Source organism: Artemia sp. Qi Xiang Cuo, chromosome 17 (genome assembly GCF_049724085.1).
Source record: "Artemia sp. Qi Xiang Cuo chromosome 17, ASM4972408v1, whole genome shotgun sequence".
NCBI lineage: Eukaryota > Metazoa > Arthropoda > Branchiopoda > Anostraca > Artemiidae > Artemia > Artemia sp. Qi Xiang Cuo.
Genome location: NC_142810.1, coordinates 13,257,188 through 13,383,556, shown reverse-complemented (window position 1 = coordinate 13,383,556; position 126,369 = coordinate 13,257,188). Strand labels below are relative to the sequence as shown.

The following is a 126,369-nucleotide window of genomic DNA, read 5'->3' as shown; positions in this document are numbered from 1 at the left end:
TATAAATTACAAGTACTCAGCTAAGAAACCAGAAATTCTAGGGAAAGATTTAAAACGTAAAGCATCTCCGAAAGTGACAACCACTTTCTAGCGATCAAACTTAGAATACACTTGGGAGGGACTAATTTTAATAAGAGACAAAATTTAGTTATATGCAGAACTTTAATTAAGCAGGTGCGGTGGTAACGAACAACACGGAAAAACTTGAGCAGGATTATTGCGGAACCAAATAAACAAAATTCCAAAATTAATTAAATTTAGAACATGACAACGCAATACTTTTATGAAGTTTAAAGTACCAAGGACAGTGACAGTGAAATCCGATCGTTTGAATTGATTGAGTGAAAACTGAACCATTATATATTGGGATTCATTAATCTTGAAACCAGAGATTCATTGATAAGTGGAAAAACATCCGTATCAAGTTTGGCGTCAAGGGTACCAAATTTAAAAAGGAAAAGAAAACAAGCGAAACCATCTTCAAAGAAAAGCTAAATAAAAATGTCGTACCGCACAGCTTATGAAGGTGTAGTTTTCCTTTGCTTATGTAGTATCTTTGGGAATCGACAGACTGTCAATGTTTGGATTTTTACGATCAAAAAGCGTTGGTAAATTTAGTCAATTAATTTAGCGTATTCATTTTCAAGTTCAACATGTCAACGCTGACGAAAATATGATGCTCCCATAAAAGCTTAAAACTTGAAAATAACCAAAAGAAAATTATTAATATCGCTAGTTTCATGATCACGGTATTATTTCATAAGTGGTGTTCCTTTTTCCTTTGGGGGGGGGGGGCTATGTCAACAACTTTAACAAGCAGTGCTTTCTCTCTCTAGCTTTTCAAAACTTATTGTCTTACTCAAATAATAAATCACAAAAATATTAAATTTTAAAAAATTAGAAAAATATATGATTAAATATAAATAAAAAAACGATTTTTTTTTGTTCTGCATTAATTTAAAAGCCGAGTCATACAAAAAAAAACAGGAATTCGTAGCAATAATAAAAAAAGATTAAAGAACAAAACATCAAAGACAAAAATTTAATACTTCAAAATATATCACTACTTCAAAAAATTACTGTGTCAGTACTGATGTCCAAAGATGGTTCAGTTTTGATAAAAGGAAATTGTACATTCTTTTTCTGTAACAGCAGTAATGGGGTTAACAATATAAAATTGTCTTACAAGATAAGTATTGCAGGTCCATTTCGAAAGCGAAAAAGATAATTTATAAAATGAAAGAAAATTAAACGAAGCTTTGACATCTGAATTTGCAAGTAATTTCCAAAAAGGTGCAACGTACACATAATTTTGTAAGGCAACGGAATTGAAAAGTTTCGAAAGAAGACGACGGTTGAAGCGGACCTTATTCAAGACAACATATGCATACTCGATCTTTAATTTAAGCTATTAGGAGTTGTGGTGTAATATTTATCGACGAGCCAATGAGGAGACCAAGATAAGTAACATGAATCAGCTGGCTTGATCCTGCTGTTCCTGAGACGGATGTCCGCTGGTGACTCTTGTTTCGAGTTGAAGAAAATTGAGCTCAAGTCCGAGCTTCGAACACTCAGATTGCAGGGATGTAAAAACTTTGTTAATGCGCTGTTAAGTGATCAAATTCAGAATATCGTCTGCATAACAAATTAAAACGAGCAAGGATTAAAGACAATTGAGCAGCTGACTGCACATCAAGAAATCCAAGAAAATAACTAAATCAAATAACTTTGTTAGCGCGCTGTTAAGTGCTCAATTTCAGAATATCGTCTGCATAATAAATTAAAACGAGCAAGGATTAAAGAGAATTGAGCAGCTGACTGCGCATCAAGAAATCCAAGAAAACAACTAAACAAAATAATTATTGGACTTCTTGGTATTCCTCTGCCAAGTACCAAAGAGCACATCCAGGTTTTTGTCCGGGGGGGGGGGCGAACAAAATAAAACTTTAAAAGAAGCGCAAAAAATAATTATTTGAATTTTGTTACATTTTTAAGAGTTGGGCAAAAATATCGGAGGGAGGGATCAAACTCAGTGATCCCCCTTGGATATGGTTTGCAACTGCCTCTTTACTTTTATAAATAATGGTCCTTAACTTGAAAATAATAAATTGATTATCAATATTTTCTTATTTTGCTGAACTTGGACCAATGTTTGCCAGACAAAGTTTAAAACATTTTTTTAATGAATTCCTTCAACAATCATCCTGTTTATAAAAAAAAAGCGGGAAAAGGGTAAAGGTTATTAGCACTCTGAATTACTTCTAAAATCACCTCACTGTCCATAAATCCTTTCTCACATTCACAAGAATCCCGAACCCCAGCTAGAAAATATCTAGTACAAGCAAATTTATTTTTGTACTAAAAAACGATTGAACAAAATAAATTAATATGTAAAACTAAATAAAACATTTAGGATGATAAATGAATTAAACTAAATGAAAATATAAAATTAGATACTAGAAAATGAACTCGTTTAACTTTATTTAGCCGTTATACGAATTTATCTCAGAACTTCAATTGCAGTACTAGATAAGAGCTTCTCAAGCTTCAAAGGCATCCAATTTCCCAAAAATTTCATTTTCCGAAATTCATTTTATTTCTCAGATGGGAATATCTCAAAGGGAAAAGATAAGCAGAAATTCTTTTTTTTTTTCCATCCTGAACTCTAAAGGCTATTGTGTCTTTGACGGTTTTATTTTTGGAGAAATATGAACAGGGAAAACTTTTATTCAAATATATTTCCCAGAATAGGTTATTGGAAAAAGGATATTAAAACATAATCCTGTGTTGAAATTTTCTAACGTTGTTATCGAATAGCCTACTTGGAAAATTTTTTTTAGTTTTTTAGTATGTAAAAATTACGAATCAGATGAATTAAAATACCAAATGAATATAATTTTAGCAAAATGACATTAATAAAAATGAAAGTAGGAAATAAATCGCTTTTGCGGTTGATTATAATAATCAAGAAGTTGAAATTTTGGCTATTTAGCTATTTGATGCTAAAGCAGAAGTTCCAATTGATAACAAATAAAAATTCTAAGGAATCAATGGGAGATCAAAATACCACCTCTTCCGTCACCTCATGATCCCAGGGGCGCCTACTACCCCATATGGCACCAGATCAAAATTTTGGGATATTCGTTTTAGCTGAAACACTTGAAGGTCCAAAAACTGTGCGTCCGGAGGTGACAAAATCAATGCAGCCCCAAAAGCAAGGGTTCTAAAGCAGCTCGAAATTATGAAGAGAGTCATTAAAACAGTGTACTACATTTTCATAGAAGGGAGGACATGTTACAACTTGTTGGAGTTAAAATCATATAAGGACTTTTTAATCTGTGCGCTTAAAGGGCCCGAACTTAGTCGCTTTCTTCCGAGCTGTGTCCCTACCCCACCCATTTCTCCTAAAAGTTTTCAATCTATATGGCGGAGAATCCAAATCAAGGACCTTGAGCCGTTAGCCCCCTACCCAGCTTCATGCACGATAAAGTGAAAAAAATTCCCTCTCTTCTGTGCACCCAACAGCCAATTAAATTTTGGAGTAAAATTACTCCGAAGGAACCGCTACCCGTTATATAACATTCCATGACATAATTGTTTCACATTAGGATTGGCTAGGTCTTACGGACTCTTAACAAATATATGAAGTAGCATAACAAATATAAACAAAATAATAATATGGATAATAGATAAATGAATAGTACTTGGAGTGGCATACAATTTGGAGTAATTATTTCTAGCAGGATTTAAAGTTGTAATAGGCAGTTACATTTATTGCACAAATCTTATTCCAATTGGATTTTAATTCGTTCAAGAAAGGAGGAGAGAGTCGAAGAGTTGAACAACTTCCCTACAAAGCTCGTAAGCTTTAATTGAGGCTATTCTAAACATTTATTTTTATTTAATATTACTACTAAGACCAACAACCCAAGCACAGCACCAAGCTACCTGAAGCCGACACAGCTGCACTAGATGTGAACGGTGAGACAACACAGAACCGTGACTGCACACGGTGCTATAGGGTGATCTGGAGGAATGACAGCACTCAAGAAAATTATAGCCTAATAAACGACACAGCACTGGAGTGTATTCTGATTAATGGATATGAATTTTATCTTACAGGCTTCCATATAGAAAGCAAAGGATAGAACTAAAAGCTTGAATTGTTCGAGGGCGAAACGGTTCAGCAGGATATGAAATCCATGATATTCATGCTCGTCGAACCAGCAAGCTTCAGATCGTTTTCAATGACGCATGACACCAAAGAATTGAAAGCGTAAATCATATGCATTGAAGAACGCTTTAACCGAGCCCAGCTGAGGGCATCCGACAAATAAGTTCAATTTACTACTTACTCAAAGTACTAATGACATCGAAATTAAAACACTGTTTGCCTACTGCAACCAGCTTTGCCTAATCATACATGAAAATCCCGATTTTCTACGACTTTCCTTTTAGTTGCTTCAAAATTATGGTTCTTAGGGAAGCAAACAATGCGGTCAATGTTGCCATGTTGAACGGTGAGTAAAAATAAGCAAAAATAACTAGGTAGATTTGACAACGCTTTTCGGCTATAAAAGTCAAACATAAAACAATCAGTTGATTCCCAAAAGACAGCTAGACCTTAAAAGGAAAGCTGCATCTACTTTATCTGTTTCATGCCAATTGTTCTTAGCTTCTTTTAGCTGATTTTTCATCCATTTTTTTTTTTTTTTTTTTTTTTTTTTTTTTTTTTGACCTGCTACTACCAAGAATTGCATAGTTGTGCTTCATTTTGCATTTGTTTTTAGCTTCTCTTGGTGATTTTTCTATTTCGTTTTTAATTTGGCACTAGCTACTACCCAAAATTTTATAGCTGTGCTTTTTTTGTATTTGCTTATAGCTTCAATTGGTGATTTTTCACCCAAGTTCCTTTTTTTTTAATTTGACACCCAGTGCTACCCAAAATTGCATACTTGTGCATGCAGGTATGTTTCGGTCAAAACTGAATTAATAAATTCTCCTAATTCTTAAGGTATGTTTCCACTTAACCAATTAAAACAATCAGATTTCATTTTCAACTGTCCGTTGTCCTTGAAGCTAGTTATTCCCTGTGAAACATGCGACAACCCTACAGTAGTAACTTGCACCATAAGGACAAGGTACTTATATCGAATGATTTATTAGCCATAGATCAATTCACTCACTATCTTGAATCATAATATTGTTTGTTTTAGAGAATCATCTAAATTGGCTAAAAAAAAAATATAAATATATTCCTTTTTTCACATGATTCTGAAGTGTTTTCATCGTATTTTAAAGCAAAATTTTAGAACAAAAAACAAAGCCTAAAATGTAATTCAGTAGATGTGCTAAGATCTTGCTCAAGCAACATAAGCCTTAAGGTTTTCTGGTTCCAATCAAGCTCCGGAATGAACTAAAAGACGCGGGCTAGTAAAATATTAAACGTATAAACCACATGCAAAGAAGGGTGCTGCAATTGAGCCCAACAGTGAGTATCCAACAAGCATAGTTGATTTATAATTAAAATAAAACGGAAATATTCAAAACGGTGAAACTTTTAATATAACAGTGAACTTTCACAGTTTTATTAAAAGTTGTTTCACAGGGCGGTGAAGTCTAAGAAATGTATATTGGACTTACTGCTTACTTAAGATCTTCGGAATGCCCTCCCCCCTCAAGGGTGTCGTTTTACAAAAACACAGGGGATGGATCAAGTTTTATTATGTTTTTAATGAGGATACAAAAAAGGTATTTTTAAAATCTGAAAGGGCATTTTTTTCAATTTTTTCAATGAAATGCCAAAAAGATATTTTTCATAATCCCTTTAATCGGAACCACTGCTCAAGTTGGTTTTCAAAACCCCTGTATACATTGCGCTGAAGCACCCTCTTGTAACTAAGATCCCAACATTACATTACGTTAAGACAAAATTAATTACTCAAAACTAAAAAAAAATACCTTTAACTCTAAATCTAATTTTTTTCCCTAAACAATAAAATGAATTTTCAATTGATAAATATAGTAGAAAAACAAATTGGAGAAACGAAGATGGATATGGGGTTTTTAAAGCCAAGAAAAATACTGGACCAAACAAAACGAATATTTCGGGAGGACAACCGCTTCCCTTTTTCCACGCTAGAAGAAAAATTTACAAGGAAACAAGTTCGCGTTGTCTGAACAAAAATCAAGGTTTTGAACAAGTTCAAAACCTTGAAGAATTAAAAAACCAAAAAAACAAGACGTAAAAATTAACAACAGACAAAATCAAATTTAACATAACTGAAAATTTTAGAAGCAAAAGAACCTAACATAGGAGAAAGCCACTCACCAATATCTCCGATTAACATAATACTTCTTCTTTATTCGCTACGCTCTTTTTTTATATATATTTTTTGTCATGGCAGGCCATTGTGTAAATTATCTTTGGAAAATATAGTTATATATCACACAAACTTTTTCTTCTTAGATTTCCGAACAAAAAAAAACCATCCGCACAAAAATTTATGAAATTAAAAAATGTCCCGACAAAACTTGAACAATCGTTTGACCCGTTAAGCATGGTGATTTTGGAATAATCGTTTGACCCCTATTTTATCAACGTCATTAACAATTGCAAAATACACGGAATAAATCGTAAAGAGTGTTTGAGAAGGGGCCAATTTTCACGAGGATCAGAGCTGGATGGGCTCCACCCACGTGCGCCTGTGTTTGTCCAACGAAAGTTTGCTCTTGGTTCGATTCTTCTCTCATCCATTTCTTACTGAACCCGACGAAAAGATCTGGTTCAACTCGGCCTTGAGGCCAGTGTAGAACTGGTTTGATAAATTTAGTGTTATGTTGAATAAATGGTTGTTTTCACGAAGGTGAAATGGCGGCATGAGCATGAGTTCAACTGTCATCGTCGTGCAATTGGCCCCAAGGTGCCCTCTACTACCGGTACCCTACCTTTTTCCCGGCACTGCCTTTATCAGAGGGACATCTATTAAAAGATTGTTAAAATTAAAGGTGGCGGTTGGTGATTCAGGGATAAAATCTACTTGGGAAAACTAAAAATTGAATGGCAATATTGTTTGTACACAAGTTGTGAATTCACAAAAATCTCAAGTACGTGCGGTTTGCAATGATATACCTAGAATTGTAGAAGATTTTATGTCACACTATCTTTATTTGAAGTCAAAAACCACATATTTAGGCGAATTAGCTGACAATAAGGCAAAAAATTGGACAGAAATTCATTTTAATTGAAACGAAGGCTATTTCATGATGTGAAACTTGGCTAACAAGTAAAATAAAAAAGTTTTTAAAAAATCACAGTCACTGGGAGTCCAACCTACGAGCCGAAGCTTCTACTCGTAGACTAAGACGATTATGAAACTTTTGCCATACTGTTTTAGTTCAGACTTGACCGTTTAAGATAAAAAAAATCGATAAAATTAAATCATGTTTTAAATTCAGGTTATTTTTAACGGTAAAAATAAATACGCAACCAGCATCCAGCACTGCAACTTTGGCAAATATAGTTGAGCCGAGTGTACATGAATGCGAGAGTAATTATTAATACATAATTTACATAATTTATATATATATATATATTTATATATCAAATTCTCCACTCAATTATGCTTTCATAAAACACCGGTTTCGGGTAGTATGTTTCAAAACAGTTGTAGGTTAACAACACCCTGCCTGTCCAAAATTATTTAGGTTTTATTATAATCAACTAAATGAAAGAAATGTTGTTAATTTCAATAGAATTTTAATTTCAACTAAAATAATTTAAATATAATCAATTATCTGTAAAATTTGGTCTAGTACATTAATTATAGACGTTGTGACGTTCAGTGTCAAGTGAACTGCTAGTAACTAAAAGGAGTATTATTATTGTTCACGTTGTTTTTTGTTATTCTGATTCGAGCATTCTCTCATTCACTTAAAAGTGTTTCGCTTCTCTTTGACGGTATATGAAAAAAGGCTAACCTAAAAAATTAGTTTTCGTGGCACGGAAAAAGAAAAAAGACAAAAATGAAACCAACAACTTCATGAAAACAACTTCATGAAAACAACTTCAAACAAACATTTTGAAAGCAACACATTTGAAGATCAATGAAAGTTTCTCTCATCACGAGAAAATAATTAAACAGCACAAACAAAAGCCTAAGACGATAACCAGAAAATGTCTTCAAATCAAAGAACCCATGTCACTGTTCTCTTGTAAGCGAACACAAGAGCAAGAACATCACCAAGAAGTCAAAGAACACAACTTTGAAGCAGTCAAAGTTATCTTATAAGATTGGATCTTACAAAAGAAGTGAAACTGCAGTACATTGACTGAATTATAAAAGAAGAAAGGGCTTGAATAAAATAGGCGAAAGGAACTATTGTACGGGGACAGTGCACTAAATGGATCGCTGTTTCAGAGCTGGAGCAGTCGTTTTTTTTTGCAACAGAGCCATCTATTTTGCCCGGCTGATGCTCTAAACATCCATTAGAAAATATTCGGTAAATATTGAATAATTCACATAAATGACCTACGAATAAAGTGAAGATACCACTCAATGCCTTTTTTTGTGTTCGTTCTTTCCAAATAAAATATTTTTTTTGCACGAATTCAATTTTAACCTAACCTATCCTTACCCAAATATATAACTCATTAGGCCAATATATTTCCTATGCGTTTATTAATTCTCGAAGTTGTCACTGTCAATTCAATTTACGGGTAAACCGGTTTAAACAAGAGTGACACTAAACAGAAGTATATAAGCCGGATCTAAAACAAGAAAAAAAGGCATCATCTTTGAGGGTCTGTAAAGCGCTTAAACTTAAATTTGAGCCAATAACGATTATTATGTTCGGAAATAGCATAAAAAAAGCATCGAGTTTTATATTCACTTTATTCGTAAGTCATTTATATGACTATGTCATTTATACTACTAAATATTTACCAAATATTCAAGTTTTTTCAGGAGTAAGACTTTTCTTTCCGTTTATGTAAGGTAAGTACAGTAGAGGGCAATAGACTGTATAGTCCAGAGCCATGCTGATGATCTCTATTTCATGGCCCTTCAGCCAGGACGTGCAAAGGGGGTTGGGGGCAAGCCATCCTATGCTTTCACACAATTACATTCCTCATATTTCTTCTATACCCATTTCGAGCTGGAACAACTCTGACTGAGCTTGCAGTCACAACACTGTCCTAAACCAAATAATCGACAACACAATGAGTTGTACCTCAGCCATGAACACCATATCGAGTGCAAACCACTCGACTAAGACAGTTTTTTGACGCATTTAGGTCTGCAATATTTTATAAATTTTTTCTAAGTGAGGTGACGGATTAATTTTCAAACAAAAGAAAATTTATCTCCTCCATTTCACCAAATTTTGCACTCGTCAGAGGAAATGATCTATTAGGGAAGAGTTATTCCGTTAATTAGGAAGACACATTAGGTAATAGCATTTTTCAGAAACCCATTGACATAATCTCAACACTTTAAAACAAGAACAAAAACAGTGATTAACTACCATCCCTCTTTGTCTCACATCGGATCAGAAAAAAAGATCTGTACGTCTCGAAAGGAAATATTCTGAGGAATAGATTAAGTCAACAATGACGCCAGTACCGTCTAAAGGTGTGATGTGCTTAAGAGTAAGTTTATGTGCTTACACACGAACATGCGCGGTAAACACTTTTTTTCGGAGAGTTGGGTAAAATATTCATCAAAACACAAAAACTAGACAAGATATATATGAAAAATATAAAAACTAAAATTGGAAAAAGAAAGTTACACAAATTATGAGATTTCAGTAAGGGGGAGAAACGAAAACTAGGGGATGGTGAATCCTCCTTGTGTATGTGCCTGGTGAAATGTTCAGTCTGTTTTTCAATAAGGAGGCAAATTTGCTCTCCAAATATGATAAATACCTTTCATTGCGCATAGAGACCACCTAATTTGATAAGACATATGTAAAATAAACTTGAACCTATATTTAATGTATATTCATATAGTTCACACAAAACTTGGGAGTGCTGATAACATGCCTATATACAGGAGGATGAAGGGAATAGCTCTCCCTCAAATGGGTCCAAAAGTCCCCTTCCCCTACCTCAAGAGATTTCGAAATATGCTTACATAAAAAACACTTGTTTCCTATCTTGGGAAAACCTTTTGACCCCCCCCCATCCCCCTTCGAATGCCTAGGGTGTCTGCAACTGGATAATAGTTGCGATAAGATATATTTCAAAAACTTTTACCTCAGTCTAGTGATCGTTCATCTGGTTCCTCAAAACTAAGCACGATGATAACATAAAAATGTATACCGGAGGATGAAAGAGAGCCTTCTGGGTGGAACCAAAAGACCCCCTCGCCCATAGATGAATTAAAAAGTTTCATAAAAAAAGAGTACTTTAAAGCCCACTTTCGACAGAATAAATTTATACCCCCACCCTCAAACTCTAAGACAGTGAATAACTACTGCTGATAAGGAATTGCCAACATTTAGGTTTCTTTAAGCGAGGACAAGTCACGCCCATAAAATAATATCAAACCTGAATCAGAAAAAAAAAATCCAAGCAAGTCCATTCCGGTTTGCTATTTTTTTTTTCTAGTAGTCTGTTAAAGCTAAAATCCAGAGCAAATCTAGACTGAACGCTTCTGTTTCGGGGGAACAGGAATATGTTTCACAGGAAACAGGGAACATATTTCGAAAACAAGGAGCAAAAATAATAGGGATTTTTAAGCGAATGACAATTCAGACCCAATAAAATAATATCAGACCTGAATCGGGAAAAATATCAAAAGTCTGTTCATTCTGGTTAAGCTCAAATCCAGACTGAACACTTCAGTATTGGGGGAACAGGGAACATGTTTAAAAATTAGCAGGGAGCAAAGGGAAAAGAGGTCTTTAAGCGAATGACAATTCGAACCCAATAAAATAGTATCAGACATGAATCAGAAAAAATATCAAAAGTCTGTTCATTCTGCTTAAGCTCAAATCCAAACTGAACATTTCAGTATTAGGGGAACAGGGAACATGTTTAAAAAACAACAGGGAGCAAAGGGAAGAGAGGTCTTTAAGCGAAAGACAATTCAAACCCAATAAAATAGTATCAGACATGAATCAGAAAAAATATCAAAAGTCTGTTCATTCTGCTTAAGCTCAAATCCAAACTGAACATTTCAGTATTAGGGGAACAGGGAACATGTTTAAAAAACAACAGGGAGCAAAGGGAAGAAAGGTCTTTAAGCGAATGACAATTCACACCCAATAAAATAATATCAGACCTGAATCAGAAAAAATATCAAAAGTCTGTTCATTCTGCTTAAGCTCAAATCCAAACTGAACATTTCAGTATTAGGGGAACAGGGAAAATGTTTAAAAAACAACAGGGAGCAAAGGGAAGAGAAGTCTTTAAGCGAATGACAATTCACACCCAATAAAATAATATCAGACCTGAATCAGAAAAAATTTCAAAAGTCTGTTCATTCTGGTAAAGCGAACTCAAATCCAGAGCAAATCCTGATTGCACGCTTGATTTTCCATGCACCTGACCCATACGACGAGGTGAAGCTAAACATGCAAAAAAGAAACAAGCTTGTAAACAGGAAAGCCAACAAAATACTCATATAGAATGGCTAAAAGTTCCAAATAGTTCATGCCAACTTAAAAAACAAAAAGGTGGGGGGGGGAAGAGTTAAAGCAGATGTTTTTGTGTCTTTTTGCAGAAGAAAGTAAGCAAGAATATAAGCTTAAAAGTTGGCAAAGAGCTGGAGAAGGAAAAAGGAGGAGAGAAAAGAGGATGCAGTTAGAGAGAGAAAATGAGAAATAGACAAGGTGAGAGAAGGCTTGAAAGTTTCTAAGTTCAAATAAAGCTTCTACAAAGTAATAAATTTGCAGGAAAAAACCCACAGAAGCCTAAAAAAGCAACATTTTTACACATACATAGGAAACCGATATAAGGCAAATCTTGATAAGAAGGCATGACATGGCGGCTCAAATTCTTCTGAATTTTGAAATGCTCATAATTGAAGATAAACAAGCACAAAATAATGACTTATCAACATAATAAGCCAACTTATGCATATTTTTGGGCTATGCCTGGTAGAATAAGAGAGGGGGGGCTGGATGCAATTACGATGGCAGAGATTATTATATTTAAAAAAAACTGAATTAAATAGTAGTATTTTTTTCCAAACTCAATAGCACTTTCCAAAAGATTGCCAAAGAAACTCCCATTCTTCTTTTTTGAGGAGTAAGTTCGAGTGTTCCTGTTGTTAATCCGAGCCTCCAATTTGAGGCTTTATTTGCTTATCCAATTTTTTTCTAGTTCAAATTGTCAATTTGAGGTGTTGTCCTGTTCAAGCTGCAAGTTTAAAGCTTTGCTTTGAGTCTTCAAGCAGTGAATTTGATTCTTCAATTTGTCATCCAGTTTTTAGATTGATCGTACAAAGAATAAAAAATCGGAAACTAAGAAACTTTAAGGAGGTTAAGAAGGAAAGGTTCAAAAGTGATAAGAAGGATTGAGAGCACTATACCATCAACTAAACAACATCATTAATTCTAAATCATTGAATTTCCTAGGCTATTGTGATGACCATTTTGAAATAACCAAAATGACTATTTTTAAAATTTGTGTTTTTTGTCACTGATAAATTAAATACGGAGACGGCACATGTGCATTTAAACGTTGGCGAAGTAAAACCGCAAAGATATCCAGCTGTGACGGAACAAAATCTAGCAGGCTTTCTCACCCTCTAAGAATGAAAATCTAGAGCTGGTCCAAAGTAAAGACCATTAATCATTATTAGCACCAAAATATTTCAGAGGAGAGACAGAAGTTCCTGTTAAACTAATGGTTATTGTAAACCGAGGAAAATATAATAGTTATGATCTGGCCTAAACTTACTACACTTTCTGTGACCATTCTGTTATCTATATCTAAGGTCTTTTCCCTATTCTTAAGAATGGTAATTCTAATAGGATCCAGACAAAATATTTCAAATTTTGTAATTTCTTCTTTATCTTCAATAAAACCAAAAACAAATTCTTGTGAGTAATCTAGGCCTTTCTGACATACTTGTATCTTGTAAGTCAGAGATACGGCATAGAAAACTGTCACATATGGCAATATTCGAACCAAGATTAGGAAGCTACAGTGATGACAGTGGTCAAATATGGCTCTGAAGCCATATGGGAGGAAGAGTTGCTAGATATTTGCCAGATAGATTACCGAGTACCCGGACTGTTTTGAGTACCCGGCTGACTGACCGTATTTCAAAGAGTAGGCTGTACAAAAAGTGTGGTTCAATCCCGCTTTCTAGGGCTGTAATGAGAGAAAGGTTGTGATGGCTGGGGCACGTTCTGTGGATGAAGGATGACAGATTGTCCTTATTGGCCAACCGTCGAAGGCTAAACGGAAAGCAGGTCGTCTTCGGTTGGGGTGGGAGGATGTCGTAAGGAAAGATTTAAGGACATTAGAACCTCTTGGGAGGATGCAAAGGAAGAGCCTCTGAATAGATTAGACTGATGAGGAGCGTGTGTAGCTGTGTTCACCTCAGGCGGCTTGGTGCTGCTGTGATTTGTTTGTAGTAATAGTAGTACATGGTTTATGCGTGTTAATACCTCGTTCAAAGTGCCTAGGACATAAGAAATAAGATATTTTGGTACTTCTGTGTTATACCCAATCTTTTATATAGTGCTAGTTTGGTTAATGCTAATGAAATAAAATAAAATAGGATGACTATAGAATAGTTTAGAAATCAATTTGGGCTTTATATTTGCACATTGGGGGGGGGGGCAAAGCATAGCATATATTATATACGGAACCTAACCTAACCTAGGTACCTTTTACCCCCCAAAACCTAAAGAACAACACTTTAAATATCGTATATGCAATTAAAACCACACTATACATCTACAGCAGTGTGTTGAATCATACCGTAAAAACGGGTTTCTTCAAAGCGTCTTGAGTTTGAGATATAAAAAGAGTTGGCATAACGCAGAAGTACTGATATTTTTGATCCCTGAGCCCACCTTAGGTCTATTCACACCTGAAATCCAGGAAGTTGTAAGATATTTCTTTTGGTTATTTAACAATTATGAAATTTATAATTGTTGAAATATGAAACATATTAAATATATTTGAAATATAAAAAATATATGAAATATATTAAATGAAATATATATATATATATGAAATATATAAACAAATTTTTATAGGACACTACCACATTTTAGTGAGTGTTGAAATGTTGAAAAAAAAAAGGAAAATTAATTAATTAAATTCTTCAAAGCTTTTCGTCCGCAAAAACTGAAATACAATCTGCTGAATCCTAGACAACTACACCTTCAAAAGAAATGTAGACCTCCTTAAGTTGTTTAGTACCGTATGTTTTTAGATTTTTTTTATTTTTTTTTTTTATTTTTTTATACTGAGTTTTCGCACACGTCTTTCTTATTGAAATTGGTACCTGCTATTAACCCAAAAACTGTGCAACTGCATAAGGAGCAGAGGCGGTTTTAGGGGAGGGACAGAGGGAGCACTTGCCCAAGGCGCAGACATTTTAGGGGTGCAAAATTTTAAATAAATAATCTAACGCTTATAATCATTTTATAATTTTTGAAATTTTATTTTTATTAAAATAAAGTATAGGGCGCAGTTAATAAATGAAGAAAATATTAAATAATAATTAAGAGAATTAATAATCATTAAATAATTTAAATGATAAATTAAATAATTAATAAAAATTAAATCATTAAGTAATTAACAAATTGAAGAAAAATTGTTAATAAATGAAAATTTCTTTAAAATTTGGACTGATTTTTTTTTTGACAGACAGGGGGGGGGGGGGAAGGTGCTAATCAAGATTTTGCCCCGGGCTCCAGAGAGACCCGAACCGCCACTGATAAGGAGACCTTTTTCGTTAAAAACTAAAGCCTCAAAATTTTCCTAATTTATAAAATATACATGGTTGTAGAATTTTTCACGTAACCAATATAAAACAAAATCACTGCCCTTGGTACTAAAAGAAGGGTAATATTAAAAAATCTGGATAAATTACATAAATGTCTTCTTTATCTTCAACTTTGGGCTACATTTCCAAGTTAGACATGCAACATAAGAAATTCTCAGGTATGGCTTATTTACATTCATAAGTTGATAAAGTATTTTAAGCGTTTATCAAGTTGATTAAGTTATTAAGTATTTTTTCATAGTTACTTTACCATAATACGACTGTAATTGTCGGTTATAAATAAATTAATTAATTAACTAACTACTAATTCAAGCTGTACATTTGAATGTTCAGCTCTAGTTTTAAATAATGATTAAATGTCAGCTTTTTTCCAATTTCAGCATTACAAAAAAAATTGGATTCAATCTTTTTTTTATTTTTTTTTTGTCTAAGAGAAATTACTGAAAGTTTACAACTTACTTGCGCTATATTGGGTATACTGCTGATACTGAGGATGGAAGTTATGGAATGCATCAGTGACCATGTCCTTGGGATTGACAGTCTCCTACAAAAGCAACAATTAGTCGCAAATATATTTTGAATAATATTACTTTTTATAATCGGCAAGTCTCCGTAATACTCAGCACATCCCTATTCTGGAAAACTATGACGTAATGCTATAGAACAGGAAATGGTTTCTCTGGAGATGTTTTAAATCAGTTTCGGTTGATTTTCGGGTGCTCGCAAAAGAACATCTCTTTTCTTTTTTATGCCCGAAGCCTAAAGGCAAGAGAGTATATCTTATCATAGAGTTCGCATAGTCAGCAGGTTTCATTACAAGGAAGCGAATTCTATACGTGATTTGGTAGGTATACCCTGATTCGTCTCACTATCGGGGGGAAGGAACTGAAATTTCAGGAAATTTCTTGTGGGAGAGCTCAGGAGAATTGAAACTTTCTGTTTGGGGGATGGAGGCAAGCTGTAACTCCTCTGGCTCTTATAAAACAGCATGCGGCTCGTGAAAAAAATAGTAAATTACTAGATTATAAAGGTTTGTGGAGTATTGGTTTGAAAACTACCTATGTTGTTGGCGCTAGGTTTTACAAGGCCGTGGGAGTTACAAGCCACCGTTCATTGCTACTTTCCATTTCACTGGTTACGACTTGGAAATTCCTCTTTGTAAGCTACATTATGAGAGATTTTCACGTTAAAACGCCTGAATTTATGTAAAACTCTGAGCTACTTATTTTTTACCTCTAAATGTTTATTGTTCCCTGAGCAAGTTTTGGTATGTTTCTGCTCTCCCAAAAGTTTGCCATCATTTCATAGCTGAGATTCAGTTCTATCAGCCTAAATAATGAAATTTTTCAAAATTAAAATTGAATTTTCAATTGAAAATCAAGTACTTTGCAGTAGGCATCAAGACATGGCTAATTGTAGAAAACAAGCCAAGACAGATAGTCCGAGTAATTGAGAGACAAAATGTTTAAATGGCACGGGTAAATGATGGGAGTAAGTATGACTCTCTTATTGGACAAGTACTTGTTTGTCGTTTTTGGAAAGGCACGCCTGCCCAGAGTCTCAAGCAGGTTGACCAAGAATAAATCTAAAGTTTTTTAGATTAAAAATACAATGACAATTGGTTGAAAATCGCTAAATAAAGGATCGTTTTCCTAATGTTGACACTAGTTTAGATTTTTCTCTAAAAGAAAGTCTAAGTAATACCATAATTTTGGCTCGGTGAACAAACAGATCTAGAATCCAGGATATGGAATATCTTGGCATTTTGGTGCAAGTTACAGCTACAAGCTTGTCACAATATCGCTTGTTTTAGAGGAAACATATACCTTCAAATCGTTGTAATAGCGCTATTTAAACGCAATATTGGTTTTATTTTTATGTCAGAATTTGTAAAAATAAAACACAATTTCATATTTCTGTTTCAAGTAAGTAACATTAATGCAACTAGACCCCGGCGCCGCGCCGGCGGATCGACCAAACGCCACCGAAGTGGCGTAACGCCGCCGGTGCGCCGCAGGCACGCCGCCGCCGGCAGAGGCGGCGGCGTTCGGTCGACTTTAAATTATTTTTACGGCAATTCTTTATTGCGTCAACTGCAAAGTCGGATCTTTTCCTTCTCGTGTGGTTTAGTATTTCGATTTTTCTGATTAGAAATCAAGCAGAGCCTCCACTATCTGTGAGTTTTCGGGTGTTTCGTCGAAAATCTATGCGTCACCCCGAAAAAAAAATGGGTTACTACAATCTCCTAAAATCACGTAATCATGATGCCAACCCTAATGATTTATCATCAGTGACTTTCCCTGCCAAATATTACTTTGTATACCATAATTCTTCACTGCTCTCTTGTTCATTAATTTTCGTCTCTTTTGTTACTTTGCATAAAAACTAGACAGATGCAATATGCTATCATACGCTTCATATGTTGACAAAAAAAAGTATCGTCTTTATGAAATGAGTTTAAATCATTTCGAATGCAGTTTCCCAATCGCTATTTCTTACATCATTCGTAGTCAAGAATTTTATTTTCAAGTTGAATAGAATTATAGAACGCATTCACTACTACACAACTTCAGCCTTTTGTTGGATTTTGAATTTGACAGCCGACAGATTGTTTCTACAGCTGAATTGTAAGTTTGCAGATTTTTTTTTTTTGCTGTTTTTAGATAAGATTTTTTTTAATGTTTAATACTCAACTATTGAACACCAGATAGAAAATAAAATCTTCTTTGTGGAACATTTTTACCCTCCCCCCCCCCAAAAAAAAAACAGCCTTCGGTTGAGACAAAATTTAGCTACAGACTACGCTATGTACTAGGTCGTGGAATTTAAGATTGAACCAGAAGTTGCTCCAAAAATATGGGTCATCAATAAAATGTAAATTGTTGCCTAAAGGGGAGGGGGATAGGGGTCTATCATCTTTAAATGATAATACCTTATTGTTTTTATTGAAAGCAGGGATGCTAAAAAGATAATTATTTTTTTCATTTAAAGTGGAGACAGAAGAAAATGATATAAAATGCCCTGGGAAACCATTGAAATATTTGATAGACCCAGGGCCCCCCATTAGGACTTGTTCATTGTCTTGGGTATTTTGCGATTTCTCATAGGCTACTGGCCTAATTTGGCTTTTGTGTGTGCTCCCTTTTAATTCGATTCCTTAGATCTTATGGAATGCAATGGCGAATCTATCACTCAGTTTTCCAATAATTTGAGGTATATCTGAATAATTTCGACATTTTTGTTGTTGTCTCTGTACCCCTTTACTCATACCCTCAATTTTTTTTCAAGGAACACTAAGCTGTTTAACGTTATTTTGCGTGTTTGTTTGAACCATATAGTGACCTTTTTAATTATTCAGTAAATTATTTTTCTAATGAAAGCTGAGACGGTATCATATCAAGCTGGTATCCAGAGGGGGGGGGGGTAGGGAGGTATTATATTTAAATGATAATAGCTCGAAATTTTATTTATTGAAAGCAGGGATCCCAAAAAGTTCTTTTTTTTTAATTTAAAGCAGAGACGGCATCCTATCAAGGTGGTATCCAGAGGGGGAGGGGGGTATTGAGCTATCATATTTAAATGATAATACCTCGATTTTTTTTTAAAGCAGAGGTGCCAATAAGTTAAATTTTTTTTATTTAAAGCAGAGACGGTATCCTATCAAGATGGTATCCAGATGGGGGGCATAGGGAGTTATTAAATTTAAGTGATAGTACCTTGATTTTTTTTTCTATTGAAAGCAGGGATGCCAAAAAGTTGAAAAGTTGACAAAATTAACAAGATTTTCGTGAGTTATACTTGATACAGCACTTGCATGGTTTTATCGTCCAAAGGGAAAGGGACATATGCGTCCAATCTGTTTTTTTTTCCTATTGATGAAAAGGATTTACTTTGAAAACATTCATTCATATGTAACAGGCAGATTCACACTAAAACGAATTGGTGTGACGAAAGCGATATCGACATCCCCATCTAACGTTGCGCTCGAGTAACAATGGCGCCTTTGGTCCAGTGCCCAAGTTACATTAAAAGGCCAGGTCATAATGAAAGCTTTCAATTTTGGAGGTTCAAGGAGGAGTCTTTGACAGTCTTATGACCTCAGGGTACTAGATGTTGCAACGTTCTTACGTATCTAGGCTACAGTGGTTTAGAAAATTCGATCACCCCACAAATGATTACCAAAAATATGCACAAATATAACAAATGTAACATTTGGAATATTATAACACCTTTTTCAAAGCTTTGAAGAGAAGCAAAAAAGTCTAAATACCCCTAACTACGCTTGAAAGGTATTTTAAAAAGAAACTGTTTGGAGATTTCCATGGAAATGACCACAGCAGAAGCTTTGAGCCTGGGTGGGGATCAAAGAGGAGTCTAAGTATTTTGACCACAGGTGACTTATTGTTGCGACTTTCTTAAATTTGGTAATTCTTGTGAGCATTTGGAAATAAGAGCTTAAACTCAATAACTGATACTAAGTGTCCTAACATTTTGATTGGATTAAAAGTGACGAACTAGGATGAACATTTCAACATCTTCCTGGAGCTACTTCAGTCTGCATTCTATTTCATTTAATTACACTTAAAACGGATGAGCTTTTCATTTTTTACCTAAGAAAATAGCTGGCACTTCATTTTTCTTCATAGCGAATAAACCATTAAGTGTTTTTTGTGTCATTGTAATTGAAGTGTTCTCATGTGAAGTGTTCATCATGTATTTTTCAAGTTGATAAATTTACTCCTTTTAGATACAGTTTATAATTTGACTGATATTAGGTATTGATCAGTTTATAATTTGGAATGAATCCCCAAAAGAAAAAATTAATAATATCCAAAAGAGCAGCCAAAGGGGATAAAAAAGCAGCAGTTCAGCCCTAGCCTACATGACATATATTCTATAAAGAAGCCAAAAAAACTTTAAAATGCATTTTTTTTTAAACTGAAATTAAAAACCAGTTTTTAATACAAGGAGGCTTTTTAGGAAACCAAAAGAGCAAAAAAAAAAAACAATCGATATCAAAGTCGCCCATTTCAACTGTTTTAAATATGACAAAACAGATATAGGAAAAGGGCATTATGAAAAAATTAAGCTTCTAAGTTCAAAGTTGTATTCAAAGTTTTTACCCAGATAACTGATGAATTTTGTGATACAGTATTTGAAGTTTTGTATGCAGTACTGCTGGATGAAAAAAACTACTAATTTTGATAATTATTTATGTTAAGAATACATAGCTAATAGATACTTCAACTACTCGTATTATGCAAGGGTTCTGAAACGCCACAGGAATTTCGTTTCTACCAGATTTCTACTTCTCTTGATGAAAACATAAAAAGGGGAGATTGGGTGGCGCTTACCTCCCTCATATTTAGGATAACTTTGAAAAAACATTAAAAATGGAAACAAGCTAAATTAAAAATATGGTATTCCTCAGATAGAGGTAGAAAGACAGCGTAACTTGCAATGAACAAAAATTATTATACATTTGAGGAGGGGATTCCTCTTTCTACCCCCACCTAAAAAATATTACAAGAACAAAAGACGAAAATCAGGGACTTAGCCATTGTTTCGTTCTCTGGAGGGGGACGGGGATCCAACCAATTCTCTGGGTAAAATCATATGGACAGAGGTAAAGTGCTAAGAGTTGGGAGAGGGTTGCAGCCCATTTCTTTTTTAGGGCAATAACATTCGCTTTTAAGTTTTCACGTCGCGCGTTTGTCGGTAGGAGCCAAAGTAGCCGAGTGATTAGCGAACTGAACTTGCCAATCTGTGGCCGTAAGGGCAGGAGTCTGATGATATTTGGTTTGTAATGGGGTTCAATGATATGACCCTGTAATCCTAGCCAGAGTTAACCCAGCTCTGAATTGGTGCATGGAGAAATCTAGGGAACGTAATCACGAAGGGTATGTAGAACCATAAAAAGGCAGGCCCCAAAACACCCCACTATACTTCATGGCTTAAGGGCAATGAAAAGGAGATTTTCAATACTGGTTTGAACTACAGAGTCTACAATCTTTGCCTTTTTTGCTCTTGCTAATTTTAGATTTAATTTAACTTGTAAGAAAACTTGTTAAAAAAAAAAACTAAAATACAAAAAACACGGCAAACTATTTAAAAAATACAGAAAATATCGCAATCGTAAAATCATTGCGTCAACCGGAAAAGGAAGATAGGTTGGTAGTAGGGGCAGATCCAGGATTTTTTTTTAGGGGGGGGGGGAAGGTTAATCCGATAAACTTGCGTTAGGAGCAAGTTTAATTAACGCAATCTTGTGTTAATTAAGTAAATTACAATACTTTAGACTACGCTAGGGGGGCGCCCCCTTGCCCCCCCCCTCTGGACCGCCCCTGGGGGGTAGACGGATCTAACGACCGAAATAACATTAAGCCTATCTACTACAAAGTGAACAAGGTATTTTCCTTTGTTCCTAGATAAGTGAATATTACAATAAATACTTTATCATCATCAATTTCTCTTTTCTTTGAGTGCAAAGAGTCGTTTAGCAAAACTTAAAGGTATTTCATAGTTCAAACTTCGCTTATTTTTGCTTTAGATAGCCAGCGGTATAACCGAAATGGCAATCGTCTATAATTTCAGTATCGAAATTGCAGAGTTGATACAATGAGGAGGAAGGGATAGAATCTGACAAATTTTGGATTTCTTTAAGTAACTTTTTCTTTAAGTAATTTCTTTAAGCTTCAGTAAACTTTTAGAGGTAAATGGGTATATTTCCAGCACGGGTTATGATAACTGATAAATCTGACATACACCAACATAAAAATATCTCTCGAGAAAGGGGGGGACGGGAGGGTGGTGTTTTTTTACTACTAGAACCAGCTTTCGCAAATTCAGCTAGTTTTCGATTCTCAAGAATGACCTAGAATCTTAGAATATGATAAATTGCTTCCAATATCATGAGAAGCTAATTATTAACAATAAAGTGTGATCACAGATGTATGCTAAGGGGGGGGGGGACTTGGTGCCCCGCACCCCAAAATTCTAAATTTTTACAAATTCCTGGGTATTTCTCATCTAATTTCTCACACCTTTTTTTATGGCCTTCCTTACACAAAAATGTAGCTGGGGTATGATACACACTGAATTTAAACAAAGCGTAAAATTTCAACATAAAAATTTTGCGATTGTTGCTAATGGTGAAGAAACCCGAGCGAACCGGGAAATGGCAATGGCAGCGATGGCAGCGGGAATGGCAGCGGGAAATGGCAGCGATTTCAGCAATTGCTGAACAAAAATAGAAGGGCATATATTTTGAATAAATATTTTCGTACAAAGTCCATACTGTCATATCCTTTTAAGCGTTTATGATTTTTGTTAAGCCACTTCCGAAGTTCAACATTACCTTTAGACTATGAGAAATGCTTTGCATTGTAACAGAGCGACCAACTCCATCTGTATTACAATGGGATTTGTAAATATCCACCGGGAATGCGTATCGGAATGCAATGGCAGCAAACACCATCTCTATACAAACGAGGAAATTTCGCCATCCAGCGGAAACAGTACCAGCTGACGTTACTGGCTGCCCCGTGATTGGATCATAGATGGGATCAATCACTTCCGCTTTTTCCAGCATTGCCAAAAGAACGCCTAAAAGACAAACAGTTTTTGAAATGAAGCTAGAATAAAACGAATAAATACTACCAGCTTCAGAAACAAAAAGCCATATCCACCAATTTTTCTGAAAATGAGTTACAAATTAACCATGTATGGAGGAGGGATGCGGAAAATCTCCTCCTCTCCGCCAAAAACATAAAGCTTCTTTTTGATGGTTTTATCCCCCCCCCCCACCCCAAAAAATCAAATTGATTTAAATAACAATTCAACACAGATTTGTTACACAGTAGATAAATATAATACATATAGAACATACAAACTTGCCACAAGCGCTGTACATTTGGCCCAACAGAATCTTATCTAGGGCTCGGCATCATTTGGGCTGAGTTGTTACTGCTGTATGTGCAGCACTGGAAGCCAGTTTGGATATTTGATACTAGGCTAGAATATAGATATTCTAGGCTATATATATATATATATATATATATATATATATATATATATATATATATATATATATATATATATATATATATATATATATATATATATATATATATATTTATTTAGTCACTTGATTTGTATGGTAAAGTCTACAATTAAAATGTTATGAAGAGATCGCTGGGCGTGTCTGTCGGTCCAGCGGTTGAAGAAAACTGGAAATACAAACATATTTAAAAAGTTTTAAAAACAAAAGACAAAACCAAAACAAAAAACTGATAAAATGCCCCTTTAGAATAAAAAAAAAAAAAAGAAAAAGATCTTCCTTAGCTATTAATGGCTATAAGGGCGGAAAATTAATGCCGCAGTTACATGGCCTTTTTTACAGGGACATGTAGCAAGCCTGTCGCTCAAACTTGCAGCAGTGAGAATTAATTCCCGAGTCTCGTTCGGCAAGAAGAGCGTCAATCCACTGTACAAAAACACGATTCTTTAAGAAATAGATGATGAAACATCCCATAGAAAAATACTCTAGTGCAAAGACTAAATAAAAGAGTGTGCAAGTTCAAGTTCTTTTATTCAATGCAAACATTAGTGTCAAACAGAGGCATTTTTTTTACTACACTTTTGTAATAAAGTTCTCTAAAAAGTTGCTCTCGGGGCAAATTATGCATTTATTTTCGTTTTTATACTTATGTTGGAGTCATATACCTGTTATAAATTTAAAAACATCCACGAAAAAAAAAAATCAGTAAAAGACTTATAGCTTATGCTCTTTACCTATATTGAAACCCGGCTACTTTATTCAGCTAACCGCGCAATACTGAGAATCTTTTTCTAATTAAAATTCTCATAAACACCTGTTACTGAAAAGGGCTTATATACCAAATATTTTCTATCCTGCCAAAAGAAAGAAAAAAGAAGCGCTTTTGCATGGACAATGTATTGAAAACGAAATCAAATATTCGTCCTGCTAAAAGCAAATTTGAAATTCTTTTGACTAAGAAAGGCTTATATACCAGTGTTTTTTTGTTTTTTTTATTTGCTCCAGCCAAATCAAAAACGAATCATTACGCTTTTATATCGACTATGTACTAAAAACAAAATAAAATATTTATCTTGCTAAAAGTATATATACATATATATATATATATATATATATATATATATATATATATATATATATATATATATATATATATATATATATATATTTCGCTGTACGTCAATCTGCATGCGTTGAAATTTCCAAACACATGCGAGAAAACACGCTTAGGAAAATTGTATTTTTGAAGACGCTATTTTCGACGTTACTATTTTAGTAGCGTTTATTTTTCTGACGTTGTACGTTATTAATAGCATCTAATATTGTTTTTAAAGTTAAACATTATCTTAACGTGCACTATTTTGATGTCAGAAAACTCTCTAATGTATCTATTAAGGACAAGCTACATTTTTTCCTAACACAACATTACCGGCGTGCTATATATTAGAAAACGTTTTTTTTTTGCAAAACGTTAAGTCTTCAGCACTTTCTGCGGCTGCTGGCAAGTGAGTCACTGATGGCTTCTGCTTTGGGCTATTAAAATATAGATGGCGATATTGTATATATAGAAAATGCAAATCTTCAAAATCTTCAGTTTGTATACTTTGCAATGGTAAATTTTAAAAGAGCGCAGTTCCCACTTTCCAAAAAAAATTCTTTTGTTTTAAAAATAAGGGGCGGTAATAATTTATTTTATTTTGAAAATGTATTTTATCTTAAATTTTAAAAAATAAGATCGATCCACGTTCTTTTACTCAAAGTCAAAACTATATTCTTACCTGTCGGTAGATATATATTACCTAAGGATTATTAAGGGTCAAAAACAAATATATACCGTCTTTACGTCGCATTCATGAAAAAAGATACTCATTCCTGACACGACAGCTTACCTTGCCAGAATGAAAGAAAGATAAGAGCCTTGATTGTAGCAAACTTGAGCACCGGTTCAAAAGGACTAAGCATTTCCTTGGTAGCAAAATAGAAGAGGAACAATGCATAGAGAGCTAGTGTGATGGATATATTGTAGATAATCGTAACATACAGGTAACCAGAGTGAACACTGGAAGATAGAAAAAACATATTTTAGCAATAGCAGAAAAGACATGGACGAAACGGGGACCCGGTACCTTAAACGTGCGTTACAAAAACAGTAATGAAATGTACTTTGTGCAGGCATGAACAAAGGAGTATTTTTTTAGCAGGGGGGGGGCAAAAAATTATTTGATAATTAGGAAATAAGAAATCGGCAACAATTTAGGATTTCAGGGAGAAGGCAGGCCCCTATCCCCCCCTGCACATTTCCATTTCATGGTGTGCTTTGTATTAATTTATTAATCAAAATTGAATTTTGAAACATTTCCAATCAATGATTATAGGGATTTTGAGAACGTCTTAAGCCAATGCTTCCAAACGGAAGATTCTACGATTTCAGGATTATCAGGAGAATGAAATACCGCTGCTAACAGCTTAAAATCAGTCAGAGGCGATAAATCTATAGTAGGACTAGTAGACGCAAAAGTAATTTGATCAGTACCGTCAATTGGGGGAGGGGGTCAAGGGGGAAGGGGTTATATGCCTCCTGAAACTCCCCCCCTCTTAGATCCTGCAAAATACCTTTTCAGGAATATTTTCATTGAAAAAATTCTTTTTTTTTTGTATTTTCTTAAACGATAAACTAGCCCCTCCCTCCTAGACATTGACAATCCACTTCCTCCCCCCACCCCCAAAAAAAATTGTGAATTGACGTTACTGAATTTGATTAATCCAAAAGCACTGCCATGTTTAAATTGACGTTACTGAATTTGATTAATCCAAAAGCACTGCCATGTTTAAATATGGGTCCCCTCTTTTATTAGTTGGAAATGGCAACCATGTCTAAGAAATTCAAATTATATTATTAATTTTGGTCCATTAAGGTCTGTGTTCCCTTTTCAAGTTATGAAAGTTGTTTTTTCTGTATTCCTGTAGCATAATGTTTCAGCATAAAACGACAATTTCCATATTATTCGATAGCCGAGACCAGCTTTATCCGTCTAACGAATTGTTTTTTGAAAGGCGAAGCGAGAAAAAAAAGCCAAAATAGGCCCTATTGCAGCTTTACAAATTTGCAAGCAAAAATATAAAAACATAGAAATATAAAAGCACAGAATTTGGAAAAAAAACTAAAAATAACGGAAACTAATCTTATTCTAGCTTACATGGCTTATCATTTTTCTATATAATTGATATTAAAAAATGGTAATTCAAACAAGTTAATATCCTCGACTGAGTAATTAAAAGATCAAAAAGGAACGTCAATTATTGAAGCACCAAGGACATTGAAAATGAAATCAAATTGTTTAAATGCTTAATGAAAAACTTTCACAATAATATATATATCTTGAAAAATAGGAAAAAGCAGGAATTCAATTTTTTAAGAAAAATACCTTCATCTACAGCAATGCAATTTTCGGTATACTTTTAAAAAAATAAGCTAAAATCATATTGCACCAAACGGTTTAAGAAGGTATACTTTTCTTTGAAAAGTGATGTTGTTTTGGAAATCAACATGTTGCTTGAATTTTTACAGGCGGCAAGCGTTGTCAAATTTAACTGATTAGTTTGGATTATTTATTTTCACGATTCAACGGGGTGACACTGACGTAAACATGACACCACTCTAAAAATTTTCTAATTTGAAACGACCAGAAGAAAACTCCTTGGAAAAGTGATGCTTTCAGATATGAATAAACCTAATAGGGGTCCAGGACAGAATAATGATTTATTTTGATGTTCTAGTTACTTTAAAGATTTTAATAAATGAATTATTCAAATACATATTTCAGTTGGGTTTTTCTCCTTTTTTTTAACAGTTCAAATCTATTTTTAGACCTATCATAAGTAATGTACAAGGTGTTATAAATTTCACCACAACCTTTAAAAACTTACAATAATTCAACAGGAAGTTCTCAAACCATAAAAGTGTTGAACATGAAAAATGAACAAATAAAACTTAAGTAATGACAACTATTATGTGACGAGTAAAAAAAGATTGACTTAAACTATCATTACTATAATGATCATCATTACCGTACAGAGAATAAGGAATTTTGTCCAACCTCTCTAGTTAAAATGTTGCGTAAAGAATTGGTCCCACTAATTAGAACCACCAACTTATCAAACAGTTCGCGGTAACGAACTGTAAGGAAGGAGCGATACGGTTAAATAGTAACCGAAACTCTAGAAAATAGAATTTTGAAAAAAATATAGATTTGTTGCATGCTACGAGCCTGTAAAAATTTGCCTGATTTTCGAAAAAGGAGAAAAACACCCCCGAAAAATCAAAGAATCTTAATGAAAATCACACCAGCAGATTAAGCGCATCAGAGAGCCCTACTGTACAGGTTTCAAGTTCCTATCTGCAAAAATATGGAATTTTGTAATTTTTTTTGCCAGAAGAAAGATCACCGATGCGTTTTTTTCATCTGATTTTTTTTTTCATGGGTGATCGTTTCGTCTCAGTGGTCCAGGAATATCGAAAGGGCTCATTCGAACAGAAATTAAAAGTCCTAGTGCCCTTTTTAAACGACCAAAAACATTGGAGGGCAGCTAGGCCCTTTCCACCGCCCTTTTCCAAAATCGTCCGATCAGAATTTCAGAGAAAACCATTTTGTTCAGCACAGTTAAAAGACCCAATAACTATGCCTTTGGTGATAACATGACCCCCCAGAGCTGGGAAAAGGTCTTTTTTATAAAATTTGCCGATTGTTTGCGTACAGTATTTGTTATTGGGAAGTATGAATACATTTTTCGGGTGGGGAGAATTTTTCGAATTTGTTACTGAGGGATTTTCCATGGGGAGAGTTTTTCATGGGGAGGGAAGTTGACAGGGGGTGAACTTGTCATGATAAATTTTACACTGGGGGAACTTGCCAGAATTCCTATACCGAATTCTTTGTATATGTCTTGCTCACCGGGATTGAATTGTCTAGAAGATATTTCCGTGGGGAGGGGGATTTTTCTGTAGAGGTGGAGCTATATTTTCCAGCATTATTCAAAAAATGATCAGAAATTAAATTAAAAAACAAGTTTTTTCAACTGAAAGTAAGGAGCAACACTAAAACTTGATACGAACAGAAATTATTACATATATGGGGGGGGAGTGTGCCTCCTCAACACCTTGCTCTTTACGCTAAAGTTTGAATTTTGTCAGAATTCTTTAAGAACGACTCCTGAAACACAAGAGTCGTTTAATTAGAACGATAAGAAGCATTTTTAAAAGTACTAAAAAACTTTAGCGCGAAGAGCGAGGTGTTGAGGAGGAAGCAACCCCCCACATAATATACATAATAATTTATGTTCGTTTTAAGTTTAAATGCTGCTCCTCACTTCAGTTGAAATAAACTTGTTTTTTTTATTCAATTAATTTAACAGAACTGATGTGAATATAAAGTTGAAAAAAATATGTATGTTAAATTTTATTTTGATTTTGGTTTTTGGTTTGTTTGAATTTTTTTGCTTTGTTTGCATAAAAGAGGGAAACCATAAAAAAAAATGAATTATGAAGTACCAAGGACATCGCCACAAAAACATTTTTGCCCAATGGACCCATCTTAGGTATACTAATATCTGGAAATCGCGATTTTCTAAAGTTTTTCTTTTAGTTGCTTTAAATTATGAAAGTTTTTGATCTATTTCACATTTTTGTGAAAATGCGATGTTTTTTTTGTGAAATTTTTAGTTGAATTTGACAACGCTTTTTACCTACGTCTCATAGATTTTCGTCCTCACCTTGTTTGAAAATATCTTTTTGGGATATTTTCATTGGACAATTGAAAAAATAAAAACGACAAATTAGCCCCTTACCCCTGGATTTTAGTAAATTGACACCAAGACACTAACATATTTTTGGAAATTTGGAGGGAGCTAACCAGTCAGGAAAAATCGGCAGGCTTGTGGAGTAAAATGTTCCTTTTTCACTTGGACCCTCCCCCCCCCCCCCCCGAAGGCTTCCTATGACATCCCCCTTAAATTATTGACATTTGTGCCTGGATCTATTTTGGTATAATCATCTAGCAGTTTTTAGACATAATCCTCAGCCAAAAGTCGACAGAATAATTTTTTATTGTTCCTCAAGCATTTTCGGAAAAAAGAAACAACAATTTGGAAAAATGCAAACTGTATCAACAAAAAAAAATTTTTTTTTTCATTTGAAAGCCAACAAAAACAAGCTGTCAATATAAATTTTTTTAGTACAACTAGCTCAACAGAAAGTTCTGAAACCACAAATACACAAAAGAATGTACACAAATACAGAGCTTACACACAAAAGAATGAACAGGACCAAACAATGGCAGCAATCAAGAAAACTAAGAATTGGACTCAGTAACCAACACCGCCTTTAAAATTTGTGACATTCATTTTGTTTGACATGCCTGACTAATATTTTGGATAAGATAATAACCAATCTATTTTATATCCATTTTGTAACAAATATGCATTTATTTTTTTCTTGACCCAAATTCTTTAAACATTAGTTTTTCCGTAGGTTAAGTACAGCCGAGATCTGAAGACGGCTGAGATCTCGTTAATACCTAAATGGGAAGTTGTCACCGCTGCAGCAGTGCTTCGGGACGAGTGGAGAGGCTTTGTCGACGCCCCCTGCGCCACCAATGGGTAAGGAGGAACTACGTTCTAAGGTAAGGTTAAGTACAAGTTGACGCAGACTAAGAACAACATTTTTACCACAAGAAGTTCCATCTGACTAATATCTTAGATAAATATCTTAGGTAACTTAAAAATATGTACATTTTTTTTAAGAATTTAATTCAAGCGTAAAAATTTTTTCGACGTGTTTTTTCCGTCCAAAACAGTTTGGAGTTTATTTCCAAAATTAACCTCAGTTAAATAAAAATGTTTACCAACTTCTTTTTTATAAGTATTTACCACAATTTTAGCTGTCCTACGTATGTGACTAGTATATTTAAGAAAGTAATAGTCAGCCTTTTTTAAATTGACTTTGAACTTAAATATATGAAAACCATTATTTTGAAGAATTTAACCTAACTGTCAACATTTTTTCAAGATCAGTTTTCTCATCCAAAATAGTTTGGAATTTATTTTCAAAGTACGTCAGCTAAGTACAAATGTTTGCCAACTTTATTATTTACCAATTTTTGAAGGCTCTTGTCTCGAGCGGTCGAAGGACTACTTCTGCTGACTCCAAAACAATATTAACCCGTCCCTCCCTCCGAATGATAGTCTCAGCGAACCTAACAGTCAAAGACCTGAAGCAGATTTTCCTCCGGATGAACCTTTCAGCCCCTCACAAATCAAAAGTGCCACAAAAAGACTCAAGATAATAAAGCTGCAGGTATTTGTGGCTTAAGTTCTGAGTTGCTGAAATATGCAGGTCTTACAATGGTCCTGTATCTCCACACTCTTTTCTCCATAATCTGGAATAATTCCGACGATTGACGGAGAGGTATCGTTAGTCTCTTATGGAAGAGAAAAGGCTCAAGAAGCGACTGCTCGAACTACCGAGGAATAACTTTGCTGTCAGCCCTCAGAAAACTTTTCTCAATGGACCTGGTGGATCGACGTCGGAATACTACTCGCAGATTCTTATGTAAGCTTGTTTTATGTCAGACCATTCAACTATTGAGCAGATTTTCGCGATTTAACACATAAGAGAAAAAACGGAGTTCCGACAAAAAGCTTTTTCACCTTTTCCGACTTCCTTACTGCGTTCGACTCAGCGAACCGAGACGCTCTTTGGCGGATACAAGAATCGACTGGCCTCTTTGAGAAATTAAATTAAAGACGATTTTTTTCGACTAAACGTAAGGAGCAACACTAAAACTTAAAACGAACAGAAATTATTACGGATATGAGGGGGTTCGCCCCTTAGTCAATACCTCGCCCTTTACGCTAAAGTTCGAATATTGTTCAAATTCTTTAAGAATGACCTCTGAATCACAAAGGCCGTTTAATTCAAATAGATAGCTCTTTTGAAAGTACTAATAAAACTTTAGCGCAAAGAGCAAGGTATTGACTAGGGGTTGAACCCCCTCATATACGTAATAATTTCTGTTCGGTTTAAGTTTTAATGTTGGTTCTTACTTTCAGTTGAAAAAAACTTTTTTTTTTATTTAATTTCTGATCGTTTTTTTAAATAAAGCTGGGAAATCCAGCGCCCCTTCATAGAAATGTCCCTTCCCCCATGAAAACATTCTCCATGGAAAGGTCCTCACATGTAACCCCCCTCTCTGACCAATCCCCCCCCCACCCACCACCACCCCACCAGAAAAAAATCCCTCCTGAAAACGTCGACAGGCTATACTTCCCAATAGCCAATACTATTGTAAATAATGGGCAAAGTTCATAAATTGCAGCCCTTCCCTCGGGGACTGTGGGGGATTAAGTCATCCTCAAAAATATAATTATAAGATTTTCGACTATGTTGAACAAAATGGCCATCTCAAAATTTTGATCGGGTGACTTTGGGAAAAAAGAGTGTGGGAGGGGGCCTATTTGCCCTCCAATTTTTTGGGTCACTTAAAATAGGCACTAAAATTTTAATTTCCGTTCGAATGAGCCCTCTCGCGATATTCTAGAACAACTGGATCTACACGATCACCCATCGGAAAAAAACAAAAACAAAAAAAAACAAATAAACACGCATCCCTGATCTTTCTTCTGGCAAAAATACAAAATTACACATTTTTTTAGATAGGAGCTTGAAACGTTTACAGTAGGGTGTTCTGATACGCTGAATCTGATGGTGTGATTTTCATTAAGATTCTATGGATTTTAGGGAGTGTTTGCCTCTTTTTTTGAAAATAAGGCAACTTTTGATGGGTAAAACTAAACTTGATGAAACTTATATATTTGAAATCAGCATGAAAATCTGATTGTTTTGATGCATCTATTGGTATCAAAATTCCATTTTTTAGAGTTTCTGTTACTATTGAGTCGGGTCACTCCTTATTTGCAGTTCGTTACAACAAACTGTTTGACATCAATAACAGCACTCCTATATACCCTAGTATGTTGTATCAATCCAGCCAGTCTTCACTTTACAATAAGATAATCAATAAGATTAGCTGTCTTACCATCATGCGAATATCATTTTAACTTATGGGCCATTGTATGACCAACTACTGTATTGGTTATAACCAAATTATTATACCTGCAAAATTGCAGCAGTCTGTAACCATTACTATTGTCTTTTCCTACACTGGATTTACCTAGGCTTAGTTACGATCCATCCCTATTTTTGATGATCGTGGCATTAAAATTTCGAATTTAATTCCCAATAAAAAAACAAAAAGAACGATATTTCATCCTGGGATCTCGTCTATTTATTCCTGTAGCTGTAAGTAGAATTCATTTGAGCTACTACTATCTCCATCAGTTGGTTCTACAGGGGCATATTAGGGTGGTTCTTATGTATATATCAAAAAAATATTTTTTGTTTTTCCTGCCTCCTACCATCCTAAACTATTCTTCTATGATAGAAAAAAAAAAGTGTCATATATTTTTAGGATAACTTCATGTTTTGGGTATGCTCAAGGTACCTAAATTTTGATTATGCTCAAATGTTATATAAATTGGGTGTATATAAAGAAAATCATTGGTTCAGGGCATATATTTATTAGTTAATTGTGTATTTATTGTGAATTCTAAGACAAAACAGGTGTTATGTGTTGTATAAAGAGATAACTGAAGGGATTCAGTGTAATATATTAATAATCAATTAGGTGTCTGTGCATTTTCTTGCAAATATAGCAGATATATTTGTGTAAAACTACAGAAGTTTATGTCACTATTTAAAATTAACTTCAACATTTACTTACTGAATCAATCAATGGTTTATTATTATATTTGATTAAATATTCTTGCAGCAGACATCTTTAGTATTGTTTAGTTTTTATTTTATCAGATAAAGATTGATTATAAATACATAGGATACCAAGCGGATAAGACAATATCAGGTGAATTACTGAATATATCAATTTACATTTAATGTTTGTTGTTATAACTAAAATTTTGTCATTTGTCAGATATAATAAATTCATATTTGAAATTGACTTGTTATTAATTTGCTATTAGAACAATACTATTTTTGATTCAATGTTGTCTGCTATGTAATTTTCTGACAGATTGGACAATTGTTAAAGTACACATAAAATGTTTTGTTTTACAGTCGGTCATGGCGATTTCCACATCCACACGCAGTAAACAGGAAGCGTACCTGCTTGGTTCAGCTTTGGAAGATCTATATGGTTCAAAATTACCATCGATTGGTGATGTTCTCAGGCTCTAAGTCAAAAAGCTGAAAGTAGCCAAGACTAAACATGAGGCAACAATATCAGTAATTAAGGACATTCAAATGTTCTGGGAGAAAGCCAGAATACCCATACGCCGGAGTGATCATGCAGTTGCCCAACTTCAAGTTTTAGTGCAGAGATGGGAAGGGTTGAAGAAAAACAAAGCAAGAAGGACAGCAACTCAGATAGCCAATGAGGAAGAATTCAAGGAAGCTTTCAATGATCTCTTTGACATAGCTCACCAGGAAGCGTCACATCTCATCAAAATTGAGGAAGACAAGCAATTCTTGTTGGCCCAGCGGGAAAAAGGAAGGCGAGGGGTTATGGCAGGGGTTGACATGTCACTTACAAAGGAGAAAGTACAGGAAAATAAACAAAAAAGCCAGTTTCACTTGAAGAAGAAACAGAAACTTGAAATAGCAAATCTGAATCGAACTGTTTTGTTGGAGTCTTCTGATTCGTCTTCTAGAAATGATGATGCAGACATGGAAGTATTACAAAGAATCGGCAGTGAAGCCACCGAACAACCATGTACACCAAAACGAAAACGTGGAATAACTAACATTTTAACTCCTGCACTCCTGTCATCCCTAGACCGCACAAAGACAAGTTACTGGCAAGCAGTTCAGATCATTGCCCCAATAATTCAAGCGACAGGTCACAACGTTCCGGATTTCAGTATCAACAGATTATCTATAAGACGTTACCGTCAGAAGCATCGTGTCATACTTTCATCTCAGTTGAAGTCTGATTTCAATCCCCAGAAGCCAATGGTTCTTCACTGGGATGGAAAGCTTATGGAAGACCTCACTGGAGATGAAAAAGTTGACCGACTGCCGATAATTGTTTCTGGATCTGGAACAGAACAACTGCTTCGTTTCCCAAAGCTGGCTTCCGGTACTGGTAAAGCCATGGCAGATGCAATGATGGACACAGTGTCTGACTGGGGCATTGTAGACAGCATCAAGGCTCTCAGCTTTGATACAACATCAAGCAACACCAGCCGAATGAACGGTGCCTGTACTCTGTTTGAACAGCATCTTGGTAGAAGTGTTCTGCATCTTGCATGCAGACACCACATCCATGAATTAATGCTGGAAGAGGCATTCAGCATCACAATGGGACCTTCAAGTAGCCCAGACATCCAGCTATTCAAACGGTTCAAAGCCTTTTGGCCAAACATTGTATATGCTGATTACAAGCCGGGGTTGAGGTTCCAGTCATTGCTACAGCTCTGGTTGATGCCCTGGATGATATGAAGAACTTTCTGATTGATCAGCTGGGTATTTGTCACCAACGTGAAGACTACCGTGAGCTCCTCAAGCTTTCCCTGCTGTTCATTAGTGGCCTTCCGGCTCGTGGTGTGATGTTCAGGAAACCAGGAGCCCTTCATCGTGCTCGTTTCATGGCACGACTGATTTATGCATTGAAAATATACATGTTCGGGGATTCTGGCTTCAAGCTGACAGATCGTGAAATGACTGGTCTGGCCAACTTCTGTGCTTTTGGTGTAGGAAGTTATGTTAAATCTTGGTTCCTTTCTCCTTTGCCAACAGCAGCAACAGCCAATGATTTAATACTTCTGAAGAGTCTCCTCACTTGTGGATCGCCAGCAACAACTGGTGCACTGAAGAAACTGTTTTAGCAGCTGTGGTATCTTAGCGAAGAACTGATAGGATTAGCATTTTTGACAGGTTTGTTGATGCAACTCAAAAAAGAGACATGGTGGAAGCACTCTGCCATGAAGGAACGGAGGGCCCTCCGAAACGCATCACTGTGGAAAAAACTACAGTCACCAACAAGAATCTGCAGGACTTTGTTACACACAATACAAGGAACTTCTTCCATATCCTTTCCATTCCAGATAGTTTCTTGTCTACAGATCCTGAGACCTGGGTGGATAATGAATCCTATGTGAAGGCTGAAGCAATCGTCAGAGAACTACGAGTAGTGAATGACACAGCCGAATGTGGAGTTGCCCTTATGCAGGACTACAATTTGCTGCTAACAAAAAATAAAGACCAGATGCAATTTGCTCTGCAAGTAGTTAAAGGGCATCGCAAACGTTTTCCTGATTCTAACAAGTCAACAATCCTTCAAGGGCTAGCCACAACCTCTGACAGCCCAGGCCCAGCATGACTTTGTAGTGTTTTATTTTTTTATCAATTACCGAAAGATACGTTTGATATTTGCTATGCCAGTGTCATATTTTAACCAGTCATTATGATTGTTTTAACAAACTAATGATTCGATGAGTTTAGTATTGATTATATCTAATATGTCCTCATTAAATTTTGTTGGCTGAATGAATTTCCTAAGTGCATCCGAAATTATGTTAAACATTGTCCAAGCAGAAGTATAGCGATTGCATGCTAAACTTCACTTGAATTGAGCATACCCTAAATATTGACCAATTTGGAAAATTTTTTGCCCATGTTGTTAACTTTTGATGTAGCCAAAAATGGCAGGGTGGGAGGTTTATAATTCTGAAGTGAAAAAATAAGGACCACCCTAGGGGCATATACTACCCTAACTGATACCTTGCACAATCTAGTCAATCCTAGTGATAGTAACGAGCAACTAGCATTCTAATATCAATACCTTCTCTACCTAAACAAGACTTAGTAGCTTCCTTATTCATCATGAACCTTATTCCTGCATATGCACCCCACCCTTCTTGCCTGAATAAATAAATTCTATGTCATCTAATTTCGTGTTTCCCACCCCCGGGATATGAGTTTCTGAAACTCTTGATAAATCCAATTCGACTCGTCTGAATTCGTTAGTCAAGATGTCGATAGGATATACCTACATATAATCAAGACTTGTCCTTTTTTGGGCATGATGATACTTTTGTCATTTTCAACGAATTCCATGCCTTGATGATACTGACGTCATGAATATACCTTATTACTTTGTTCGAAAAAGGGTACAGCTCTGAAGATGTGAAATTGTCCATTTCCTTCATTGCACTGTGCCTATGTTCATAGTAACTTGTAGGACTGATTATTTCCTTATACTGTGTTTTCGTTAGGTACGTCAAAATGGAATTCATTATCTTGATTAATGATGGGTATTATTATGGTATATGATGATCTCTAGTTTCTTATTCGTCACTTAATAGTGTCTGGTCTCTCCTCATAGTTTCAACATTTATGGTTGAAACAGTTCCTGTTAAATTATTGAAACATTTTTTTTCTCAAAAACGCTTATTTTATTATTATTGTATTTTATTAAATTAAATTGAGCTACAAATGCTTGTGGAAAAAATTTTGCACTTCGCTTGCGTTAATTTTGAAAATGAATTCCGAACTATTTTGGGTGGGAAAACTAACATTGAAAAAATTGCAAGTTTCGGTTAACTTCTTAAAAAGAATGATTTTATATGCTTAAGTTAAAAGCCGAAGGAAAAAAGACTAGCTAATTCCTTATCCAAGATGTTGGTTAGATATGACCGTTAGAATTTCGGTAAAAGTTGGCAAAAAACTAGGTGAATTTTTTTACTTCGTTGACGATAATTTTGAAAATAATCTCCGAAATATTTTTGATGGAAACATTAATGTTGAAAGAATGATGAATCTTTGGTTAAATTTTTTTTAATGATTGTTATACATGCAAGTTAAAAGTCAATGTATGTAAGACTGATTATTTCATTATCTAAATATTAGTCAGATACGACAGTAAAATTTTGGTTAAAAAATTTGGAAACAAAATTGATTAAATATTTTCACTTAGTAAAAAATTAATTCTGAATATTCAAAACTATTTTGGATAGAAAAAACTAATGTTTTGGACATTTTGATACTTGTGTTAAACTCTTTAAAAAAAAAATTGTGCGTACCTTTAAGTTGAAATATAAGAATGACTGATATTAGTCAGACATTAGTCAGATGACTGATTTATTCAAGATATTAGTCAGATAAAATAGATAACATTCTGATGAAAATCGGTAAACAATTAGGTAAAAAAAAAACTATTAAATATTTGTACTTAGCTGACATTAATTTTGAAAATAAATTTGTGGATAGAAAAAAAACTAATATTTACGAACTATTGACATTTCGGTTAGACTTTTAGAAAATTGATTTTTATAAATTTAAGTAAAAATGTTAATGGAAGTTAAAGTTGATGTAAAAGACGCTGACTACTACCTTATTCAGGTACGACAGCTAAATTTTGGTAAAAATTGGTAATTTTGAAAAACATCGATTTTGAAAATCCAAACTACTTTGAAACTCAAAACTATTTTGGACGGAAAAAATTAATGTAGAATCAAACGTCAATTTTTGATTAAATTCTTTAAAAAAATGATCTCTAAACATCCAAGTTAAAGTTGATGTAAAAAAAACCTACTATTAACTTATTCACGATATTAATCAGATACCACTTTTTAAATTTTGGGCAAAAAATTGACTTATTTTGACTAAGATCTCCTGTCGGGTGCTGCTCGGCGTAGAGAGATACGTTTGCCTCATCCATCCGCTTCGTTACATACCAAACATTTGTGCTTTATTCGGTCTGATGTTTGCCTTCATCAGGAACTCGGACAGGCTGTCGGACTATCGTTTCTTCGGTTGGCCGCGAGGTCATTTCCAGCCAACTTTCGTAGGGTCAAAGTCAAAGATCTTCTATGCGGGTAAGTGCGGAGGCACTCGAAGTAGGTGTCCGACTCATCGTAAGGTACGCTCGGGTGCTTGGGTTGAAAACAAAGACTGCTTAGGGAGGTGCAGCAGCTCGTTGCTCACAAAGTCAATCCACCGTAGACCCCCGATCCTTCTAAGGCTCTTCGACTGGAATACATCGATGACATTTAGGGCTCTGGCTGATGCATGCCATGTCTCAGCTCCGTAAAGCATCACAGAACCAAGAGGGCGTTGGAAATTCGAGTTTAGTTGAACGAATAATATTTGCTTTTCCGCCAAAGGTGATGATTCAACCTGTCTATGGCAGAAGACGCTTTGCATATTCTCATTTGAAGCTTGGAGAGAAGCGATCCATCTGAAGAAATTGTGGATGCCAAGTAAGTGAACCTTTGGATAGATTCGATGCTAGTGCAGGCAGATTCCAGGCTAAGTGGAGAAATGGCAGCAGGAGAAGACGGGTATATAGCCATAGTTTTAGTCTCATTTCAGTTTATCTGTATATCTACTTTTACAGTCTATTCCCGTAGGATTCGTAGTGCATGGAGCAACTGATCCATAGAGTCTGCCCAAATGGCCAAGTCGTCAAAAAAAAATCAGCATCTCAAATAGCACGATCTCTAAACTTGAGCCTAAAGCTGAGACGTGAAGTGGCCTTTGTAATAACGTGGTGCACACCTTATTGTACCTCTGTAGTAATTTGGAAGAACAGGCTGCATCGGTGGTTGACAAAGTCCATACGTATATACCTCCCCCCAAAAAGGGTCTGAAAAGGGACCAAAAAGGTTTCTCCAGATGACTCGAAACTTGTATTCTTAGGTACGAGAGACAAGGGGACACCAATACAGAAGGAAAAACAGAAAAAAATATTGACTCCCCTAGAACGCCGCCCCGACAAAGGACCAGAAAAGCGACAAAAAATTTTCCCCTGGCTACTTCGAATGGAAGGGACTATTTTAGAAACTTAGGAGGGTGGTCATTCGATTAAAATTGAAAGTTTTGGAGCTCTTTTCAAGGATCAAAAGTGATTTTATGGCAACCAGACTTCATCCTGTGCCATTTTACTTTGGATGCACAGGATGGCATCCTGTGCCATTTTATTTTACGACGGAGCTATCCGCTCCATCGTAAACCCTATGATATTGGATCAAAATTCAGAACAATTCTGCACTCAGAGGAAGGAGGGGTAAGGTTGGTCGTCTTAATTTCAACGGCGTTAGGTTGCACAACATACATCTTAAAGGAGAGTGGATGAAACTGAAAAATATGTTTTCAGCTTGTGACAGTTTTTGATAAGCAGTTCTTTGTAAAAGAAAGGTTTGTCTAGGCTTCTAATATACGATCAAAAAAATTTGAAATAAAAAGCTAAAATTTCTAACTAGTTTTAAATGACTAGATTGTCGTTTCCTACGGCAAACGGTAGTACATTTGCAAAAGTATATTTGGTTAGGGTATTAAATGTAAACCCTCCTTAGACATAGCAAAATATCCTTTTTTGTTATTTTCACTGAAAAAAGGACTGCAACATTGCCCCCCCCCCTCTCTGGATTTTGAAAAATATAGTGTTGACACCCCCCCCCCCCTACCTGTAATAATTTGGGAACAATTTAAAATATTCAGTTGAAACTTTCACGGAGCGTTGAGGAGTGACAACTGGACGTTAAAGCTGGTATTTAACGAAAATCATCTACGTGGCCATCCCTTAAAGCTTTAAACTGACCGGTTCTACAGAAATGTAGGCAAATGAGCCTTTCGAAGCCCAGTCGTCGACACCTGGAACCCCCTACCCGAAGAAGCTGTTCTGGCACCCTCCATCAGCTCTTTCAGGAACTCGTTTGACAAGATATACGAGAGTCGTATGCACTACTTCAGTAACTTTAGAAGATTTATCTAAATTTTTGTTTTGTCTTTTTCCTGTTTTGTAAGAGGCTCTGGCCTGCGTTTTTGCATTATATTATTATTATTATGACTTGGGGGGGACAGGGTAAAGATAAATCAAAAGACATCATGTGCATCCAGGTTATCAAAATATTGTATCTGCAATATTTCAGGAACGGCTGGCGGATGGAGTTAAAACTTTTAGACAGTGTAGGAAAAATAAGGCAGTGGCTTCTGGGGGACTTCAAATTTTGTGTTGAACAGGGCTAAATATGTTTTGTCCCCAATCAATCAGAAGGTTTTTGCATTATACGCTGCAATAGGACTAGAAATCTAATCACGGTTAAGAAGCAGGGTCAATCAAAAGACACTATGTGTTGTCAGGTTATTAAAATCGTATATCTGCTATACCATGGAAAAGGTTTGATGGATCAAGTTAAAATATTCAGGGAGTCCTTTTAGGAGGGGGCGGGGGAAGGGCCATGTAGACCTCGACTTTTAACTTAAAGGAGAGTTTGAAAAGTTCTAAACATATTTTATGTCAAATCTGCCAAAAACTTTCAAAAGAAAATTATTATTTACCCAGGTAAACAATAATAGGGTATTCGTAGTATCTTAAGAAGACTCGGGAAATAGAGTTGAAACTTTCAGTTGTTGGGGCGGGGGGGCGCATCTGCAATACTCTGGGAACGGCTTTGGGAATCAAGTTGAAACTTTCAGGTGTGTTGGGAAGGGAAGTAAACCTATAATCTAGATTTGGGGGGAGGGTGTTTGGCTAGAGCCTACTCCCAGCAAAATAGACTGCAAAAAATCATGTTTGCCCGGGTTAGACATATAGCGTATCCGTAAGTTGCAGTTGAATTGTAGCTTGGGAAAGGGGCAGAGGTAAATCGAAAGAGAATATGTATCCAGGCTATCAAAATGACATATGTAAAACGTCTCGGGAGTACAGGGGGAGAGGGACCGACCAGAATTTTTCGGAGAGTTGGGGGTAACAAACCAAAGAACTTCATATTTTGTCTTTAGAGGGATGGGTTGGGGGAGACACGTCCCCGATACGCCTAAAAGTTTTGACACTATTAGCCCCATTGGAACTTTGAATGTATTCTTTTCGAAGTAACGGGGTAATTTAAAGACTTTAATATACCCAAGTTATTGACTTAGCGTATCTATAATATCTCAGGAACGACTAGCGAGATCAAGAGAACAAAATCCGACACTTTTCTTTAAACAGGTCAGCAATTATCAATTCCTGTCTTGAAACTATTGTGCCTTCGGGCTTTCTAAGATTACTTATCCGACAAGTCCGATTACTTATTCTTACCTTTGTCAAGACATACATGACGTCAGAATTTAGTAAGATTACTGCTTGAAACAGTCAGATTACAACTGCTAACCCTTGAAAATGCACAATAACTTAGGATAAGTGACGTCATATATAAATAAAAATTTAATTAAATTAAAAAACTATGACAGTAAATGTGAAACGTGGCACACCGTCAGGAGTTCCTAAATACGCTATGTTTACAGTGGATTAATTTTTTAATTCACCTAGTTGCCTATAAGATTTCAGTTGATAAGTTGTCGTTTAAGTATTTGTTGTTATTTTTCACGGATTACACCAAGGGAACTCATTATTAAGCGGATTACTCGGATATAGGATGGTCAAAAGTACCCTAAGTTTTTAAATGGATGCAGTCTGATTTAACGTCTGAACTTCGCTTCAACCAATAGGTATTCTGGTCACAACGTATGTACATTAAAACCAAACAGAAGTAGTTGACCACAAAATCATGTGAACTAGTGTTTATTTGATGACTACCATTTATTTATTATCTTGTCAATTAGTAACAGTAAATATACAAAAAATTACCTCCAATCCCCATCAGCGTAGAGACCTTGGGAGTTCAGAATTATGATTACAAAAGCCATGACGGGTTTTACAGCGCAAAATTGAAGAGTAGCTTGTTTACAAAATCGCAGGAACTCAATGGAGTATGTCCGCCCGACTAAGCAACATGTGCAGTAGAACCAAGAGCTCCTAAATCAGACAAATGTGTTATTTTGTACAATATAGGCTACTTTTTGCTAATACAAATTATATTATACTACATTTTTTTATTATATGTTATTATTATTATTCTTCACCTATACATAACTATACATTATATTATATACTATGTTGCACAATAATACTAATAAAAATACTAACAACTCGCTGCAGCACCAAGCCGCCTTAGTTCAACACAACAGAAAACACCCCCCCCCCTGTTCAGAGATTCAATCTTTACCCCTTGCCATTAAGTTTCAATTCCCTTTAAATTCTTCCTTATGACCTCTTCCCAACCGATTTTAAGTCATGCCTCATCTAGGCATTTCTAAAATCCTGATGCCCCCTTCGTTATATTTATATTACGTTATTTAAAATTTTACGTGTATTCACCGGAATGAAGCTTAAAAGGCTATTAACTTCGTATCTTTTTTGGGTCGTCCTCTAGGCATATTTTATACAAATGAAAAATATAGTCTGAAAAACAGTTTTTATACAATCTATAACGTTATTGCAATACAATCATGTCTCTTTTTTGCCGTTTAAATGCATTTGAACGTGACTTCATTCACATGAAAAATATGTTTTTCTTTTCTCAAAATTAAGGCTCTAAAGTATAGTAAGCCAAAGGGTGCACGTCCTGCCCATTACCCACCAAAATATTAACATGCCCCACCGGTCGGGTCTGTGCCCCACGTTGGGAACAACGGGTCTAAACAGTTAAATTATTCTAAGCTGATAAGAAAGTTTTTTGGAAGACGTTAATCTAAGAAGAAAGGCGCTTAACATTCCCGACCTATTCCCACTAGAGATTCCCACTAGAGATTTCACCAATTAGAGATCTTTTTGTTTGTCTCCATATCTTCTTAAGCGACCGAAATCTTTGAGCCAATATTCATGAGACCGTCACTCCCCCTATGAATAACCCTGACTCTACTACTATCCCAAACCTAAGGTAGTTCAAAAATAGTAGCGCAAATATAGATATTGGACATTTTTATTAGTTTTTTTTTTCTGGACATATATAAGTGCCCAATAAATGTTTTAATAGTTAGCGTTATAGTTTTGGTAGGCAACGCTAGGCAGAGCTAGTTCTTTTTTTTTTCTCAGATACCGACTTAACTTTCCTTTCTCATCAATGAGCCACACTTTGCTCCTCATACATTTATCCTCATTTGTTGTCGAATTTCAACCAAGTTCTTGCCGTTTGGGGACTCAAACAATAATTTGTATAACCTTTTTGTCGCAATTGCAGAACCTAATACTACGATTAACCTTCTGCGTCACTAATCTCGTCATCCAATCACACAGGCATGTTGATATTCTCTCAAGAAATCAATAAGTGAACTTAGTGGGAACATTCGCTTATGTTAGTTTTAAGACACTCCTCACCCAGATTCCACCCACTGTGGGCTGTTTCTTAGCCCATACCTAGCTTTAACCCCATTCGCTGCCTTACTTTAAGATATGACAAAGTGTTGTCCCCTACATTGCTGAAAAATACAAATAAGTATTGAAATTATAATAATATAAATAATGCCTCAAATAAATAATGAAAAATTTTACAATAAATACAGCCTAAATAAATAATTTACAAGTAAATATAAAAAATATAAATAAATATCTCAATTGATTCCCTCTTCTTATTGCGTTTACCAGTTCCTCCATTTTCCACCTATGCCTTTTTATTGAGCTTTTTAATTTCATTTTATAGTTTTTTTTAATTTATTTGGTTTTTAATACTTCTGAAATGGTATGATTTTTGTATTATATTTTTTTTCTCTCTCTCAATTTTTTTTATTAATCTTATCGCACGATGGTTTGGCCGATTATTCAACAAATGATTATTAAGTTGTCATTGTTATGTGTCAATGTAACAGTTTTATATGGATGTTTGTTTTACACTTGTATTTTCATGTCAAATTGTTATGACTTCTTTTGAGTTTATCATCCTGTTTTCATTTCCGTTTTTTTTTCTGGTCGTGTATTATTATTTAATTTATTTCATTCGGCCTATCTGGATATTAGCGCCCATAAGCTGAATTTTAGGGGGGGGGGGGCTTAGCTGGTCTAATCGGCACTTCCAGTGGTGTATAATACAAATCCCAAAAACAAAAATATAAAATATAAGCCATCATCATTCAGCCAGAGGGGGGTGCTGGAACCCCCCTCTGCCCCCCCCCCATATGGGCGCCCATGTCTGGGCTCATGAGAGACATTTTTTTAATGAATATTGTATCTTAGCACAGGAAAGATATCCCAGAAATCGACACATATTATATGTATTTTACTTAATTTGTAAAGCTAAAAAAAAATAGCAAAGGTCATTATTACGGCACTGTTGGCTGACAATTCACGAAAATAAAAATTAAATCAACAATAGGAAACACTTGTTTCATTTCCGTTTTTATTTCCGTTTTTTTTCTGGTCATGTATTATTATTTAATTTTATTTAATTCGGTCGGTCTGGGTTCATGAGACACTTTTTTCATGAATATTGTATCTTAACACAGGAAAGATATCACAGAAATCGACGCATATTTTGCGTATTTTACTGAATTCGTAAAGCTAAAAAAATAGTAAAGAGGCACTGCTGGTTGAAAATTTTGAAAATAAAAATTAAATCAACAATAGGAAACATTTAACGAAGAAGAAAAAATAGTAAATATCCAAAAAAAAATAGTAAATATCCAAAAAAAATAGTAAATATCCAAAAAAAATAGTAAAGATCATTATTGAGGCACTGCATGCTAAACATTCTTGAAAACAAAGATTCAAAAACAGGAAACCATTAACGACGAAGAAAAATAGTAAAACCTTAACGGCGAAACCATTAAAAGGCGAAAGAGGAAACCGTTAAAGACGAACAAAACTGGAAAAAAAAAATTGAATATTCAGGCTTATCTCGCAGGTCTTTTCTAAGAAGGAAAATAACGACAAAAAAGAAGAGGAAAGACAAAACTAATATAAATACAAGAAGAGACCACAGTAAGCACAAAACACTAAACACAAGAAGCACAGTCAAGGAGGCACACTTATGCCTCTTTAAAGAGGCGACCCACCACAATGTTAAGCAATTTCCGGTCCTAGCGGTCGCAGAGAGACAGCGGTCAACGCATTGTGTAGCCCAAGCTCCAACTAAGAAACGTGCAAAATTTCACCCCCCTCCGACTTTATCTTCATGGGTAAAAGTGGGCCGGAAGTTTCGACCCTCCGACCACTTTAACGTTGTCCGATTGGGCTGAAATTTAGAGGTTAAGCTTTCCTAGGGCCCGGGAGCTTATCCGCGAAATTTCAGCTCAACCCGATCACTCCTTCTCTGTTTTCCAAAAAACAAATATAGCCACTTAAAGTTCATTTCTCTTTTTTTTTATCAGCCACGGCTAAAGGCCACAGTCGGCAACGAATTCGTGTGAATGAGGACTCATTCGAAGAGGAATTTGACCTGTTAGGGTCTTTTGATATTTTCAGACCGAAAAAATTATACCCCGAATTTACATTTACGAAAAACCTCGTTGCCCATGTTAATTTTTCCCACCACAGCCCCCCTTTAACGTTGTCCGATCAGGCTGAAATTTCGAAGATATGCTTTACTGGGGCCTGGGAGCTTATCCTCAAAATTTCAGCTCAATCCGATCACTCCTTCCCTGTTTTCCAAAAACCAAATATCAGCTTTTGTGGGGATTTGCTTGCGTCAAAAATAGATTCCAGAGACTAAAACTAAAGTAAAGGGTGTCTCTGTGGTACAGTGGTGGCTCTTCCTGACTGTCAGGCGGAAGATCCGGGTTCGATTCCCCATCAGAGAAGATTTTTTATATATTGAATTTAAAGTTTAAAAAACAAACTCAATTTCTTTTTTAAATCCAGTCAATTAAATCCTTGGGCTCAACAGGCTTCTCCCTAAGTGTCTCACTGTCGGCCTTCAGGTTATGGGTAATTTTCCACCGCTTTGATAAAATGTACAACAGAAAGCTCGAAGAAAAGTCGAAAAAAAAAAATCTTACTGTGTATTTGATTTGATTATTCAAGAATTAAAAGCCTTAACACAAGTATTTTCAAGAGCGGGGGTTTGGGGGGCGGCGGCCCCTCAACTTTAGCTCCTGACATGATCAGCTAACAGTTAGTCAAGCAATAATAAGTAATAAACTGTACAAAAACGTGCAGAAATTATTTGAAAAAAACCACGTTTTCTAAAGAGTTAAAGAGGCTGAGTCACAAGTTCGAACCTTAAAACGTACAGGGATTAGGAGGTGCAGTTGGGGGGCTGCCTCCCCCCAAACCCCCGCTTCCGTATATAAAAGGGGCTGTGCCGTCCTCAACGCCTCGCTCTTTACGCTAAAGTTTTTATTGTTTAAAAAAAAGAGTTATGAGAAAGTCAAACTTTAGCGTAAAGAGCGAGGCGTTGAGGAGGGCACAGCCCCTTTTATATACGGAAGCGGGGGTTTGGGGGGCGGCAGCCCCCCAACTGTACCTCCTAATCCCTGTACGTTTTAAGGTTCGAACTTGTGACTCAGCCTCCTTAACTCTTTAGAAAACGTAGTTTTTTTCAAATAATAATCTAAAGAAAAGGTTCAATGCGTCTTTAATTGCACACCATAGTTAGTGGACAAATCTTCATTTTGCAATTCACATTCTTTAGCTTTTTTTCATAAGACAGTTGCAGATTTTTCAGATCATCATTAACCACTAATTAAATATTGTTAATTATTCATCTTTTTTGTTACAGGTCGTGAACTGACCAACAGTGAGCAACAAAACATGGCAAAATCTTCAAAATTTTCAAAGCGAGGAGCATTAGACTGCCTAATTTTCGGATCACAAACAGATAGGATGCTTCCAACAAAAGGATGTTATTAAACATTACATTAACGAAAGGTGGCGTTTTGGATATGAAACAACTGGCAACAAGCAACCCTCATTTTTTTACATCGCAGAGCAAGTCTGTGTGAAGCTGCAAAAGCTGTATTCTGATGCTTCTATTCCGACAGTTTCAAAGAAACGTGTCCTTGATATGATTCATGCATATCACAAGAAATATATCGATATCAAGGCTGTTTACACAAGAATAGAGAAAAGCATGACGACTAAAGCAAGGGTGGAGAAGTTTAAAGAAGAACAATGCTTTCTTTTTGATATAGCAGCTTGTAAGTGCTCCACGTTTACAGACTGCAATTATCGGAAGGAATCCTAAGTCCCCTTTAAGGAACAGACATTTCTTGCTGATCAGAGAACAAATCCCCTAATGTGCATTTGATCGCTCGATTTGCAAGAAACCAAAAAGCTCCAAGCACGTGCTGAAAGGAAGACAAAGAAAAATACTGCGTCCTGCTCATTGCAGCCGGATGGTGATGAAACCTAATAAACATCAACGTTATTAGAAGATGATAAGGCAAAGGATGAGGATAAGGAACCTGAACCTGATGACAACGACTACAATCCTGGGCCGTTGACTTCATCTTCTTCCCAAATGCGAAGGAAACTATCAAATACCGCATTAATAAGCCAAAGGTTTGGGGTATCGCTGCAGGCTATGGCTGCCATAGCTCCTAGAATTCTGCCCGACGTAGGTCTAGTCTCTGAATCAGATACATTTTAGTGACTGATAGGAACAAAATTGCCAGAGAAAGTTGAACATGAAAGAGCTTAAAAGTGAGAATTCAGAAACTGATAATGATCATTTAACAGGTGTTTACTCCGATGGCCGAAGTGACAAAACATTGTCAACAGAAAAAGAAGATGATGAATACTACCCAAATAACAATTGTAAAGAAACACTATTCTTGGTAAAAGAACCAGTATCTAGCTACGTTGGTCATGTCACACCAGCTTCAGGATCAAGTCTGGCCATTGCAGAAAGTATTTACTCTATATCACAACAAAAGCGCCCGGAGGTTTAAACCATATTCTTGTTCTAGGGTGTGATGGAACGGCCGTAAATACTGGAGTTCACAATGGGGTACTGCATCGTCTTGAGCTGAAGACCGAGAAACATGCGTAATGGGCTGTTTGTCAACTACATTTCAGCGAATTGCTTCTCCGCCATTTATTCGAGTCCCTCGATGGTCCAACTTTCGGACCCAATTCCTCCACTGGTTACATTAAAAAATCTTTGAAGGAGCGTGAGCTGCTTCTAGTCGTAGCATTTGAGCCAGTTAACTGCACTTTGTCAGCAGATGACATATCCACTTTGAGTAAGGACCAAAAGTATCTGAGGAATATTTCTCTCATCGTTAGCTCAGGCATGTGTCCTCCAGGTCTTTCTAAGCGCGATCCATGTCCCCTAAACATGTCCCGCTAGTTGACAACAGCAAACAGAATATTAAGAGTGTATGTTTCCACCATGGAACCATCAGCCAACTTACGTACCATAGTAGAGTTCATTATCAGGGTGTATGTGTCATCCTGGTTTCGTATCAAAATCCATAATTCAATTAAAGATAGGGCTCGCATCTTTACCATTTCATTCAGTCATCCAGTTACTTGGATCAAATCAATCACAATTTCATCGACCCAGTCCTTTCTTGGAATGCTTACTTCACTCCTCCAGAGAATATTCTGCTCGCGATGCTCACTGATAAGTGAGCACACATCGGAGCCCTTGGCATTAGATGAGTCATAAAAGCAACAGAATCAGGTGAGACGGTTGGACACGTTAGGATTAGAAAGTTCGATATTCCAAAAATAAACTTCGAAGCAAACGACTACATCGAACTAATTGAATAATCATCCTGCAAAATAATGCCACCATCAATACTGAAGGATGTGACTACACAAGATTTAAAAAGTATGCTGACTGTACTTTTACAAAGTTCCCATGCCAAATACAATCTGTGGAAAGAACAGTAAAATTGGTTACGGTGGCCTCAAAGAAAGTATGTGGTCATAAAAACGGGATGGATTTATTCGCCCTATTTTGAAATTTAGAAAGGCCATGTCTGGATTTAGGTACAAGAGACAGCACATAACCTAAAGACCTAACAAAATATCCATTTTCGTACTTTTAATTTTGAATACTTATTTCTTAATTCTTATATCTAATAGTATGCGAATGTATGATTCTGATTTATGTTTAATAAATGTTAGCTAAATAATGAAAAAACAGTATTTGTCGATTTTTGGCTAATTTGAGGCTCTTTGCCAGAAAATAAAATATTGTTCATGTGGCATAAAATCTTAAACAGCAATTAACCATACATAGGTACAACTTTTGCAAATGACTGCAAAGTGCTGTCACATTTGAAAAAAAAGGCCGATTTAACTAAATTTTGAAATTTCACGTCCCTTGCCGGAACAGAAGACATTATTCTAGGGTGGTGAAATTTTGCACAGACTCTTATGTACAGAGGCAATGTTTCCGCTCTATCATAAAAGATTCGCTTTTTTATACCCCCTAACATATATCCTTTTGTTTTGGTCACGATGATATCAAAATTGAACATAAATTCCAAGAAGCATGTAGATTTTTACTCTCTTTACAGTGGACGATAAAAATCCATCAACTATATCTTGCCCAATTCAAACAGTAACACAAGATTGATATTTTGTTTTTTCTTTGTCATAGATAACCATCTACAACTCTCTAGTCGTCGAATATTTACAATTCTTATCATAAAATTCTGAATGATTTATCAGTGGAGATTGGTTTATTATGTACTCATGCCTCATAGCTCTTGTTCATTTTTTAAGAAAAACACAATTAAATATATTTTACTGCAGAAATATATGTTGGAGTATATCTTGATGTATTTGAATACCCTTCCATGATATGTTTATATCCTAAATAAAACAATATTTAATACAGATGTCCAACTGGCCAATCCTTTAATGTTACAAAAAGAGGTTGGTCATTGGGCGTGCCTTGAAACTATTCATTCGTGATGATGATGATGTATGTTTTGGCGGGCAGTGTTGCCATATCTATTTGAATCAATTTACTAACACGATGAATTCATATTTATTAAACAATTTTATTGAATGATCATAAGAATTAAAACTGATAAGTAATCACAAGATGATCATTTCATAAGCTAAATTTAAATTCCTTAAATATCTTTGGTAAATATCAGATGCCCTGAATAAGCTCGTTTTTAACCAGCAATATTTATGAAAACATTTTTAGAAGAACATGACGATGATTTTTAGAAGATACAAGAGAACAAGTACCAAATTTATGGGTAACCAAAAAATGCTCATCTCCATATATGTACCTTTTGTTCATGACTGATGTACATTCTGACACCCCAAAATATGAGATATGTTTGAATACTCTTCTCCGAAAGGGTATTCAAGAGGATCTTGAACATGAAATATGTATGAATACTCTTCCATCGTAGCTTTTGCAGCCTTTTTGAACCAAATGAAAATTGCCCGGATAGTCTTTACTGCAGTTCTCATATTTATTTTATATGTAAATACACCTAAAGTGTAAAGCAATTAATAGCCCCGGTTGGCTCAGCAGGTAAAGCATCCGACTCCCATTGTCGGGGTCGGGAGTTCGATCTCAGAGCTGATCTTTTCAGGCACTGTACGTGTTTTCGTTTTGGTCCTAACGTTTTTCTATGGAAGAAAAAAAAAGAATAACTTTTTCGTATGCTGACCAATGGTCTGCGTTGGGCGGGTACCGATCTCCTGATTCATTGCCTTCGGCCAGGAGTGAAATGCGTGGTTGGGGGAAATCGTCCGCCACTTGGGGGTTGGGGGCAAATCGTCCGACACTTAGGGGTTGGGGGCAAATGGTCCGACACTTACTGTGTATTTCCCCCAAATTTCTCCTGCTACAATTTTGAGCTGGGCCGACTCTGGCTGAGCTTACAAAGTCACACCAATGACCCCCGTTTCAATCCGAATAACCAGCAACACCGGGACTCGAACCCCTGACCTTGACCTGACCTGAGGATTTCAAGTCTGGAGCGCTAATCACTCGGCTAGATAAAAACCATTGTTTTATTTTATTTTTTTTAGTCGCATCTAAAAAGGACTTGATGTTACTGATTTTTTGTTTCCTCAGATAATCATCTTTTGAAAATAATAAGCTACTAAATAAAGCATTGCCAACAAAAGTGCCAATGCAAGAAGAAGTAGTGGGGAAGGACAAGAATTTTTCCAATTTTTTTAATGGAGATGCACAAACAGGTATTTTTCAAAATGTGGTTGAGGTGGAGTTACTTTTTTCAATTTTTTCAATGAAAACACCAAAAAAAGGAATTTTTCATAGTCTAGGGGAGGCATATTCCTTCCCACCGCCCCAATAAAAAGCAAAATATTAAGAATATATTCCTTTTTGAGAAAATTTGCATTTGTGGAGTAAAAGGTAAACATTAGATTGCATATGCACATATAATTCCAATTAAGGGAGGAGAGATTTTTTTTCTTCATAAACTAAATTTCCAAAGTTTACAGTTTAATAAATCTAGCTTGTTTTTTATCATGGAATAGAGTTAAAATTTTCTGAGACAGTTTTGTTCGAGGGGGGAGGCAACTTCAAAGTTTTGCGTTTTTTTTTATGTCTGTCTCTGAGAGGTTTCGCTGCTACTTATAATATACTGGATAATTGTACAAAAAAAACATTAAATTTCAATATAGTCAATTGCTTTTTTTCTATTTTACTAGCAATCCATTGACCTTTAGTCATATTTAAGCTTCTTATCGGAAAATTCCACATTGCTTATCGGTAGAGATTACTTTTTTGTGGACATTCTACTATTATAATAGTTTCTCTTGCCAAGGAAGAAAAGAAAATACCTTATAGGTTTTCCTCTAATCTCGCTCATTATGTTTCCTTCTCCACCCAAATACTCATAGCACAACGCCAAAAAGTTATAAATGACGAATGCTGAAAAAAAATACGATGTTAAGAAAAATAATTCTTAAATAAACAATGCATATTATTATAAAACTCTAAAAGATATGTCAAAATAATGCAAAAATATATAACAAATACAAAATAAAATGTTAAACCATAGTTTTATATCATCGTTTCGTTTATTTTATTAGAAAGGTAAATAGCACCAGCCAATAAAAACTAATACGACGCTGAAGTTGTGACCGCCATTTTTAGAACGATTAATATTCGAAATCATCCTTCAAGTTCTAAGATGGCTAGGTACAATCCAAGGAATACATGCTCAAATCAATACAATTGCCACCAACAATTGACCACCAACAGGCAACAAGGCCACCAACAATTGCTTCACAAAGTTCGTGGCGACAAGCATTGCATTAATAGATGCTATTAAAACTCGTCGCTCTTTCAACACCAATGGATCACAGTTAGTGATAACTGCTTGGAAAATATTTACTCACAGCCCAATATAATCCATTAATAATGACAATAATTTATTTTCGCCCCACGTTACCAGTTAAGAAGTTAGGAGTTAACACAAACGAGAGGAAAATACAGCAAAAACTAGATCAGCCAAAACACAGGAAAACGAGAACACTGCGGTGAGTACCCAGACAGTGGGTGATAAACATCCAGTTTAGTATAAACATATTCTCAGAAGTTGAGGCTTTACCTGGAAAAACAACTTATATTATCAGACAGCAAAAACCGACAAACTTTTTTCGCTGTATCTGCAAGGCAAATACAACAAAACTTGCAATACTGGAACAAAATAATCTTAATATCTTGAATATCGATTGCATAAACTTGAATATCTGAACTTGAAGTTAATAATTAAACTTGAATTCCTTGAGTATCTACTGCATGGGAACTTGAATATCTAACTGCATAAACTTAATAGTTTTGATGCCGCAGTAGCTGTACAAAATAGCCGCTGCAAACCAAACTGTACGATAATAAAAAAAAACAAAAAACAACTAAAGTACAGTTCGGCCACATTTTTTCTACTGCATCTTCCACGGTTTAGGACTATTTAAACGTCTCTAGTTTCCCTTCATCTTTTCTGTAACATGGGTCAGTGCCCGTAAGTGAAAAATTATGGATCCTCTGCAGTAACCCCAGCTATGGACAATTACTTCTCGTTAAGAAGTAGAAGAAAGAAGCATCTTCTTTATACTGTACGAACGGTTCGTGGCACGTTCGTGTACAAACGTGTACAAGAAAAAGCATAATTGGCGTAGTTGCAGACCGCATTATTGCAAACCACTCTCGACCCAAGACTATAAAACTAGTATGAAGTTTGTTATATAGGCTTTATATGGAGGTTAGTGAGATATTTTTAAAAGTTTTATTTGGATTGATGAAGCAATATTTAAGATCTGTGGGTTTGTGAACCGTCACAACTACTGGTATTGATCAAATTATGAAGTCAGCCTGGGAAGATGAAAACCTCAGAAAAATTTCAGAATGGACCTGAGGTAGCAACATTGTGCAGACAAGTTCAGATGGATGGCAAATTCATTTTTTTTTCGCGACAACTTGAATACTGGAAGGTAAACCATCGAGCGGAATGAGATGAAAAAAACTCAAATGAATTTACTGAAAAAAAAATGCGTGTTGTCAGTTTAAAATACATATGCTAATATTTATTCCTTAAAATCTTAATTAATTTTTGATTTCTTAAAGTTCTAAAAATGACAACATTTAAAAGAATTTTTTTCAGTAAAGTACAAATTATATTCTGGCTTTTAGAAAGCATAGGGATTTAGAACCCTTCTCATATTAATTTCTGCTCGTTTTGAGTTTGACACTGTTATTTATTTTAACTTCTTATTTGTTGTTATTTATTTTAATTTCTGTTTGTTTTAGATTTCATTTATTTATTGATACTGATTTGTGGTAGTTGTATACTTGGTAGATTATTTGATTCTATTTTTGTTCATTTTTGGTTTAATGGAGTTCTTTACCTTCTTTTTGGAAAACTTTTTTTGTAGAAAGTTTTTTTTAATAAATTTCTGTCCGTTTTATATGGACATAGTGATAAAGACTGAGCCTCTTCCAAAGTAAAACAACCATCCCTTCCATAAAAACCTTAAATATCCTCCCTGGGCATAACTTACAACCCTTGTCCCTAATCTCTTGGGTTTGTTTCAACCCCAAAGGCCTTGTTATATGATATTTAGACTATTTTGAATAGAATGGTCATCTCAAAGTTTCTATTAGATGCATTTCCGGACAATACGACGTGTGTATGGAGGGGGGGATAGCTGCCCTCCGATCACTTTGACTCTTAAAAAGAGCACTGGAGCGTCTGATTACCAATCCAATGATCCCCCTGCGAAGTATATATGAACATGCTTTCAATAAAAACCTTATATGCCCCCAGAGCATAACTTACAGCCCTTGCTCTGAGGGCTGGGGGGATCTGTTATCCTCAAAGACATAATTTCCAGACTTTTCTAATAGGTTGGACAAACTGGCTATCTCAAATTTTGATTGGAAGTGTTTTGGGAATAATGGGCGTGGGGGGGCGCAATTTGCCCTCTGATCACTTTCGAATAATAAAAAAGGCACTTGTGCTCCCAATTTCCAGTCAAATGAGCCCTTTTTGTAGCTTCTACGACAAAACTTTGTGTAAGAGCTTTATATGCCCCAAGGACACAACTGGCGACCCTTGTCCTGAGGGCTATGAGGAGAGGGTTTTCATCCTCAAAGACGAAATTTCCATACCTTTCAACTACGTTGAACAAAATGGCCCTATAAAAATGTTGATCGTAAATGTTTGGAGAAATGATTGGCGTGGGGGGGGGATAATTCTCCCTCCGATTATTTTCAACAAAATTTTCAAAATTTAGATTGAATGTGTTCGGGGAAATGTTGGGCGTGAGAGGGGGGTTTGTTGCCCTCCAATCACTTTCGACTATTAAAAAGGGCACTAGCCTTTTCAATTTCCAATTGAATGAGCCCTTTTTGAAGCTTCTACGCTAAAACTTTCTATAAGGACCTTAAATACCCAAAGGGCGTAACTTATGACCCTTGTCCTGAGGACTATGAAGAGAGAGTCCTCAAAGACATAATTTCCAGACCTTTCAAATACGTTGAACAAAATGGTCATATCAAAATGTTGATCTTAAATGTTTGGCGAAATGATTGGCGTGGGGGGGGGATTCTCCGTCCGATTACTTTCGACTATTAAAAAGGGAAACAGACCTCTCAATTTCCAATCGAATGATCCCTTTTTGACGTTTTTACGACCACCCTTTCTAAAAAAAAAGCCTTCTATGCTCCCAGGGTATAACTTACAACCTTAGCCCTGAGGGTCGTGGGGGTGGTCATACTCAAAGACATAATTTCCTGACCCTTCAACTACGTTCAACAAAATGGCTATATTAAAATCAGAAGTGTTTCGGGAAATGATGGGCGTGGGGGGGGGGGCATTCGCCCTCCGATCGCTTTTGACAAAATTTTCAAAATTCAGATTGAATGTGTTCACTTACAAACCCTTGCCCTGAGGGTTGTGGGGGAGAGGGGGTTGTCACCCCAAAAGACATAATTCCCAAATCTTTAAACTACGTTGAACAAAATGGTTATCTCAAAATATTGAATGGATGTATTTGGGGCATGAGAGGGGTTTAGTTGTCCTTCAATCACTTTCGCCTATTAAAAAGGGCACTAGCCCTTTCCATTTCCAATCAAATGAGCCCTCTTTGAGGTTTCTAAAACAACGCTTTCTATAAGAACCTTATATGCCCCCAGGGCACAACTTACAGCCCTTGCCCCGAGCGCTGTGGGGGTTTTCACCCTCAAAGACCTACTTTCAAGAACTTTCAACTACGTTGAAAAAAATAGCTATCTCAAAACTTTGGATTGGATGTGTTTGGGGAAATGGTGGGTGTGAGAGGGGGATTAGTTGCCCTCCATTTACTTTTTACTATTAAAAACGGCACTAGCCCTTTCGATTTTCAATCGAACGAGCCCTTTTTTAATTTTCCGCGACAACCCTTTCGATAAAAACCTTATATACCCCCAGGGCATAACTTAAAGCCCTAGTCTTTAGGGCTGTGGGGGGGGGGTCGTCATCCTCAAAGACCTCATTTCCAGAACTTTGGGGAAATAACGGGCATGAGAGGGGATTGGTTGCCCTCCAATCACTTTCGACTATTAAAAATGGCACTACCCCTTTCAATTTCCAATCGAATGAGCCCTTTTCTACGACAACACTTTCTATAAAAAACTTTATATGCCCCCAGGGCATAACTTACAGCCCTTGCCCAGGGGGTTGGGGGGGGTTATTATCCTCAAAGACCTAATTTCATAAGCTTTACACTACGTTGAACAAAATAGTTATCTCAAAATTTTGATTGGATATGTTTGGGGAAATGGTGGACGTGATAGGGGGGTTGGTTGCCCTCCAATCACTTTTGACTATTAAATATGGCACTAGCCCTTTCAATTTCCAATCGAATGAGCCCTTTTTAAAGTTCCTACGACAACACTTTCTATAAAAACATTATATGCCCCGAGGGCATAACTTACAGCCCTTGCCCAGGGGGTGGTGGGGGGTTGTCATCCTCAAAGACCTAATTTCATAAGCTTTACAATACGTTGAACAAAATAGTAACCTCAAAATTTTGATTGGATATGTTTGGGGAAATGGTGGACGTGATAGGGGGGTTAGTTGCCCTCCAATCGCTTTTGGCTATTAAAAAGGGCGCTAGCCCTTTCAATTTCCAATCGAATGAGCCATTTTTGAAGTTTCTGCAACAACGCTTTCTACAAAAACCTTATTTGCCCCCAGGGCATAAATTACAACCCTTGCCCTGAGGGCTGTGGGGGGGGGTGTCATCCTCAAAGATATAATTTCCAAATTTTGATTGGATGCGTCTGGGGAAATGGTGGGCGTAAGAGGGAGGTTATTGCCCTCCAATCACTTTCTACTATTAAAAAGGGCACTAGCCCTTTCACTTTCCAATCAAATGAGCCGTTTTGGAAATTTATATGACAACCCTTTCTATAAAAACCTTGTATGCCCACAGGGCATAACTTACAACCCTTGCCCTGAGTAAGTAAATTACACTACTTTCGACTACGTTAGGGGGCGCCCCCTCGCCCCCAGGATCCGCCGCTGTTCATCCCTCAAGTTTACCACAATCCTCATAAGCCAACTGTTTACAAACTTGAAACATGAAACGGAGATGGAGATTCAAACTCTACTAAAGCGAGAAAGGCTTTCTATGACAGGTTACCTTTTGTTACTGCTATGTCAAAAAAGTAACCCAGAGAAAAATCTCAATGAAAAAAAACGAGACTGCGGCCAGTGGAAAGAAAAGACGAAAAATGTAAAACAACGCGGATATTTCACCTGTATAAAACAAGGCGTATTCAGCACAAGAGACACACAAAAAGAGCAAGATAAAAAAAAAACAAAAACGAACAACAAATAGAACCACCACCAAAAAAATATACAATTGGCGCAAACTAACCCACGTAGGGAAAAGCAGCGATTAGAGTTTCTTCATGAGGACACCAAAGCAACTTACTTATTTTTTTGTCATGGCTGGCCAGTTCGGCTTAAGATGTTTCTTACTGCTATGTTAAACTTTCCCACAACACAACATAAGCTTACGTAATGAAAACATGAAAGTACAACTAAGGTCCGCTTAGCAGAGCCTACGTTATGGATAAAATCTGCTCCGTAAGATTACATAGCGTAACATAAAGTCTTAAGTTACGTTAGTGTGAAAGAACCATTATGCTTGGTGAACACCTTATGTGTAACAAATTTAAATATATGAGATAAATAAAACTGAAATCCTCTATTAAAGGTCCTAAGCTAAAGATCCTGATAGAAGATGTTCTCAGGAAATTTGTCCCCTCCTTTCCTTAGTTGAAACAGAGTTCGCTTTTTACAAAGATCTCCGAATCTAATCAATAGAAATTACAATACGCTTCAGAAACATCTTCCCTATTCATAGAAAACAGAAAACGTTACTTAAAAAAAAACCTCTCAATCACTAATGCGAACTTACAAGAAAAACCAAACCAATAGCAAGACAAGACAAATATTTGCCCTAATTGTAGACAAGACCATCCAGGAAACTTCATAAATATTTTCCTTGAAAGATAGGCTAAAGAGGCTCTGAACTATGTAAATGACCGTTGCCATGAAACGCTGGAAGTAGAAAATTTATATGAAAGAGGGACAAATTCTATTAATTGGGATGGCCTGAATCTTTAGAGGGGTTAGAACATTCCGGGAGAGAGTGGGATTCGAAGATCTAGTGCTTGAAAAGAGCGTATTTTCTTTTTGCCAAGGTTCCCTATTATCAAACAAACAGTTCAGGTACTTAGAATGGGTACGATTATTCCGAAGGGTGGAATATCAAACTGCACATTTTAAGGCCACTATCTTTAAACTTTTTCGGGGGATATCCCCGCCCGCTATATTCCTTTGCTTATTATCTTTCTTGGACTTTTGTACTTTTGGTAAACACTTCCTTGTAAAGATGACAGGGCCAAATCAATATCCTTATAGTTCACTTTCCTCTTATCCATCTACTTAATTCACATTTCATCTCCCATCACCTCCCAATCCGATCGCAGTAGCAGGAATCAGGTTCATTAAATCTATTTCAGAGGCTGTAGGAGACAGACGTCCCTTAAGAAAAACTTAAGGACCGTTACCTTGGCTTGAATTCGATCCACAAAGAGCAAAGACATTAGTATGTGAGAATTAAACGTCCTGACTTCAATTATATACCTGCACATAGGAAGAGGAGAGAGCCGAGAGAAAGTTTTAGGGAAAAGGTGACAACTTTCAGAAATTAAACTTATCGTCCTAAAACGGCTCTTTAGAAGGATCATCCTACTTCTTTAGGAGAACTGTCTGATTCCCTCAAAATGTTTTGGACCCTAGGATATGCATTTTTCTCGACGCATCAGTACCTCCTAGAAACATTATCTTAAAAAAAAGAAAAAAAAATTATGAATTAGTTACAGCCGGTCAGAATTTCAATCGGTCGAACGACTTTTTCCATGTCTGGAAAGGTCAAGTTACAGACTATTCTTTATTTATTCTGTTCTGAAAAATAGCCTCTCACTACCTCCTCGATTTATTCTGCAAGGGACTTGATTCGATAACTCCCACCCTAACATGAGTTTTATTTATGTCTAGAATGGGCCCTAGAACCCTGTTCTTGAGTCACCAAGAAATCTTATCCGTTAATTTCACTGGCAACTATTGGATGATGAAGGACACAGATCATATGACATATGAGATGTAGATATATTTCATCAGTTATTTCCACAGGCAACTATTGCATGATGGCGGATATGGATCCCATCGGTATGAATATAAGTAGTATTGATATATCTCCAACAAGACAGGTACCCAATGTAGCTTTAACAGTTTCAAGAAGGGGTGTCTCCCTATATAGCTATAACAGTTTCAAGCGGACAGTAGTCCCTTCAATACAAGCAGACAGTGTAATGACCGGAATTCAACCACCGTGAAAATTCGTGTTGATCTGTGTTCAAAGTGCGTGATGTTTCCTTTATACTATAGTGATTTCCTATCTGTCTACTACCTTTTAATTGTTAGATGTGATTGACTTATGTTTGACCTTGAATACGGATATAAAAACTCTGACAATTTGTTATCTTCTCAGTTCAGAATTGGCATTTGAAATATAATGATGCATTCAAATAAAAGGAATATTGTCGAAAGCTACACGCAAGAAGTAAGTTATTCTTTTATATTCATAGTGAGTAAAGAAATTAATTCTACTAAAATTTATACAGACCTTATTATAGTTAACAGATTGTTAAATATTTTTTGAACCTGGATCTCCAGAGGTCGCTAAAGAGCAATATCAAAACAAGAAAAAAAAGTATGTAAACACTGTATTTAAATGGCTTGCGACTTAGCACATGAGTTAAATCATACCTATTTTTTATTCCGGACCAAAGTTTCCAACATTCGTTCCCCACCGGCCCAAAGTGCCACAATCGTCCACCGCCCCCTCCCTCCAACATTTTTTTTTTACATCGATTAGAATGTCATGAAACACACTTAAAACATAAAAATTTCATATTTTATGTTTTACAACTTCAAAATGGGAATGATATAGATATGTGTGTCGCAACTTTTACTATTAGAAAAATAAAGTTTGTAGTGACCATTTTTTTTCTGACAGTTTTTTTTTAACTTTTTTTTTCTGACAATTTTTTTTTTTTTTCTGACAGTTTTTTTTTTACTTTTTTTATATCTAAATCATATCAGAAAAATAAAATGACGCTTTCAATTTAAATTTTTAAAACTTATTCTTGTGCATACTATTGATGAGGACTGATGGTTCTCTTTCAAGATTTTTTTCATGAAAAACAAACTTTTTGTTTTTAGGATTTTCCAGAGCTCCCCCTACCCATTAAGAAGATAAGAAGGGGTGAAGCGACACCAGTGGTCAGCAGACCGATGGTTATACAACATGGTCGTTGGCCGAAACCATTGATACCATCAACATTAATCATAATCCGCCCAATAGCCAACTATCCAGCTATCACAGCCAACATCCACAGCAATATGACACAACCATCCGGACCCATCTTACACCAACCAGCTCTCAACTGGTCAATTCCTACATCCAACACTCACAACAAGATAACACAACCACCCGGACCCATCATACACAAACCAACTGTCAACTGGTCAACTACCACACTCAACATGCAAACCATACTCCCATTCCATGAAGCTGATGTACTCATCGAACCAGTCACCTCTCTCCGTGATAACATGCAAAAATGGGTGAACTACATGAGTTTATAAGATGGTTCGTGAAAATCCCAAGGTTTTTTCTGACTTTTTGGATAATTGCCTTAACTTGAGAGTAGTTTGTTAGAAATGCGTCGTTGATAATTAAAAAATCGGATGCTAAACTCAGACAAACAAAAGGATTGTAACACCTGATTGCCTCGTATATTTTGCATGATATTTCTAAAGTCAATTAAGATACAAAAATGTCGGAGTGTAGGTTCCACATCACCAGGCTCTTGCGTGGTAAATTTTATTGGAGGTGGACTTAAAAGTCAAACTTGTGTAATCGACATGAGTTTATAAGACGGTTCGTTAAAATACCAAGGTTTATTCTGATTTTTTGGACAATTGCCTTAACTGGAGAGTAGTTTGCTAGAATTGCGTCGTTGATAATTAATAAATCGGATGCTAAACTCAGAAAAACAAAAGGATTGTAACACCTGATAGGCTCGTATATTTTTCTTGATATTTCCAAAGTCAATTAAGATAAAGAAATGTCGGAGTGTGGGTTTGACATCACCAAGCTCTTGCGAGGGAAATTTTTTGTTGGTGGGGGGCTTAAAAGGCAAAAATGGGTGAACTACATGAGTTTATAAGACGGTTCGTGAAAATCCCAAGGTTTTTTCTGATTTTTGGATAACTGCCTTAACTTGAGAGTAGTTTGTTAGAAATGCGTCATTGATAATTAAAAAATCAGATGCTAATCTCAGACAAACAAAAGGACTGTAAAATCTTATTGGCTCGTATAGTTTGATTGATATTTTTACAGTCTATTAACATGAAGAAATTTTGGAGTGTAGATTTGACATCACCATGCTCGTGTAAGAGAAATTTTTTGTAAACGGGGTGCTTAAAAGGCAAAAATGGTAATATTAAAATGGTTTAAGTGCCAGTTTGTTACAAAAAATAGGTTTTTTTCTGATGTTTGTATCAGTAGCAAAAACTGTTGATGAGTTTTTTAGAAATGTTTCGTTGATAATTAAAAAATCGGCTTATAAAACCAGACAAACAAAAGGATTGTAACACCTGATTGGCTCGTATATTTTGCATAATATTTCTAAAGTCAATTAAGATGAAGAAATGTCGGAGTGTAGGGTTTACATCACCAGGCACGTGCGAGGGAATTTTTTTTGTTTGCGTGTTAAATAAAAAGACTCATATGGGTGAACTACATGTGTTTATAATACGGTTCTTTAAAATTTCAATGTTTTATCTGATTTTTTGTACAATTGCCTAAGCTTGATAGGAGTTTTTTAGAAATGCGTCGTTGATAATTAATAATTCGGATGCTAAATTCAGACAAACAAAATGATTGTAATACCTGATTGGCACGTATATTTTACATGATATTTCTAAAGACAATGATGATGAAGAAGTGTCGTTGAGGAGTTGAGCAATAACAATGAAATTGTGTTCGAATTTTTTTGTGTGCGTGGTGCTTGGAAAGGCAAAACCGGGTTAACTATAAGAGTTTATAAGACGGTTCGTGAAAATCCCAATGTTTTTTCTGATTTTTTGGACAATTGCCTTAACTTGAGAGTACTTTGTTGGAATGCGTCGTTGATAATTAAAAAATCGGATGCTAAACTCAGACAAACAAAAGGATTGTAAGACCTGATTGGCTCGTATATTATGCATGATATTTCTAAAGACAATTAAGATGAAGAACTGTCGGAGTTTAGGTTTTACACCACCAGGCACATGTGAGGGAATTTTTTTGTTGGTGGGGGGCTTAAAAAGGCAAAAATGGGTGAAAAACATGAGTTTATAAGACGGTTCGTGAAAATTCCAAGGTTTTTTCTGATTTTTTGGACAATTGCCTTAACTTGAGAGTAGTTTGTTAGAAATGCGTCGTTGATAATTAAAAAATCGGATGCTAAACTCAGACAAACAAATGGACTATAATACCTTATTGGATCGTATTTTTTGCACTATTTTTCCAATGTCCATTAAGATGTAGGCATGTCGGAATGCAGGTTTGCCCTACTCAGGATCGTGCAATGGAAATGTTTTGTTGGTGGGGGGCTTAAAAAGGTAAAACTGGTGAAACTAATTGAGTTATTCTGACGAATCGTGGCATACTCAAAGTTTTTTCTGATTCTTTCGGATAATTGCCTTAACTTGAGAATAGTTTGTTAGAAATGCGTGGTCGATAATTAAAAAATTGGATGCTAAACTCAGACAAACAAAAAGATTGTAACACTTGATTGGCTCGTATATTTTGCATGATTTTTCTAAAGTCACTTAAGATGAAGATATTTTGGAGTATCGGTTTTACATCACCAGGCACGTGCGAGGTAAATTTTTTGTTGGTGGGGGGGCTTAAAAAGGCAAAAATAGGTGAACTACATGAGTTTATAAGACGGTTCGTGAAAATCCCAAGGTTTTTTCTGATTTTTTGGACAATTGCCTTAACTTGAGAGTAGTTTGTTCGAAATGCGTCGTTGATAATTAAAAAATCGGATGCTAAACTCAGACAAACAAAAGGATTGTAACACCTGATGGCCTCGTATATTTTGTATGATATTTTCAACGTCTGTTATAATGAAGAAATGGCGGAGTGTTGGTTTGCCATACGAAGGAATATGCAAGGGAAATGTTTTGTTGGCGGAGGGTTTAAAAAGGTAGAACTGGGGGTATTACATGAGTTTATATGACAATACGTGAAAATCCCAAAGTTTTTTCTGATTTGTTGGACAATTGCCTAAGCTTGAGAGTATTTTTTTATATATACGTCGCCGATAATTAAAAAATTCGATGTTCAAATCAGACAAAAAAAGCAATTTTAATATCATATTGTCTAATACATTGCACATACTATTTATGAACTCAGTTAAGATGAAGAAATGTCGGAGTGTAGGTCTGACATCACCAGGCATGTGCAAGGGAAATTTTTTGTTGGTGGGGGGTTTAAAAAGGGAAAAATGGGTGAATTACAAGAGTTTATAAGACGGTTCGTGGAAATCCCAAGGTTTTTTCTGATTTTTTGGACATTTGCTTTAACTTGAGAGTAGTTTGTTAGAAATGTGTCATTGATAATAAAAAAATCGGATGTTCAACTCTGACAAAAAAAAGGATTTTAACATCTGATTGGCTAGTACATTTTACTGATATTTATGAAGTCAGTTAAGATGAAGAAATGTTGGAGTATAGGTTTGACATCACCAGGCATGTGCAAGGGAAATTTTTTGTTGGTGGGGGGTTTAAAAAGGGAAAAATGGGTGAATTACAAGAGTTTATAAGACGGTTCGTGAAAATCCCAAGTTTTTTTCTGATTTTTTGGACAATTGCCTTAACTTGAGAGAAGTTTCTTAGATATACTTTGTTGATAATTAAAAAATTAAATGCTAAGCTCAGACAAACACAAGGATTGTAACACCTGATAGGCTCATATATATTGCAAGATATTTTCTAAAGTCAATTAAGATGAAGAAATGTCGGGATGTAGGTCTTACATCAAAATTTAGACGGAGTTCCGTGCGCGCACGTAACCCCGTCTAAATTTTTTTTTCATAATTTCCTGAATTAAATTTCTGTATTGTGTTTCCTGTCTGTGCGTGTGTCGTCTCAATGTGTGCGTCTTCACCCATTTTTGCCTTTTAAGCCCCCCCCCCACCGACAAAAAATTTCCCTCGCATATGCCTGGTGATGTAAAACCTACACTCGGACATTTCTTCATCTTAATTGACTTTAGAAATATCATGCAAAATATACGAGCCAATCAGGTGTTACAATCCATTTGTTTGTCTGAGTTTAGCATCCGATTTTTTAATTATCAACGACGCATTTCTAACAAACTACTCTCAAGTTAAGGCAATTGTCCAAAAAAATCAGAAAAAACATTGGGATTTTCACGAACCGTCTTATAAACCCATGTAGTTCACCCATTTTTGCCTTTTTAAGCCCCCCACCAACAAAAAATTTCCCTCGCACGTGCCCCGACATTTGTTCATCTTAATTGACTTTAGAAATATCATGCAAAATATAAGAGCCAATCAGGTGTTACAATCCTTTTGTTTGTCTGAGTTTAGCATCCAATTTTTTAATTATCAGCCACGCATTTCTAACAAACTCCTCTCAAGTTAAGACAATTGTCCAAAAAATCAGAAAATATCTTTGGATTTTCACCAGCCGTCTTATAGACTCATATAGTTCACCAATTTTTGCCTTTTTAAGCCCCCCACCAACAAACAATTTCCCTCGCACGTGCCTGGTGATGTAAAACCTACACTCCGACATTTCTTCATCTTAATTGACTTTAGAAAATATCATGCAGAATATACGAGCCAATCAGGTGTTACAATCCTTTTGTTTGTCTGAATTTAGCATTCGATTTTTTAATTATCAACGAAGCATTTCTAACAAATTACTCTCAAGTTAAGGCAATTGTCTAAAAAATCAGAAAAAACCTTGGGATTTTTAAGAACCGTCTTATAAACTCATGTAGTTCACCCATTTTTTTCCTTTTTAAGCCCCCCACCAACAAAAAATGTCCCTCGCACGAGTCTGGTGATGTAAAACCTATACACCGACATTTCTTCATCTTCATTGACTTTAGAAATATCATGCAAAATATACGAGCCAATCAGTTATTACACTCCTTTTTTTTGTCTGAGTCTAGCATCCGATTTTTTTATTATTAACGACGAATATCTAAAAAACTACTATCAAGTTAAGGCAATTGTCCAAAAAATCCGAAAAAACCTTGAGATTTTAAAGAACCGTCTTATAAACTCATCTAGTTCACCCATTTCATCCTTTTTAAGCCCCCCACCAACAAAGAATTTCCCTCGCACATTTCTGGTGATGTAAATACTACACTCCGTCATTTTTTCATCTTAATTGACTTTAGAAATATCAAGCAAAATAAACGAGCTAATCAGGTGTTACAATCGTTTTGTTTGTGTAAGTTAAGTATCCAATTTTTTAACTATCAAAGAAGAATTTCTAACAAACTACTCTCAAGTTATGGCAATTGTCCTAAAAATCAGAAAAAACTTTGTAATTTTCATCAACCGTCTTATAAACTCCTTTAATTCACCCATTTTTGCCTTTTTAAGCCCCCTCACAAACAAAAAATTTCCCTCGCACGAGGCGGGTGATGTCAAACCAAAACTCCTACATTTCTTCATCTTAATTGACTTTAGAAATATCATGCAAAATATACGACCCAATCAGGTGTTACAATCCTTTTGTTTGTCTCAGTTTAGCATCCCATTATTTAATTATCACCGACGCATTTCTAACAAACTACTCTCAAGTTAAGGCAATTGTCCAAAAAATCAGAAAAAAACTTGGGATTTTCACGAACCGTCTTATAAACTCATGTAGTTCACCCATTTTTGCGTTTTTAAGCCCCCCGCCAACAAAAAATTTCCCTCGCACGTGCCTGGGGATGTCAAAACTAAACTCTGACATTTCTTCATCTTAATTGACTTTAGAAATATCAAGCAAAATATCCGAGCCGATCAGGTGATACAATCCTTTTGTTTGTCTGAGTTTAGCATCCGATTTTTTAATTATCAACGACGCATTTCTAACAAACTACTCTCAAGTTAAGGCAATTGTCCAAAAATCAGAAACAACCTTGGGATTTTCACGAACCGTCTTATAAACCTATGTAGTTCACCCATTTTTGCCTTTTTAAGCCCCCCACCAACAAAAAATATCCCTTGCACGAGCCGTGTGAGGTCTAATATGCACTACACCATTTACTCATCTTAAGGAATATTAAAAATATCGTGAAATATATACTAGCCACTAAGGTATTAAAATCCTTTTGTTTGTCTGAGTTTAGCATCAGAATTTTTAATTATCAACGTCTCATTACTAACAAACTTGTCTCCAGTTAAGGAAATTGTCCAAAAAATATCAAAAAATACTTGTTATTTCACTGAACCGTATTAAAAACTCTTTTCTTTCACTCAGTTATACCTTTTTAAGCCCCCCACCAACAAAAAAAATTTAATTGCATGAGCGTTGAGGTGTAAAACATACGCTTCACCATTTTTTAATCTTAATTGACTTCAGATATATGGTGAAAAATATAAAAGGCAATCAGGTGTTACAATCCTTTTGTTTGTCTGAGTTAAGCATCCGATTTTTTAATTATCAACGACGCATTTCTAAGAAACTACTCTCAAGTTAAGGCAATTGTCCAAAAAATCAGAAAAAACCTTGGGATTTTCACGAACCGTCTTATAAACTCATGTAGTTCACCCATTTTTGCATGTTATCACGGAGAGAGGTGACTGGTTCCATGAGTACATCAGCTTCATGGAATGGGAGTATGGTTTGCATGTTGAGTGTGGTAGTTGACCAGTTGACAGTTGGTTGGTGTATGACGGGTCCGGGTGGTTGTGTTATCTTGTTGTGAGTGTTGGATCTTTGGTTGGTGTATGATGGGTCCGGATGGTTGTGTCATATTGCTGTGGATGCTGGCTGTGATAGCTGGATAGTTGGCTATTGGGCGGTTTACGGTTAATGTTGATGGTATCAATGGTTTCGGCCAACGACCATGTTGTATAACCGTCGGTCTGCTGACCACTGGTGTCACTTCACCCCTTCTTTTCTTCTTAATGGGTAGGGGGAGCTCTGGAAAATCCTAAAAAAAAAAGTTTGTTTTTCATGAAAAAAATCTTGAAAGAGAACCATCAGTCCTCATGAATAGTATGCCCAAGAATAAGTTTTTAAAAATTTAAATTTAAATTGAAAGTGTCATTCTATTTTTCTGATATGATTTAGAGATGTAAAAAAAAGTTAAAAAAAACTGTCAGAAAAAAAACAAAAAAAAATTGTCAGAAAAAAAAAGTTAAAAAAAATCAGAAAAAATTGGTCACTACAAACATTATTTTTCTAATAGTAAAAGTCGCGACACATATCTATATCATTCCCATTTTGAAGTTGGAAAATATCAAATATGAAATTTTTATGTTTTAAGTGTGTTTCATGACATTCTAAGAGATGTAAAAAAAAGTTGGAGGGGGGTGCGGGGGTTGGAGGGGGGGGGGGTGCGGGGGTTGGAGGGGGGTTAGCGGGAGGGGTTGGAGGGGAGGGTTGGAGGGAGGAGGCGGTGGACGATTGTGGCACTTTGGGCCGGTGGGAACGAATGTGGGGCCGGTGGGGAAAGAATGTGGGGAACTTTGGTCCGGAATAAAAAATAGGTATGATTTAACTCATGTGCTAAGTCGCAAGTCATTTAAATACAGTGTTTACATACTTTTTTTCATGTTTTGATATTGCTCTTTACCGACTTCTGGAGATCCAGGTTCAAAAAATATTTAACAATCTGTTAACTATAATAAGGTCTGTATAAATTTTAGTAGAATTAATTTCTTTACTCACTATGAATATAAAAGAATAACTTACTTCTTGCGAGTAGCTTTCGACAATATTCCTTTTATTTGAATGCATCATTATATTTCAAATGCCAATTCTGAACTGAGAAGATAACAAATTGTCAGAGTTTTTATATCCGTATTCAAGGTTAAACATAAGTCAATCACATCTAACAATCAAAAGGTAGTAGACAGATAGGAAATCACTATAGTATAAAGGAAACATCAGGCACTTTGAACACAGATCAACACGAATTTTCACGGTGGTTGAATTCCGGTCATTACACTGTCTGCTTGTATTGGCGGGACTACTGTCCGCTTGAAACCGTTATAGCTATATAGGGAGACACCCCGCTTGAAACTGTTATAGCTACATTGGGTACCTGTCTTGTTGGAGATATTCTATTAATACTACTAATATATTTCATTGGTATACATCAATGTATATAGAGACGTTGGTACACATACATCTCATCGGTTTACTTCACTGGCAACTCTTGTAAGATGGTGGATGGAAGAGCGACTTCTATGTGAAGGTTTATCTAAATACGGATTTTACGTTTACAAAATTATAATAATGAATAAGTAGAAACGATCTTTGAGATACGATTCAGTAATATTGAACAAAAAAGCACAAATGACGACAACATATGCCATGACTTATTACACCTGAAATTTTCTCTCGGGGAGAGGATTTCCAGAGCCCTTTTGAGCCATGGGGCATTATAAAACAGAGTTTAAAGCCAGAAATTGAAAAATCAGGCAGTGATCAAGCATTTATTTATATACAAAATGGCCGACTAACGCTATATACTTTTATTTTTCATCATTGGGGCTTCGTTAGAGCTGCAATTTGCCTCGAGGAGTGAAGCGAGGTGTAAATCCTGACCAGCTGTTTAAGGGTTTTCAACCTCGCCTAATTGGTGTACCTACTATTGGTTCCTGATTTGTATTTTAGGCTAATACTAATAGTTTGCCGACATTTCTTTTGTTTCCGATTAGAACTACACCAGTTTTTCATCTTTAGTGTAGTTTTTTAATGTAGTTAAGAAAGGATGAGGGTTAGTTGGGGTCCCAACCTGCTTTAGATGAAAAAAAAGGTATTTCCAACTGCATATGCCTTTGGTTGTGGTGACTTTCTCAAATATGCGCTAAAAATTATTTCTGCTTTGTTCCTAACTGACCTAAGAATTCTACGCTATGTGGTTTTGTTGTGGTATTTCTAACGTGGATAAAAAATATGTGTGCTTAATTTTAATGTGTGTTAAACGTTCAGTATCCTACATAGTTTCAAAAAAAGACATTTTCGACCGAAATGGACAAGTCTAAGGATAAACTTATTCAAAACTATCTTAACGATTATGACGAGGTGATTTTCCATTAGATTAATTTGGAAGAGTTTTATAACACTTATTTACCTACGATAAAACAAAAAAGCAAGACCATCCAGTGAAGAAAGGGAATAAGCTTTCAAGGAGTGATGACACACCAAACCAAGAGCCTCCATCAAAGAAAGTAAGATTTGATTTATCTGACACTCCCTCTACAAGTAAAATTCAGAAAGAGGATTTCGGCTCCATTGATGACTTAACTAAAGTCTATCAAGAAACGGATTATCAATCTCTGATCGATTTCCAGCATTTTCTGTTTGGAGATAATAATCACGTTGGAGAGACCAAACCTTTCTCCTTCACTAGTAAAGTTCAGCAAAATTTATCATTTTTGGCCAATCCACTAGTAAAATTCAGTCAAAAGTGTCCAGTTCCGTTTTCTGTCAAAAGTTTCTTCTTTGAAACTCTGTAGGATACTGAACATTTAACCCACCATAAGAATAAACACATATAATTTTTCTACGACACAACAAAACAACACAACAAAACCATATAGCGTGGCATTCTTAAGCAAGTTAGGAACAGAGCATACATAAAATTCAAAAGTTTGTAGACATTTTTTACCAAAGGTTTGAGAATGTCACCACAACCAAGGCGTATGCGGTTGGAAATAAAATTTTATGTCAAGTAGAAACATCACAACTAAACACCAAGTGTCAACAGCACGGAAGGGGCCCTTTTAGCCCAAAGCGCATAATAAAAACAGCATTCAAAGTTGCAAAATTGAACAATCAGGCAGCAATTAAGCATTTATTTCAAATTAATTTAAAAAACTATTTCCACAAAATAAGTTTTTGAAAGAAAATTAAAGAGTTCCATTAAAAAAAATGAGCAAAAATAAAATCAAATAATTTGCCAAGCGTGAAACTACCACAAATCAGCATCGATAAATAAATGAAACCCATAACGAACAGAAATTACAATAATTAACCGAGTCAAACTCAAAACGAGCAGAAATTAACATAAGTTGGGCGTCAAACCCCTATGCCTTCCCAAGGCCAGAACAAAATTTGCACTTTACAGAAAAAATATAAATGTTTTTACTTTTATAACTTTAATACATCAAATAATATTAACATTTTGATTACTAAATATCAGTATATGTATATTAAACTGACAATGCACATTCATTTGTATTCGAAGTTTCTACGACAACTTCTTCAATACTAAGTGCCCTGCTCTAAAGGAAAAAATTAATAAATAATACATTGTGCCAACATCGTTCTTATATGCCTCCAGGGCATAACTTACACCCCTTGCCCTGAGGGCTGTGAGGGGGAGGGGTTATCATCCTTAAAGACCTAATTTCCAAAACTTTAAACTACGTTGAATAAAATTGTTATCTAAAAATTTTGATTGGATGTGTTTGGGGAAAAGGTGGGCGTGAGAGGGGGGTTATTTGCTCTCGAATCACTTTCGACTATTAAAAAGGGTACTATCCCTTTGAATTTCAAATCGAATGAGCCCTTTTTCAAGTTTCTACGACAAATATTCCAATAAAAACCTTATATGGCCCTAGGGCATAACTTATAATCCTTTTTGTGAGGGTTGTGGGGGAGTGTCCTCCTCAAAAAAATATTTTCTATCTGGAAAGCAACTACGCTGAACAAAATGGCTATCTCAAAATTTTGATTGGATATGTTGGGAGTACTGATGGGCGTGGGGGGGGGGGGTTGGCTAGTGGCCCTCCAATCACTTTCGACTATTAAAAAGGGCACTAGCCCTTTGAACTTCCAACCGAATGAGCTTTTTCTGAAATTTCTACAACACCTTCTTTAAAAACCTTATATGCCCCCAGGGCATAACTTAAAACCCTTGCCCTGACGGCTGTGGGGGAGTGTCCTCCTCAAAAACATATTTTCTATCTGGAATTCAACTACGCTGAACAAAATGGCTATCTCAAACTTTTGATTGGATGTGTTTGGGGAATTATGGGCGTGAGGGGGGGGGGCTAGTTGCCCTCCAATCACTTTCAACTATTAAAAAGGGCACTAGAACTCTCAATTTCCGATCGAATGAGCCCCTTTTGAAGTTTCTATGACGATCCCTTCCATATGAAGTGCCCTGCTCTAAAGGAAAAAAATAATGAATAGTACATTGTGCCAATATAGTTCATATAAGCCCTCAGGGCATAACTTAAAACCCTTGCCCCGAGGATTGTGGGAGAGTGTCCTCCTTAAAAACATATTTTCTATCTGGAAATCAACTACGCTGAACAAAATGGATATCTCAAAATTTTGATTGAAAGTGTTTCGGGAAATGATGGGCGTGGGGGGGGGCAATTTGCCCTCCAATCACTTTCGACTATTAAAAAGGACACTATTCCTTTGAATTTCCAATCGAATGAGCCTTTTTTGAAGTTTCTACGACAACACCTTCTATTAAAACCTTATATGCCCCCAGGGCATAACCTAAAACCCTTGCCCTGAGGGTTGTGGGGGAGTGTCCTCCTCAAAAACATATTTTCTATCTGGAAATCAATTACGCTGAACAAAATGGATATCTCAAATTTTTGATTGGATGTTTTTGGGGGAATGATGGGCGTGGGGAGTTAGTTGCCCTCCAATCACTTTCGACTACTAAAAAAGGTACTAGCCCTTCGAATTTCCAATCGAATGAGCCTGTTTTGAAGTTTCTGCGACAACGCCTTCTATACAAACCTTATATGCCCCCAGGGCATAACTTAAAACCCTTGCCCTGAGGGTTGTGGGGGAGTGTCCTCCTCAAAAACACCTTTTCTATCTGGAAATCAACTACGCTGAACAAAATAGCTATCTCAAAATTTTTATTGGCTGATTTTGGGGGAATGATGGGCTTGGGGGGGGGGGCGGGTTAGGTGCCCTCCAATCACTTTCGACTACTAAACAGGGCACTAGCCACTCCAATTGCCAATCGAATGAGCCCTTTTCGAAGTTTCTACGACAACTCCTTCGATACGAAGTGCTCGGGTGGAGAAAAAAACACATTGTGCCCACATCGTTCTTTACTTAGGCAGCGCTAGCGCGCTGCCTATGATAAATTTATCCAGACAAATGGTGTCTACTAGTACCAACTCTGTACATTTCCTACATGAAGGCACTTAGCAAAAATGGCCAAAAAATTTGATGCCAGGGAATGCAAACTTTCAAAAATCGTTAGCACCACTTGGTTCACCCTAAGTAGGGCGAAAGAGTGCCACGAGTTGTGGAAAATTGTGCAACGTGGCAAAATTTTGCATGAGTGGCAGAAAACATAGCAATTCTAGATATGAACCAGGTAGCGGAGTGTGGGCAGCCTTTTGATGGATCTAAAATTGTATTTACACCACAAATGGTTCAACACAAATGAATATCATAATTTTGGATGAGCCGACAAAATAAAATACATCAAACAGACTAATAAAAATAATAAAATTATAAAAAAGAAAATTTCAAGAATCACAAAATAATTATAACTGTTAAATTACTTATCTGAAATTTTGCGCCCCTAAAATTTCTGCGCCCGGGCAAGCTACTATCCTGTTACTGAAATCTGTTACTGAAACTCGCTGGTCTCAGATAAAAAGAGTCCCAAAGCCATATAAAATACTATTATATGAAAATAGTAGAATTATTTTCTAAGTAGGAATATAATATTTCCTACTAGTTCAAAAAACTTAGATCCATTGCTATAGACTAGAGACAAAAGTAAAGTGATGAACACTCTGCCCAAAATTGCCGGATTCCTTTTCGTCAACAGAAAAAGTAGTTAAAATTTACCAGAGAATTTTACAAAAGAAGAGGGCCATTTTCATCAGAACGGAGGTCATTTTTAGGGGGAACTTTCTACGGGGGATCTCTCTGCAGAGACAGGAAAATTTCCATGGAGGATTTTTACACAGGGGGGGATATTCCGGGGGAGAACTGTCCACGAAGGAGAATTGTCCATGGGGGGGGGGGAATTTTTCAAACACTTTTAAACTTAAAATACGATCAACCTTAATAAGGGGGGATTTTCCACTTGGGAGGAATTTTCTTTCTTCTGAGACCGCAGCAGCACACGACGGATAACCTATATCTACTCTCTTTAAACAAGCAACAATTGTGTATGTATGTATTTTTTTTCCCGAAAACGGATCCATAACTTCTTTTAGATCTTTTTGGCTTCTATGACGTCATGTAAAGTTATACAAGATGATGAATGAATCCAAACAGGTAGGTAATCTAAGACTGATGTGACGATGAACAAAAATAAAGAATAACGAGATCTGAGGTCAGAAGACATATGACAGCAAGCATCACGGCAAACCACAAATGAAAATAATTAACAACGAAATTTTCGGTCGGAAGACAAAAGACAGGGAGAATCACATCGAATTACAAACACAAAATTTGCAAAACAGAATCTATGGTTAGAAGGTCGAAAAGAAGTTTTTTGTATCTATGACGTCATTACATAAAATGACGAATGAAATTACATAAAATGATTAATGAATCCAAACAGATAAAGCAAAAGGCATGCAAAAAATGTCAGAGATAAGAATGAACGAGAAAGAAAAACGAAAACTATGGTTGGAAGACAAGCAACAGCGAGAATCACAATGAACCCATAGGAAATACAAATCCTAGAAAATATGTCATTCTGTGATCAACAGGAAGGAGGATAAACAAGAAAGAAGAATTGAATGCACAACAGGATTCCTTAATTCAATCGGAATGGCAGATTTGCCAGCTTTCGAGTTAAAATTAAAGAACAACACGACAACTATCCTAATGCAAAATTTGAAAATCCAATCTATAGGGGAACATGTTGTTCCTCTGACCGGCATATATCTTTGACCAAATTTTTTTGTGCTGCCATCTTGCGTATTTTTTGGCAGTTAAATGTGCCATTACATGCATTAGCTCATAGGAGCGCTGTTATACATGTTATGAAGATCAACACTTGCTTTTAAATTTTTCAAGAAATTGTTTCCCATTTCCATCACTAAAAGTAAGTATTTTCATAAACTGATTTCATTATTATAGTTTTTTTATATTAATAATGATTTACTTTTCACTGTTTTACATTGCAGTTATATCTTTGAAGTAAATAAATAGCATAATATTTTGGTCTTGAATTCATAACCTAGACTGAATGAATGCATTTAATAAATAATGGAGGTATGTTGTTCCTTTGATTAAAATAATACCTTTGACCAGTCAATGGTACAACATATTATTATAGGATGGAAAAAACATTAGTAAGAAAAAAAACAGTCAATTATTTAGCATCATTTAGATTATTTGTATTCACTGAGACTTAAATGAGAAACTTGCGGGTTTTATTCGTCCTTCTTCAATTTTTGTTTATCGTAGGCTGGTAATCCATCAGCAACTTCACTCACAATGTTTCTTTTTGAAGGTGAAATTTTCACCAGCAGTGTTTATATAGGTTATAAATACATGACAATGGCATACATTAATGGTAATGGTTTGAGGAAATACGACTGATGTTTCAACTTGCAGTAATTTTCTATCGAATCTTAAAAACACACTATTATTACCACTTTCAGTCTTCAAAATAATTATGGATGGGCTTTATTTAGGTTTAGAATGCATCCCCCTTTTTTTTCTTTTTTTTTGTCTGAGCCTAGATGACCTAAATGACCTTGAAAAAAATTGACAAAGATATATAGCTGAGACGCAAAGAAATATCTCAGAAAAAAACGAAGGGATTTCAAAAAAGGGCCATAAATACTACTGGCATCATCATGCACTACTGGAGCACCTACTGGAATCATCAGGCCGGTGATGGCATCATCATACACTACTGGAGCACCTGCTGGAATCATCATGCCAGTGATGGCATCACCTACTGGCATCATCATGCACTACCAGGCACTACTGGAGGAGCAAAGTAGTCAGGGTGGGCCAATGAGAAATTATTTCTGGATTTACTGAAACACTTCATTAATCATGTCAAGCCAACAGCTCAAGAGCGAATCCAGGATTTTTGTTCGGGGGGGGGGGGGGTTACCCGATTTTTACAGCTATTTACCTGTATTTTTTAGACTAATTTTCAACTCGGTCAAAAATTTCGGGGGGGGGGGGTTCAATCCGGGTAACCCCCCCCTGGATACGGCCTTGCAACAGCTGCTACACCAGTGATTCTTCTGATGGACAACCACGAGAGTTATGTGAACAGCGATCACTTTGGCAAAATTTTCTGCAATTCATTTATTAACATTTCACCTCCATACCAGCCACAAAATGCAGCGACTAGACGTCTACTACTACTGGCATCATCATGCACTACTGGAGCACCTACTGGAATCATCATGCCAGTGATGGCATCACCTACTGGCATCATCATGCACTACTGGAGCACCTACTGGAATCACGATGCAAGTGATGTCATCTCCTACTTGCATCATCATGCACTACCAGGCACTACTGGAGGAGCAAAGTAGTCAGGGTGGGCCAATGAGAAATTATTTCTGGATTTACTGAAACACTTCATTAATCATCTCAAGCCAACAGCTCAAGAGCGAATCCAGGATTTTTGTTCGGGGGGGGCGGGGTACCCGATTTTTAAAGGTATTTACCTGTAAAAATACCTTTACAGGTATTTTTTAGACTAATTTTCGACTCGGTCAAAAATTTCGGGAGGGGGGGGGGTCAAACCGGGTAACCCCCCCCCTGGATACGGCCTTGCAACAGCTGCTACACCAGTGATTCTTCTGATGGACAACCTCGAGAGTTATGTGAACAGCGATCACTTTGGCAAAGTTTTCTGCAATTCATTTATTAACATTTCACCTCCATACCAGCCACTAAATGCAGCGACTAGACAGGTCTATTTTTAGACCTTTCAAACCCTTGTATAACGTTGCAGCAAATGATTGGATGTTGACAGAAGGTAATTCTGGCAAGCCTATCACAATATATGATGTCGCTTCTCTAGTTGTATTTACATATCCGAAGGCCTTCTGCCTAACTAACATTGTAAATGGCTTTAAGATAGCTGGATTAGTGCAACTTAATAAAAATACTATCATGGAGATAAATTTTCATCTTCAACTGTAACACACCAACCACTTCCTGTCACTGAGAATTTGAATTAGTTGTGAGAAAACATTGGAGGCCACTGATTTTTCGTCCAAAAATACCACTGAAATCCTTTCGCCACAGACTAGACCTCATCCAAAGAAAGGACCCAGAACCGAAGTCACCAAAGGGAGGCAGAGAGGAAAGTCAATAATCACATTGACTGACACTCTGGAAAAGGAAGAAATTGAGAAACAGAAAATGAAAAAGAAAAAACCAAGTCAGGTAGGCCGAAGGAAGAAAGCAGCAAAACACTTATTTCACGTTGATTCAATATTTGATTTTGACCCAATTACTGATTGGGTGATGGATGATAATGAGGATTATGACACAAACTATGCTGGTTCGGCCAAGATGTAAGATCAGGAAAATTTTGAAAGAAATAAAATTTATAAAGGTGATTTTGTTATTGTAAAGGTGGCTGGCAAAAGGAGTATGAAACGTTTTGTTGCTGAAGTAATAGACCTAAATGAAAGTGATTTACAAATTAGATATCTGAAGAAACTATGTGATTAAAACTCTCTTAGATTTGTAAGGATTGATCAAAAGGAGTGTCACATTGATGAATCAGATGTTTTATTGAAACTTCCAGCTCCAGTGAAAACCTGTGGGACTGCTGGGCAAATGGAACAACAGTGATTTGAAATTAATTTATCAATATTCAATTTAGAATTGTTGATACTTGCTAAGGAACCAATAGTAAATGTGTTCCTGCTTTGTACTTATTTATGTAAGTGGTCAAATGTACAGCATAGAGTGGCCTCTGTTGTGCCTCTGACCAGTTGACGTATATTTTTGTGACTTTTATTTACGCACCTACCACGTAGTTTTACCTTGTGTTTACTTTGTGATTTGCTTTACTTTGCTAGTTTGATAGCTAGTTTTTTGATAGTTTTCTTTACTTTGTGATTTTTATTTACTTTTATTTGTGACATTTTTGTGACTTTTATTTGTGCATAAAAAATTTATGCGCCATATGTTCTAAAGATTAAATGTGTGTTTTAAGAACTAAGGCTTATCATGAATCTAATAAATCATTTTATATTGAGACAAAGTAGTTACACTAATTAAATTAGTGTAAGTTTAGCCTTATACTAATTTAATAATTTGCTCTTTGTATTATTCACCTGGACAATATCTATACTTATGTGCCTGTTTTCACTGTTGAAATAAATGCATTTATCCCGATTTGAACGTTTATTTGTTCACTCAGATCTTACCTAGCCACGATGAAAATTCTCTACGAAATTCCTAAATCGGATTCTTAAAAATGTTTTTACACAAGGGAATATCAAACAAATACAAAAAAGCAAAACTATTTCTTCCAATTTGGGGATACAAAATATACCACCGTTTTCCTGAAATATTTAAGATATATTTATTTCATAAACTCAATTTTTATCTAATATGCCTTTTGCTTTAGCTGTTTGAAGTCATCCAAATCCTGGATAATTTCGCATGACGTTATTTTTACCAAAAAAAAAATCCCAGGGGTTATATTTTTGCTTTAATTGCGTTGTATATAGCCTAATTCAGTAGCAACCAGAAATGTTCCGTTGGCTACGCCCTCTGAAAAATCTAAATTATTTGATGTAATTTGAAATTCTTATTTTTCTTTCATCGTTATTTAAGGAGGGGGTAGATTACCATTACAAATATTAGAAAATAATTTCTACCTGAAAAAATCTCTCGGGATTGACTGCCACCTCCCTCCCGACGACTTGACAAATTTTGACCATTGTAGATTTTTTTTTTTTTTTATTGGTCCCTTTCTTTCTCCTTTCAAAGAGGCTGATTATTTGTCTTTTAAATTAGTAATAATTTACTTTTAATCTAATAACATGCAATGCCATGTATCTAAGAATATCTAAGAACATGTAAATATATTGATTTTTTTATGTGGTCAGATTAACTTTTCAAACTTCACACTTGACTGTGATTTTTTGTCCGAATCTTTGTTTTCTGGACTTTTATAATGTATTCCATGGCCCTAAATTTCCCCTTTACCCCATTTTCCATCTAGTCTGTCGTCTAGTTTCTATTCCTATTTTCTTTATCTTTTAGTTATTTTTCATTATCTAAATTTGTGGTTTTATTAGATAATTCTATTATGCATTCAGCCCCGTTAAGGGTCCGACTTTAGAAATTGCGCTTTTAGGCAAACAAGTATCTTCCACTTTTCCAGCCAGAATTTCAACTCTTAAAAGGGAAATAGAACTTTTATTTTCCGATTACATGAGCTTCTTCTTAAGTTTATACAAAAACCCCTTCCATAAAAACCTTATATGCCTTCGGGCCATAGCTTACAACCCTTGCCCCCAGGTTCAGAGGGGTTGTTTGGACCTCGAAGGCCTCGTTAAATGTTCTTTAGACTTTTTGACCAAAATAGCTCTATCTCAAAATTTCTATTGGATGCATTTGGGATAAAGAGGACGCGAATGGGGGGAGGGGCTAGTAGCCTTCCGATCACTTTTCAATCTTAGAAAGGACACTAGGATTTCTGAATTCCAATTGAATGAGCCACTTGCTAAGTTTATACGACCAAACCTTCCATGGAAACTTTAATGTTAGCAATGGGCAACTAGTACAACTCTTTTAGTTATACTAGCATTTAATTTGACGTTTACGTCTAACATAATTCATTGTAAAAAATACATTAAAAAAAAATCAATACTTAGCTGACAAATCAAAAATAAAAATAAATAGAAAACAATAAAATTAATGAAAATACATATATAACGCTATTAGTTATACTAGTATTTACAGTCGAATATGATTTAATTGTCTAGTGATTGACATGTTGCTTACCATTGGAGATAAACGCAAGGATGTCGTTTCATTTGACTAATGAAAACGTATGGCATTAAATATAGTTTTAGATATCCTTTTTCTTTGTCTTATGGGAGGAATACTGCTTTTTTTCATCTTTTTTGCATTTTTTTCCCCTTAGGCTGGGGATTTTGATTTTTTACAAAAGTGGCATGGGTTTAGTTGAAGCATTTTTTATTGAAAGTGTGGAGCTCCGACCGTTCTGATGGATATGGCAATACATTTCGAAAGGCTGCACATAAATCCTACTTGGGGCCAAGAAATTCTCGTCTTTCACTTATCTCTGGTTCTACCCTTGTCCTTGAACCCGAGCCTAGAGTGTGAGAGCTGAAGTGGAGTTTTTTGGTCAATGCCATTGAGTACTAAATGAAGATCTTCCATAAAATCTCCGTTTTTTCGAGTCGGGTTTCTGCTTTTGGAAAGCTCCGTTCAAACAGGGAAAATAACAGGCACCAGTTCTAAATTTAAGTTAGACTCAAATGTAAAAATTGTAAAGGTTCGTGACGATTACCATGACCCCATCGCCGAAATTTTACTTAGAACATCAAATGGAAAAATTTACAGTTTCCTAAAGAGACCATTTCCCTTGAATATAAAACTGCTTCCACCTAATTTATCTAGTCATTACCATTATAGTAATGTGATAATATTAGTTGGTAAAATGAGTAGTTTTTGTAACACCACCTTTACTATGTTATTTTCTCTGTCTGGTACTAAGTAATGATGTCTCATGTACCTACTAAACTTTAATACATCTCTCATGGCTAAGGAAATAAGAGGTTTTGCTTTTCTCCTCTCTTCGCAGTGACATTGAGAAATTTGCCTATGGCAAGGAAATCAACTGTTGATGTAAAAGAGATGTTTTCGAAGAGTTCGTTGTAACGTACTGTTAGTAAGGAGCGATGCGGCTAAATAGTAACTGAAACTCCCCTATATAGATCACGATCCTCCAAGATCCCGAATCACTACTACTGCTACTAACAACTTACCACATCACAAAGCTGCTTGAGGCCTACGCAGCTACGTACACTCCTCCTTCATCCTTATCTTTTCAAAAGCTCCCTCTTTACACAGCCTCCTTCTTTGGACAAATATTTCTTCTCGTTATAAGGGAATTGTCATTTTTTACATTTGTGAATTTGCGTTTTTTGGGCCATCCCATAGGCATTTTTTATTGTTATATAAAATTAAAATTAAAAAAAGTAGAGGTTCTTTACTATGTTACACTTACATGAAAAATTTGTTTTTCAAAAACAAGTCTCTTAACGAATTTTCTCAAATCCATGACGTATCAAGGTCATTGTATGGCGTCATAGATACCAACAAAAGTTGTAATTCCTGTTGTTGCTTGTCTTCTAACCAATATCTCTTTGTTCTTCCCTTTCGTTCTGATTCGTTGGGATACTCGTTGTTGCAAGTCTTCTAACCGCATATTTCTTTTTTTCCATTTTCGTTTATCATTACTTTACACATTTTTTAATATCCTTTGCTTTAGTTGCTCGGATTGGTCTTTTCACATTTGATGGTCCAGGCTGTTCATTTCTATGTAATCGGATGTCATCGCGACTTAGTAATATGATCTTCAGGTCAGACAATAAAAAATGTAATTATTATTATAGTTACAACGAGTCCCAGGAGAAAACAAATCCTATAAAATAGATGACTCTTTAACGCATTTACTGGAAGGAGAAATGGAATTCACACCCGAAATCCTTGATTCAGTAGAAATTGCTCATTTAACACCTCATGACTTAAAACTCAAGAATAACACGATAGTTATGCTTATGCGTAAATAGAGAAACAGATAGATACAAACCTACCACGTGGCGAGTGCTGGGGCCAGCACTATAAGCCTCCCGGTACTGTATATTCTACTCTCTTCAAACAAGTAACTGTGTATGTATTTTTTTTTCTTGAAAACAACTCCATATTTTAGCTTTTTAAATTGGCATCTTGGGATTTTCTGGCCTGAAAACACAATAGCCTATAGATAGATAACGAGTTTGAGATAATTCGTGAAGAGCCTTAATTTAAAAACTGTTTTTTCATGTAATTGTAACATAGTAACAAATTTCTACTTTTCCTTGTTGTTAATTTTGTATAAAAAAAAAAAATGCCTTAAGGTCAATCCAAGAAACGCAAATTTATGCTTGTTAAAAATGATAATTATTTTTAACACGAAGAAATTGTTGCCCAATCACCTGACAAAACAAACTTGACAAGGCCAAAAGGATGCACCGAGGAACATATAATGGATGAAAATGAACCAGAGATAAGTGAAAGACGAGGACTTCTTGGCCCCAAGTAGGATTTATGTGCAGCCTTTCGAAATCTATTGTCATATCCATCAAAACGGTCGGAGCTCCACACTTTCAATAAAAAATACTTCAACTAAACCCACGCCACTTTTTGTAAGAAATCAAAACCTCGAGCCTAAGGAAAAAAAAAATGCAAAATAAGATGAAAAGAAAACAGTATTCCTCCCATAAGACAAAAAAAATGATATCTAAAAATATATTTAATGCCAAACGTTTTCATTAGTCCAAAGAAACGACATCCTTATGTTTATCTCCAATGATAAGCTACATGTCAATTACTAGACAATTAAAAAACTTCAAGTGTTCAAGTGCTGAATATACGATATTCACTAGTTTCGTAGTTGCAGCAGTAGCAGCAACGTGGTAAGGAATAAATTCCGGTAATGAACAACATTTTAAGTCCTAAGATTAGAAGAAGTTAGCAAATCACCCACTCACTATGTCTAATTTAAAGGGAATTCAGCGGTAGCTACAACCTAGTAAAAGACGAACACGTTCCATAGTAAGAAAACATAACATTCAAGCATAAGTACCTTGCTACAAGTTTGTACCCCTTGTGTGAAATCAAATGACACTCACATTTGGTTCAATTGGAAGGAAAATTTGGTTCAATTGGAAGGAAAATTTGGTTCAATTGGAAGGAAAATTGGAGGAAAATCTTATGGGCTACAATTGACATTCTTGGTTTCTTACATCAATGACTCCGCAGACAATCGTTATGGAGGGAAATTTTATGTTGAAGGCAATGGAGGTAAGACACAGATGTTACAACTAGAATTTGGTTTCTATTTTAATGCTTTTGTAGCTATATGGATATAATCGCGACTTAGGTATATGATCTTCAGGTCAGCCAATAAAAAATGAAACTATAATTATTAATTTATGTTCACCCCCAATCACGAGTTATACACCAGAAAAAAGCTTGCTAAGATGCCTTTTGCTAAATCCATTTCCGTAGTGTCATGTTAATCACTTTCTGGGTTGAATCAATGTTTAATTTTGAACGTAAACTCATTTAGGTTGATTTAGATCCATGGACAAGACTCAACATATGTATAAAAATATTAATAATGTCCATATATATACATAATGCCGCCAGAATGTACTCCTCGGGTGAAATTGCATATTTATGGTTACCTCCCAGCATAAGCTGTACGTCATACACCAGATAAAATGAAAACAGCAATGCACCGACAGCTGAATATATCATATTCATCACTTTTCCAGGAAAAAAAAACTGTACAAGTCCAAAAATAATAAAGATTATTAAAACACTGAAAAGTAAACCACCAAATACTGTAAAATCGTATTTCGTTTGCATGGCAAATAGGATAAGGGCAAGGCAGATCGTAATACAAGCTGCAACTGCTATAAAAATTTCTTCAGCACTGTATCTAGCGCTTAAAGCACCAAGGACAAAGCCCACATTGAGTGTGAACAGCCCAAGAATAATATAGTTCCAAGGACATTTCTTTCTGACTCCTTCACAGCATGTAAGAACAATTGCAATTACGAAATAAACTATCAGAGCTATCCAAACTAGGTATGGATGTACCACTACAAATTGTCGCACTGCGGGTACATAAATAAACAAGGAAATAATACCAAGACTCACAATTAATTGACACATTACGATTCCAAATACTTTTTTTATGAAACCATGTCTTATTTTACGATCTGAGAAGCTAATGTCTTCGAAATCGCCAAGTTCAACAGATTTTGTCATAGTTGTCAAAGTGTGACTGGTGCTATCCAACCCCTTCGCCAAACCACGAATGCTTCATATTAGATAAAAATTGAGTTTATGAAATAAATATATCTTAAATAATTGGGAAAAACAGTGGTATATTTTGTATCCCCAAATTGGAAGAAATAGTTTTGCTTTTTTGTATTTGTTTGATATTCCCTTGTGTAAATAAATTTTTAAGAATCCCATTTGGGAATTTTGTAGAGAATGTTCATCGTGGCTAGGTAAGATCTGAGTGAACAAATAAACGTGCAAATGGGGATAAATGCATTTATTTCAACAGTGAAAACAGGCACATAAGTATAGATATTTCGATAGAAATATCTATTAATATCAATATCTATATCGCCTATATACGGCGATACCACTGTTTTGTATTTTTGTATTTGTTTGATATTCCCTTGTGTAAATAAATTTTTAAGAATCCCATTTGGGAATTTTGTAGAGAATGTTCATCGTGGCTAGGTAAGATCTGAGTGAACAAATAAACGTGCAAATGGGGATAAATGCATTTATTTCAACAGTGAAAACAGGCACATAAGTATAGATATTTCGATAGAAATATCTATTAATATCAATATCTATATCGCCGTATATACGGCGATATAGTACTGATATTAATAGATATTTCTATCGAAATATCTATGTTATGACTGTTCTCACTTGTTGTAAATAAATGTATTTAAGAATCCCATTTGCGGAATTTTGTACGCAGAATGTTCATCGTGGCTACGATGAAGATCTGAGTGAACAAATAAACGTGCAAATGGGGATTCTTAAATGCATTTATTTACAACAGTGAAAACAGGCACATAAGTATAGATATTTCGATAGAAATATCTATTAATATCAATATCTATATCCTATAGGCCTTATATAGGCGATATAGATATTGATATTAATAGATATTTCTATCGAAATATCTATACTTATGTGCCTGTTTTCACTGTTGAAATAAATGCATTTATCCCCATTTGCACGTTTATTTGTTCACTCAGATCTTACCTAGCCACGATGAACATTCTCTACAAAATTCCCAAATGGGATTCTTAAAAATTTATTTACACAAGGGAATATCAAACAAATACAAAAATACAAAACAGTGGTATCGCCGTATATAGGCGATATAGATATTGATATTAATAGATATTTCTATCGAAATATCTATACTTATGTGCCTGTTTTCACTGTTGAAATAAATGCATTTATCCCCATTTGCACGTTTATTTGTTCACTCAGATCTTACCTAGCCACGATGAACATTCTCTACAAAATTCCCAAATGGGATTCTTAAAAATTTTTTACAAAAGGGAATATCAAACAAATATAAAAAAGCAAAACTATTTCTTCCTACTTGGGGATACAAAATATACCACTGTTTTTCTCAATTATTGAAGATATATTTATTTCATAAACTCAATTTTTATCTAATATGAAGCATTCGTGGTTTGGCGAAGGGGTTGGATAGCACCAGTCACACTTTGACAACTATGACAAAATCTGTTGAACTTGGCGATTTCGAAGACATTAGCTTCTCAGATCGTAAAATAAGACATGGTTTCATAAAAAAAGTATTTGGAATCGTAATGTGTCAATTAATTGTGAGTCTTGGTATTATTTCCTTGTTTATTTATGTACCCGCAGTGCGACAATTTGTAGTGGTACATCCATACCTAGTTTGGATAGCTGTGATAGTTTATTTCGTAATTGCAATTGTTCTTACATGCTGTGAAGGAGTCAGAAAGAAATGTCCTTGGAACTATATTATTCTTGGGCTGTTCACACTCAATGTGGGCTTTGTCCTTGGTGCTTTAAGCGCTAGATACAGTGCTGAAGAAATTTTTATAGCAGTTGCAGCTTGTATTACGATCTGCCTTGCCCTTATCCTATTTGCCATGCAAACGAAATACGATTTTACAGTATTTGGTGGTTTACTTTTCAGTGTTTTAATAATCTTTATTATTTTTGGACTTGTACAGTTTTTTTTTCCTGGAAAAGTGATGAATATGATATATTCAGCTGTCGGTGCATTGCTGTTTTCATTTTATCTGGTGTATGACGTACAGCTTATGCTGGGAGGTAACCATAAATATGCAATTTCACCCGAGGAGTACATTCTGGCGGCATTATGTATATATATGGACATTATTAATATTTTTATACATATGTTGAGTCTTGTCCATGGATCTAAATCAACCTAAATGAGTTTACGTTCAAAATTAAACATTGATTCAACCCAGAAAGTGATTAACATGACACTACGGAAATGGATTTAGCAAAAGGCATCTTAGCAAGCTTTTTTCTGGTGTATAACTCGTGATTGGGGGTGAACATAAATTAATAATTATAGTTTCATTTTTTATTGGCTGACCTGAAGATCATATACCTAAGTCGCGATTATATCCATATAGCTACAAAAGCATTAAAATAGAAACCAAATTCTAGTTGTAACATCTGTGTCTTACCTCCATTGCCTTCAACATAAAATTTCCCTCCATAACGATTGTCTGCGGAGTCATTGATGTAAGAAACCAAGAATGTCAATTGTAGCCCATAAGATTTTCCCTCCAATTTTCCTTCCAATTGAACCAAATTTTCCTTCCAATTGAACCAAATTCTCCTTCCAATTGAACCAAATGTGAGTGTCATTTGATTTCACACAAGGGGTACAAACTTGTAGCAAGGTACTTATGCTTGAATGTTATGTTTTCTTACTATGGAACGTGTTCGTCTTTTACTAGGTTGTAGCTACCGCTGAATTCCCTTTAAATTAGACATAGTGAGTGGGTGATTTGCTAACTTCTTCTAATCTTAGGACTTAAAATGTTGTTCATTACCGGAATTTATTCCTTACCACGTTGCTGCTACTGCTGCAACTACGAAACTAGTGAATATCGTATATTCAGCACTTGAACACTTGAAGTTTTTTAATTGTCTAGTAATTGACATGTAGCTTATCATTGGAGATAAACATAAGGATGTCGTTTCTTTGGACTAATGAAAACGTTTGGCATTAAATATATTTTTAGATATCATTTTTTTTGTCTTATGGGAGGAATACTGTTTTCTTTTCATGTTATTTTGCATTTTTTTTTCTTAGGCTGGAGGTTTTGATTTCTTACAAAAAGTGGCGTGGGTTTAGTTGAAGTATTTTTTATTGAAAGTGTGGAGCTCCGACCGTTTTGATGGATATGACAATAGATTTCGAAAGGCTGCACATAAATCCTACTTGGGGCCAAGAAGTCCTCGTCTTTCACTTATCTCTGGTTCATTTTCATCCATTATATGTTTCTCGGTTCATCCTCTTGGCCTTGTCAAGTTTGTTTTGTCAGGTGATTGGGCAACAATTTCTTCGTGTTCAAAAGAATTATCATTTTTAACAAGCATAAATTTGCGTTTCTTGGATTGACCTTAAGGCATTTTTTTTTTTATACAAAATTAACAACAAGGAAAAGTAGAGATTTGTTACTATGTTACAATTACATGAAAAAACAGTTTTTAAATTAAGGCTCTTCACGAATTATCTCAAACTCGTTATCTATCTATAGGCTATTGTGTTTTCAGGCCAGAAAATCCCAAGATGCCAATTTAAAAAGCTAAAATATGGAGTTGTTTTCAAGAAAAAAAAATACATACACAGTTACTCGTTTGAAGAGAGTAGAATATACAGTACCGGGAGGCTTATAGGGCTGGCCCAAGCACTCGCCATGTGGTAGGTTTGTATCTATCTGTTTCTCTATTTACGCATAAGCATAACTATCGTGTTATTCTTGAGTTTTAAGTCATGAGGAGTTAAATGAGCAATTTCTACTGAATTAAGGATTTCGGGTGTGAATTCCATTTCTCCTTCCAGTAAATGCGTTAAAGAGTCATCTATTTTATAGGATTTGTTTTCTCCTGGGACTCGTTGTAACTATAATAATAATTATAGTTATATTTTTTATTGTCTGACCTGAAGATCATATTACTAAGTCGCGATGACATCCGATTACATAGAAATGAACAGCCTGGACCACCAAATGTGAAAAGACCAATCCAAGCAACAAAAGCAAAGGATATTAAAAAAATGTGTAAAGTAATGATAAACGAAAATGGAAAAAAAGAAATATGCGGTTAGAAGACTTGCAACAACGAGTATCCCAACGAATCAGAACGAAAGGGAAGAACAAAGAGATATTGGTAAGAAGACAAGCAACAACAGGAATTACAACTTTTGTTGGTATCTATGACGCCATACAATGACCTTGATACGTCATGGATTTGAGAAAATTCGTTAAGAGACTTGTTTTTGAAAAACAAATTTTTCATGTAAGTGTAACATAGTAAAGAACCTCTACTTTTTTTAATTTTAATTTTATATAACCATAAAAAATGCCTATGGGATGGCCCAAAAAACGCAAATTCACAAATGTAAAAAATGACAATTCCCTTATAACGAGAAGAAATATTTGTCCAAAGAAGGAGGCTATGTAAAGAGGGAGCTTTTGAAAAGATAAGGATGAAGGAGGAGTGTACGTAGCTGCGTAGGCCTCAAGCAGCTTTGTGATGTGGTAAGTTGTTAGTAGCAGTAGTAGTGATTCGGGATCTTGGAGGATCGTGATCTATATAGGAGAGTTTCAGTTACTATTTAGCTGCATTGCTCCTTACTAACAGTACGTTACAACGAACTCTTCGAAAACATCTCTTTTACATCAACAGTTGATTTCCTTGCCATAGGCAAATTTCTCAATGTCACTGCGAAGAGAGGAGAAAAGCAAAACCTCTTATTTCCTTAGCCATGAGAGATGTATTAAAGTTTAGTAGGTACATGAGACATCATTACTTAGTACCAGACAGAGAAAATAACATAGTAAAGGTGGTGTTACAAAAAACTACTCATTTTATCAACTAATATTATCACATTACTATAATGGTAATGACTAGATAAATTAGGTGGAAGCAGTTTTATATTCAAGGGAAATGGTCTCTTTAGGAAACTGTAAATTTTTCCATTTGATGTTCTAAGTAAAATTTCGGCGAAGGGTCATGGTAATCGTCACGAACCTTTACAATTTTTACATTTGAGTCTAACTTTAATTTAGAACTGCTGTCTGTTATTTTCCCTGTTTGAACGGAGCTTTCCAAAAGCAGAAACTCGGCTCCAAAAAACGGAGATTTTATGGAAGATCTTCATTTAGTACTCAATGGCATTGACCAAAAAACTCCACTTCAGCTCTCACACTCTAGGCTCGGGTTCAAGGACAAGGGTAGAACCAGAGATAAGTGAAAGACGAGAATTTCTTGGCCCCAAGTAGGATTTATGTGCAGCCTTTCGAAGTGTATTGCCATATCCATCAGAACGGTCGGAGCTCCACACTTTCAATAAAAAATGCTTCAACTAAACCCATGCCACTTTTGTAAAAAATCAATTTTTTAATTGATTTTTACTTTTGTAAAAAATTTTGTAAATAATTGAGAAAAACAGTAGTATATTTTGTATCCCCAAATTGGAAGAAATAGTTTTGCTTTTTTATATTTGTTTGATATTCCCTTGTGTAAATAAATTTTTAAGAATCCCATTTGGGAATTTTGTAGAGAATGTTCATCGTGGCTAGGGAAGATTTGAGTGAACAAATAAACGTCCAAATGGGGATAAATGCATTTATTTCAACAGTGAAAACAGGCACATAAGTATAGATATTTCGATAGAAATATCTATTAATATCAATATCTATATCGCCGTATATTTGATCGAAATGTCTAGACTATTATCCCTGTTTTCACTGCCTAAATAAATGGATTTATCCCCATTTGAACATTTATTGGTTCGTCATAGAAAGGCAGTGTGGTCTGAAAAAAAGGATACGTAATTTAAGGTGTTACGTTGAAAATAGAAAGATTTGAAGAATACTGGTTCGCCATGGCATGGGGGGGGGGGGTTCATCAACATCCTTTTTATGGTTTAGACTATGATTGGCGATTTTTAAATTCCTGATATCTGTAATTTTGACTCTCTTTTGAGAAAATTATCTCAAATACCTCTTTCTTGCAGCAAAGGTCCCTTTTGTTGTTTAACAAGATATGGCAATTTCCTTTCAGTTGAGCCCTTTTAAATTGGTTCGATTACTGAAAACTGAACTTGCCTGGGTTAGTTAGATGTGCAAGCTACTCGAGGACTTGAGGCCTGTTTTGCGGTGTCATTTTTGTGTGGTCAGTAAAGTGTTAGTTCTACAGAATTCTCGAAATGCTGAAAAATTTCAGAAGTCTGTTCATCTGAACCAGTTTTTTAGATATATGTGGCACAAAAGCAATAAAAAGTGCGAAAAAAAGCGAAAAAGAAAATTAGAAGATTTCTAGCCGCTGGAAACAAGGAAAAATTACGAATATTCTTGGCAAGACTTTCAATTTGAAAAGTATTGGAGCTTTGTGTCGGGGCTTACCTTCATAACAATCACGAACAGAATCGAAGTAGACATAGTAATTATTAATATTAAAGCAGAGCAGACTCAGCCAGGAGGTGAATGAGAAAATTGGCACAATAAATAAAATTCGGACAATCCACCTTTGTTCATTGGGGTTAGTGTAATATCTCAGGTACTGATAAATCTAAAAGAAATATAAAATAATAAAAAAAATATAAAAAATAAATAAATAAGTTATGGACAAATTGAGTCAGGAGACATACCTGCACACATTAAAAGGGAAGTAAAATACTTTTTGAAAGAATAGAAGAATCTGAAAACCAAATGTATTTTTAGACCACCTATTTCCACACTTTCATAGAAAATTTTGTTGACCAAGCCCTCCTCTGAATAAGCATTATATAACACTCCACACCACTATAAATAGAGCACTATAAATGATTAATTGTGACCATTACTTATAATCCATTAATTTTTGCTGGGGCATATATTATACATTTTTGTATTTGATTTTCAATACTGCTAAAAGCTTCACCAATTTCTTACACAATAATATTAAGATAGGATAAGATTTACTTCCAAAAATGGCTATTACAACTCCAAACAGGCCGAATTATAATTGACAAATATTACAGATAATAGAGGCACGGTAGTTAATCCAAATATTAGATAGTAGATGCCAAATGTTCATTTATTTATTTTCATCTTATATTTTTTTAAGATGGATGAATTTTTTTTCAAAATTTTTAAGAACAACTATTGAAACACAAGGAATGTTTTTTTTAAAAAAAAAAAACTAAAAAAATGAACAAAACAAGCGAATTTTGAGAAGGGGCAGTCCCCCTCATATACAAAAAAATCATTATAATTTTCAGTCTTGCTCCTTACTTACAGCTGAAGAAACTTGTTTGTTTTTTTATTTGATTCCTTTAAGAAATGAAGTAAGGTTGTATTGAACTAATGGTACCATAGACTTCGGAGGGGGCACATACGATTGGAAACTGAAAGCTCTAGTTCCCTGTTAAGAGTCAAAAGTGAATGGAGGGCAACCGGTCCCCCTTCCACGTCCCTTGTAAGAGCAACCACGTCCCTTATTACTTATAGGTTTTGTTATCTTAAAACGGATGTGGTTTAATCCGGGGTCTCGAAAAGAACAAAGGGTATTAAGGTGATATTTTTCAGGGGGATGCCCAACTAAGTCAAACACAATATCTGCACGCAGGTTGTCAAAATGACGTATCTGCAATATCTTAGCAACCGCTTAGTGCGAAGCAGAAACTTTCAGGGCTATTACTACTACTATTCAACTAAATCAAAATGACATAGCAGCAGTATTTCGGGATGGAATAAGCTATTAAGTTGAAACTTTCAGAGAAAATTGATGAGGATGTGAAACTAAATCAAAATGCACTATATGCATCCAGGTTGTTAAAAGAGCTTAACAGCAATACTCTAGTAACGACTGAGGGCCCGAAGTTGAAACTTTCAGAACTACTACTGCTACTACTACTACCACTAAACTAAACAAAAAGTTAAAGTGCAGTCAGGTTTCAAACTGGCTTAGATGAAATATCTCAGGCAAAGAATATGGTGTTAAATAGAAACTTAAAGGAAAAGTTTAGGGGAATGTAAAACTAAATCAAAAGGGACTAGGTGCATGCAGGTTGTCAAAAAGGCGTACAAGTAACACAACAATTCCCTATCTAAGGTGGACAACTTGATGCAAGCAGCTTAGCTTTGTCACAGCAAGCGGGGAATTTTTTAAGTCACAGAAAGCCGTTTTGCCTCTCTTCCAGAATATAATTATAGGGTAATTACCCCAGTACTCAGGCAGAACCTAGTCTTGGACAACACTGCGATTAAAATGTATCTTTCATAAAGCAAACCAAATTACTCTGATGAAAACATTCTGGAATCTGGAAGGGTAATGAGGTGATAAACGAAGCAGCAAAGACTGGGACATCAATGAAAGAGTATGACAAGAACCTTTCATCCCCATTTGTCAGGGCTGCTGGAAAGGAGCAGTGACGAGATAAAGCAACGGAACAAAATTGGAATTGAAGGTGGGATACAATGAAACAAGGTACTCCCAAAGTTTCATCCCGTGCTGACTAGACATATACTACAACTATAAAGGTCAGATACAGGAATAGTAACTCAAGCAAGAACAAGAATTGCGAATTTTGGGAAGCAGTTTGCCAGAATATGGAGGGTTCATTTGTCTTTATGCCAAATTTGCAAGATAAATTAATTTCTGAGACCATTGAAACTAGATGATCATTGGTCATGCAAGATGACGATTGAAATCAGGAGGCATTTGATTGATGATTGTCCAGCTAGGAGTATAGATTGGCTGAAGATTTTAGGCATTTTAAATGTCAATCTGGAGGATAATGTGGGGGAAGGAAGGGCCTGACAGCTGGCAAAATATATGGTAAGGTTGGAGAAATGCAATTCTATTTGAGTTACCCCTACCCATACTTTCTTTTTAAAGGGTGTGTACATAAAGGACTGTTTAGACATGAGCCTCAACCCTACCACCCCCATAAATATGATGTAGATAATTTCGAAGACCACACTGCCTTTCCATGACGATAACTAAAAGTTTAAATAGGGATAAAATCCTTCTAATAGACAGTGATAAATTTCACAAAATACTAGATATTTTGGTTATATATGCAGTGACCATCATCAGTAGATATACAGTATGACTAGTGATGACGGTCACTGCATATTTAGTCAAAATGTCTATTATTTTTGTGAAATTAATCACTGTCTATTAAAAAGTACTTTATCCCTATTTGAATTTTTATTTATCTACCACCCCAAAATAATAATAATAACAGTTTTCCATTGACATTGTTTTCTAATCTATTTCTAATCTAATTCCATTGGTTTCTAATCTTAAATATGATTTGGATAATTTTTGATATTTGGGATAGTCTGGTGGTTAGGACTAGGCTAGTTAGGATTAACTGACTACAATCTAGGATTTTTTTTACATTTGACCTTGGACAAAAGTTATCCTTGCATCCTAGCCATTTTAAATGCAATTATGCTGCTTTGCAGCCCTTGCCTTAGATTGAGGGATGAGATATTTATCTCAAACAAAAATATCACAAGCACTTGAAGGACCAAACTTGAATTTTAGGATCAGTAAATAAAAAAAAAGCATACAAAAAAGCATAAAAAAAACAAACAAGAACTAAAAGACTGGCAAAAGAAAGCCAAAATTAAAATTGTCTGAATGAAAATCCATTCACTAGTCATTATTTAACTGAGATTGGTTTTAATATGTTAAAAAGATAATAACAAGTGAAATCCCATAAAACAAAAATAAATAAATATAAAAAAATAAAAAGATCATTAAAAAACGGAATGAAAAACGAGCAAACAAATAAAAAACATGGGCAGTGCCTGTACCAAGTAATAATAAAAGAGAAAATAGGGTGTTTGTTTTGCTTGTTGTTTTTTTTTTTTCTTTAATGTAGGGGGCGAAGGTTTTTTTCCATATCTGCAAGTACAGCAACAAGCAGGAAATAAGGTAGGAGTAGGCTGGGAAACAGACCAAGGAGGGCAAAATCAGGATGGTGAGTGCAATATGCTAAAAAAAAAGTGTTCTGGGCAAAGGTTAGGCACAACACTAATGCACTCGAAGTGTTCCTTACCTATCTTTTTTAGAAGGAGAGGGTATTGAATTCAATGTATTTGAAGGGCTTTTTTTATGCTCAATTTTATCTTACTGTTCCCTTGAAATGCCAGGGTGTCAAACAAGACAAGCATATTCAAGATGAGGGCAGATGAAAGAGGTATTAATCTTTACAGAATGGGAAGGGGGGATGCCAAATTTATTTACAGGCTTAAGGAGGGAGACAGATACTTTAGCTTTATGGATAATATTTTCAACATGGATATTCTGCTTTAAATTACAGGAAATTGCAACACAAATTAATTTAAAGGAGGGCCTTGGTAAAAGAAATGAGTCAGTAAAATTAAATAAATTTCACCTGGGAAGAATTTACAATAAATTCAGTGACAAGTTTTGCAACAAACATATTGTGGTTATAAGATCAAATGCTTTTTGGAGATCAATGAAAATTAAGTAAGTCAAGCATTAGGTTTTTCAAGATTTCTTTAAATTGTGTTCACAAAATGAACATGCTATTTGAAAGTTGACATGAATTTGAAGATTGGAGTGCTTCAAGTCAGTAAGAGGTTGGATTTGTTCCTTTAGCCAGTCTGCAAGGAAATCTTCATACAGTTTTGATAACATAAGAGAGATAGAAATAGGGTGAACACCTTCAAAACCAGGCTTTCTTTTTCAAGGAGATTATGAAACCCTGTTTCCATATTTATAGAAATTACCCACAATTATTAATCTCATTAAAAAAGAACAGACAAGGACATGCAATGGAAATTATTCAAGGAGCTAGTAAAGGAGAAAGGAATATTCAGAAGGCAGACACATGTATTTATTAGTCTCCCAATTCGTCTTTCAATCTCCAAAGGAGAAATAAAGGGTAAAGAACAGGGAAGATCTTCAGTTGCTAATTGATCAGACAATACCTGAAGTCTTTGAATAATGGAAGCAATGAACATTAAGTAAGTAAGTAAATAAGTTTATTTGTAACCTGCAAAATAAAATAAATGCAGAGTAAAAAAAGAAAAACAAAATAATATAATCCACAAGGAAATAGTAGGGAAAACACAACATAAATAACATAACAATATAAATAGAATCACTAATCTGGAAATAAATAAATGAGGGGGTCACTGGCACACATCTTCCTTGGAGTATTGGTCCTCATATCCTTAGCAATGTTGTCAAGCAGCACTAGAGGGTTGATAAGTCCAAAATGAGAAATAATCTTGTGATTTCTGTGCCCCCTTGGTAAATATAGCAGGAATTTACAATATTTAAAATAGCCTCTTCTTAGCTGAAGACGGTCTTTTTTCTGCATTAGAGGCTGCATACCAGAAAGAAAAAGAATTGTAGGAGAACAAAAACTATGATAAAGTTTACATAAACCTTGGCAGCTGTACCTCCCTCTATTAGGCGAAATTTTATCATATGAGAAGCAAATACATTGCAGAGCACTAGCAAACAGAGACAAGCATGAGTCAAAAGTGTATCAGAAAAATTAATGCCAAGCCATTTCATCTTTGAAACACACTCGAGTAGCATTGTGCCCCCATGTAAAGGAGGAGCAGGGTTAGAAATATTAAAACACAGAAACTTGCATTTTGAAGCATTTACAGAAAGTCCAATCATAATCAAAGCATTAATCAGAACATTTAGGTTCTTTGTGAGGTCTGACCAAGAATGACTAACTAGCAGAACATCATCAGCATAGGCAATGTGACTAACAGCAGTATTTTCTAAAAACACAGTAGGAGACAGCATTTACAAAGAGTCAGCAAGCAAAGTTTTAAAAATATATGGAGACAGCACACCACCTTGCCTGACTCCCTTCTTTACTGAGATAGGCTCTGATATATCAGACATCCATTTTAACCAAACCAACAAATTGGAATACTAATATTGAAGAATGTTTTGTGCTCTGTACTGAGGATGGTGAATTTCCATCACTATATTAGGGCCCAGTGACATGCTGTAAGAGACATCTGCAGGAGAGATGCAATTGAAGCCCACTTGGTAATGCTGACAAACTCCTTTTTTCCTGCTTTTGTAAAGTCACCTGCAACTAAGTTACTGCTACCCATGAAAGAAGCTTCTATATACTTATAAGGCTAAAATAGGTTCAACAGAACAAGAACAGCTGAGTGGTTTAACCCTACTGCCTACTTATAGAAGTATTTATATCTACTTTGAAAAGGTAGGAAAATAGACATTTTCTCATGGAAGAAAATTGTTTGCTAGGCTTTGTTTTTTTAGGTACTGATACATTAAACTTGAAAATAGGTGAACTTTAAAATACTTGACATACAAAAAAAAGTAAGATTCCATGATAACTGAAAACTGAGATAGCTAGGAAATAGACACAGCATTAGAATCAGGATTGCATCCTGAATACATAAATAGCATTCATTTGCAATGAAAATTTATTTTACCCCAACTAATTCTTATAGCTCAAATATATATTCTAATTTGTATCAGATAAGACGCCGAGTGGTCAAAGAGTGCCTAATCTCAGGAAGAAATCCTAATTAAGAATTTGTTTGTCCTAAACTTAGATAACAGGCTCCTAATCTTGTACATTATGTATATAGGTTTACACAGTTAGGACTAGACTAGTTGATGCTGGCTGACTATAATCCTGGAAAACTTCTAGGTTTTTATCATTCTAATTTAAACAGAAGTTACCCCTACAGCCTATTAAATAAATAAAATTATTTAGTTTGAAACACTTGCCTTAGATTAAATCTACCCAAGATTGATATTGTGTATGATATTAAACTAACTTTAAGATCCTGTCTCTAAGAACTGACAGCACTTTCTAAGATTAGGCTCAAGTGTTAAATGTGTGTTGAAGATTAGGCTCCACTATCACTATATATGAAACTGCAAGTGTTGTATATGGTTAAAATAGTCAAGCAAATCACATAATAAGATTTTGACAAATACAATGGCAAAACAATCCTCTTTCTAGGCAGTATGATTGAGATTTCACATTATTTTAGTTGTTGAAGTTGTCATTAGCAATCCAACTGCTGAGTATCTTACCCTATGTACACTGAATTTTTGATATGTAACTCTTTTCTTCACATTGATTTATCAATTTGTCAAAAGGAAGGAAAATTCATTGCATATATGCAATTTAAAGTATATTACCTTAAATTATTTTATATTGCACTTGCTAGTGATATGAATGAATCCAGTGTATATCAGTTAGTGATGATGGGGCTGCAGGACATCTGTTGCATCCCACTAAGTGAGCCATGGTATTGTTGCCTAGTCCTTGTTGAGATTTGATTTGAAACTATCAATTGTTGTAGACCTCACTGTTTTCTTGCTTAGGCTGTTCCACAGACTTATGGTGTGATTGTAGAAGAAATTTGTTTGTTTTTTTCTTGTCTTGGCTTAATTGCAGAAGAGCTTTGCTGAATGACCTTGGGTCCTTGACAACTGGGAAGGTTCAAACATATGTTTGTTATCAGACTGGAGCAACTTATAGGTCATTATCATTCTGCCTATATGCTTGATCATCAGGGGGTAGTAGTAACATAAATTTGGGGGTAGCATTAGCAGTAACATAATTATAAACGTATTTCTAATTCTTAGCTATCTTAGTCAATATATACAAGATTCCATAAGTGACACAGGGACAATGTGACAATTCTAATGACACAAGGACAAGGTGACAATTCTAATGGCACATGGACCATTCTAATTTGTCATGTTCTTTCTATATATATACTGAACAATTCACTCACAAATACCCCCTTTCCCATTACTAATGGTCCCATGTATAGACCTAATAATGCATTTCTTGGTTTTATCACTGTAGTCATAATAGTAGCTGTAATCACACACAATTGAGTGTGTAATTTGCCAATATATAACTTGAAATGATTCAAAGTGTACAATAATGGAAGGAAACATAATAATAGCAATAAAAACTTCCAGCATATAATAAAGCAAGAACTTCCTTGTTTTAGTGTTTTAGAAATCCTTAGATTGCTCTGGGCTGTAATTTAAGGTAGGCTAGTGTTATATTTTAGTTTTTAGATACTCCTTGGGTTACATCAGGGGGATGGGTAATATTTGTGGGTGAATCAATTATTATATTTGGAAAGAGCATAAAAAAGGAATTAAGTAGCATGTTCCCCTTCTACTTTTCAGTCATGGAATCTTGTAACCTATATATGTGCAGTCAAGCTTAGAAAAAAGCCCTCCTCTGGATCCTTGATTTAGTTATGTCTTAATCAAAGAATCATTTGTGTTCATTTATTTGATGGCCCTGATAACCATGTTTTTTCTTCTAAGCAAGTTATGAGTTTCTTAGGGAAGTGTTTTGGGTCTTAAACTATTTAATATGTTCATAAATGATGCTTCTTTTACTATCAGCAGTAGACTAATGCTCTATGCTGAGGACTTGCAGCTTGGAGCTTTCTTACCCTCAAAACTAGCAGAGTAGAAACTCTCAACAATTGTATACAGGAGAAATAGAGGTGATGCTATTCTAACCTATAAGTTAGTGAAGGCCAACACTCTCCCAATATTATTTCTAATCCAAGAGCTAGAGGTCATCAGCTGAAACTTGTCAAGCAGTCTGCCTTAATCAGATGGCACATTCAATTCTCTTCCTTAAGAATTATCAATGGTTGGAATAGACTCTCTGAACATAGGCTACTGCTGAATCCATTAAAATTTTCAAACAAAGACTGGATACTGAGTGGTCCTTGAGGGAGTGTAAACTCAGCTGGGAAGCTACTGATCATCCAACTCCACCTGTTCACTAAATAGCATAGAAAAGGACTGGTATCATCAACTCTGGAGAAATCCATAGATTGCTCTAACCTGCAATTAAAAGTAGGCCAAAAAATGCCTCTTATTGATATAACAGCAGGATATGCCTTAATCTCAGGCTAGCATTGTAAGTTGGTAAAATTCTACTTTAGCTACTTTTGGCTATCTTGTAAAGGGGTTAGGTTAGGAAAATGAAACTTTCAGGGATGGGTTTACAGGCTAAAGTATGTCCTGTGAAGGTATTTTGGACTACCTACCTCCACTCCTTCTCCCTCTAGAGGGTTTTAAAATTTGCCTGCATGACAGGTCTATACATATTGAAATTTTGAAAAAACAATATTTTACCTTAATTTTCAGTTATCAGTTTCTTTTTCTCTGGCTGTCATTCTAAAAATGCAATTCCTGTTATTTGAGTAGAATTTTAAGCCATATCAATGAATTTTTTTTCAAAATTTAGGAAATGTATTTGCATATCTTTAAAAACTTATAAATTGGATTGTGCAAAGTTGTGAGGCTGAAAACAATTGTGCTGTACTTCATTTAAGCAGAAGTTCTATTTTGCTAGGTTTCAATTTTATAACACACTGTTTTTTAAAGGTCATCAAAGGTCAGGACCCTCTAGAGGGAGAATAAGTTGAGAAAGGTACTTCAAAATACCTTCCCGGGACATAGTTTAGCTTGTAGACCCATCCCTTAAAGTTTCATTTTCCTAACCTAACCCCTTTCCAATATAGCCAATAGTAGCTAAAGTAGAATTTTACCTTGTAAGTTTGACTCTCACTTGAAACTGTTCAACAAAGTCTACAGTAGGCCTAATTAACCCTCTTTGTCTTCATGCTTTTGGTAGCCTCAATGAGTACCCCTCCCAATCAATGAGCAAAAATTCAGGATAAAGCTGTCTCATGATCCCAAATGTAATCTAGAAACCAATTTCCCACTTAGCAAACATATAAATTTTAGTTACCTGGTGACAAGTTATAATAATGGCAGTCCACACAAATGCTCCAGAAATCCCTTGACCTGCAGCTGTTGTTAAGAAGTGAGGATCAACAAGCTGATGTTGTGGTGACCCTATAGTTGAGCTGACAGCATTAGTTGATCCACTTGTATTTGTGCTCATTTTGAACTCTTTTCTTAGAGGGACATTTTCACCCTTTATTAAAATCCAACAATAAATAGGCCTAGCTTTTTCCTTTATTAATCCAATGTTGCCACTTCTCACAACTGTTACGAATATAAGTTTTTAAAAGCTAACATTTGCAAATCCCTGCCGAAAATATGCGCTGAACAGTGAAGTCTCGGGTTAAAAGTATATTATGTCGAACTAATCTTTCCTGCAAATGAACTCCAATGCAGATGACCCACTGTAGGAACTGGTTTAATTTTCAATGGAAACTGCCATTTTTGGCCCCAGGCATAGATTACACGCTGCTTTTCCAATTGCTGTATCCATAAATCGGGGCTGAGGTCCACACTTTCTATAAAAACTGAAGTAATTAGATCTTTCCAAATTTTAGCAATTAATTTAAAGAAAAAAGTTTTTTTTAGGGAAAAAATGAGTGAGGTTGAAACCCAAAACGAACAAAAAATATTGCTTCACAGCCTATTATCATTATTATCTATTGAAAATAAATAATAATAATGTCCAACTTATCTAACATATATCAATAAAACTAATGCAAATAAACCAACCGATAATGTTTTCTTTCGTTTATATGATTATAGAAAACTAGCGCTTTACTGAAAACGCAAAATAATATAGGAGTTTTGATCAAGTATAATTAAACCGATTAACGACAATTTTTCAAAGAAACTAAAGCATTTTAAGATTGTCTTAATTTGTTTTTCGTTTAAATTGGTATTAATTCTGCACAATGAGCTTAGTCAAATGACTGGATCTCGTTTTGGTTCTGAAAAATACATTTCATGACATTTTTGTAGACAAGTTTCATGACAATTAACCATGGAAATATGAGTGGGACTGTCCGTCCCACTCAACTACTGATTGATGCCAACTTTATTATAATAAGTGTCTTGCTAGGAGGCTGATGCCGCTTGTCATATCCAACCATCTCGCATACTTGATCCGAAGTTGCTGTTGTGCGGCGGTGTCAGCTCTATACCACTGAGAATGGTCTTTATGGGCCATACCTACCTCGTGGCCACCGCTACCGAGTGGGCTTAAATTGCATATCTCCAGCAGACCTCTCCTATGGCGTGTCACTGGGACCTAACACAGTGACGAATTTTCGCCATCATTTGACCCGGAGCACAACAGATCCAGTATGGACCTTAATTTGCTCCGAAGTGCGAATTAAGGTAATTAAGGTAAGTCCGAAACTAATCCATTTTGATAGTATAAGGAGTACAGAATAAATCTAGAATTATATCATAACTTTAAATTATCTGTTGAATGGCCAGATATAACTAAATTTTTCAAAGGTCATATCATGTTCAGTAGATATCCCTCCAATACTTTATAGACCTTTTTCCTATCTCGGCATTGGTTTGTCTTTTTGTAGCTATTTTTAGTGGTAGTAGGAAGGATTTGTTATATTGAGAGTTGGTTAATAATGAATCATTGGAGGTAAAGAGAGCAAATCGTCATTGTTTATAGTGAGATAACGTGATTTATAACATTTTTTATTTACCATCCCCTGATTTATTGTTTCTAATACATGGAGATAAATATGGTAGAGAGACACTTTTATCTTGGCACGATTTAAAAATAAAGTGATCGGACCCTCGGGCATAGCTTCTTTCAAACATACATCGAAATAAATCTGTTTATGCATTATGTGTCTTTCTAATTGGAACTTTGGTCATGTCGCTAATGTCGAATAGAATCTTCTTTATCTGTTTCTTGGGGAAGCTACAGGACACTTTAGGGTTAATGTGTTGGGAATAAAATTTTCAAATAGCCATTTTAGTGGGAATGGTAACTTCAAATGGTATTGTATGGGGAAATAGCGGAGTTCTCATAACAATACATTGGGGCATAGCAGTTCTGATCGTATGTCCCTGTCTAGAATTCGAAATCTCTTTTTTAAAGGTTCCTCTCAACTTGTTATATTTATACTGAATTTCTAATGGGGTGCTAAGCGGCACTTCCCTATCCCACGATCGCCATCTCTTTTTTTAGCTATTTTTAGTGGTCGTGTGCGTTTTTTTTACGTAGTGGGGACGCGAGGGTTTATGAACGGATATTTTTCTATTCAGCTATCGCAATCTCTTTTCTACGACGAAATATCTCTATCTAGTAATCAAAGTCTCTTTTTTTCAGCGGTTCCTTTTAACTTGGTGTACCAATACTAAATATCCTAAGGGGCACTAGAGGGCATTTTTAGGGGGGTCTTCACCACTTGTTGTACCTCCATAGCATTTCTTAAGGTCTTATACCGCATTTTTACCTTGTGTCTAAGTGGGTATAGGGCACAATAATATATTTTCTTGTTTCTAAGGGGTGCTAGATGACGTATTTTCTTGTTTGTTAAGGTCATACAGACAAAATGACATTTTTAGCTGTTTTTATGGGACTTACAGACATATTGGTATATTTTCTTGTTTCTATGGGTAATACGGCCAGATCACGTGACAAACCATGCTGTTAATTTTCTTGGGAATACAACCGGACTATTATGTTATCCCATACAGACATTTTATATAGTTTTTCAGACAAAATCTACCCTAAGACATGCTATCATAATTCTTCCCAATCTTGAGGACTAGTCTAGACATATGATATTACATATAGTTCATTTCTTCTTTTTTTATCTTTTTCAAAAGTTTTATGTTCCCTCGTGCATATACTGACAGCTTGACTAATTTGGAACTCGCAGCCAGCAGCTTTCCGCACCTGCAGGGACTCTTCCCCCTCCCTATTTTCATGGGGCTTTTGGACCACACATCCTCCTCAATTTTTTTTAGGTTAGGCCTTTTATCTTATGTTTTAACATTTATCAGCTTTTTAACATTTCGGTTTTTTAATATCAACCTTTATATTCCTTACTTTTATCTTTTTCAAGAATTTTAATGTATTGTCGAGTGTCTATGGAAGCTTTGTCGTTTCACAGTCTCACAGTCTTTAGTTTACCACACCTCCCTCCCTCTAGTTCAGTGGACATTTGGACTGCCCATCCTCTTTGACTTTCTTTAATTTATACATTTTTAGTCATATTTTACAAGTCATCAGCTTTTTAACGTTACGTTTTTTTTATTTCAACATTTATGCTGCTTATTTTTAATTTTTCAAGATGTTGATTTTTTGTCGGGGGTATACGGACACTTTGGCATTTTTAGAACTCGCAGCCCTGAGCTTTTCACACCTACGGGGACCCTTCCCCCTCACGTAACTTCAGGGGACTTTTGAATGGTCTAGTCTCTTTGAATTTCTTTACTTTAGGTCCATTACTCATGTTTCACGATTTATCAGCTTTTTAACATTTCTTTTTTTTAATTTCAATCTTTATGTTGCTTATTTTTATCTTCTTTGGGATTTTATTGTTTTGTTAGGGGCAAACAAACGGATTGACACTTTTGGAGCTCACAACACTGAGCTTTCCACACCTACGGGACCCTTCCCCCTTTCTCTATTTCAGGGGACTTTTGGACCGACCATCCCCTTCGAATTTCTTTAATTTAGGCCTTTTTACTTATACTTCACCATTTATCAGCTTTTTAACATTTCTTCTGTTTTTCATTTCCACTTTTATAATTCTTATATTTATGTTTTTCAAGAGTTTTATGTTTCATTGTGGGTATACGGACACTCTGCCATTTTTGAAACTCACAGCCCTGAGTTTTCCACACTTATGGAGACATCCCCCCCCCTTCACTTTATTTCAGTGGCTTTTGATTTGGTACAATATACACTGAAAGTTTCGACTAAATAGCGTTTGTCAATCCCGAGATATTGTACATACGCCCTTCTAAGGTTTGTTACGCACGTAGTTGTATTTTGATTAAGTTCAATATCCTTCTTAGTGTTCTTAGAAATATTGAACTTAATAACCTTACCTATTCCAGAGATATTACAGACATGCCCTTTTAAAATCAGAATGCGTATGGTGTCATTTGAATTAGTTCTACGTCCCGACCGACATTTCTTGCAATTTTTAATTTAGTAATCTCAGCCGTTCCATAGACGATACAGCTACATCTATTAGTTCAACATCCCCTTCAACACTCTCTACTTGTTTCATCTTGATAATCTTCTATAACTGTTCTTGAAACATTCAGGTTAAGCCATTTTGACAACCTGAATGGATATCGTGAGATATTACCGATAAACCTTTTTTGACAAGCTGGATGCACCATGCCATTTTGACAACCAGGATGTATCTTTTGACTTAGGTGAATAGTTCAAGTTATAACAGTGCAAGTTGCAGTAGTATTTGCAGTCATGGTTGCAATCAAATTAATAGTACTAGAAGTTATAGTAGTTGTCACAGTGGTTAATAGCAGCAGTTGCATATAGAAGCTGTTGCATTCGTAATCACATGATACGACACTCACAGTCACCAGTAGTCCCTTTCGTAAGTAGTCACGGTCACAAGAGTTTGCAGTTACAGTCACAATTACTTACAATCGCAAGTAGTGTAGTAGTATTCAAAGTCACAAAGTAGTCTGACTTACAAGTAATTGGAAGTTATCACAATCGCAGTCGCAAGTAGCAGCAGTTAAAGATACAGTAATAGTAGCAAAAGTTGTCCTAGATGTCTCTCCTAACATCCTTAGCCAATCCTAAGATATTGCAGATGTGCCGTTTTGATAAATTCAATGCATATAGTGCTTGTTGATTTAGTTTAAAATCCCCCTCAACATTCCCTGAATTTCCCTTTAATACTTATAGCCTTTCCTGATGCACACATGATTCAAAAAAGCTCCCTTTTCCCAATGGTAAATTCCGTATGTTAACATTGGGCATATTGCACCATTTACAACCCTATCCCCTGGCGTTTCGAGGGTCAGACACCCCAGAGGCATAAATATTAGAGCATTCGACTATTTTGAACTAAATGACTATTTCTTAATTTTGATCAGTGTTAAGGGGACATCTAAGAAAGAAAAAGAGGATCTTTGCCCTTCAAATACAATTCAGCATGCCCTGAAATATTCAGGTCTAGGTTTTATCATCTTCCCCCGAAAAACAGCCGCCCCGGAAAATACCCCCAGAAAATGCCCCCCTGCAGAAAATTTCCCTCGATTAATTCCCCACTTATATTCTCCTTTGATAATTCTGGGTGTTCATTGGAAGGGAAATTAAAAGTTCTACTCTCCTGTTTAAGTCAGAGGTAGTCATATAACGTTGCTTATATTAAAGAGCCATAAGAGTTCACAATAACAATAAAAAAAATTGCCCACATGCCCCTTAAAGGTGGGAATTTTCTGGGGAGTATTTTTTGCTGGGGATAACCGCCGGCTCCGAAATTTTCAACTGAATAACCTCAGTCGTCCTTAAAACACTGGGCCCTTTTAACAATCCACAAACCCCTAGTGTGTTTGATTCTGTTAAATATCCACCTCAAAATTTCCGAAAATTGGACGCAATTAAAACTAGTCGCATTACCAAGTGGTTGTATTCACAGTCCGGAGGAGTAGCGGCCGCAAGTAGTCGTAGTCCAAAGTAATCGTTGTAGAAGTCACAAGTAGTCGTAGACACATTCACAACCAGTCGTATTTGCAGCCGCAAAAGTAGTAGTAGTAGTATTGGGCCATGGAAATTTTAAGTTAACAAACTTATAAAGTAGGCAAAGTCACAAGTAGTCATAATTTCAGTCGCAAACAGTCAAATCTGCAAATAGTCGCAGCCAGAGTCAAATCTTTAGTAGCAACAGTGGTTCTGAAGGTTTCAGGTTAATACCTATAATTTTTTCATATGATATTGCAGATCCACCCTATTGCTAGTCTGAATGCACACATTGTATTTTATTTGGTCCCCCCCCAATTTCCTGAAGTTTTGCCTTAACAACCTAAGCTTTTTCATACACATTCTGGTGACTTCAGAACTTGTGGTTGTTTAAAAGAAATTTAAAAAAGTTTTTGCTAGGTTGAGTCTCGTAGTTAGCTTTTTCATTCTTTTTTTCCTCATTATTATGGGCTTTTCCAGGCAGTTTAGATGACTGTTTTATTTGGTTGTGGATAAAAATGAACTGAGCTGAACTGAACTAAGAATCGATATTCCAATTTTTCAATGATAGGTCCTGTATGTCAACAATAGGCGAATTCCACAATCCTCAACCCTTATTCCGGGAGCAATGGGGGGCTTGGCACTCCTGAGTGGAAAAGTTATTAGACCTTTTGAATAATTGGAACAAAATGTTTTTTTTTTAATTTTGATCAATGTTGGAGAGAGAGCACTTAAAGAAGGATAGTGTAGAAGGGGCTGGACATCATACAGTCTGGTCTTTGATTCGATGATGGTTGAACTGTGCAAGTCAGAAATTTTTGTTGTTGTTGTTGTAGTGGTTATTTATTGACCTCAGTCTGGAAATGTGAAGAAATTCAGTGATTTCATAGAGCAGCAATTGGATAAGCTGTCAGGCTCAAATCTCTCAAGCTTTGTTTGTGGAGACTTTAATCTTGATCTATTTTCAGTGAATATAAGCCCACGAGGTCGATATTTGTTAAACATTATGTTGGGTTACGCTTTAAAACCGACAATTAATGCATGAAGTCGAGTGACTTTGCACTCGGAAAAACTTTTGAATAATATAATTGTTAACGTGAAGCGTGATTTTGCTGATGTTTCTTTGAACGATGTTTCTGATCTTTTTTGTGTTCTTTTTGATATTAAAGAGTTTGGGGTTTCAACAGATATGAATATATCAACACAAATTTTTGCATTAAAAATGGATGTTGAAGTTCTTAGAATATTAAGTAGAAAATTTAAAATAAGTCAATTTCATTTTCTTAGAAAGTCAAGATCTGCAAATCAATGAAAAGTTTTCATGTTGATATTCAGTATTAGCTAAATTGCTATTACTAAGGAAAGTTGTGTAGCTATTGAAAAGCCGGATTTTTACAAGACTCCTAGAAAACCCTGGGTTACTAGAGGACTGATGAAGGCAATGACAAATTGAAGATTACTTAGTAAATATTCTGTAGCTTCTCATGAGACGAAGGATGGATATAAAAAGTCTAATTGTGAACTCAATATCCCATTACAAAAGCGAGAAATGATTATTATAGAAATGAGTTTAAATAAAAAGCAGGTAATCCCAGACAAACGTGAAGAGTAATTCTGTTTGTTGTGATACCCCTTCCAAGAGTTCGATTTTACCCGAACCAGCCCAACATTTTTTGAGGACAGAAATACTACTAGTTTTTACGTAAAGAACGTTATGTATCTGCATATTTGAAACCAGTTACTGCTAGTTAATTGCGTACCACAATGTAAAATATGAGAAACAATGCTTCGGGTGCTGACTTCCTTTCATTATATATGCTTAAATTTATTTTATCTTAAATATGTGACCATCTAATGTTTTTATTCAAACTGTGTCTAGAGTTGTTCCAATTTTGAAGCGTTAAAAAAATCCCAAATTATTATAGACCTATCTCATTGCAGCCAATATTATCTAGATTTTTGAAAAATTGATTAGTGGTAAGATGGATAATTTTCTTGAGAATAAGAATTATTTTAGTAAACTCAGTTTGGATTCCGAAAACCATTATCGAAAGGTTGAGCTGTTCTTCTTCCCACGACTTTTGTAAACAAAGAACGATGCTCTGGACCAAGGCTGGAAAGCTTTATTTTTTTTTTTTATATTGTGAAAGCTTTCGATGCAGTTGACTATAGAATGCTTTTGGTGAAGCTGAGGAATCACGGTTTTCGGGTTAATTGTTTTTTGTCCGTTGGAATCTTTTCTGTAAGGTCAAAAACCACATATTTCTTCAAGATTAAAAGTGTCAAATTCAGTGTTCCTCAGGGGTCTGTTTTAGGGTCCCTATTATTTTTATACATATATTGATACTTGTGAAATGATATCAAATGTCTTTGGATTTATAATTTAGTGAAATTGGAGCATCAAAACTTTTTGCCTTATTTGAAAGAAAAGTTATCGGGTGCTTTACATCAGGGGTTAAAGCTGGTATGCAGAATTTAGTTGAATCAAAAGATATTATGTAAGATCAAATTAAACATAACTAAAATAACTCCAATTTGGGGCGAGTTTACAAGCAATCTTCCAGTGGTAGCGTTTAAAATCAGGAGATAAGCATTGTTTCCTGTTTGTCAGGTAACTGTTAACTCAGTTAATTGTTAAGTATTCACTGTCTATGTAAAAACGGAAAATTGTAGCAATTGATAAAAATTTTTCTTTCCAGTGTAATTTTGGGTAGACACACCGTAACTGTCCTCTTTGAAAGAATAGAAATTTGGTGCTTTAGACCAGGGTTTGAAGCTGGTATGCCAAATCTCGTTTTCTCAAAAGATATTAAATAAGGTCAAATTATACATTACAAAAACCTCATGTTTGTTTTCAGTTTACAGTTTACCATCCTGGTAAAAATAGGAAACTGTAGCAAATAATAGCATTTTTTTGTTCCCAGTGCAATGTCTGGAAGACACACTGTAATTTTCGTGTTTGAAAGAAAAGTTATTTGGTGCTTTACCTCAGGGGTTGGAGCCGGTATGCAAAATCCAGTTGACTCAAAAGATATTACGTAAGATCAAATTGAAGATTGTTAAGAAACTCCTATCCAGGATCAGTTTACTTTTATTTGGAAATCTGCCTGCTAGCATTAAGAACTAAATTAAGAACTGGATTCCTTTGCTTGAAAGAAGAACAATTTTATTCTTTAGATCAGAGTTTGAAGCTTGTATGAAGAATCTAGTTAACTCAAAAGATTTTACGTAACATCAAATTAAACATTACTCAAATTACTCCTTTTTGGGGCAAGTTTACTGGCAATCTTCCAGTGGCAACGTTTAGAATCAGGAAGGAAGCGTTGTCCCAAGAACACACTTCAGAGCACTTACCAGTCAGATGTTTGTAATCTTAACACATTCCTTTAGCTCGAGTAGGAAGTGTTGTTGTTAAAGATGAACAGAATATTATTAGTTTGTGCTAGTTCACTTGTTATCAGCAGTGTGAGGGTCACTTTAAACTGAATGAAGCAGAGTAAAAGTACCAAGAATAATGAAAATGAAATAGAGTTTGAAACAGTTTGATCCGTACAAGCACCAAGAACAATGTAAATGAAATCAGATTTGAATGAGTTTGATTTATTGGCAAGGATCCTAAGAACAATTAAAATGAAGTGGTATATGAATAGGTTCAAACAATAAAAGTACCAAGAAGAGACAAGATCAAAGGAGATTTGAATTACTTTGATCAATAAAAGTACCAAGAATCGTGAAAATGAAAGGGGATTTTAATCAGTCTCATCTGAAAAAGTACCAAGAACAGTGAAAATAAAATAGAGTTTAAAACAGCTTGACCAGTGAAAGTACTAAGAACAATGAAAATAAATGGGATTTGAAATAGTTTGATTTGCAAGTAAAGATACAAAGAACAATGAAAATGAAGTGGTATTTGAATAAAATGGGCCTGAAACAGTTTATTCGATAAAAGTATCAAGAACAGTGAAAATGAGATCAAAAGGGTTTGATCAGTAAAGTCGCAAGGGCAGTGAATGCATAAGAGGATTTGAATCGGTTTGATCAGTAAAAGTAAAACAATGCAATTGAATTTGGGTCAGTTTGATTGATTGGGGAAGAACCCAAGAACAATAAAAATAAAATGGTATTTGAATATATTTGAACAACAAAAGTACCAAGAAGAGTGAAAATGAATGGGAATTTGAATCGGTTTGATGAAAAAAAAGTACCAAGAATCATGAAAATAAAAGGGGATTTTAATCAGTGTGATCTGTAAAAGTACCAAGAACAGAGGCAATGAAATAAGACTTGAATTGATATGACAGAAAAGGTACCAAGAACATGGATAATGAAACGAGTGTTTGAATCAATTTGACCGGTTAAAGTACAAAGAACACTGACAATGAAATGGGCTTCAAACAGTTTTATATATTAAAATATCAAGACCAGTGAAAGTGAAATGGGATCTGAAATGGTTTCATCAGTAAAAGGAGCAAGAAGATTGAATGTCTAATAGGATTTGAATCGGTTTGCTCAGTAAAAGTAACCAGAAAAATGAAAATTAGAGCAATATTTTAGTCGGTTTGTTTGGTAAAAATATCAAGAACAGTGAAAATGACAGAAGGGGCGTTTTTTCACTCATCAATGTGCTAAGATCTTACATCTTTTGTCAGAAAACGCTTAAAAGTGAAATCTTTGACCAGAGATCTTACATCTTTTGTTGTTTTGTTCAAACGTCATTCATCATTCTTCTCTGATCAGCGGTCTGAGCACAATGATGAGTATATCATCAAAGTTATCTCATCATTGTTCTATATGGCAAAACAGTGGCGGTCTTCACACTTTTTGCTAACATCAGTGAGCTGTAAGATCTTAGAACGAAGATGAGTTAAAAAACGAAAATCTTTGCAGAAAGATGTAAAATCTTAGATGTAAGATCTTAGTGCTAAAAAACGGGCCTAGAGTTTAAAATAGTTTGATCACTAAAAGTACCAAGATTAATGGAAATAAAATGGAACTAGAATCAGTTTTTTTGATCGGTAAAAACCCCAAAAACAAAGAGAATGAAATGATATTTGAACAGGTTTGACAAATAAATGCACCAAGAAGAGTGAAAATGAAAGAGGATTTGTACCTTTTTGATCAGTAAAAGTGCCAAGAATCGTGAAAATGAAAGAAGTTTTAATAGGTCTGGTCTGTAAAGTGTCAAGAACAGTGGAAATGAAACAGGATTTGAATAGGTTTGATCAGTGAAAGCATAAAGAACAGGGGCAATGAGATGAGGTTTGAATTGAATTGACGACTAAAAGTACCAGCAAAACAGACAATGTAATGAGTCTTTAATCAGTTTTTCCTGTTAAAGCACCAAAAACACTGAAAATGAAATGGGGGTTGAAACAGCTTTACTGACAAAAGTACCAAGAACAGTGAAAATGAAATGGGAGTCTTAAAAGGTTTGATCAGTAGAAACATCATAAGAAGTGAAAATCAAATAGGATTTGAAAAGATTTGGTCGGTAAAAGTACCAGGAACAGCGAAAATGAAATGGGATTTAAATTAGTTTGACTGATAAAAATATCAAGAACAGGGAAAATGACGCAGTATGGAATAGGTTTGATCAGTAATAGTACTAAGAAGATTAAAAATTAAAGGGGACTTGAATTGGTTTGATTAGCAAAAATATCAAGAACAATAAAAATAATATGAACAGAGGCAATAAATGAGATTTCAATCGATTTGACCAGTAAAAGGGCCAAAAACAGGGACAACAAAATGAGCATTTGAAACAATCTGACCAGTTAAAGTAGCAAGAACAATGAAAATGAAATGGGCCTGAAACAGTTTGATCAATAAAAGTATCAAGAACAAGAACAATGAAATGAAGGAAGATTTTAATTGGTTTGACGGGTAAAAGTAGCAAGAACTGTAAAAATGAAATAGAGTTAGAAGTATTCTGATCAGTAAAAGTAAAAAACAAAGAAAATGAAAAGGGATTTGAATCAGTTTAATTGATCGGTAAGAACCCCATGAACAGTGAAAATGAAATGCTATTTGAATAGGTTCGATCGATAAAAGTACCAAGAACAGTGAAAATGAAGGGGACTTTAATCAGTTTATCGGTTTAAGTACCAAGAACAAAGAAAATAAAATGGAATTTGAATCAGCTTGATTGATCAGTAAAGATCCTCCCAAGAACAATGAAAATTAAGTGGTATTCGAATATGAAAAAAGTGAATTGGAGTTGAAACAGTTTGACCGATAAAACTACCAAGATCAATGAAAATAAAAAGGAGATTTGAATAGGTTTGATCAGTAAAACTGCCCAAAACAGTGACAATGAAATGAGATTTGAATCGATTTGACCAGTAAAAGTCCCAAGAAGAGGGACAATAACATAAGTATTTGAATCAAAGTTCTACTGATGCCATCTATTCATTTAAAGTCTCAGATGACAGCATATTTTTTACTAACCCCAAATGCTGCCTTTGTTAGAGTGGGGGACACGCTAACTGAGCCCAAAAAAACCTAGCTTATAAAACAGTTAGCCAATTTTAAACTAGCTTAAAAATCGGTTATGCTGCCATACATAACCATAGCAGAATAGATCGCAGCACTTGGGGTCAGTTAAAAAATATCGTCATCTACGAATTTACATGAATAGATGGCAGCTGTAGAGACTCTTTTCAGACTCTATTCTTGCTACTTGAACTGGTCAAGTTGATTCAAACACTCATTTAATTGACTCTGCTGTTGGTACTTTTAGTGGTCAAATCGATTAAAATCTCATTTCATTACCTCTGTTCATGATACTTTTACTGATTAAACCTATCCAAATCCCGTTTCGTTTTCACTGTTCTTGGTACTTTTACAGATCAACCCGATTAAAGCCCCTTTCGTTTTCAAGATTCTTGGTACTTTCATTAATCGAATCTATTCAAATACTAATGTCATTGTTCCTCTTCTTGGTACTTTTAATGGTCAAATCGATTCAGATCTCATTTTATTGTCTCTGTTTTTGGTACTTTACTGATCAAAACAATTCAAATTCCCCCCTTGTTTTTCAATGTTCTTGGTACTTTTATCCGTCAAACTGTTTCAACTCCATTTCATTTTCACGTTTCTTGGAATCGTTTTAGATCCCATTTGATTTCCATTGTTCTTGATACTTTTATCGATCAAACTGTTTCTAGCTCATTTCATTTCCAGTGTTTTTGGTGCTTCTACTGGTGAAATTAATTCAAATCTCATTTTATTTTCACTTTTCTTGGTACTTTTTCATACCGCACTAATCAAAATCTCTTTTATTTTCACGATTCTTGGTACTTTTATTGTTCGAACCTATTCAAATACCACTCCATTTTCATTGTTCTTCGAATCTTTACCAATAAATCAAACTGATTTAAATCCAATTTCTTTTTCATTTTTTTTGTTACTTGTACTGATCAAGCTGTTTCAAGCTCTATTTCATTTTCATTGTTCTTGGTGCTTTGGACTCTTCTTCATTCATTTTAAAGTGACTCTTACACTGCTGATTACAAGCAAACTATTACCCACAAAAAATGTTCTGTTCATCTGATTCATCACTATCACTATCTATCTACTCGGGCTACTGGAACGTGTTAAGATAGCGGACATCTGACTGACAAGTTAGGCAAAGCGTGTTCTTGGGCCGACGCTTCTTCCCTGATCTTTTGAGTCAACTAGATTCTGCATGCCAGCTTCCAACCCTGATTTTGAGAATGAAATGAGTTTTCTTTCAAACAAAGGATCAGATAATTCAGTTCTTAAAAATTACTCGCAGAGTTCCAAATAAGAAGTAATTGAGCCCAAACAGGAGTTTATTATTAATCTTTAATTTTCACTTACGTAATAACTTTTGAGTCAACTAGATTCTGCATGCCAAATTTAACCCATGATTTAAAGCACCAAATTACTTTTCTTTCAAACACGACAATTATGGTTTTTTATATCCGGAATCGCACTGGGAACAAAAAGTTGCTGTCATTTGCTACTGTTTCCCATTTTTACCGATAATGGGGAGCTTCAAACTGGCACCAAATATAAGGATCTTAGTAAATTTTAATTTGATTTTACTTAATATCTTTTGAGTCAACTAGGTTCTGCATACCAGCATCTAGTCCTTATCTAAAGCACCAAATTGTTTTTTTTCAAACAGAACAATTACGGTCGGCCTACCCAAAACTGCACTGGAAAGACAAAAATTGCTATTATCTGCTAAATTTTTCAGTTTTTACACAGACGGTGAACTTTAGCTGATTTCAAAGAGGATGTTTTTAATAATGTTTAATTTTTAATGTGACATATATCTTTTGAGTCAACGAGGTTCTGCATACCAGCTTCAACCCCTGATGTAAAGCACCAAAGAACTTTTCTTTCAGACATGAAATTGTACTGGAAACAATAAACTCCTATCATTTGCCACATTTTTCCATTTTTAAATAGACGGTGAAGAATAAACTGATCCCCAACTGGATTTTTTTAACAATGTTTAAATTTGATTTAACATAATATATTTTGAGTCAAATAGATTCTGCATACTAACTTCAAGCCTTGAATTAAATTACCTAATAGCTTTTCTTATTTCTCGTCTTATTTCTGGGAAGAATACTTTTTGAGCATCACCATCATATATTTCCTCTTCTTATTTCAAGCAGCAAATCATTTTGATGAAAATATTTGATATTTTGAATAATGTACTCCCTTTTTTTATTTTTTTTTTGTCAAAAAGATTGTCATCTATGACTTTGGTTGAATAGAAGGCAACATAAGGGGGAATTGCCGTTGAATCTTCTTCTTTAATCGCCATTAAAACTTCTTCATGATAGAAGAAAGAGTAGTCGCTATGGGTGTGCTAGAACGTAGCGTCTTCATACTACTAACAGGTACTTTGACAACAAAACAGGAACAGAAACAGTGCCGATGCTTCCTTACTTAGGACAAGAGATGATATAACCCACGTATCTTTTGAAAAATGTTTTTCTGGAGCATGATGTCATACTTGTTTGATTCCATTGCCTGGCTCTCTGTGACATATAATGAAAAAACTAAAGATCTAACCTTTCAGACCCACAAATTAACTCACTTCAGCTCTTTATTTATATCCTCCGATCAGTAACACATAGCATGAAATATTGAAAACCCTGATAGATTCTTCAGAGATAAATTCACCTATAACAAAAATTATTCATTCCTATTGACAAGTTTGTTCTTGAATAGTAAGACACGCAGTGTCTTTTGAGGCATTAATAGGCCAATCATCTTTGGGAATTCTTCCGTGCATATGAGCTTTTGGTTCCTTTTCACGTTCACTATCGTTTGGGGTAATCTTACGCAACTTCAAGTACTTGAAGCACGTCCAAACAGTGTGCCAATTAAAAGCATAAATTGACAAATCGACTAATGAAACAATGATAAAATAATTAATTTCTCCTGTCGATCTATGCTGTCTTTGCCACGTAATTACAGCCGTAGCCAAGACTCCAAAAATGAACTTAGGTACAAATTACAAGAAACGGTAGCAGCAGGGCAGGCTTAACTGTTTCGGATTCCTTGAACTAGAATGAAGGAAGATAACATAAAAAAGGAATCAATGTTTATAAAAATAATAATAATGTAACTTGGTTCAGTCAAACCATTTGTAAACAATTTGTTTAACGAAGCTCCTAAATGAAGGCCAAATACCACTATACAGAACACTCCAATCTATATTGTGGCGTCTTTTTGCACGATGACCGCAAAACATCCATTTTTTTGGTATCCCGAATTGATTTACTGGTTGGTGTGGACCCACTTGAAATCATTATCCAATTATTTAGCTTTCTTCTCATACTTCTTTAAAAATTTCTCTTCTTTTACATTTCATTCGATTCGTTCACACTTCATGCTTTATGTTTCATTCAAACATTTCATTTCATATTATATTTTTAACAAAATATTATATAAAATATTAATGCACTTGTAGTTTTTTCAAAACAGTTTTTTTTCTTATGTTACATTTAGGTTTGGTGAAAATGAGCTTTAAAGTTGGTTCTTTTGCTTTATGGCGTACCTCCCTTAAAATTTCCTGAAAAATTTCAAAATTTGAAAAAACTTCCCTTAATATTTCAAAATTAATATACTCAGGAATTCCTGACGTCCTCTTGAAAACCCGTAGGCAAATAACGTATTTTCTTTTAGTTCAAGAGTAAAAAGTTGACTTAGAAAAACAGCTACAGTTTGAAAATTGTGTTCGAATCTTAAACTGCTTAAGATTCAAGCCAACTGAAATTTTGTTAAATGTTAATCATAAGCGTTATTGCTGGTGAAGTGAGTGGCCACTCCTATAGGCCTAGGCTAAACTGTGGTAGAAAGTGTTTCTCACTGTTTTCACCCTGATCCACTGAATATAGATTCAGTCCTTTCCAATGCATAATAAGTCAATTGATTAGTGATGAAGAAACTTGATAAAGATACGACTATAAAGCATGTATAAAAGTTTTTTAGTAAAGATTCCCTCAGGGAAACGATGGAATTGTGCAAAATTGTTTTTCGGACAGATATCGCAGAGCAACGTAGAGGAACACACCCAGCAACTGCCTTTTTCAATGACATTTTTGATTTGCTTGATAACTGAATGAGAGCAAATGACACCTTGCCCAAATTTGTCATTCTTGATCCATCGGATGTGCCGTTAACACATAACGAGCCAAAAATATTATAACATCTCGTCTGAAAGATACTGTTAGAATGCTGAACTTTGTTGTGGAAAAGCAAGAAACCTCATGTACCATCCCTCCTGTTCCAGTTCAGTGGCTTTCCGCTCCCCCAATTATGCCTACCACAGTCTCAGTGTTGCTTACAAATTTGCTTGAAGAGCTAAAATCAAGAAACCCTGTAAATCAGATTGAATTTATACGGAGAATCAACTGTGCCGAGAAGGTAAAGCATGTTCAGCTGAAGCGTGATCACCTTATCTTACATATGTCCGATGAAGCCACTGCCCTAAGTGTGCCAGCAGTTTTTCTCCCATGCCTAAACATTCACTGGAAAGTGATAAAAAACCAGCATTTAGGAATAATCCGAATCGATAAGGATTTTGATGTGTCTAATATATCTGGTTTGGTTACTAGCGTTACAAATAACAGATGTTTTGGTCAGTCTTCTGTGGTGCAGCTCACTTTTAGTAGCACGGAGGATCTTGAACGCGCCCTAAGATTCGGCATCAAAATTGAATATTGCTTGTTTCGTGTTTTGAAGCCCTTGACTAGGCCCAAACAGTGTTTTAAGTGCCAAAGCTTTGGCTATATGGCTCGCGATTGTGCAAACAAATCGAAGTGCAGTAGATGTGGTGAAAGTGGTCACAGTAGCACTTATGAGAGCCCGTGTACGGCAACTACCGTGTGAGCTGATAGTCTCTTAATCTCGGGGCAGATAAAACTGCTGCTGACGTGATTGCCAGAACAGTTTGCGCTCCCCAGTCGTACCCTCGAGTTCCGTTCGGTAAAAGACAATGACCCAGCTAGTGTTAAGCTTCTGTTCCATAACATTAATGGTGCCTGAGAAAAGCTAGATGTATTAGCTTTCACTTTTAGTCTGTTTGATATACTGTACATCGTCAAACACCTAATAAATTTTGATAGTGCCGTGTTGCTTGAGCTTTCAGATGACAATGATTTTTTTATTTGTCGTGCTAAAATATTGCTGGGGCCGACTCTCAGCTGGTCTCGCAGTTGCTATACATAATAAGTTACAGAGTAAGTTAATTGATGCTAATGATTTATCTATTGTTGTTGATCTAGGAGGTGTAACCATATGGTGTGTATACCTGCCAACTAATTATTGTAATGCTACTTCAAAGTATAAATTGGTGATAGCAAGTGTCAATTTATCTAAATACACGCACTAAATCAGGACACCAGGAAAAAAAATTTTTATTTTCGGAGACTTTAACACAGACTTTAAAAATGATAATGCTTCACTTTCTTTGAAGTTAAAAACCTAGTTTCCACCTGACGTACATATTTTACATAAAGATCAGACTTACACGTATCTGCACAATTCCAGTAGTACCTCAGATTTGGATTTTATTTCAATTGATCTTCAAGAATCGGCGAGCCTTAATGTACATGTATCACAAGATTTTTTTAATTAGTGGCCAGTCACATCTAGAACTGTCCTGCTCTCTTCCAGCGTCTTTAAGTGGCGGATCAGGGATGGGAAAACGGTTCACACAGAGGTTGTGGGATAAAAAAGATATAGAGTTGTATCATGAAAATTTAGATTCTATGTTGCGTAAAATTTACCATATCACCTTCTTTGTTCTTCGCGTCGTGGGGACCCCCTGGATGTTGATTTTTTTACCTTGCTGAAATATCACATTCTCTAAAGGTTGTCGCATATGTTGCCGTCCCTACTGAATCAGTAAAAACTAACACGAGTAAAAGGGGATGGTCTGATTTTCCTGGGTTAAAGGAAGCTAAACTCCGTCATCGTTTTTGGTATGGAATATAGAAGGATTACGATAGACCACGTTCAGGTATAGTTTTCGGTTTAGTTAAAAGGACGAAGCAGAATTTTCAGAAAGTTGTGAAAAATTGGAAAAAATGCCAATTTGAAAATTTATCACAGTCAATACAGGATAATTCACAGCTTTTGTGGAAAGAGGTTACTAAACTTACACGTTCCACTTCAACCCTGACAAATCAAATTACCAACACTGAATGGAACACTCATTTCTCATCAATATATGCTTGCAACCCACCACCAATTGACACAGATTTTCATGGAATATTGGAGAAATAATTGTCAAAGCTAAATCCCCAAAAAAGTTACATCGCTATTACACCTTCTATGCTATTAACTCACGTTTGTCTTCTTCAAATAGGCAAAGCCCTGGTGTGGATGGTCTGCAAGTATAGCATTTGAAGTGCGGTACACATGTGCTGTTCGAACACTTAGCTTTTTTATTTCAAATTAATTTAAAACACTTTTTCCACAAAATAAGATTTTTAAAGAAAAGTAAAGAACTCCATTAAAGCAAAAAATGAGCAAAAATGAAATCAAATAATCTACCAAGCGTGAAACTACCACAAATCCGCATCGATAAATAAATGAAATAAATGAACAAAATTTGCACTTTACTGATAAAATATAAATGTTTTTACTTTTAAAACTTTAATAAATTAAATGATATTAACATTTTGACTACTATATATCAGTAAATGTATATTAAACTGACAATGCACATTCATTTTTATTTTTCCAGTAAACTGCAAATTTTGTTCTGGCCTTGGAAAGAAATAGGGGTTTTACGCCAAACTTATCTTAATTTCGGCTAGTTTTGAGTTTGACTCGGTTAATTATTGTAATTTCTGTTCGTCTTGGGTTTCATTTATTTATCGATGCTGATTTGTGGTAGTTTCACGGTTGGTAGATTATTTGATTTTATTTTTGCTCATTTGTTGTTTAATGGAGTTCTTTACTTTTCTTTGTAAAACTTATGTTTGTGGAAAAAGTTTTTTAAATTAATTTCTGTTCGTTTTATATAGACATAGTCTTTTCAGGGGAAAAAAAAATAAAGCTTTAAATCTTTTCGTTTTTTAAGACTTCATAGTTTGGCCTGCTATTTGTATGCTGGAGAAAAATTTTCAGCAATTTTTAACAACATACACCCTTTTAAAAATCTGGACCCAAATAGTACTGATGAATTTAGTTTCATACCTCCTCTAGTTGACCTTGAATGGAAAACTTGATGCCATTCGCAAAGAAATCTGTTTACTTTCTGTGATAGCTTTGATACACTTACGCTATTTTGATTTGGTTAAATTTTAAGAGCAAAAATGAGAGGGTTGGTGTGGGAGGGTGCACGTGGGAGGGTGGGAGTGAAAACGGGATTAGTTGCCCTCAAATCACTTTCGACTATTAAAAAGGGCATCAGCCCTTTTTATTTTCAATCGAATGAGCCCTTTTCGAAGTTCCCACGACAACTCCTTCGATACGAAGTGCCCTGGTCTAAACAACAAAAATAATACATTATACCCACTTCGATCTTTACTATAAAAATTTCAAGCCTTCCAATCACTTTCGAGTTTTAAAAAGGACACAAGGCCTTTCGATTTCCAATCGAATGAGCCCTTTTGGAAACGACAACGCTTTCTATAAACACCTTATATGCCCCCAGTGCATAAGTTACAACCCTTACCCTAAGTTCTGTTAGGGTGGTTGTCATCCTCCAAGACCAAATTTCCAGAACTTTCAACTATGTTAAACAACAGGGCTAACTCAAAATTTTGATTGGATGTTTTTGGGGAAATGGTGGGCGTGAACGGGGGGTTTGTCGCCTTCCAATCACTTTCAACTATTAAAAAGGGCACAAGCCACTCCAATTTCCAATTGAATGAGCGCTTTTCGAAGTTTCTACGACAACTTCTTCGATACGAAGTGCCCTGCTCTAAAGGTAAAAATTAATAAGTAATACATTGTGCCAACATCATTCCAAGATTATGCCCCCAGGGCATAACTTAAAACCCTGGCCCTGAGTGTTTTGGGAGAGTTTCCTCCTCGTTACTTAGTCCCAGTTTCTCGTCTCGTTCTCGAGTGTCCCCGTTCTTTACTTAGGTAGCGCGATCGTGCTGCCTATGATTTATACAACAACTTCCTATATAAACCTTATATGCCCCGAGGGCATAACTTACAACCCTTGCCCTGAGGGCTCTGAAGGGATTGTCATCCTAAAAGACTTAAGTTCAAGAACTTTTAACTACGTTGAACAATATGGATGTCTCAAAATTTTGATTGGATGTGTTTGGGAAAATGATGGGCATGAAAGGGGTGTTAGTCGCTATCCAATCACTTTCAACTATTAAAAAAGGCACTAGCCCTTTCAATTTCCAATTGAATGAGCTCTTTTGAAGCTTTCAATAAAAACTTTATATGCCCCCAGGGTATAACTTACAACCCATGCCCTGAGGGTTGTGGGGGAGTGTCCTTCTCAAAAATATATTTTCTATCTCGAAATCAAATACGCTGAACAAAATGGCTATCTCAAAATTTTTATTGGATGTGTTTGGGGGAATGATGGGCGTGGGGGAGGCTAGTTGCCCTCCAATCACTTTCGACTACTAAAAAGGGCACTAGCCCTTTAAATTTACAATCGAAAGAGCTTTTTTTGAAGTTTCTACGACAATGTCTTCTATAAAAACCTTATATACCCCCAGGGCATAACTTAAAAACCTTGCCCTGAGGGCTTTGGGGGAGTGTCCTCCTCAAAAACATATTTTCTATCGGAAAATAAACTGCGCTGAGCAAAATGGCTATCTCAAAATTTTGATTGGATGTGTTTGGGGGAATGATGGGCGTGGGGGGGCTAGTTGCCCTCCAATCACTTTCGACTATTAAAAAGTGCAATAGAACTCTGAATTTCCAATCAACTGAGCCCCTTTTGAAGTTTCTACGACAACCTCTTCCATATGAAGTGCCCAGCTCTAAAAAAAAAAAAATAATAAATAGTACATTGTGCCAACATCGTTCTTACATGCCCTACCCTTGTCCCGAGGGTTGTGGGGGAGTGCCCTCCTCGAAAACATATTTTCTATCTGGGAATCAACTACGCTGAACAAAATGGCTATCTCAAAATTTTGATTGGATGTGTTTGGATAAATGGTGGGCATAGAAGGGGTGTTAGTTGCCTTCCAATCACTTTCGACTATTAAAAAGGGCACCAGCCATTTCAAATATCAGTCAAATGTGCCCTTTTAAAGTTTCTACGACAACGCTTTCTATAAAAAAAAACTTACATGCCCCCAGGTCATAACTTGAAACCCTTTCCCTGAGGGTTGTGGAGGAGTGTCCTCCTCAAAAATATATTTTCTATCTGGAAATCAAATACGCTGAACAAAATGGCTGTGTCAAAATTTTTATTGGATGTGTTTGGGGGAATGATGGGCGTGGGTAGGGGGCTAGTTGCCCTCCAATCACTTCCAATCACTCGCAAAACATATGGTTTACTAGCAAAAGTTAAAGGGTAATTTGACAAGTATACATTAGGAAAGCTCTATAACTCTATGTTTGCACCGCAAGTGTTTTTTCTAATTCCATTTTGGAAACTTTTTTCGTCAACAGAAAGGAAAAAAATTAGGGTTCAATTTTACCGGTTTGCTAAATTCTTTATTGGTATTCCTCTATGACACCGTAACTCCTATATTTGTAAAAAAAAATACGATGTCTTTGACATATCTGAGAAGATGGAAGAATTTTCGGCCCGATTTGAAAACTGTTGAAAGAAAATGTCAGAGTTTCCGCTTAACCATCTTCAATATACGGTGGAGCAGAAATTTAGTCCCCGGTCTGAGCAGTCTTTTATGTTGTTGTTTTTTCTAGTCAGTGGCGGTTGTCACTTTGTTGTATAGCTGATGATTTTTCATGTTTTGTTCTTTTCTCTTTATTACTCCTCTAGTGCATTATTGTTTTAATGTAGCGATAAAGGGCAACAAATGTGTATGTGTTTGTGTGTATGTGTGGGTATATATGTATGTATGTGTATGTATGCATGTATATGTATGTATATATGTATATGTATGTATGTATGTATATGTATGTGTATATGTATGTATGTATGTATATGTGTGTATATCGTATATGTCTATGTATGTATGTATATGTATGTATATAGTAAGGAGAAGTGTGCCCCAAGATTGCCGAGTTGTCAACGTCATCGTCACATTACTAGTGATCTATAGCAAAAACAAAAGCCTCTAATGTCTCATCTCGTTGTTTTTTAACGTATATTTTATAAGCCGTAGGATTTAGTCTAGTGAGGCATACGGTTTATTTACCATTTGATGATCGATGTAGGAATTTATTAGACTTTCTGTTTAACCTTTATGATATATGGATGGGTAGGTCCAGACCGTTAGGTCTAGTATTCTTGTGTTGATTTAAGTTCCCACAGTTGATTTTAGTTTCCACTTGTTTCTCTATTTTTTCTGGTTAGACATGTTAGTACTGTATTCGTTAACTATTTTGTGTTTCTTTTCTCTTTTTTTCTCTCTTTGTTTATACTCCTCTAGTGCATTTTTAATGTATCAATAGAGGGCAAAAATAAATTATTATTATTATTATTATATACATGACATTTATTTTGACATTGGTGCAGCAGTAGGCCTTTCTTTTTCCCATTTCTTTCATTTGAGTACTAATACCAGAAAGATGGTGATAGGATCTATTACGGATAACGTGTTACCACTAGCAGTAGACCTTTGTCATCACCTGATAGCCTTATGTTCGCATTATCTTTGAGACCTATCACCTCTGAAAAGTTATTCTCGCTAATCCACCATCAGTAGTATGGTTATTTTTTCGGTAGTCCAAAGCAATCTAATTTTTCCCTGTCATGACAACACATGTATATTTTTCCAATTGTGTTACAACTAGTACTTGCTTCATAGTTCAAATATTTTTCTTTGTCAGCATTCAATGTTACGATAACTCTCTCATGTACCTTAGCATTCTGAAAGGCCCATGATGGAATATGGGAGTATTTAGACAGCCCCATTCTTATTTTTATGATTTCTATATGTTTTAAGTTTTACGTGATTATCCATATCAAGTTATGTCTGTTCTAAGTTTAGTTTATTGGCTCTTAGTATTTTTTGGCATTCTGATTTTTTTTTTTTTTTTTGCTTACTTTTGATCATTTTTGTTTGGGATTGGCTCGACTATGCATTGTGATTTTTGCTTGTTTCAGGTTTCATTTAATATTTACTAGCAATTTTTATAAGCTCTAAATTCGGCTTTCTGAAATGAACAAGGACGGGGGGGGGGTGGGCACTTTGATAGTCCAACAGTTATTTTTGACGCATTCTGTATAATATAAGTTTTGCATGATTATCCAAGTTTAGTTGTTCTTGTTTTAAGTTTAGATTTTTCTACTCCCAGTACTTTTTTTGTTTTTTGTTAATTGTTTTCAGTTTAAGATTGCTTTAAATATGGTTCTGCTGTATATAGTGATTTCTGTTTGTTTCAGGTTTCAACATTTAATTCCTAATAATTTCTATGCGCTTTAAGTTTGACTTACTTTTTACTTTATTTCTGTCCGTTTGAGGTTTTATCGTTTCTGCTGTTCTTTGATAATATATAAAACACTTAAAAATTCATCTCTGAAACATAGGTAATTGTTCATCAGATAAAGGCAGAACTATAAAAAGATAAAAAAAAGTGAACATTGGTAAGAAATTTGGTCTTTACTTTTGAAACTTTGGAAACAGTTTACGCGTCAATTTGAATAAGATGCTTGTCTGTCTTCCATCGTTAAAACTACAGATGCTCCTCCATTAGGATACCATTCTCTTGTATCACATAAGAAAAGAGTATTCTCATACTTTTTGGTTTTAAATAAGGAAAATTTTCTATTATAAGCTTATCTTAGGGAGAAGAACCGTTTCATCTTTACTATACTTAGATATAATACACACTTTTAAAACTTATTTAAGCACTAATGTTATTATGTTGCTTGTAACAGAAAGTACAGAACCTTTTCCAAGATCAATTTCAATTTGGGCCTTACGACCATTAGACCAGAGATACTATTTCAAAAGCACTAAAGGTGGTAAGATGAAAACCATTGCGTGAAACTCTCCAACTGTTTTAACCTCCCCCCATCCTCTCCCCTTCCAAAAGACTCTGTTCTGGTTACTGATCCAACAAGTATTGGTAAGGTTCGCTACCATAGGCGTAAAATGTTTGATTCATATTAGTCTTCTTACTTTAAACATATTGCAGAGTGAAACGATATTATTTCAAAATAAAACTAGGTAAAATGGATACAACTATTAGACATCTATGTAGATGTCTATGTAGGATATGTAGAAAAGTAGAAAAGTAGCTACCACTGAAAAGTAGATGATACTTTATTGTAGTTCTTAGCCTTCCTAAGTGGACATTTGTACCAAGAAAAGAGAGAAAAACCTTTATTTGTGCTATTCGTCATTCTAGATCACCCAGAAACGAGGAGACAGGTGTCCTTGGGTACTTCTCCACCTCACTGGAATCTTAGTATTTCTTTTGACTTTTCATATGTTGTCTCATTGACCTCCATATAACTTGCCAGTCCTTCGAGGCTGCTAACATCTGATATGCTCTACTCCCTCGAACAAATTCAGACGTTCTTGTTTGGGTGTATCATGCTCCTCTCTTTGAATCTGCGGACTTTTTCAAGCACAATATCATTTCTTTTATTGTTTCATTCTTAGCAGAATTAAATTTTTTTTAACACGTTTTTCGACTGATAGTAAATAGCAACATCAAAAATTTCAACGATTGGAAATTATTCAGTATATAAGGAGTCCCCTTCGCTCTTTATGCCTAATTCTTCGTGCTCTTTAAAAAACACTTTTCACTCATATTCAACGCCCCTTTTATTTGAGAAAAAATTTCATTTTGCAAGTATTATTGTTGGCGAACAGTCTCAAGGACAAGAGGCCCACTAGCAAACTTTATCAGCACCAAAGGAAGCTTCCGATGCAATCTAGTATAAATTAAATAAAAAAAAAAAAGTGTTTTTAACTGAAAGTAAGGAGCGACATTAAAACTTAAAACGAACAAAAATTATTCCGTATATGAAAGGGGCTGTCCCCTCCTCAATACCTCGCTCTTTGCGCTAAAGTCTTTTATTGTTTAAAAAAATAAAGTTGTGTGACAGATCCAAACTTTAGCGTAAAGATCGAGGTATTGAGGAGGGGACAGCCCCTTTCATATACGGAATATTTTTGTTCGTTTTAGGTTTTAATGTCGCTCCTTACTTTCAGATAAAAAAAACTTGTTCTTTTTTATAATTTCTGAACGTTTTTGAATTAATGTAGCTTCGATTTTGGCTCAACGTGCAAGAATAATTAAAACAAAATGTGCGTATTAAGATTATTTTTTTGGCTAAATGTCTTTCTCGAAATTTTGTTCTGACGTAACTTACAAATTAAAATACATAATGAACTTCTATATTCATATGTTTTATTATGTATATTAGGGAGTTTGCCCCCTAGTCAATACCTTGCTCTTTACGCCAAAGTTCAAATTTTGTTTGAATCACAAACAACCCTGAATCACAAAGGCTGGTTAATTAGAATAAATGGCGCTTTTGAAAGTACGAATTTTTTTTCGAATCACAAACCCCTGAATTACAAAGGACGGTTAATTAGAATAGATAGCTATTTTGAAAGTACTAAAAAAAACTCTAGCAAAAAGGGCGTGGTATTGACAAGGGGGCAAACCCCCTCATATACGTAATAATTTCTGTTTGTTTTAAGCTTTAATGTTGCTCCTTTCTTTCAGTTGAAAAAACTAGCTTTTATTATTTAATTTCTGATCGTTTTTTAAATAATGCTGGGAAATCCAGCACCCCCTTCATATAAATGTCCCTTCCCCCAAGGACATATCCTCAATGGAAGGAAACTCCGACACCCCCCCATCAGAAAAAATCCCTCCTGAAACGTCTTTATACTTCCCATTAACCAATACTATATATACAGACAACGGGCAAAGTTCATAACTTCCAGCCCTTCCCCCGGGAACTGTGGGGGATTAAGTCATCCTCAAAGACATATTTATTAGATTTTTGACTAAGCTGAACAAAATGGCTATCTAAAAATTTTGTATGAGTGACTTCGGGACAAAAATGAGCGTGGGAGGAGGCCAAATTGCAGACCAATTTTTTTGGTCACTTAATAAGGGCACTAGAAGTTTTAATTTACGTTCAGATGAGCCCTCTCACGATATTTTAGGACCACTGGATCGATACAATCACCCCTGGGGAAAAAAATTAAATAAATAAAAAATAAACACGCATCCGTAATCTTTCTTCTGACAAAAAATATAAAATTCCACATTTTTGCAGATAGGAGCTTGAAACTTCCGCAGGAGGGTTTACTGATACACTGAATCCGATGGTGTGATTTTCATTAAAGTTATGTGACTTTTTGAGGGTATTTTCCCTTTTTTTGAAAATAAGGCAAATTTTCTCAGGCGCGTAACTTTTGATGGGTAAAACTAAACTTAATGAAACTTATATATTTGAAATCAGCATAAAAATCTGATTCTATTGATGTACTTCCTTACTTACAGTTCGTTACCAAGAACTGTTGGATTGATAGATCTTAGATGTGTCAACAGTTCATAAAGCTAATGATAGTCTAGTTTCAAACAGTTCGTGGTAACGAACTGTAAGTAAGGAGCGACCCGGCTCAATGGTTACCGAAACTCTAAAAAACGGAATTTTGATACCAATAGATACATCAAAAGAATCAGATTTTAATTTTTAATTTCAAATATATAAGTTTCATCAAGTTAAATCTTACCTATCAAAAGTTACGTGCCTGAGAAAATTTAGCTGATTTTCGAAAAAAGGGGGAAAGACCCCCTAAAAGTTATAGAACCTTAATGAAAACCAAACCATCATATTCAGCGCATCAGAGAACCCTACTGTAGAGGTTTTAAGCTCCTATCTGCAAAAATGTGGGATTTTGCATTTTTTGCCAGAAGAAAGATCACAGATGCGTGTTTATTTTATTTTTTTCCCTGGGATGATCATATAAAGCCAGTGGTCCTAGAATATCGTGGGAGGGCTCATTGAAACGGAAATTAAAATTTCTAGCGCCCGTCTTAATTGAACAACTAAATGGAGGGAAAACAGAACCCCTCTCATACTCAC

General features: G+C 35.4%; 1 protein-coding gene and 2 pseudogenes across 1 annotated transcript; 1 reads left to right on the top strand and 2 right to left on the bottom strand.

Annotated features, from left to right (window-relative positions):
- Positions 1-11,413: 11,413 nt before the first annotated feature.
- Positions 11,414-99,285, bottom strand: Tmep (Transmembrane endosomal protein). The gene is made up of 8 exons (XM_089103539.1): positions 99,033-99,285; positions 89,656-89,821; positions 51,654-51,744; positions 41,736-41,903; positions 24,924-25,093; positions 22,333-22,580; positions 15,435-15,519; positions 11,414-11,571 (listed from the first exon to the last, which is right to left on the bottom strand). Exons 1-8 carry the CDS (start codon positions 99,186-99,188, stop codon positions 11,429-11,431), a joined length of 1,227 nt encoding a protein of 408 aa, XP_088959665.1. The 5' UTR covers positions 99,189-99,285; the 3' UTR covers positions 11,414-11,428.
- Positions 82,505-83,215, bottom strand: LOC148941908 (protein lifeguard 1 pseudogene; annotated as a pseudogene).
- Positions 84,727-85,437, top strand: LOC148941907 (protein lifeguard 1 pseudogene; annotated as a pseudogene).
- Positions 99,286-126,369: the final 27,084 nt, after the last annotated feature.

Bases quoted from the DNA above. Each gene is read 5' to 3' on its own strand.
- Tmep (XM_089103539.1), bottom strand. From the start codon at position 99,188: ATGAGCACAAATACAAGTGGATCAACTAATGCTGTCAGCTCAACTATA. The intron at 25,094-41,735 runs GTAATTTTTTGT...TCTATCTTCCAG, and splicing joins TACGCTGATGGGGATTGGAG to TGTTCACTCTGGTTACCTGT. The intron at 15,520-22,332 runs GTAATGTTGAAC...TTGCTTTTGTAG, and splicing joins GCATTTCTCATAGTCTAAAG to GAGACTGTCAATCCCAAGGA.